The following is a 144,179-nucleotide window of genomic DNA, read 5'->3' on the forward strand; positions in this document are numbered from 1 at the left end:
AGCTCCGCGCCTGGCAGCCTACGTGTGTCTGGGCGCGCTCGCCCGCCGCAAGCCCGGCCCGGCCCGGCCCGGCTCCGCCCGGGGCCCCGCGGCCGCCCCTGCCCTGTCTCCCTGCGGCCGCCCCCGCGCGGGCGGGGGGCGGCGATGGGGAACCGTCCGGGCCGCACGTTTCAGCAGCATTACGTGCACGAATAGCGGGGGCGCAGCCAGCGGGGCTTGTGTAACTTTGCGAGCGTGCCAGCGAGTTTAAAGTCCCTGCTCCGCCGCTGCTCCTCCTTCCTTCCTAGCTGCAGACGCCCGAGAGGGACGGCGAGAGGCTGACTGCTCGCTGCGCGGCCGCTTCGCACTGTTCGTCTACAAATAGCGCGGAGGACAGCCGCTCCCGGGCCGGTTCCCCGCCGCCGGCCCGAGCTGCCCGATGGCACCGCCCGGCTGCCGCCGCGCCTGATTCCCGCGCTCCGCTCCGTTCCGCTCCGCTCGGCCGCCCCGCGCCCGCCGCCCCCCCCGTGTGCTCGCCCCGTTCTCTCCCCGCCCGCGAGTCCCGGGACAGACGAGACGATGCGCTGCGCTCCGCCGGGGCTGCTGCTCGCCCAGCTGCACGCCTGCATCTTCTGGAGCGGGCTGTGGCCCGTCGGCTGCCAGCCGCCCCCCGCCGCCTGGAGGCAGCGCATCCAGTGGGAGAACAACGGACAGGTGTACAGCCTGCTCAGCCAGGGCGCCCAGTACCAGCCCCCGCGGCGCCGGCAGGCGGCCGAGCCGGCGAGCGGCCCCGTGCTGCTGCTCCGCGGGAACGGCTCTGCGCCGCGGGGTGCCGCCGCCCGGCCCCAGTCCCAGCCCGAGCCCGAGCCCGAGCCCGAGCCCCGGCCCCAGCCCCGGCCCCGGCCCCAGCCCGGCGGCAGCCGGGGCTCGGGCGCCCGGCACTGGTTCCAGGCCGGCTATCAGGCTCCCTCCGGCAGCCGCGCCGCCGCCAGCCCCTCCTCGGCGGCCTCGCGGTCCGGGGGCCCCGGCGACGAGAGCGAGCGGAGCGCCGGCGGACTGCCCGCGCCCAGCGGTCTGCGGGCCGGGCGGGAGGACGTGATGGTGGGCGACGACCCCTACAACCCCTACAAGTACACGGACGATAACCCCTACTACAACTACTACGACACCTACGAGCGGCCGCGCCAAGGCAGCAGGTACCGGCCCGGCTACGGCACCGGCTACTTCCAGTACGGTAAGGGACCACGCGCCCTCCTGCCGCCGCGGGCGGGGGTCCGGGCCGGGGGAGGCGGCGGTCGGCGGGGCTGAGCCGCGCGGGGCCGCGTCCCGGCTGACTGCTGCGCTGTGGTTCTCTGACGAACTGCAGGTCTACCCGACCTCGTGCCGGACCCCTACTACATCCAGGCGTCCACCTACGTGCAGAGGATGTCCATGTACAACCTGCGCTGCGCCGCCGAGGAGAACTGCCTGGCCAGGTAAGGACCGCAGTGCGGGACGGGTAACCCGGCGGCTCTGCCGTCACACCGAGCTGGGCAGCGCGGGGACACCCGCAGACCCATTCCCAGAAGCTCATTCCCAACCAGCGCCAGATAGTGCCGGAGTCAGAACGCGCTGATCGTTCGTGTGCCTGTCTATCGCAGACTGTGATGGAGGACTAGAGTCAATTTGAGTTGTGCCCTGTCGCGGTCGGAGTTAAACAGCTTTGCTGACCGAACCGGGTCCTCCACGCTAGGCAGTGAGGGGTTTTCCTGTTTTGTTTGGAACAAAACCAAGACGGCTGGCTGTAACCGTTTAACTGGTTTCGTACCTTATCATGCAGAACAGACTCATTTATTTAACAGCATCGTTAACTGATGTCAGATTGTTTCCACGGCCATGCGCTTTCTTCAGTTGCTGAAATAGAAGAACGTGGTATAATCAGGACTAGTATTTTTTGGGCTCACTTCACAACGAAGACAGCATGACATGTTCTTGAGTAGCAACTGGTTACAGTACTGCAATATTAAAAGAAAAAAAAAAACAACCAAACAAAAAAAAGCTATGTCAGTGTAAACTAGAATATTCACAGGGTATGTGCTCAGTATTTTTCTTTTTTACAACAGAAACAAGCATCTGTTATATGATACTATGCTCATTCAGCAGCTGTCAGGCTGTGCTCTTGGTACCTGGGCACTTTCACAACCAAGCAGTGACCTGCTAAACAGCCAGAGCCTGTGGTCAGACTCGTGTTCACAGGATCAGATGCAGGCCTGAATCTTACCCACTTCGTCTGACAGCAGGAGGCACTTCCAAACATCAGCGTATTTGGAGCTCTTGTGCATGAGCTTTCAGCAGGCTTGAAAGATCTATACCATTCAGTTACCTCTGAAGCAATACAAAGTATTTTAAAGGGTTTTTTTGTTTGTTAGTTTTTGATGGCTCTTTTTTTTCTGCATTATTATAGTTCAGCTTATCGAGCGGATGTTAGAGACTATGACAATCGAGTGCTCCTGAGATTCCCACAAAGAGTGAAAAACCAAGGAACTTCAGATTTCCTACCAAGCAGACCTCGTTATTCCTGGGAGTGGCACAGCTGTCACCAGTGAGTGAAGTGCCTCAGTATGGTATCTTCTCATCTTTTTCACTAACAAACTGTCAATCATGAAGTGACATTTTGTAAAACTGGGGTGGAATGTGTGGGAGCCGTGGGTATGCACACTTTGTAGAGGCACGTGGATACTAAATGTGTATGAAGCTTGGGTATCTGTAAGTCTAAAACTCTTAGGAGTATAAATCTGTTACAAGAACAAGACTTGAATCATTTCTGACAGTGACACTTTCTCCTATATATATCTACATTTCATGTAGGTTACTGGCCACTTGCATTTGCATAAAGTAATTGTTGAAACCCTGAAATGTGCATTCAGTAGCATGTTCCCTGTTAAGTATCATTCTAAACTTTGACCCATACTTTGTGACCTGAACTTCTTGGCTTAGCTTGGTAAGGAATGTTCAGGTTGATACGTAGTGGATGAGGTACCGATCTACTGATCAATATCCATATCACACCTTGATCATCTTGCTCTTTTCACAAAGCAGTATTACTCTTTAATGTTTAAGCCATTGAAAATATAGCAAAGCGAACGAAGCCCATTTCCAACACTCTGGAGGCTGGTAACACTGCAAACTTGTACTCTTTCAGAAAATTCACATGCCAGAGTTTGCAGTTTTGTTCCTATTTTGACTTTTCTAGCAGAACCAGTTGTAAACTTCTAGAAAGTTTACCTTACTTAAAATAGAATTTTAAGTTATGGGTACATCTGTGTTAGCTTAATATTATACCATTAAAAATAATATGTAAAGAGGGCTTGACCTTGAAGCCGCTGGAGTCAATGGAATATTTCTTTCAGGTTACGTGGGGATTAACTTCAACTGCCTGTAGTCAAACTTGAATGAAAAAAGCAGCTTTATTGAAACCAGTTCTTTTAAAGAAAGACTGATACTACTAGGTTATGAATCTTATTAAAAAATCTTGTAAAAAGCTAAAACCAAATGAAAAAAGTAAAAAAGCTAAGTTTCCATACATGCTGTACTTTACACTCTACTGTGGAAAAAAGCAACAAAATTCCCAACCATGGTCTGTACTAAGTCGATAAATGAATGAAACGGATGGAGATAAGTTGAAATCTTCCACTGGTGGAAAAGCAGTTTTTACTGTGTCACTGTAGCCGAGATACCATTATCCAGATGCAAAATGTCTCTAATACTAATTCCAAAAAACAGAAGATACAAAGCCAATAAGAACAAAAAAGGCATTTCTCATGATCATCTTCTTGACAGTGAAACAAGTCCATTTGGAAATGATCTATGACTACCAATGACTTTGGCAAGTTATCAGCATTAGTCATCAGTGAACTGGTTTTAGTGCATGCTTCAGACTTGTGGGCTTCTTTGCATTTTAATTATGTGTTTGAAACCTTTTTAATCATATACCCAACCATATGCCCGATGAACTGAAAGTGACAGTAAGTTACAGCAGCAAAATGCTGCAGAGACAAAGTACGGATAGATAGTACAAGTTTAGGTCTCTACCTTTTAAGAAAAAGTCATATTTCTACAACACTAGGTGTTCAAGTCAACAGTGGAAGCTAGAACTCACTGTGTATGAGAGCAAGAGAAGTGCATAGATTGGAATCATACTCATGGTTTTGAAATAGAGAACACATCAAGTACAGACTGCAGAGATGTTGACGTCTCTACTCTGTTTCTGTTAGTTCTTAATAACCAAGATAGTGAGAGCAGTACACAAATGACAGTCCCTTTAGGCAGACTTTTATGTGTCAATAATCTGATGACTGGGAGGAGTGTAGAAATAGGAAAGTAAATTCCTGCTTTTTTGGTGACAAGTAGGAAACTTCTCTGGAATGTATAGTATGCAAGGTAAGCATTCCTAGCCAAACTCTGCCTGAAGGCAAAGTTTTGAGATTTACGATTCAAGCATGAACTATTTAATACTTGTTATTGTTATTCTGATAACAGTGTATTCCTGATAAAACTGAAATTTTTTGGAAAAACAGTGCTGTTCGAACATAGTCACTGAAAATTGGAATAATAATATTACTTAACTGAGCAGTTGTTGGTAGGAAAGTATACTGACACATGAGTTGTATGCAATGAAAACAAAATTGGCCAGATTTAGCAGAAGATAATGGAATAGAAATATATTCAAACAATGCTAACTAAATCTGTTCCATCTTTAATAACCTATCCACGGTCCAACAGGCATTATCACAGCATGGATGAATTCAGTCACTATGACTTGTTAGATGCAAGCTCGCACAGAAAAGTTGCTGAAGGACACAAAGCAAGTTTCTGCCTTGAAGATACCTCCTGTGATTACGGGTATTACAGACGATATGCATGTACAGCACACACACAGGTAAGAGTTGGTTCAAAGGGGACCAAGAATTTTTTCCACCTGATTTATCTTTGGATTTTTTTTCCTCTGCCACTGCAGGCTGTATCACCTGATTTGATAACTAGCTTGGAAATTCTCCACTGCAGGGAGCATGATGGTAGCTTGGAGTGTTACAGTGTACCCAGTTGCTGCAAAATGTGTGTGTCACTGAAGTGCAGGGACACTCATTACTCTAGCAGTGTTAGTGAACTGTATGTTAAAACACAGCACAAGTTATTTCAGTAAGATGGATCAAACAAGCTAAGGAGAACTCAAGGCTGTAAATGAGTTGCTTGAAACAAAACAGTAAAAAAGTTTCTTGAAGCATTCCTTCTCCACAGAGTGATTGGTGATGTCTTTGTCTGCTCCCAGAGTTCATAGGGTGTGTTTTCTCCCTTGCTGGGCATGAAGCTGCAAAGCGCTGAATTTCCTTAGTGCCTGTAGCTACTGGGTAGCAGTCCAGTAAGGAAAAATTACAGCATTGTTGTATGCATGTATAGAATTAAAATTAATCACAGCCACGTGTGCATTATGAGTAGGCATATACAAAAGTAAATTGAGGTGTTATGGCTTACTAAAGGACTAGACAAGAAAAGAAAAAAGAAAAGGAATGTATCACTGTAATATTTTACAAGTCCATGACAGGCAGACTAATAGAGCAAGCAGACAGACCAGTCAACACCAGGACGACTGATGAGGATGACCATGAGTGTAGCATGGCAACCACTCTGTTCCATTTGGGAAGCCAGAAACAGTATTAAGTGATGGGTGGTCCTGGACAGCAAAAGGAAATTGTTGATACTCACTGATTTTCACCGTACAATAGTTTAGGATATCCAGAACTTCTGGACAACAGCTTTAAAAGAGAGGGGTTCTCTTTTAACATGGGAATAAATTACCAAACTCCTTGCCAAAGGCTGTTGCAGAGACCAAAAATATCTCTACGAGTTAAAAAAAGACTTAGGCAAAATAATGGAGGGTTGTAAACATGGTAATCTGTGTTTCAGATATTGTTAAATGCTTTGTGGATGGAAGGGTAAAGGACCTTTACAACTCCCATTTTTACACAGTTTTTTCCTCAGTCCTGTCAGAGATTACATTGAGCTTGACAGATCAGTGGTTCAATTCAATGTGGTCATACTGTAAACTTTTATCCCTTATTCTGCAGTTTTTAATTTAGGAGGTAGTTATGTTATTACAGAGAAATGACAGCCATACTTGACTGGCTGACAAGTACACATTTGAATTTTAGATATAATGAATGATCTACCCTACATAGAGGCTTTGAAGAGGTTTTTTAAACACATTTTCTCCTTTTGTAGACTATGACATCTAACTAAGCAGCATGCATATTTTACGGCTGGAGTATTTGTGTCACTAGAATAATGCCTGTGTCAGCATTTCCACTGGAAGCCTATATTTCAGAGATTTGCAATTGGACTGTAAAATTTTCCTCCAGCCTCAGACTTGGCACATACATGAGAGAGTCTGAGCTGATCACCAGCTGGGTCTAGAGGGAATTCTTGCAAGACTTGGATTTTGTGTAGTCTGTGTGTTACTAGGATGTATCAGCTTTCCCTAAGGCTGTCTGTATCAGTCATGATGAAAGATGCCAGGTTTGAATCACTGATAAATTCATATATGGAGATTGCTATTAAAGTTTCCTGACAGCAGAGTTTTCAGAAAAGATATGTCTGGAAGAAAGAATACATTTTCAGTTCTACCAGTATTTTTACGTCTCTGTGTTGGCCTGAAGAAAAGCCCCTCCAGGCCACTTCCCTACAAAACTAAATGTGAGAATTGCCACTGATTTTCCTTTTCTGAATTCAGAGGCAGCATTTAGACAGAGTATATCTGTAGCAAAAAACGATGCATTGTTCTTAAGGGCAGTGATGGGTTCCAGCGCAGGTGAGCAAACTCATCTTCAAGAACCTCAGCAGTGACCTACTTGAGATTTGCAGTCTGGGCTTTGGTCAAGATTGATTTTATTCTTATTTTGTAAATACAAATGAGTAGTTGCATTGACATTGTTTACGTGGAAACAGTACTGTGACATAAATGATAATAAAATACTGCTAGGATACAGATTTTTAAATATTCAACCCTATGTTTTCCTGTGAAACACAATCTTGTGTTGTAAACTGTATTATTTTCTGTGAGGTGTTTTCTGGCTCATTTGTATTTGAGCAGTTAGGGGAGGGCAAGGAGGCAGTGTCAGCATTCTGTCTTACAGAGGTGGGCACTGTCACAGTATTCCTGCCATATAGCTCAGTGCCTCCTGCTCAGGTGCTGACTGACCATCCTTGCCATCCTTGGTCACAGGCATCAGAAGTGCAGCTAGATGAAAATGGAAATGAGACACAGCTAAGCACCTCTTCTAGGAGTGCTTTTCAATATTAGTAGTTCCACATAATTTTAATCGTTGACTTTAAATGACAGATAAATTACAGGTGTCTCACAGATCAATACTTACCAGCAGTACAGCTGTTTCTTACACAACAAGCAGTAGTACAGTGCTCTCTTGTTAGACTTACATGTTCTAGGTCAGGTATTCAAATAAAATGCCTAGAAAAGACAGAACTTGTTCCCTCTGGTAATTCTTCTTTTCTCTAGTGGGATATTGTGGTGGTTAAGTGTACTTTGGTCTCTGTGTTACTAAAGGATTTTTGACACCAATCTCACTCCATTTTTAAGGGATTGAGTCCTGGCTGTTATGACACTTACAACGCTGACATAGATTGCCAGTGGATTGATATCACAGATGTGAAACCTGGAAACTACATTCTGAAGGTAAGAATTTAGGTTTTGTTTTGTTTTGTTTTCTTCCCTAAATCAAAATCATATGTGTATGTCCTTTTGTAAAGTTACCAACCAAGATGCAGCACTGTGCTTTCTTCCCTGAAGGTCAGTGTAAACCCCAGTTATTTGGTGCCTGAATCTGATTACTCCAACAACATAGTACGCTGTGATATACGCTATACTGGCCACCATGCATATGCCTCTGGCTGCACAATTTCACCGTAAGTACATTTCTTTTTAACTGTTTTGTGTTCATAGTACTGAAGTTGACTATCAGATTTATGAAGATTAGAAATGCCATAGCTTTAAGGATCTAGTATGTTAATTTGAAGTTTCAGATGGTACTTTTCAAAAGTCTTTTTTGGCAGGAGGGTTGGGAATCGTTACTTTGCTGATGATAACTGCATAGCTTTTGAATCCTGACCTGTAGTAAATAAATAATTTGCATTATCTTGCATTAATTAAATATATATATATTATTTAGTCCTTATTTAGGCTTCTTTCAACTCATTCACGTTCCAATGGAAAGGAAATTTATGCTTTATTCTTGAACTTAATGATTTCCTCATCTTATTTAGTAAATGCAATCAAATACATGTATTCATGCTGGTGAGAAGACAAAATTTCTTCTGCTGTTTTTGAGCTGCACCTTCAAGCTGACGAAAGCATATTTGGCAGATTTATTTTTGTACTTTGTTTTTTTTGCCCTTTGCATAACACTGTTTCTTTTCCTTTAACAGATACTGAGAGAGATGAAAGAAAGTGGATGAGATGGTGCCAAATGTTATGAACTGAAGAATCATTATTTAAATTTCCACAGGATGTAAACAGTATAGAAGCAAAACTACAGCACATGCACATGTACACCCACACACATCATGTGATTGTGAAGCATATTAGCTGCTTCTGAGCAAAATCTGAAACTGGATTTTAAGCATCTGAATTGGCATTATGTTTGGATCTGGTGATTCATGCACAGATAATTCTAAATTTTGAAATACTAACTCATTCACAAAAAAACCATGAGCATTTTTTAACACCTGCAAGTTTGGAATTCAGGTGATAGATTTCAGTCAGAACATTACTGGTGAATGAGTTGAGCATATTCTAGAAGGTAGCAAATCTTTTTGTAAAACGAATTAAGTAAAATGCAGTAGAAAGTACTAATGCCAGCTATTTCATAAAGCACCAGGATGAAAAACAGCTTGAGAGTAATCCCGTTGTAACCATTTAAACAAAACTTGTTGGGATGTGTTGATATGAATGAGAAAAGTATGCTCAGTTTTCAAGGGATATTAACATATATCGGAGAAATACATGTATCTATATCTATCTATCAGTTATACCCCTGCAAGAAAAGTTATGTTTACATTTTTAATACATTGGAAGTTTTACCATTTTCTTAAAGGCAGATGGGGTTTGGAAGGAAACCTTTCATCTGTAGAAATGAATTAAAGAACTTTTCCACCTTTCTATGTTCAAGAGGTTTTTCAAGGTGGGGCTTTTAAAAGACTTCTGCACACACAGTGTGGATAAAATTGGTAACCTGTCAAGAAGGGGGCTCATAGAGATGATGAAGAGTCCCTTGTGTAGTCAACTGTGAGAAACAGTCCATTTGAACGGGTTAGCCATCAGAACAGTACAGGCAGTTAACTCGGATGGCACCACAGAAAAAAAGTAGGTCAGAATCTCTAACACAGTATTTTTGTCATGAGAAAGCCTAATGCCTACTTCCCCCTTAAGTACTGCATTTGGCTGTCAAAATTTGTATCTCCGTATTCCACTGATGAATTGAAAATGTACTATGTATAGAGAGAGAACAAAAGTAAATACATTAATTATCCTAACTTAGACTGTTCAGGATCGAAACATTGTTAAGGGGAAAAACTTCCAGCCCACATCAAATTTTTTCACTGAACTTCTTACTGGTGCTGGGTACACCACCCCTCTTCCCATCCCCAAATTAATTTGCTTTTGCAGTGCACCCTGCTGTAAGCTACAGTAGCTGTGATTTTGTTTTTAAACTGTGAAATAACATATCACAAGGGGATCTCATGTTTTCTTTCAGAAAATTTCAGATATGTAAAATGAAGGATCTACTTTTGAAACAGTGACCTGGAAGTATCGATTGGTGTTGATTTAGTTTAAGCAGCAGTTCCAAATACCTAACAAAACATGAAACCTCAGTATTGTGTATATACATATACATATATACACACATATATATGTATATATATATATACATATAATAGGTGTGTTATTCAGTATAGTTGAAAAAGGGAAAAAATCTGAGCAATATGTAAGGATTTTGATCACTGTTGAGAATACTTCAGGTAGTATTTGGAAGTATTTTATGCAATAGAACCCTATGAAGTCTATTTGGAAGTTTTATCAAATACCATGATAACTGTTAAGGATCAACTTGTTCTTTACTGCATGTATTTATTTCAAGACTATAAAGTACTTCCACCTTAATTATAACTCGGTTATGCTTGTACAGCTAGTTGGTATGCTGAAAAAGCATCTAAGAACCAACAACCCCGTTTTCACTGCCCAATGTTTGAAGCGTGTCCTGAATTCAGTTTAGACTGTAGGTCCCTTTTGGTTTGTTCAGAAATCCATTTTAGCAATTAGTTACCATTGTGGGCCCCAAAATGGAGCAGAATAGGGAAACCAGATTTCTTAGGAAGCCATTTATTAAGTGGCATCTGCAAAGTGTGAGGGCCTGATTTGAGTTCAGGCTTCTGAAATCTCAGCTCAAAGAGTTTTACGATTAAGGTTTAAGAGATGCAAATGCATTCACCTTTCTAGAAACTTAGGTCAGAATTGGGGCGAAAGTCCTGACAGCAGCTTTGTGCAATAGATGTACAAGCTACTGCTGCAATGGAAGCTGAGCTGTAGTGGGCGCAGTCTGCTTCCTGCTAAGAGGTGGTGTGCTGTTACTTCATGGTGCTTGACACTGATTGTGGGATAAGAAAGCACTAACTGGACACAGAGCAGCTGAGGAGTTTCTCCCTCAGTTTTCAAGGCAATACCCTGCTCAGACAGCTATATCCAAACTACTTGCAGAACTTTTGAGAGAACTTACTTGAGACCAGCAAGAAGCCAGAGGAGCTTAAGCACCCTGTGTAGGTGGAGCATGCTGGAGTACTGGACTTAGACCTTTCAGTGGGAATGGCCTGGTTTGGAAAGGTGCTTAACGCCATAACTTTGAGTATTGGGGATATTGTGGTTACAGAGATGTAGCTCTTTTCCGTAGCAAAATGTTTTATTTGTTTTAAAGTGTATGTTAAGGAACATGACAGTAATGTACAATAGCACAAACATTGCCTAAAATAACACGAACAATCTATTTAGAAAAGTGAGAGATTTTAGGATTAAAAAAAATGAAGAAATGTGTCTTTAACTTACCCTATTTAACTATAGTTAATCACAATGCAGTAGAAGAGTTGATCATATAGCAAGTGTAGAAGCATTTCTAAGTAGGGGAGTGCCAGCCAGTATCTTCAGTATCTTGGCTTTGCAGTTTCGACCCAGATATCTTAACTATTTCCGTACTGGAGTATATTTAAGAAATTATGTGCATTTTTGTTGAAAACCATTTATAAAAGTTTGATAACATCTTATTTTATAAAGCAAATTCTGTTTTGGAACCCTTTCTACCAGGCATTTGTGTAGTCTTTGGAAGGACTCAGTGGGAGCAGTATCAGGCAAATTGCAGTACAAAATCACTGCCGTGTAGTCTCATATTTCCTTTGAAATGTGAGAACATTAAATACGTGTGTGAAGCAACTGCCTCCCGCATTTCAGGTCTTCAGATAAAAACTGCACATAAGGAACATACTGTACACCAGACTCATTACAGAAAGGGTTCGTTAAATATTTTTTTTAATCCTGAAATATATTTAGTATTTGAATATTTCTAGACAAAAACATGAAAAAACAACAGATTGGTCACCATCTGAACCAGCATATTGCGTAGATGTTTTTGTGTTGGTGAACGTCTACTCATTTTCTCTCTGCTCCAAAGTTTACTATGCAGCGTGGAATGGGTGCAAACACCAAATGTACCTTAGTCATGTTGTTTGTGTTGTACTCATTCAAACCAGCAGGGTGAATTTCATACATGAGACAAGTAAAGGTGGTTTATCCTGTGTCTCACATTTATGCTGACATGGCATTTTTCTTTTTCTCCAAATCCTAGAAGGTGCTGAAAGGTTTTAACTTGCATTAAAACCAAAGAGTATGTTATGGGGAGGTTTCTATTATGCAACTAACTGCTACAGATTCAATGAAATGCCACTTGTTTTTGCAACTTTTTTGAAGTTTTCATTATTTTCTTCAATTTTCTTCCAAGAGTCTTGACTTCAGAAAAACTTTGCATCTTTATCTGATGAGTTCTTATTTATAATATTCAGCCACTAGCTTTGTATTCTTTATTGCACTTTCATATTCTTGTGTTACATGCCCGTATTATGGTTGCAAGTTTATGTGAAAATGACTTGAATAAAATTTTTCAAGCGTTCTACTTGTCTGAGTATAATACTCAATGCGGGAAGTCATCATAGGCCATACCCACTGCAATGAGAAAGCCTCAGCCAAAGCTGTGTGTGTGTCTGCATGACCATGAAAATGGGGAAGATCCTGTTGCTTGGAAAAAATGGCACACTGAGTTAAAACGTGAATGAGAAGGATGCAACCATGATTACTATCTCTTGTACTACACAAAAGCTTACCAGTGAAGACATAATAGGGTAAGATATGGCTTGTCTGGACGTAGCCTTTGTTGATAAAGATTTCCTTTACCAAATCAGATGTCTCCGTAGGAACATGAGCTTAGAAACCACTGTCAGGATTTCTACATTGAAAACTTTACTAATATGGAAAAAAATGTTTGAACAGTCTGTAGTAGATTGTCAGTGCACTCTAGGCAACTGAGTTAACACACTTAACACTCACTTGCTCCAAAAACATTTTATCCTTTATTTACATTTTTTTTGGATAGAAATCAACATCCTGCTGCCTCTGCAATCTGTATGCTAAACTGATGAAATATGGTGGATTATCAAACATCTCTGTTGCCTTCACTAAGGTACTAATGGAGAATACGGTTAAAAACATTGAAATATTCTTTCTAGTGTTCTTGACTTTGGGCAAATGTAGACAGAAAATGATGCTATACCTTGTCGGGTTGCAAGGCAGGGCTGCAGGTCTCTGAGGCTCACAGTGGCCTTGAGGAAGGCTTGTGGGAGGGAGGAACTCGGGTGTGATCGGGTGTCATGGGACTGCGGGGTGGAGCAGGCGCTTCGGGTGTATGGGTATAAAAGGCTTTGTTGCACAGCATTAAATTGGCATTCAGCACTTGACACTGTGTGTCTGACCCACTTGTCCCTGGACTGGAGATGTCCAGAACGGAGGGGATATGCTGTACCGTCTCTTGGCCAACTGGTAGCAACATACCTTACGAAATTCTTAAAGTAAATGTAGACTTATTTAAGATAGAAATGTGTTGCTGTTTCTAGAATTTAACAAAATGGTTACAGTTGGAGCTCAAAGCTTCAAATTAGAAATTCTTGCCAGTGCTCTCTGTAGAGCACAGAACTCATTGTGGACCTGCTTTCATGTGAACACGCAGTCAGAACAACTACACATCCGACTGTTGTGGCTGTCTTTAAAAAAAATACTGAAAAATCTGAGCTTGTTTGAAGTGAAAACACTGTGCACCTAAAAAGAGCCTAATAGCATCTGACCATACATACACAGAGAACATTTCTCCTACAGTACGGAAATGAAGTAGAAAGCATGATTCTCCAGAATTTTTAATCTTATCATTTCAGAATGAAATATCTTTCCGTATCATTAGAAAAATAAATCTGTAATATTTTGTGAGAGGTCACTGCCTAAACCATGTTACGAACTAGGTAAACATCGTGTACATATTGAAAATGTTTCCATAATGAAGAAAAAATGCTTTGAACTTTTATCAACAAGCTCCAGGCATGTTCATTGAGTTTATCTGTTCATAAAAATCACCCGGTTGTATAAAAAAAATATTATCAAGTTTCAGCCATCAGTACTTATTTGTACAGTGCTCAGCGGATTAAGGTTGTGATTCAGGTGAGTCACTAAGCACCAGCTACAAGTGGTAATGGCCTATTAAAATCTGAGGTAATGCCAACGACCTAATCTCTCTCCTCTCATTCATGATCAGCTTATCTTTTTTTTATATTTTTTTAATAGGAGCTCAGAAGTTCAGGCATGTTTCTGAGGAGGAAAAAAAGATGTTTGATAAACTAGGTTTCCTTCAGGAAGAGTTCTATGGGCACAAATTATGGCTGCAAGAATGTAGTAAGAAAGCTGCTCAAATGCCAAGACAAACTAATGCTCTTAGATCTCTCAGCACATGCAAAAAAGCACTTTAGAAAATATGCTCCTTAAGGATGCATTTTTTTTCAAACTATTTGCACTCTTAAACATTTTAGTCTTTAATATGAATCAACTCTGCAAAAATAATGCACATCTACTCAAGGAAACATCATCCACCCACAAAAAATTATATTAGAACTGATGAGAGCTAACAATAGAAATTCTTCTAGCCCTTCACTGGAACCAGAGAAGTCACATGTCAAAAATTTGTCCGGAGCAGCATTTGACTAGAATTATTTATTCATTTATTTATATTTTAAGCATTAAGGATCAGTGTTTGCATCTGGAAAACTAGAGGAGTTTGCATGTGGCATGTCCTTTTCTACAAAAAACGATCCTTCCCTACAAAAGAACAACAAAAATGGTTTCTCATTTTCATGTTTAATTGTGATGCATCTGGCTTTATATTTGATATCATTTAAGTTGGCACTTTAAAAATAACAGCAACAAAAAGCACTGGGAGATAGGATATTTGAATTTCCACTTCTTCTCAGCATCAAAGCAATCCAGGAAGATAATACCACACTTAATGACAAACTGCTGGAATATTTAGCCCACAGTAACCAGAGTAAGAGAATGGCAGAAATAGTGGGATATAAGTATTAAGAAGCAAAGTCTGCAGGAGGGAGACAGAGTGGTGGTCATGCTATGTTAAAAAAACCCTGAACTTGTTCCTCCCGTTTAACTGTGATATCACTGTAAATAGGATACACTGACAAATTACACGGTGACTGCATTTTTACACACACTCCAGTAACTGCTTTAACCAACAGGTGGTAGTTACTAAGTCCCTGCTTGACTCACCCCTCTTATTAAAAATCACAAGGAGTTGATGAAGGTCGCAGGGTCCTCTGGAAGTCATCTGGATCAACCCTTCTGTTCAAGCAGGGCCACCTAGGGGTGCTTTCACAGGAGATACGTTCAGATAGCTTCTGAGTATCTCTGAGGATGGAGACTCCACATCTTCTCTGGGCAATGTGTGCCACTGTTGGACCCCTTCACAGTGACCAAGTTGTCATTTCTTTTGTACTGAGAAGAACGTGGTTTGATCTTCTTCCTCTCCCAGTAAATACAGACACTGGTAAAATCCTTGCAAGCCTTCTCCAGGATGACAGTCCCAGCTCTCAGCCACTCCCTGTATGTCAAAAACTTTATTTCCTTTATCATTTTTGTGGCCTTTTGAAGGACTTACATCAGTACATCCACATCTTTTGTACTGTGAAGTCCACTACTCCCAGGGACTGGACTCACTTCAGATACTCACTTCTGCCTCTCCCATGCCAAACAGAGAAGAAAGATCACCCCTCCAAACTTGCTGCTCTTCCTAAAAGGAGTTGGACTTCTCTGCCATTAGGATGCACTGCTGGCTCATGGTCTGCTGGTATTCAACAGAAACCCATGTCCTTACCTGCAAGCAGCTTTCCAACCCATCTACATCCAGCACAGACTACTGTACAGTGTTACAGTTCCCCAGAGGCAGTGCTTTCCATTTTTCTTAACTAAGCTTCACAGAATTCCAGCCTTCCCTTTGACCACTTCTCTAGCCTGCCCATGTCCCTCTGAAAGGCAGTCTGATTTACAAGCCACTCCTCCCTGTTCTGTATATGCACTCTATCCTGTCATCCAGTTCCCCAATGAAGATGTTAAACTCTACTGAGCCCAGTATTGAACCTCTAGTTACCTGTCTTCAGTTATGTTGGCTTTCTGGTCCTCAAAGCCGTTGGAGCTCAGCAGGTCAACCAGTATTTGATTCACCTTACCTTCACTTTATGTAGTCCATTTTAACTCAGTACATTTACTAGGATATTATGGAAAGGGGCAACAAAAGCCGTATTAAGGTTGAGACAAACAAAATCCACTGCTCTTCCCAACATCTCCTTCCCTATTCTAAGTGATAAATAATTCACTGCTCATTATTACGAGGACTTACCAAACCTATCAGGTTGCAGCTTAACACATAGGAAAAGAGATTACATTTTCACCGAGTATGATACATAGGACAGGCTTCTTTAAGAGATTAGTTGTTTAGTTACACAAGTTGACATGAATTTTAGAGTAAACAACTCTGCATAATAAAAATCTATTGAGGATTATTAAAGACAATACACTACCATATCACAATAAGTCCCTGAGCTACAACACCAGAAGACAGGTGAATACTGGAATGATGAATCACTATCCACTATCTCTATATGTAAAGCATCCCTCTTTTTGACTTCTTTCAGTTAAGCTGCAGAAATAGTCCCTGAAGAAAAATACTAAAATAACTAAAGAATTTTGTCCAAGAGTATCTTTTAATATATATTCTATTTGCTTAACCATCAGCAGTATTTAATAAAAAAGATGACTTCTAATTGTACAACAAAGACATGGCACCCATACAGTCTCCAGGACAGGAATATTAAAGCCACTCTTTCAGGACCTGAAAGCAGCAATATAATCAAAGAACAACAAAGATCACAATTTAATGAGTCAATATTTTATTGCTACCCAGAAGTTTTGACAACATGTGCATTACTAATTACTACCTGATACATTTACTGACTTGTAAAATTTGTCCAAGTTTAAGAGGTTTCCTCACCGAAGATGTAATTGATAATACAGTCCCAGGATTATCATTTCAGTAGTGGTCTTCTCATCTATTACCTTAGATCCAATCCCTCAAGCTGTTAAAAGTACATTTTTACAAAAATAAAACTGCAGAGAGTCTGTACTAATCTGACATGGCCCAAATGATGTCTTTAAAACCCATTCAGTCATGTTAGGGCATATTCCATAAAGACTGGAATTATGAAACTGGAATTATCAAGACACCCGAACATAGTTTAACAGGTATAAATTCTTAAGAAAAGTAAAATATTATCTCAGTGAAGACTTTTACATTATTTTCTGTCCTTATCATCAAGAAGTGTTCAAACACCAGTTTTTACTACTGACAAAAACATCATACAATGCAAACTTACAAAAATCATATTTTAAAATCTCAATTTATATACAGTCTAGTCATCAAATTTAATCTTTTTGCCCTGGAATGCTGTAATCTGTGACATTTGTTCCCTACGTCTCCTACTTGCTTCCCACGAAGGATGAAGAGGCTGCTCCAAACGTGGATTCTCACTGTCACATTTAAGAACAGAAGTTTTTGGAAAGGACTGCTTTTTGAACTGCGGTTCCTTTTTAAGAAGAGCTGCGTAAGAAGCACAGTGTGAAACTTTAAGTATGTCCTGAACCTTCATAAAAATATCCTAAAACAACGTCAAATTTGTAGACATTTTCAGTAACTTATTAATTAGTCTTGGGGTACACACTCATTTGAATGTTCCCAGTAAGATTTTCTCTTTCTGAAGTCATCAACTGTCACTCTGTAAGCTACAGAACAGTGTAAGATTTACTATTACAGAACATTTTGAAAATCTGTACAGACAAATATTCTTCATAACCTTAAGTTTTTTCTTCACAGTAAGTCAATCTGGAACTATCCAGTATAACTCAGTATGACTGAAAAGATCCCCTTGACTTAATTCTAAATGGAATCAGAAACTATAAATATGAGGGCTACCATGGAAGTAATGCCTCCTATTTCATGATATTGACCGATGACATCAGAGGCAGATTTTGTCAGTATGGCGGAAGGTTGAACTCAACCTTCCAACCAACATTCAACTTCTTATTATTGTTATAATTCATACATTCATAGATACATTAGGTTGGAAAGGACCTACAAGATCATCTAGTCCAACCATCCTCCTATCACTATCCCTACCCAACTACTAAATCAAATCCCTTAGCACCTCATCTAAACGCTTCTTGAACAGCGCTAGGGATGGTGCCTCAACCACCTCCCTAGGCAGGCCATTCCAGTGCCTGACCACTCTTTCAGAGAAAAAATGTTTCCTCAGGTCTAATCTAAATCTTTCCCGGTGCAATGTGTTATGTGACAGATGGCTGCAGAGGGGCAGTCTAACAGAATGGATCTGATATGGAAATGCAGATGAAGTGAAGATGTGGCAGCGCAGAAACAATGGCACATATCAACATTCACTGATGTCTGGTGAACATTCATGGAGACCAAACAGTGGATATGAGCAGTGAGTCAGAGGGTGGTGCACTTCAGAAGTGCTGATACAGCAGTGGTGCAGATTTGTATGAGCGTGACATGCAGGCTCTTGTTCATTGATGGTGAAAATGTACAGTTCATAGTGGTGACTATGTTGAAAAAGATTGTTTTTGTAGCTGAGAATTTGCTCTAAATAGTATAACTATGCTTTTTCCATCTGTGGTAATTTCCATTGAAATAAGTAGGAGATATTACTTTCAGAGCAACGTCCATACAAACAGAACTGAGGAATTAAAAATATTACTCACAATGTGTAAAATACTGTAATCTGATTACCCTTATTTGTGCACAGGTAACATTAACTACTCAGTGTTAACACAGTCAGAAAAACACCTTCCTATATGTATCTGTCTTTACTCACTAGTATTCAAAAACAGGAAATAGCAAGCAAAATCCACAGACCAAAATGAAAGCTAAAAAACCTGACCATTTTGACAATAACTATCAAAAACCTGACAATTTGGACAACAATGATCAAAATACATGCCACAGAACTGAAAGAAACAAACAAAAAAGCCTAGCAATATTAGACAGCAGAGGCAAGAAAATCTTAAGTTATCTTTATTCCCACTACTTTATCAGGTTAATTAATGCATACCTGTTTGTCTGTTTTTGAGAGGCTGGTCTTTCATATGTCTAAAATAAAAACATAATTTAGGATTAGTCAAGAAACTTCTGAGATGATACACAAATTAAGAACTGCCTTCACTAAAACTGACTTTTCAAGCACGATAGGCAAAAATCATATATAGTTTTTACTTTTTGTTAATAAAGGAAAAGAAAAAAGAAGAATTGAAGACTAAGTTTAATTTTGTACTAAAAATCCTAAATGTAAGCCAGTGGTAATGTTAGTATCTCCATAATAACGTGAGAAGTCTCTAAGTATCAAGAAAGCATAAGGAGACTGCAGAGTAGTTTACGTGAAGACATTCTGAGCTGTACCTAACTGAAATTCTCCCTGTTTGGTAACCGCTACTAAGAATTATATCAGGTTTCATTACTGGAAAGGAGGGAGAGAGTGGAGAACAAACCAAGAAGACAAGGTTTACCTTCTGGTTTGGGATTTGTGATTGGAGGTAGCCAAAGAAGTGCAGAACACTGATTCCAGCTTCCTTGCTTTAGCGTGTGGCTTTTCTTCCACCATCAATTTTTGCACTGTCCCAGACACTGTGCTCTTTTCTTCAGGCAATATGTTTTTCTGAAGTGTATCTTTCTCTTTTACTGAAGGAAGATCATTAACTGCTGCTGTTTTCTTCTTTCTTTTTACTTTGCCAATGAAGAAATCATCATTGCTATCACTATCAGAATTTGAAGTTTGGTTATAAAATCTCTCTTCAGTACTATCATCAAAGTACTCTTCTTCACTATGTTGTTCCAAGTCACTATCACCCCTAATTACTTGTTTCATTGTAGTTAGTTTGTTCGTGATCACATTTTCTTTCCTTTTTTTACAGCCAAGTTTCTCTCCTGTCTGAGTGACAGCTTGAGTTTCTATTGTCTGAGTCAAAAAATCTTTTGGAATTCTCTCCATTTCCATAGTTTCCTGTTCAGGTTCCCCCTCACTAAGTTTATCAGCTCCTCTGACAGTTCCCATTTTCACGCTCATTTTTGTTTTGTCTTCAAATCCTTGCCGCTTTTGAACTAGTTTAAAAACTTGTTCATTCAAATTGCTGTTTGCATTCTGAGCTAATTTAGGCTGTGCTTTTAACTTCTTTTCTGAAGGACTGGCTTTGGCTGGGTTCTGTCTTGCATCTTTAAATGCTTTTACAGCAGCTACAAGGGGGCAGAAGAAAAGTCATTTGTTACTGCTGCACTTGAATTAAGTACATGGGCTAATTCAATAAAATAAAACATTTTTGTAAGTAAAATTTATTGCGTTGAGTAAACATTTTGAACGTCTTTATCAACCTTTTACTGAATAGGTGGGGCAAATAATTCCTTACAATACAGCATCAACAAGTGAGGAAAACTATTTGAAATTATTACCACCTGGATATGCTGTTTTTGAAACTGAGTTTAACAAGGGAAGCTTATGAAAGCGACTTGCAAACCTGGTGTGACAAGGGGGAACAGTTTTAAACCAGAAAAGGAGAGACTTAGGTTAGATGTTAGGTATTAATTCTTTACTCATGGGGTGGTGAGGCAAAGAGCTGGAAGTGCTAAGAGAAGGTGTGGATGCTCCATCCCTGGAAACTCCCAAGTCCAGGATCAACGGGGCCCTGGGCAGCCCAGTTTGGTGGCTGGCAAAATCTGCCCATGGCAGTGGTCGGGGAGGGATCTCTAAGATCCCTTCCAACTCAAACCATTATGTCATGTTGTGATATGACTCTATGGTTCTTTCAGCTGCCTTTGAAAAGCCAGTTCTAATGCTTCTTTTTCCTTTGTATCAGCTCTCCCTTGAAGAGTCCTGTTTGCTTTATATTACTTTATCTTCTAGTAATATAGTGTACTGTCACATATGAACCCATGACTCCACACTTATGACACCTTATTCGCTGCAGCACATCAAGCTGGTAACAGAGGCTGATGGACCCTTCTTTCAATAGTGGTTGTACCTAACAGGAATTAACATGAACAAAGTGACACATGGACTGAAGTTGAAACAAGTTAATATACTGTTTCATACCTTTAAGTTCAGCAATTTTGGGTTTCAAAAGGGGGTGTGTTGCAAGTCTTGCAATAGCTCGCTCTTGTGCAGTGGACTTTGGCTGTAAGAAATAAAATACATTAAATAAGCAGAATAATACTAACAGGATAGGAAGGTATCAGTCATGCTAGTGATTATGGACTATTAAATGAACAAGAAGAAAAGGTTATAACATTGTAATATTTGGCTATGTTTTAGCTTTCCTATATTACCATAATTCTGAGCTAAATCTGATGGCACAAAACTGTCAGAAACACAACAGACGTAATTCTTCAATTTCTCATGTACTGAAGAGGCATGATACAATTTTTACTTTAAAAGAATCAATTCCATATTTTATATTCAGTTTTTGGAATATATATTCTAAAATATTTTATATTGTTTCTTATTTGTGTAAAGCAAGTTGATGAATCCCTAGAAAAAATCCCACTGTACTGCCAATCTGTATGACGGAACAGGGCAGCTTGTAAGAAGTACAGTTTGGACACCATTAATGTGGGGAAAATCACATAATAGATATTGTAGTTTTATATATGAAACATGACAGAAAGGCAAGGTTTAACCCGATGTTAAGGACAAACACCCCCAAATGTAATGTGGTAGGAATAACAGAACTACACAGAAAAAGGAGAAAAGCAGCAATTGCTTCCACTGTTGACTTCATCTAGAATTCATAGGTACTAGGTATCATCTTTTCAGGCTCTTGTCATGTCCATGCTTCAAGAATAAAATGAGAGATACCTGACACTGTAAGGGTAGCCTTGCCTTAGTTTGATCTGAGAGGGAAGAACTGTGGTGTATGGACTTATAAAATGTAAGCACACTAAGATTTTTTCGTGGCTGCAGCTGAACTTATGAGACACACCTTTGTCTTAGCAGTACAGGATACATTTTTAAACTGTTGTAACCAGTGAGTTGAGCTGTATGTCACAGGAAGTACTATGGTAGAAGCCACCTCAACCAACAGATGATGAGCCTTACAAAGAATTGGGCAAGTGACCAGTGACCCTGACCTGTGCAGCCTCTGCATTTCAACACAACATGCAGCCTCTCCTGGCCTGAGCCACCACTGTGAGAGACAGAGCCCAGACAATGGCTGAATGAACTCAGGGGACAGTTGGTGGGGGCAGTTCACAGTCCAAGGGAATAAATAATATCTGTTTATAGAGTCAGATGGCAGCAGTCTGGGGGTAGCTGATAAGGATGTACTGAATAATGTAAGATATGAGTGTGATAGAAAGGTATGGAATGGACAGTGGGAGACTGTAGTGGGTCTGTTCTGGGATGAAGTCAACTTTTTCCATTTTAGCCAATATGGTGCTGTGCTTTGGATCTGAAACTAAATTAGGGTTGATAACACAACAGTCATTTTGTTACTGCTGAGCTGTGCTTGCACAGCATCAAGGCTTTCTTCTTGTCTCTCTCAAGAGAAAGGGAGAAGAGGTTGGAAGGAAAAGACAGCTGGGAGAGCTGACAACCAATTCACCAAAAGGATATCGCATGCTGTATTAAGTCAATTTCAACAGCACAAATTCAAGGAAAGGAGGGAGGAGGACATTTGTTGTTACTGCATTTGTCTCCCACAGTCAACTGTTAAAAGTGCAGAAGCTCTGTTTCCTGGGCTGAACTTCTGCTTACTGTTGGGAACTTGTGAACAAATTCCTTATTTTGCTTTGCTAACACACAGTTTTGCTTCATTTGTATGTCACCTTTATCTCAACTCATGCCTTTTTTGCCTTTTGTTCTTCTGAATCTCTCATCCTGCTGGGCAGACTCTTTGGTCTGCAAAATACATAACTTGTTCCTCAACCAATTCTAAGCAAATCCAATTTGCTGCAGTTCTATAGATTAAAAAATATACTCTGGTTTTGTCTGTTCAGATTTTAATTTGAAGTGCAGAGCATATGCAAATCCTAGTACCTTCCTTTCTCATGAAGTCCCTGCTAATAAAGCATTACTGGTTCAGATAAAGATAAAACAGAAAAAATATATTTCCTGTAGACTGTCTACAGCATTATTATAACTGGCCAGAGAAGATGGGTGAAAAGATGAGTCCCTTACCAGGGGTCCAAGACTGTCTTACCCTCCAAGTTAGAAGCACTGAGTCTGGGTTTTGATTCCCATGCGACAATGCTGCATGCTGCCACCAGATTCCTGTGACAGCAAGCTCACATTTCTGAAGATCAGAGTATTTTCTTTGGAGATTTTTGTCTAGCTGGAAAATGTATTTCTGAACTTAATTAATACACTTTTTCCCTCAGCTACTTCCTGTGGGTTTTGAAAGAATATAGCATGAAGTTCAGAAAGCAGCAGCAGCTTCTGTGCAACATCTGGAGTCCTTTATTTCAAATATTTATAGAAAGGGTTTAAGCATATACATGCCAATGCATATGGAATAACCACATTTTTTCCTTATAGCAAAATACTTCACGAATGCTACTCACACTGTGAGACAGCAGCCAACAAACATATAATATGACATTCACATTCTTAAAAAATTCCAATTTTTCTATTTTTTTGGCACATCCAATGCTCTATTTATTTTTCCTCAAGCATTTTCCAGTTTAGAAAACCTTGGCAGAGAAAAAAACATAAAGTACCTACTGCATCTATAACGAGAACATTCCCACTCCTCACCTCCCCTCAGTATGTTTGTTTTTGTTAATTTTTGCTTTTTCTGGTTCCTGCTACTTCTTGTATTATTTTGCACTATTCATTTTTTTCAGGCAAGACTTTCTATAGGAATGCTCTGCCTCACTCAATTTGCAACTGAGGCACAGCAAAATGAACAAAGCAACTGAGCACTGAGTAATCATACGTTTTAGTGGCAGGTTGCATGCTACCTATAAAAGAGCCTGAACCCCTCAGATTTTATCCTGCTAAGTGATGCATTATTTTTACACATAAAGATGCCTGTCATCACTACCATCCTACATTAAACTCTATAAGGACACTTAACAGAATGAATTGCACTGATCTTTGTGTTTTTTAAGCCTTAAAATAAAAAAAAAAGAAGCCCGCTTACAGAAGTGGTCCTCATCCTAAATGGCAAATGAGGCACAAACCACAAACCATAACTTGCCAGTTACAACACAATAAAGCAAGATACGTATAACTCACATGAACAAACACAAAGGGGCCCCCACACAGGGGAGGCAGACTTTGTAAAATGTGGCAATGTTTAAGGAAAGAATGGACATTAGAAGACTGTCAAAATAAAAAACAGATTTACACTACAAGTTTTGAAATATGATAGATAAAGATGAGGAAAAGCAAGGAATGACAGTGCTCTGGGTAAAAAGAAGCAGCTGGATGGGAATGTCAGGCAGAATTTGTGTGGGTAGCACCTGCCTTGTACAGTGCAGGAAATAAACTGAGAAAGAGAATCCCTTCGTAGAGATGGGATTTGCTGCTATTAAAAGCAATACCTTGCTAGCATGCTTAAGATGGGAGATCTTCAAGAATTACACAGAAGAAACATAGGATCAACTTGGGGACACAATATGTTGACTTCTGATCATTGCTTCACTGTTATTACTCATCCTGTTCAAAATTCCTTTTGGTTTTAATCTGTGCTACACTTACAATAGAGATCATACTTCCATTTTTAATTGATTTCTGTACAAGAAGCTACAGTTAGATTAAAATAACGTTAATAGTAAAGACTACTAACTAGAGTTTCTACTGGGAGCAGTGCTGACACACAGGTAATGTCTAGTGGCCTTACATCTGTCCCTGTAAATGATTTGCCATGATATTTAGATGGTGATAGTCAGAAACACTATGGATGAGCATACAGTATACACAGTACATTGCTAAACCTATGACACAAAAAATAACCTTGAAGCAAGTCATACTGAGTTTCCTAAATTAACTGGAAGCACAGTCTAAAGCATGACAGCAGCCTGATTGCAGGAAGAAGAATAAAAGGAAAAAAAGAAATTAATGCTAAGCAGGTTAAGCATAAAAAAATCTTAAGTTCTTGACCAAAAGAAGATGTAATTGTAATCCTCTTTGTAGCAGCTTAGGACAATAACTCTCTCCCTCCTAAAAACAACAGGAAACCCAGTACTCCACATATTGCTCCCAGAGCTCCATCAAGTCACATCTGTCTTTCACAACAGCAGAAGGAGTTAATGTAGTTAATGTAGAGTCACAGGGTGTCTGAAGGTGTTAGATCATGGCTGCCATCTAAGTCTATCCCATGACCTCATACTGCTTTGGAAGAAGATCACTGAGCAAAGTTATCTTCTGGCTGAAATGCTGTTAGTTCTCCTTCCTCCTTTATGTCTGTAAGGAATATGATACGTGACTTCTAGTCATCAAATCAACTGAAGATTTTGGCAAGAAAAGCAAATGGATACCACTTATGGTGGCCATGTTGTCCCTGGCAGCATGAGGCTGTGACCCCCTTTCATTGATAGCAGGACAGAACAGCTAGGGAAGGCAGGAAACACATCTTCATTAGGCAAGGCAAAAGTTCAAAAGAGCGTGACCCTCCTAAATACAGAAATAGCAGGGAACAATCAAATGCTATGCACAGAAGAGAAACATAAGAAAAAGGTAATCTGAAATTGTCAGATCTTACTCAATTTTTTACTCAATTTTTACTCAATCCAATCGTCCAAGTAACATCAAAATAATGCTACAGCTGTTATGAAGTAGATATGCAGGCTGAACAACAAGATAGGTGGGAAATTCTTATGGCAGTTATTCTATATGAATATTAAAAAATCATGCAAATTTCAAAGGTGTTTTTTTATTGTGATTTTATTTTATTTTATTGAGATTGGACTACATACAGATGAGCTAATGAAAAATCTCCTCCTGAAGCTGAAGTGTGTGTACTAACAGATACACAGCTTTTGCAAAAACCACAGTATATGTCTTGTAGTAGAACAAAAGAAGAAAAATTGAACTTCTCTTAAAGCATACCTCCTTTGACGTCTTGTTATTCTTTTTACCACTTGTCACAGTGGTGGGCCAGCATAATTTTCTGTTATTTCTGTAATTTAACCATAAAAATATTTGGAGATTTATTTTTCTTCCAAGCACCATGAGACATGAATACTCATGGTAACACATGGTACACACTCTTGACAATCTCTGCTCATCTGTAAACTACACAAAATAAAAGTGAGAAGACTGAAGAATCTAGTTGAACTTGCACTGATGCCAGGAGAACTGAATATCATCTTATCACTGTTGTCTACAAAATTTGAATCCCAAAACTGGGGAGAAGCATCAAGATCTAACTAGTGCTGAGCTGCTGATACTGCCCAAGTTTCATGTGTACTTTTGAATTTAAGTTATCTTCCTCCTAATCTGCTTATTTAGATTTACCTATATCAAATTTAGCTTTTTTTTTTCTTCCTTTCAAAAGGAGTAGAGAGACTTGTTTCTGTTATCATCACAATATGTAAAATATAGTAAAATACGCCAGAAACTCAAGCAATAGTAGATTCCCTGTTGTTCTTCCCCTGTTTTGGCAGTGAGTTGGACTTAATGATTTCTAGAGGTCCCTTCTAGCCCCTACAATTCTGTGATTCTGTGCTATGCATGTTAGAACTACAGTCCAGGCATAGTACAAAGTTTGAAGGTCTTTTAAGAAGCCCAATGCAGTGCTTCAGAAGTGTTTCAAGATCAAATTTATTTGGAGTTATGAAGAGTCAGTAGCATTCCTCTGGATTAAGCTGTCACAACTAATTTAGCTAATCATATAATTGTGAGGTAAAAGCATGTTTTCCACACAGGGAAATGGTCAGAAAGAAATAGTTATTTAATCCCTGCTGTAATCTATGGCAGAGTGTGGAATAAACGCCAGATATGCCCAACTACAAATCATGTATTTAATCTACAACTAATTATTTCCTTTCCCTTACGAGAACTCCTATGACTGCTTGAATATAGAAAAGTCAGAACAAGAAATCCATAATAAAACATGCACGGACTCCTTATCTTCTCATGGGGAACAGGTGTAGACTCTAGCTGTCGGCTAGAGAAAAATAGTAATAAAACTCAAATACTGCTAGACTCTTACAAGGTTAAGAAGAATGTGTGGATAATCCTATAAATTTGGCCTCCCACACAAACCATAAACAAGTTTTCAAAGAAAAAGAAGCCAATTTCTAAAGATAACGAAAGAGGCTACAAAGCTAGCAGTGTGTCAACTCCTTTCCCTGCCTCCTCCTATTACAACAGTCCAACTCATTGTTTGGCACATGGCTCAGTAAAATAGATATCACAGGAGAAGAAAAAGAATCAATAATAACGAGGAACTAAAGTGGAAAATAAAATATGAAATAGATATAATGAAGCAAAAGATGTACTTTTCAGGGGTAGCAGGGATGGAATGAGTTGTGGGTAAGAGGCAGTAGCTGTGAACAATAAAAAGACAAAGGTTGCTGCTACAAAGTTCATACAAACTTCTTAATATAATGAAATTCAGAGGACAATTCACATATAGATTAAATTTGACAACACCATATATCAGATCTGAAGCCACAAATTACTTTTTCAGAAATGTGAAGTATACTGAAAAGTTGACAAATTATTTGCATTTCAGATAACTTCTGATGACAGTGTAAAATAATTATCCCTGTCAAAAATCCTCACCTTGCTCAGACTTTTACACACAGAAGCATTACTGCTGGAGAACTCAGAAATAATTAACTAGAAACTGTTCAGCATCCTCAGATAAACCTTGAAGGAGATGTGTTTATGTTCAGGGTCCCCACTGAAGACACTGGAGGGGCAGAAGACTTAAAGGCCTCATAAATACTTCACATATTAACAAGGAGTAGGCCATATTAGTTAGTGTATGCTATTTAAAACAAGATAGAGACTCTTGGCATCTCACACTGAAATGTTGTGCGCAATTGAAAACAGATATCTTTCAATATAAATGTTTTTCAGTCACCTTCTGGAAAAAGACAATGGAAGTGCAAATTCAGTTCACTGAAAGACTATTAAACATCTGAGATAAATGTACTGATTTCTTAGTACCAAAATGTAAATTTTCTATCATTAAGTCTGTTGAGGGATTATATACACTCAAAACTTAATCTATTCATAAACATATATCAGATATATGGAAAGCCTCGATACTATTTGGGAATATGAGCAGATGATTAATACAAACCAAATGCAAATCCTGAACAGTCCTTTTTTCTAGCAGGCATTTCACCACATGGCATGTAGAATAATCACCTTTATGCTTGGAGACTCAGCTGTCTTTAAGGTCATTACATTATTGCTACTTTGGCAAAAAAAATATTTTCTTGCTGTGTATTCATTCACTCAACCCTTTCAATCAGCATGCAATTATTTGTGCTCCAAAACAAAGAAAAACGTAGCCAACAGCCCTCAAAGGTCATTATACTTTCAGTATATTACTAGTTATATCACATTTCCCATACATACTCATAATCTTTCCATTAAGGGGCAATACACTGGTAAACCTACGTTTTCATTTTACCTCACTGAAATTTTGTAATGTATCTATTTACTACATTTTATTATTCCAAATAAATTAGTAGTTTCTTTAAACAGAATTCCAATAACTCCATAAAATCTTGTTTTTCCATTTCTACTGTTCAAGTTCAAAAATTTCAAGAAACAGTGCCTTCAGCACTTTTCATAGAAATTTCCACTGTTACAAACTCATGTTGAGCTGAAAGAATCATCCTAATTCCATAACTTCTCTTTTTTTATTTCTTAATTTTTTATAATTCTTAATTCCTTAGTTCTGAGTTGCAGAACTTGAAAAACAATGTCTATTGGAATGAGTGAAGAAGTATTAATGATTTTGAATTTAACTTCTCTGTGATACACAATCAGAAAAATATACAGTTGCATTTATAGAAGTAAAAGCAGTAAAGCACATCAGCTGTTGCTTTTCATTCTTAGAAATATCAATAACATAATTTTATTATGATTTTGTCATGCAAATCTGAGTTACTCTTGAAAGCATACACACAGAAAGCTTTCTCGATTTGTAATATGCAATTAGTTGTCAGTCTTCAACATAAGCAATTACAATTACTTACAAAACATTAAACACATTATAAAATAGTAAGTTCTATAAGCAACAGGAATAATGAAAGACTCTAGCTCATCTGTGCTGTATTTTACAACTTTTCTCTTACCTTCTGTTCCATGGTGTTTCTTAAAACAAGATTGAAAGGCACTGAAATTTTTCTGTCACTAGAAACACTTCCCTCACTGACAGCAACACTGATTTGGATTTCTACTACTCAGATGAGAAACGTCACACATAAAAATGACCTGTTGGAACTAACTCTTCTAAAACCATCAACACTGGTTGAATTTGATCAATGAGACCCACTATTTAGAGAGTTAGCAGATTAAGGGTAAGGCAGGGGTTCCTTGTTCACTTGAGCTCATCCTCTTCTCTACTGTGGATTAACTTTAAAAATTGGTTACCGTCCCTATGAATCCATAAAGAATGCAATTCAGATATTGTCTTTAGTAATCAAATTAATCAAGGGTAAGTGAAATCTCTCATCATTATTAGCTGTAGACATGTGGTTTCTATAATCTGATTCATCATTTTCTGCTATCATAATTCTAATTAGAAATTGTAGGACATTACTAGCGCCAAACTAGTAACTAGGGGTGACTGTCAATAATGCGACTTGTGAATTTGTCTTCCTGTCCCACTTTTATGCAGTTATACTGAAAACAGTTGTTCACAACACAGTGCCACTCTCACGCACATACATCCTGCCTCATCATCCTTTTAAATGTGGCGACTTCCATTAATTATCTTGAAGACCTGGTTAAATGAAAATATCAATTGTATTTGTGATGTTGTTTTATGTCAGGTATTCTACTATCACCCTTTATTTTCTCAGGCTTCAAGGACTGGTATGGAAGCATTTATAATGCATATTCTTTCTCTGTTGTTTAATACTGGAAATGCTAACCAATTGGTACTGTAGGCAGCCTGACTTATCTTATTCATTGGATTGAGCTGCTTCCTCCTCAACTTTCAAGAGAGATTATGAAAAATTATCTCACACTCCCCTGATCACGTGACTGTGAATCAGAAGCTCTTCTATGAATGTAGTCTTCCTCCTGATTTCTTTTATTCTTACTCCTTTATGAAGACCTTCAGTGAAAGCAGGTTGGTTCAGTTGTGATTAATATGCCTGCTCATCCTTCCTGTCCTGACTCCTCTTGACTTTGAAGGTTCCTCAGCTCCTCTAACACCCAAATCTCTCTTTTCTATATCACTGTTTCACGCATACTTGGAGGATCTGGATCTCTGCCTGCCTCTTGGGCATTCCATAAATGCCTGAACAGTATTTTTGAAAATTATATCATGGAAATTCTGACATCACTTATTTGACATTCCCTTATTCAGAATCAAACCCACCACACTTTGAGAACCTCTTGTTAGAATACTTTCTCTCATCTTTGTCAAGGAAAACATAAAACCAAGACTAGTTCAAATATTTTACTCTCTTTTACTCTCATTAAAGCTCAGGCCCCTTACAATTATGCATATAACTTAAATATACATTTAAAATAAGAACAAAAGTTCAGAGTTGCATGTGCTTTCACATACACCATGCCATGAAGCTTTCTGGTAATGAAAAAATATTATGTACTTGCATGTATACAAATTTTTATTTATTTATTTTATTACAGGAATATCTGAGCTGAAAAACACTGCACTTGCCCACCCACATTTCTGTTCATTTATGCTCCTGTAAGTGTGTTCATTGTGACTAAACTACCTAGACAATAAAAGCCAAATGCTGGTTAGAAAATTGTGAAGTGAGTGCTCCCTGATTTCTGCTGGCAACAACATGCCTATCCACATTCTGCTCTGACACACCAAATGGTTGAAATTAACTAATTCCAATCTAAAGCAATTACTTCTGAGACTGAATCTTTCTTAAAGATCACATCTTAATGGATCCTTGGCTTAGTAAAGTAAAATTTGACAGAAGGCAGCTTTTTCATGTCAGAAATAAACTGAAATAAATCTCACAATGAAAAACTTCCAAAGCTGTTGTTTTCCTTACTATCAAATGGTGACCCTACTGCTGCAAGTAGGTGGCAGACTACTTTGAAAAGGAGCTAATGGAGAAGACAGCAATTAACACAGAGTAAGTATGGCAAAGACTTAGTGGACAAAAGAATTGCTAACCAGGTTTGGGAAGGATATAGATAGAAGGTGGCATAAACAGCAGACTGAATTTTCCTACTGGGCATCTAGGAAGAGATTGGGACTGGTGTGGCTAACAGACAGAAGGAGAATTAGTGGAGAAGTCAGTGAGAAAGAGTGGAGAAAGGTTTGTTAAAAAAACAGATAGTTTTGTACTGACAAAACTTTGGCTGCAGCTATATCTGTGGGCTCTAGATTGCAAAATAGATAATATTTCACACTGTTAAGAATTTCATTTACATTAAAAATGACATTTATATACTATAAATACATTTATATAAATAATAGTTATATGTATAACTACATAAGTATAGTTATATATATATAATATATATATAAATACACATTATTGTCTCTCTATACATACATAAGACATGCTAAATAGCTCATAGTTCAAGAAATTGAATGTGGAAGATGAGAAGACTTCAGAGAAAAAGAAAAATCAAAACACCACCAACAAACAATCACACAGAGAAAGTATTTATGCCTGAATGTGATATTCATCACTGAATACAAAATTCTACATCAGTATTGTTAGAAAGACCACAGGCATTGCTGTTTAAAGTTAACATCTGGTGTTTGACATGGAAAACTCTCAGGAAACAGCAGTTTCATACATTCAGTGCAACTTCCATTCAAATAGAATCAAAATACTGGAGACAGGAGGAATCCAGCACTGCAACATTGATTCTCAGCATCAATTCAATTCTATTAAGCAGTGTTACAGTGTTAAGTCAATGTAACACACTGCCAAAAAACATATTATGTTGGCAGATGCAACTGTTGCATAAAGAAAACAGTATGAGTGATGCAAATCACTGACTTTATTTCTATACTGAAATAAGAAAGGAATGGCAACACCATTTCTAAGGTGGAGAACTACTGTTTTACTACTCAGCATAAACGCTGCTGAGGAATGGAACCATATTTATGAATATGAGGTAATGAATATTCATTCTAAAGTAAAAATGGGAAACAATTCTGATTTCCTAAAACTGTTTTGAAGTTGATCACATTGTTACTTAGAAAGAATGAAAATAAGGAGAGAGGCATTATCAAACGTTCATTAAATCTTCGTGAACATATTAAATAATCACTAATTTATTCCTATTACAATTGCACATTCATTGTCCATACACAATTTCTAATTTCAAGAGCATTAACAACCACAATTCAGGTTAAAAAAAAGAAAAAAGAAAAAAAGAAAGTTTTCATGGTTCCCTCAAAAACAGCAGTTGTTTTTCTGCAACACTGCCAAGATCAAACCACAAAACAGCTAAGTGCAAAGAATTAATGATAAGTGTGTTACAGAAAGCCGATGAACCATCACATCAGCATTGCACAAAAGACTGATTCATGCAGTAGTCCTTTATGGTTTATGGATTGCAAGCAAAATATTTTCATAAGCAAAGAATGTTAAAAATTCACATAAGTAATTATCTAGTTATGCTGCTAAAGGCACTAGCACCAGCAACAGAAGTTTTATATCAATAAATGAATCTATAGTAATCAGACTGCTTTTGTAGCTAGTAGAACTCTAGGGAGGTGGGGGGGAGGGGTGAAGGGGGAAGGTGGAAAAGAGAGTAGAGGACAGTGGAAAAATCCCCCAAAGCCCTAACAAAAGACAGCAACTATTTTGTGCTTGATCCAAAGCCTTTGAAGTTAACAGAAAATCTTCAATTAAACTGCAAAGGACTTTGCATCAGCCCCTTTTCATGATTTAATGCATTTCCTCAGATTAAATCCAGAGAGAATAGTGGCATTTTAAAAATTATTTTATATTAGAAAGTACACTTTTAAAATAAATTGAAGCTCGGATGAAAAATGTACAGTTAGTAACATCAACTCAAAGTGAAACCTTTTGACTTTTTAAAGACAGACAATTCAAATGTGACTGTTCCTCCTTGGATGCAGCTATTTAATTGAAATTCTGTTTGATTTAGAAATGCTATCTTCCTTTCTTTCCATGTCACAAAGCTGAAAATTACTAGAATTATCTTTCAAATTTTCTACTAAGGAAATATATATTTTTAAAAGGTAGAGTACTTGTTAGAATAAATATTACTGTTGTATAACCATGCTCTGCTCGTGCCTTGTCATCCAAGACTACTATTTACTGATACACTTTGAGGAGCCTAGTGCTCCAAATTGCTATTTTAGTGATCATGATGCTGTAAGTTGACTAATACCTCTAATATCACAGGCTTCCATAAAATACTTTCAACAGACTATATTTTCATGGTAAATCTACAAAAAAGAATACAAAGCAGTACAAGCACTGTGACTACCCTATCCTTACTCTTTGTTGTTTGCTGATGAGACATACTGTGGATTAATACAAGGACTAATCCTAGGCCATCACTTACACAGTTTAAAAATCAGTTGGCAGGACGAAAACTTGCATATTAAGTTTTAAATACTTTTTTGAAAGAAATAAAAGTAATAGGCAAGTAGCCCTGTAACTTTATCTTCTGCTCCTACCAGCTGTTCCACCCATAGTTGTTTTCTACCTCATTCTGAGTTCCTCTTTGCTTGATGGGCATATTCCTGCACCAGTGATCCAGTAAATTCAAGAAGAATTTTGGTAGGTGAAGCAGCATCTTCTCAAGTGTGAAACAGTAGAAGTTCAATTTGATAATTTAGGGAGGAATAATTGCATGCACCAGTACAGGCTGGGGGATGAGCTGCTGGAGAGAAGCTCTGCAGAGAGGGACCTGGGTGTCCTGGTGGATGACAGGTTGGCCATGAGCCAGCAGTATGCTCTCATGGCCAAGAGGGCCAATGGCATTCTGGGATGCATTAAAAAGAGTGTGGCCAGCAGGTCAAGGGAGGTGATCCTCCCCCTCTACTCTGCCCTGGTGCCTCAGTTCTGGGCTTCCCACTACAAAAAAGACAGGGATCTCTTGGAAAGAGTCCAGCAGAGGGCCACAAAGATGGTGAAGGGCCTGGAGGATCTCCCCTATGAAGAAAGGCTGAGTGAACTGACTCTCTTTAGCCTTGAGAAAAGAGGACTGAGAGGGGACCTGATCCAGGTTTATAAATATCTGAGGTGTGGGGGACAAAGTGGTGAGGCCAGACTCTTTTCAGCAGTGTGTGGAGACAGGACAAGGGGGAACGGACAGAAACTGCAGCACAGGAGGTTCTGCACGAATGTGCACAGGAACTTCTTTGCGGTGAGGGTGACGGAGCACTGGCACAGCTGCACAGGGGGGCTGTGGGGTCTCCTTCTCTGGAGATATTCAAGACCCGCCTGGATGCCTACCTGTGCGACCTGGTGTAGGGAACCTGCTTTGGCAGGGGGGTTGGACTCAACGATCTCTTGAGTTCCCTTCCAACCCCTACGATTCTATGATTCTATGATAATTCTGTGATAATAATGATAATGATATTTTAGCTGATTTCCAAGACCTGAGTTCATACAGGCCATGGATGTTACATTCACTCACCTTCAAAATAACATCCCAAACCTTAACTGTAGCATTACAGCCATGAGGTACCCATTAAAATATCTACACCATGACATCACTAATGTCATTCCTGCACAATCATGTTAAGTAGCTACTCTCATCAGGCAACTTAGACTTTCAATGATCAAAATCATACTGCATCTCATGCTGCTCAGTTGAATTCTGGCATGTGCCTATGGCCATGCTTCTGCTCCCTGTTATAAAGACTCAGAATTCCTTCTAAATTCCAAACAAGATAAAGCTGGTTCCTGAACACTAAGCAATCCAGAATAAGCCCACCAAATAAGCTTTTTCACACTAGTAAATGCAAATCAGGAACTACTAATGGCTTACATTTCTAAGCTAGCAGAAATTTTTCAATGCACCTGGAAACAGTGGCATGCTTCTCAGTAGTCTTGAGACTCAGAAGAGTATGGCATGGCTCTAAGCATTGATGACTCCAATATATTCAAAATTTACTATGCAGAATCCTTCTGCAGACAAGTGTCTGCATGCTTCACATGTGAAAATACTGGAGGACCAGGTGAAAATACAGCTCTTACTGGAGAAAATCATCAGCAGATTGACTTGCACACAAAGATAAGCAAGTGCCATTCTGATACAAATGTATGAGGGCTGCTCCAAAAGTAACGTCTCATATTTTAAGATCTTGGTCCGCTATGTCAGAGGCAGATGGTGGTGGCATGGCAGTAGAAGCTGAACCACCTCACTGGAATTCTGCTACACTTTGTTGCCTTGTGATTGACAGCAGCAGAGCAGTTTGACAGAACTGCTCCTGACATAGAAGTGCAGATGAAACAAAGGTTTGGCCTTTGCCTGTACCCAAGCTTGTAAAGAACAACTTTTTTAGCGTTAGGTTCCAGAGCACAGTACTAATGAACCAAGCCTCCCAGACCAGTTCAGGGACACATACTACAAAAACCACATTTAAATGCTACACAGCTGTTCAAAAAATTAGACAGCAGATCTGCCACGTGTTCCTCAATTGTATTAATGACTGGCAAATGTATTTGTTGCAGACAGTACAGAGCTGTGTACAGAACCTGTACAAAAGCTTAGTCAAAACCTAGATAATAAGTGTTCCATTTTCAGCAGCTGTGACTAAGCAGAAACAATAAAGTCCAGCTGCAGTCACATGGCAGTATTTAATACAATCTTTACTACAGAGTTTACCATCTGTTAATAGCAATGGTGCCAGCTGCAGTAATATTAAACATGGATGTAAAAAGTTTCAGCAGAGGTACACGAAGGACAGCTCACCCACTGTTTCTTGTCTTATATTAATTTGGTAAGCCCTGTGACGTTTTTATAAATGAAACCCAGAAAATGTCTAGTGTCATGTGGCGAAGGAATTATCAACTGTCATGAATTTGATTTGCTCATTAACAACCATCAGTATAATGATCCTTACAGATAAATCATAAAAACCACAGTTACTCTGTCATTTGCTAAATACTTGACACAATTTGATTTTACCTCACTGAAATCTATGCTATGTCTTTTTAAACAGAAAAGTATGCCTATCTTATTCTGAAAAATATATGGGGAAAAATAGTAATAGAACATAAAATCTCAGTGGGCAGTAGGAATTAAACAAATATCTTGACTACACATCCTCTATGCGAAACTAATATTCAGCATTCCACAGTGAATTAAAAGCAGATTGCCTTTTATCAGTGAAAACAAACCTATTTGGAAAATGAAAACAGCCACAGGATGTTTTGCTTCAAATATTTCAAAACTCAAGTTAATGAAAAGGTAAACAGTATGGTCTACATTTCATGAGATCTACAGAATATTGCAAGAGATAGATTTTTTTTTTCTCCAAAATGTTATTATTAATAACTAACTGTGGGAAAAGATAAAATAATACACTGACATATTAACATTCATAAAAACACATAAAAGATACTCCTTTTAGTTGTGGATGTGCTACAGCCAACCAATGGTTATGGTGGCCCAGCTACCACTTGTTAAAAGAACTGCAACAGTGAGGTTAAACAGTTGGCTTAAAACAGCATCAGAACTCACTCAAACACTAGCTTTTTTTTTTTTTAAAAAAAAAGGCTCACTCATTATGTGAGATTAAGTCCTCCATACCACTGTAAAACACTACCAGCAGCAGAAAATGGTACAAATAAGAATTTTAAAAAGCAAAACAATTCCATCAAGATACCTGTATTATATGTTTTCAAGGATTATGGCAAAATACAAGCCAATTTTAATTAAATTTGCGAAATATATAGTCAGCCATGACTATGAAAACAAGAATCCTATTATCTAGGAGAATTATCAAGGGCTAGGAGAATTTCATAGCATTTTCCTATCCTTTGACATTCACTGCTTATATCTGAAGAAATTCTAGGAAAAGAAATGTATAGATGAACTGGGAAGATTATCAATACTCCTTTTTATATTCTTGGCAAGTGAAGCATAGTTGTTTTCTTAGACAATGCAATTCCAAACATATAAACCCATAAACTCCTTCATTTCTGCAGGAAATCACTTAAAAGGCTACTTTTTTTCTGCTCTTCCCTATGACTTCATTTTATTCCTTACAGTCATTGCTACTTAGTTAATATTTAGTCAGTGGACTTCAGGAGAAACTGCTGAAATGCCTGTGTCAAAATTTCACCTTTATCTCAGGCTAATGTTCTTTTCACACGGATAAACTTCTCTCTGCCTCTAGAAATATTCCAAGCTTATTTTTGACTGTTGTTGAAAGCTTAGATAGTTAACTAATCCATGTAAATATACTGGAAATCATGACAAACCTATTTACTGAACCTATGCTTCCTGGTAGGCAATTCCTGTTGCTAGATGTTAGTGCACCAGGCTTAATGAAGAGCCACTAGTGCTAAAATAACTATACAGATTTTGTAGACATGTCCTACTGGAGAGATGTCTTTAGAAACAGTGGAAAGATTTGCAGTTAAGACCCAATATAACATATCTCACACACTTCACACACTACACAAATGCAGATAATCCCACCCACATACACTCATAAGATGCACACTTTGTCATCAAATGAGGCTCATGTATTTTCTCACACTCATAGATACAGAACAACAAAACCAACAAACCTTACCTTTCTGCAGGCACTTTCAAAATTAACTTCTTTCCTAAGCGCAAGCCTGGTAACTTGATCTGGCTTTATTTCCTGTGGATGACAGACATATTCTTTTTATGATCAGACTTTACTACTATTTTCTAAGGTTTATATTCCTCATAAGTACTACAATTTCATGGTACCTTCCACTGATTTCTTAAAGGAAGAAGATAAGTTATATAGAGAAATTTTTCCTATTGTTTATACAATAATATATTTACTTGCTGAAATACACAAATATATAGGGTTAAGGTCATGAAAATGAAGTTGAAAAGTAAAAAAACCCAACAAAACAGAACAAAAAAACAACCAAAAAAACAACCAAGAGTCCTTCGCTCTTCCTTTGTGAAGATAATGCACATGCAATATTCATTCCCAGCTTTAAGAACTTCCATTAGCAGCAGAATGAAAATCCTGTGCAAGTGGACGTGGTTAGAAGTTGTCTATTTCATGAAAACCACACCTCTGACAGATTTTTCATTATTTTTAAATACATATTGTACATATGTTGTATTACAAAATGATCTATTAACCTTATCAATAGAATATTGGCCTTTTCTTCCTAGGTCTCTGCATCTAATAAATCATGTAACACACCAGTTGTTTGCCAGATGGTGACTTTAAAAGCAGTTTAACTACTGTTACACAGAGCCCAAATAACTTCTATGTATTCAAAGCTCCAAAAACTTTGTACAAAGACAGCTACATATTCTGATGATTGTTGTCTAGATCTAGTATGTATCACAATGCTGCTGGTTTCAACTTGAAGAAAATCATGTGTATGCTGAGTTCCTGAAACTCCACAAAAGTAGATGCCCTAAGACTAATTTATAGTAAATTGCAACACTTGCGGTCAATTAAGATATTTGTATCAATATTTGTTGATGTCAAAAGAGTTTCCTCACACTGAGATCTAGAGGTCTGCAAATTCATCTCCCATAGGTACTGGTGGAAGCCCAACCATTTGGCACACAGAATCCAGAATGGAAAAACACTGGTGAATGTAGGAAACAATCTTACACTGGCAGATGAACAGGCTGGATGACCTAATAGAATCAAGAGATGAAAAACACCTATGATTCAGTTTTCCATGACCTTCAAAAGTGTTTTACAGATGGTGAAACTAGGACACGGCGGTTAGTGACATGCTTATAGTCAGAGTTGGTTGGAACTTAAAAAGGAAGAGCTGGAACCCAATACTTTTTATTAAATCTAGGTGTTTCTTTATATAAAAAAATGATCTATATAATAATTTATATGATCTTCATCCTACTTCCCCCCACACAGGAAAAACATGCCTATTTTTTTCTTTCTTTAGGATTTAAATGCAGCAATCTTTTTTAAAGGGAAGCAAGGTAAGCTACCTGCAATCCTTTGCCCCAGTCACACCAGCATCAGTGTTTAGGACATGTGCTGTCACCACTCTCAGTGCAGGAGGCTGCTAGAACAGATGCAGTCCTTTGTTCCAGTGGCAGGAACAGAAAAATCTCAGCTGTTCCCTGCACCAATTGCACCAGCTTGGTGTTGTACATCCTGGTTTGACTCCAGTTGCTGGCCTTGTATCTACTCACAGTTCTTCCAGCAGCAGCTGTTACTGCAGTGCTTCATGTTGTGCATCAACACCCATTATCCTTCTGCATACCACTGTCTGCCAGCTACAGCACTGGTGTTATCAGTGCTGGGCACAGCCAGATAGCAGATTCTATTGTAAATCTAGGGTTCATCTCTTTCCTACAAGAGGAACTTTCTACTCAGCAGGAAGGAAAGGTGTACCTTTCAATAGCCATTTTTTCATCATCCCTCAAGAGGATGATGGGCAGGCAAGAGACAATGGACTGATTCTAGTCTGTGCTCCACATTACCATCTATCACGAAGCCCTTAAGAGACAAGTACACGTGCAGGGGAGGGATCTCCACACAGTGTGAAGCACAGTGTCACTCTCATTTCCCTGGTGATGATAGCCAAGATGATAGCTGCCACATGGGCAGCAATAATAGGACCTCTAAATGGGTCTGTCAGTCAGTTGGACCTAGTTAAGACTTCAGAAGATGACTAGGCCTTGACCTGAGACTAAGCTGAATAAAAAGAATGTGAAAAACTACTGGACATAAGAAAATTGCTGTTGTGACAGATAATGCAAGAAGTTGGCAAAGCAGCTGGTTTTTCAGATCTCTAAGGAAGAGTTGCATGAAAAACAGACGAACTTCAGAGAAAGCTGAAGAGAAGTTCTGGGGAGGATATCTTACACTGATGACAGTATGTACGAAGTCAAATATATGTATATAGTCATTAGCTCAGAGAGGTGGTGGAGTCTTCTTCTCTGGAGACGTTCCAGACCCGCCTGGACGCCTACCTGTGCAACCTGGGCTAGGGAGCTGCTTTGGCAGGGGGGCTGGACTCCATGATCTCTAGAGGTCCCTTCCAGCTCCTATAATTCTGTGATTCTGTACCAGTAATAGCACATAAAATCACATCAGTCACAAAGTCACATCAAAATAACCAAATTTGGGTGTGGTACAACAAAACAGGCAACAACAGGAAAAACAAATTATGGGTGAGCAAATACTAGACTGGGACAGAAAAAGGGATAGCCAGAGGCAATGAAAGGCTAGACTGTGAAACGGGTAGATGGGACAACACAGCACGCAGGCAGACAGCTGAGCACTGCTGTGGGGCAGCTCTGCTGCTGCGTGTCCAGCACTGCAGGCAGCAATTTCACTCTACTGTTGATGGAAATGTAACCAAGGCTGGTTTTTTTTGTATTTTTTTCAACAACGAGGTAATTTAAATAAACCGTAACTGTCTTACATAGAAAAAAAAGACCGTATTGTACAGAAGTATGTCAAGCACAAATGGCATCCGAAAATACAGTATCATATCAAACACTGGTAATGGTTACTCAGATCACTCTTCATCGAAGTGATTTATGTTTTAACATAAAGCAAGTGGAAATGTGATTTACAGAAAAGCCAGGAAGGACAGAAAAAATCTTCAACCTTGTCATTTGAGGCTTTGACACAACTCAGAAATCCAACATTATTCACATAAAATGTACTCTCAGCTATGCTGTCTAAGGCAATTTCAGATGACTCAGAAGAACATTTTGCCAGTGGTGGCCTGTGAAAACAATTTAGGAGTATCAGTCCTCACAATAGTAAAAACTTTACCTATCATGTACAGTCAATTTTGTTTCAACCAGTACTTTCTTTTTACCTTTATCAACTCAATTCTTTTCCTCACCATTTTTTTTTCACATTTTCTTAACTAAGAGTTAAGGCTTTTCTTATGAAATCACACAATATGTGCCTTTTTACATGATAATTTTGTTTTTCTTTCACATAAAGAATTTCTCTAAAAATAACAAGTAAATGAGTCAGGATATATACAAATTACTAACACAACAGCCATACCTAATATCAAATATTTCTAGTGAAATTTCAATTCTAGTTTGTTACTCATCACTGAACTTAGATTTTTGAGACATTATCATTATCTGTACTCTTGAATGAGGTAAGGGTTTGAGAATACCTTCTCTCAAACAAGTTTTGTACGTATCTTTTTAGCCTTCAGTTTCATTTTGTTGTTTCCTTAAATTTTTCTAGGTTCTTTAGTAAGGGCAAAGTGGTAGAAAATATATTCATTTCAGAAGAGATCTTCAGATTTTTTTTGTTTTATTTAATGACTATATGGTTTCCAGTCATGAGCAATTTTTTCTCTTTTGTAAGTCTCCAGAAGATCAGTATTTTAGTTATTCCTGAGAGCATAAGTATTCTTTGACTCACTGTAAAATACTACTATTATAAAACATGTTTGCTTACACAGAAACAGAGAATTCACAACACAGCATCTTCTAAAGAATGAAAGAAATCCATTAAAAGATTATATACTGTTAAAAATACACTAATTCCATGATAGGAGTATGAGTTTGCTACAACTGTGACGGCCTACTGTAAAGAAATACAATATTATCATCACTGATAATTTATTTTATAATATATATAAATTTTATCATCTCTAGCAGATGATTGTAAAGAAAAAGTGACACTACCTTAGGAAATTTCCATCCCTGGGATTATAGAAAAAAAGAAATACTTGGGCAGTAACTATACCCAAGTACATATACATCATATATATTTGTGTACATACACTTGCATTATATACATGTGTATATGAATTGCTACATCTCATCAGTGGATCACCATAACAAATGCAACTCTGTCTTATAAAAAAAAGAACACCCACACCCCAAATCCAGCCTCCTCAACCTCTTTTAGTGGATGTGAAGTCAACATAAAGAATATAGGAAAATGGACGAATACAAGTAAAATTCATGAGCAAAACTGTTGGACAGAAAATTTTACTTAAGTAAAAAATATTGTCTAGTTGAGTGGCTTAAGCTCAATTGTAAGTTTATTTAAAAGATGAATGCCACACTGAAATACCTTCATTATTATTAGATCCATATAGAATTTTCCAACAGACAATAAAAGCACTTTTTAGTAGGTGGCTGCCTTTCTGACAGTAGTTACAAACCATTTTCAAAATACTTCTCATGCACCCTTTTTAGTAACTATATTTATTGAACTTTCTCTATTAAAGGATGAAAAACTGTTCACACATGGCTTACATGTATTTATTTATTTATTAGTTGTATTTGCTCTCATTTTCTACTGTAGAATTAAGAAAGAGGTAAAACAGTCTACAGTTTCTGTCTTGGTAATATCATGCTGAAGAAGGGGACTCTCATTCCTGACAAAGAGCCCACAGCTTTCCTGACTCCTGGAAATTTAAGCTTACACTTGGCTTTATTTTTTTCCTCAGCGGAATCCTGGCAATCCAGGTTACACTCATCTTTATCCATTACATTTACATTACATAAAATCCTTCCAGAGAAGTCTATGGAATTTTGTAACAGATCAGTAACTGTAACTTGATTATAGGTAAAGTCAGAGCATGTTATTTGTTGCGTGTCCATGACTGCAACTTTCAAATTAAAGCTTTTGACAGCTGAAGACCCACTCTTAGTTTTAGTGCGTTTTTTGCTTTGTTCACTGTAACAAATAACTCAGAACACCCGTTTGTCTTCTCTGGCTGAAGTACACTAGAATGCCTGAATGATGCAACTTCACCATTTGCTTTACTTGATGCTAAGAGATCAGATAATCATTAAAATCTTGCAGTCAAAAACTGACAAAAAAAAATCCACTAGGTGAATCAATTCAGTAGCAATATGGTACTAAAAATTCCATTACTAGCAGCCATGAAAAATATCCAGTCCTAATATTCATGTGTTTCTATTAAATATACAGCACATTTTGAAATGATGGCAAATAATAAATAGAATTTTTCCATCAGGAATTCAACCTAGAATTTCCATTCTAAAAAGGCCTGCCATTATCTTCTATTGCAGCAGACTGCAAACAGACACTTTTCACAATTCTCCATACACATGGAAGAAAAAGCATTATGTTGGAATTATCAAGTACTGTTGAGGAGGTATGAGGTTTTCAGTCCACAAGTAAGAATGCTATGAGGGCTTGTAATAGCATCTCTGTAAGCAGACTTGCTACACATGGAGTCTAGGACAGCACTGTCACTGTCATACCTATCGCAGGTCCAAATTTAAGTGATATTCAGAAAATTAAGAAAATATACTGACTTCTAAGTCACTTGTTCAGAATAGCTGCCCTTCAAAAATATCTAAATATATCTGTGTGGTAATACATATATATGTTAAAGCGGTCTTTTGGGAAATAAAAAACAAAAAAACACGTCCAATCCCAAATGTGTCAGTTCCACAGCCTACGCAGCTGAAAGTGGCTCATGGTACCACACTTTGTGGCAGGGAAACACCAGCACTTCAGCATTTGCAGTTCACAGAACAACTTCCCCCGTACTTAACCTAGAAAGACCTTGTTACATCTTTCAAGTTGTGCTCAGTTCATGCTTTGTTTAAGTAAAATGCAATTAAAAGCATTTATCTGTAGACAAACCGAGCCAACTACAGATTTATAAAATGATTAAGAAAAAAAAGACATTATATACTCTGTCTACTCTCAATACATTTCAAGATCTCTCTGTCTTCCTCATGAAAAATCAACAAGACAACAGTTAGAACTTCCAATGATTTTGCACATTTACTCTACAGCCTAGCCTGCTCCCTGCATTCAAAGAAAATGAAGGAGTCTTCTTATCAGCCCTTGCCACTGTCTGTTTGCTATTTTGCTGGCATCAAATGTTGCTTTGAAAATTACAGATGGAGATGAGATGTGATGTAATCATTCAGGGCTTATAAAAATACAAAGTACCCTACTGGTTATTAAGAGAAACTAAAAAGGACAATAACAAAATAGTCAGGGTGAATGTCTTCAAGAGAATGGATTGTCAATCATTTTCATCTAGTATAAAGCAATATACTGACAAAGTTACAACTAAATGTTTGAGGCATACATACACTCTAAGTTTATACAGACAAGACAAATAAACCAACATAATTCTAATGCATTCTTTTTTATAAACTAAAATTACAGGTTACATTACAGTGAGAGAGATATTCAGTAGGAATTAACAGTGAAGTAGCAATACTCTGCATGTTGCACAGACTCCTCACTATTTAACTGTCTTAAGAATATGTACTAACATTTGAATAAATACTGTCCCAGAAGTTCGCATGTTTTCAAGAATGGTACAGCATTTTAATAAAATATGCCACCAAATTAAACTTTTGCTAAACTTACAGACACTGCAATTTGATACAGGCTGAAAGTAAGTGGATACACAGATCTAGTTTTCAACAGAAATAAAATCTTACTTTAAACACTGGAGTCTTAAAGAACAGACAGCTACAAGAAAGTAAAACCACAAGAAAAGAGATCTCATAGAAGAATGTTTTGTTCAACTAGTTTAACCAACAAAGCTTTGCCCCACAGTCTGACTGGGTGACTTGATACTATATCATCATATACTGAAAACAGAGGTTTCATCCAGTGAAAATGATTACATTTTATCTCTAACTGTGGAGAAATTAAACAAATTATAATTTAAATATGTTCTCCTGTGCCATTATGATTGAAGATTGTTGTTATGTCCTAAAGTAATTTTAGTATTTTTCACTTCTCAAACATCTAAATTCTGTATTTCAATGAAATAAAAAAAAAAGCAGTATAAAAAGAAAAGGTTTTACAGTTGCTAATTTTCCTTAAGTGTGTACTCAAGGAAATACCACATTTTTCAGTATGACTTCGCATTGTTCATCAATTGCCTCACATTTCAACATATGAAATCTCAAAATTAAAAAAAGTCCTCCTTGAAGTTATTAATTTTCAGCTTTGTTGTACTGAAAACAGCTTAGGCAAGAATACTGCAGTACAGATTAAGAAAAAAATACTAACGCTTATTTTTCATTTTAAAGTAACAAAGTGAAAGATGTCACTGGAGTAAATGATCAGAATGAAATACAACTTCCCCAAGAAATCAAAATCTACTGCAGTCTCAGTTTAAATTAATACATGGCATTCAATTCTGATGAGAATTAATTCTCACTAACCTGTTAAAAAAATGCACTCCAAAATTACAATTAATCACTGGGAATGTAAGAATGTATTTCAAGTGGAACTTGTCTAGCAATTGTTCTTTTTGTAATCTATACTAGTGTCAGGTTTTTGCTGGCACCAATTTTAAACATTACTAAATGTCTACAGTATTGCTGTCTCAGTTTAGATCCAAGTGAAATTCAATGTCAACCTGCGAGTTGTTATCTAGGTTTCACACTAAAATTCTTTCAAATTTTGTTTTTAGTGTTATCTAGAAAAATAATGCTAACAAAATTCTCATCAAACTGAACTCATTATTTTAAATTAAATTTTGTCCAAATTAGTGTTTTTCTTTAGGTAAATATTTTATTCTGCTATTTTGTACAAGCTCCCTTCAAAGCAGACTGTGAACCTGAGGGACAGCTATTTAGCTATATAGTATATAGTTTAATAACAGAACAAAACTTAAAACCAACTCCCCAGAACAAGATTTAACGTCGCTAGCTTGTTTAAACTGTTGTAAAATACCCAAAGTTATTTGGCAAGTATAAGCTGCTCTTTTCTGCCACGTTTATAAACTAATTTAATATTTCAAGAGGTATGCAAGTCAGATGCCAGCAATTACATCAGTCTACAGAGATGAACACTGAGAACTTGGTATTTTATTTAGTTAATTAGATTAAATAAATTGTTTAATTTTGGAGGTTCCCGTTTGATTCAGTAGCCACATTCAGGGAGCAACAGTCATTCTTTTCACCACAGCACAAAAAAGAACCAGAAATTCTGTAACCAGTTTCAGAAGTAGCAGGTATTATGAAAGTAACTGCAATTACCAGGATTAAACAAATTTAATAAACAAACCAAAAAGCTATACAAAAAGGAAAAAAAAAAAGCTCACTAATTAATCAGTACAGCAAACATGATGATGCCAAAATGATAACTGTTTAAATATTTTTTTCCTTGAACACTGTCATTCAGAGTCAAAAGATGTTTACTTGGACTGGTACTAGCTGCAATTTCTCTCTGTGCTGGCAATCTGTCCCACACTGCTTTTCTATTATTAAAATAGCAACCACATGGAATTTCAGGGTTAACATACTTCTAAGCAGCCTTGTGTTGGCTGGAACTAACTTCAGTTTTGAATTACTATCCGTGGTATTCACAATTGTTGCCAACAGCACTTGTTGCCAGACGAACTGTTTTCGTAAAAACTAAAGGAAAACAGCATTGCCTGCCAGAAGGGGACGCTATGTACAGCTAGCCGAAATCTGCCTTCTTTTCAGCTACACCTCTTTTCTCTGACTGCTAGTAAGAGCACAAGCTAAACAGCCAGGAAAAGGGTATGCTACATTCTTAGAAAGTTCCCACTGATGACAGTGAAACACAGATGGATGCCATCCAGTTAATAAACTCTACTTGGTAGAATCTGCTTTTAAATGGAAATGGAAATGAAAATAATTTATGATAGCAGAAGAAACAAAGGAGGTGTGGACAGAGATGGATATCCGAGTACAAATACGTACACGTGTATACAGCCCTTTTTCATCTACTTCCAGAGGGCATGAAAAAAATGAATTTAGAGATTAGATACAGTGTAGCAAGAAAAGACTTCCTTTTTCTAATCCCTGTCTCTGGGAAAAATGTTCGTTCAACTTCTTCTTAAAATGCATAAGAAAGAAAATAAACTACCTTTGACCTTGCCTAGAGATCCTGAAACCTGCACACGGTAAGTTTATTTTATTTGCCTAGTATGAGAAAAAAAGAAAAAACCACCACCACCAACAACAAAAGACAGTGTAACAGAACAAGCACCGAATAAGAATCATTTCTCACAGTTTCTAAATCCCAGAAATCAAATAAGTTAATCATAAGGCAGTAATTGTATTGTATGTTCTTATCAGGCCTGTTCACTTCATTGCAGCATCTTCCATTAACATGACAAATTTGAATTATTTTGCACATATGTATGGACAGAAGTGAAGAGATCTGGCAACAAAACATGAAAAACAGGATTATTTTCAGTACCTACAGATTTTGAAATCGGCTGCAAGAAACTCATGATCAAAACATTAGCAAACAGTACAAAAGAAGTACCTGGCACAGGTACATAAACTGTGCAGACCTCCAACATCAGCTGTTCACCTTGTATCCTGGGGAATCCTCTTCCAATTTTGTGATATCTTACATAGATTCTAAGTTGTTTTTCTTATCATCCTTGTCACTTTTCTTCTTTTAGTTTTACTTCTTTTTTTTCTTACCAATTATAGTAAGAAGACTTGTAAAGTATATGGGAAAATAACAGTTATGGAATAACAATACAGCAATTTCACACAGCTATGGTAGCTCCAAAATCCACCTTTGCATTGACAACAACCAATTCAGATCCAAGGAAAACAAAACATTCACTACCATGATATGTATTATTTTGCATGCACTATTAGAGAATTTCTTTAGTCATTTCATTGCCCAGTTGTTTTGTTTCTTAATAATGTTCTGCAGCTCTTTAGTGCTCATATTTTCACAATCTTGGAATTTTGGATCATCAAGCTCTGCAATACTCATTCTCATGGACCCCACAGAACAGCACTGCTATCTTTCCAACACTATGATAGCTAGTGATATATGGCTGCCTTCCACTTACTAGGTCTAACTCTTTGTTAGGAAAACAAGAAATTTTTATTTTCTTTTTAAGCAGAGGCTTTGGTGAAAGATGGCCAAAGACTATTTATAAAGTTAAGACTAGATGGGCAATATTTACTGCATGCACTGATTTCCTATAAGAACTACTACTCATTTGCAGGGCATTACTTTCATTTCCTGAATGTACAATTATTCTGCCTTATCCTATTCACCCACATGTTCACTAAATCTTTTCTTTAACAGAAGTGCCAATGAGTCTGTCCAGCACTGAAGTCATGTTTACATTAGTGTTACATTCCCAGAACAGACTTTATACATATTCTTCGTAAGCATGAGGCAACCATGGGGGAAATTACACAAAAGCAATCAATTAGAATAAAAAATCATAGCAGCTGCAGTCACCACTCTGAATTAACTAGTTTCTGTGTGACTATAAAGAGATTTACGGTAGGCCTCCTGTTACCCTCTACAGAAATAAGGAATTTGCCTCTAGATGAAATAAGAATAAAACCTTTACTACATTATTCAAGAAGAATTTCTTTTACAGCTGTGGAGAATTAGAGACATAACTTCTGTGTAAAAATTTCTTCAGAAGATAGTGTCCCAGAAATGACAGCTGATAAAGGGGTCTGAGACAGTTTAGGACAGATCCACCACAATGACTGAATGTCTTACTGTTTACTGGAGATACTCCTCTTAGCTGATCCATCATAAAATTAAACTACAAAGACAGGGTGGTATACAGCAAGAGACTGATTGGAACTGCCTGAGAAATACTTACAGCACAGCACGAGATTGCCAAACTAAAAAGCAAACTTATACAGTGCATACAAACATAGTCTTCTATTCTAAATTTACATGAATTATGGAAAAGCTTAACAATGAAAGAAGTATATATTTGAAGTATAGATACATGTTTTCAAAAAAAGCACAAGAGCATGCTGACACTTCTGTAGTTATTTTGAATAACAGTAACAAAAAGTGTTTTGGTTTGCTGTCACTGCTCAATTTTGAAATAAATTAAGGCATATGGCTTTCATTAATTTGTTTTTGGTACTACTGCAAAGGTTGCATCTTTATTAAAGCAAGCAATAAAAGTACTTATGTAGGATTCAGAAAGGAGATGGAGTCTCATCTGCGAGCCATATTTTTTAAAAAGTGAAAATAGCTTATTTTGCATTCTTTAAAAAAAAAACAACAAAAAAGTAAAATTCTTATGCAAGACTCAATAGGAAAAAGCTTCATCTGCAAACCATATTTTAAGATACTTGACAACCTTTGTTTAGAACGTACTTTAATACTTTCCTTAAGTTGTCTCAAAGCCATCAAAATGCTCTCTGTAATCTGTTTTCACTTTGTAACTAAGAATCTAATGTGCATAAGAAAAGGAACACATAATAACTGCTTCTATTTAAGTATCTTGTCAATGATAGAGGTTAGAAAATGAGCTAGTGTTATTTTGTCCTCATATTTAAAAGTATAGTCTAAAGCAGTACTTGATGTAAAAAAATAATTATTTTTGTTATCATAATGAAAATGCAAGTAGGAATGACTGTCAGTTGTTTTTGCATTCCAACATTGAATTGTACAGTACAAACTTCTTCCCCACATTTTTCTCTCAATTTTTGAGAGAAATTTTTGAGATTTTTTTCAATCTTCTTAATAACTCAACATATTATTTTATACTTGCAATCCAGGAAAAACAACAATAAAACACCCCACCAGCTTTTCAATGTCAAGATCGTTAAGTCTGCTTAGTTAAAACATCTTGATGTCCTGAGAAGATGAAAGAACAGATATTAGCAGACTGACTAGCAGTTATATTAAACATGAGATTACTCATTTTGGCATCAACATGATTGGAAGTAAAGTACAAGAGCAAACGTGAAGCACTGTAAAGATAAAAATGAGACAGAACTGACGCCTCCTGTTTTAAGATGTTGGTCCCCAGTATCAAAGGTGGATGTCGGTGGTGAGGCAGTAAAGGTTGAATCTTACCACCAATATTTCATTCCATGTTGTTGCTGTGTGATAGATGGCAGCAGAGGGCAGACTGACAAAATGACACCTGGCATTGAAGAACAGGTGAAGCAAAGGTGTGGAAATGAATTCCTCTTTAAGGCAAAAAACTGCACCAATGGACATTTGTAAACACTTGCTGGATGTTTATGGAGACCAAACAGTGGATGTTGGCACTGGTGAGGTGGTGGGTGGTGCATTTCAGTAGTGGTGACAATGATATGAAAGACAAGACAAGTTCCAGATGATCGTTCACATCTGTCACACCGTGAAATGAAGAATGTCTGCACAAATGGGCAGATTACAGGGATCTGTATACAGAGTTAAATATTGGCTACAGTGCATTGGAAATGATGGTGGCAATGCTGAAATATCACAAAGTTTTCACCAGGTAGGTACCACAAATGCTCAAAGAGGAACAGAGTCACACCGAATCACAGAATAGTAGGGGTTGGAAGGGACCTCTAGATCATCTAGTCCAACTGCCCTGCCAAAACAGGCTCCCTATACCAGGTTGCACAGGTAGGCAGAAAAAAAAGTACTTGCAAGTTTGTCAGGACCAGTTCAGTACAAGGGTGAATGCAACAGTTTCCTGTATTGCATTATTACTAGGTACACATGAGACGTGGTGTCACCACACGCCAGAGTCAAAGCAACAATGTACGGAGTGGTGATGAGAATTTACCATTAAAGTTCAAGATGCAGACCTCAGAGGGGTAAGTGGATGTGCACTATCTTTTGGGATAGGAAAAGGATATTTTTCCTGCAGCTTGGACAAACCATCAACACAGATCACTACAACTTGATGCTTATTAAGCTGAAGGTTCAAACTTGCAGAATCAGGTCAGAGAAGACTAACTTTCTCTTGCAGCATGAAAGTGCAAGGCCTCATTATCAGTTTGAAGCCATGGACTACATTGCCAGTCTTGGCTGGACTGCCTTAACCTGCCCACTATACAGTTTGTATTTGGTGCATTCTGAATTCCATCTGTTCAGGTCGATGAAAAATGGACTACGTGGGCAACATTTTCCTAGTAATTATGCTGTCATAGCAGCTGTGAAATCGTGGGTTAGTTCCACTGGTATCAATTCTAATGAGCCAAGCATGCAGGCTCTTCTTCAGAGCTGATGAAAACATAGCTAATGGTAGTGACTATACTCAAATAAAGCATTTAGTAGCTGAGAATGTGCTCTGTCAAATAGTGCTATTGTGCTCTTTGTATCTGTTGTAGTTTCCATGGAAATAAATAGGAGGTATTACTACCAGAGTAACCTATACAGAATCACAGAATCGTTTAGATTGGAAAAGACTGTCGCCAACACACACCAAGTCCCTAAAATCACTAAAACACAAATCATAGTTCTGTGCTTATACATTTCTTTAACATCTTCAGGATGTGGATTCCACAGCTGGGCTGTCTGTTTCAGTGCTTGAACACACGTGCAGTGATTAAGTTCTTCCTAACATCAAATCTAAGTTTCCCCTCACACAACTCAAAACTGTTTCCTCTTGTCATAACACTAGTCACCTGGAAGAAAACACAAACATCCTCACTAAAAGCCGTCTCTGTTCACTATTTTAACATAGTAATCTTTAATGTGAACAAGTTCTTTTAAGAATAATTCATTCGATATCAGGAAGTTGTAGCACTTTTGAATGTTTATGAATTACCAAAGAATTATTCCCTGAATAATATAATGGAGGAGGAATTCCATGGAACTTGATGATTAGAAGAAAGTGAAAAGCATCTGTGAGCATGTCATACTAGGCTGCATTTGCTTAGATGAAAGGAGACTCATGACATCAGGCAGCTTTTACAACCAAAGCACAACTTATGCAAGTCTGTGCAACATTATATACTTTACTCCCAAAGATTCTGTAAGCTCAGGAAACTGAAGCTGAAGGGCAGAACAGACCAGCAAAAACAATAAGGGAAACAACATACAAAAAGCAAACAACCACACTCTTCCATATCTTTTTGCTACTGTGTGCTCCACCTCACAGTGAACCTGTATTTCACTTTACTTAAACTTTACTTTTCCTCTCAATATATTTATAGTAGCCACTCTTTCTGCTACTTCACACTCATCAAAAAATGGACCTCTAGCTGGCATCTGGTATTTCTAACACTTGTTTTGAGCATTCAAGCAGCGCATCTACATGTGTGTTTGTGTTTAGGCTCAGATATAAGCACGCTGCTTATTCATGGTTGGGAAAAGATATTCTGATCTCCTCTTGACTGAAGCAAGAAAAACTTACATTTATAAAAAAGTGTTTTCTCTGGCAAGTGTGGGAAAAACTTAGAACAAATATTCTATTTTCCTTCTCTGGGATTTTCAAGAATATATACTTTATTAACATACAAAAGCTTTCAAGACTTTGTCCACTGAACAAATAAGTTCTAGATGTTGTAAGCAGCCATCTAAAAAAATCTCTAATCTGTAAATGCTGTCAGATTCCGATCTAATGTCCACTTTCTGACTCCTAGCCACTTGGGCCACAGCAAGTAATTTTTATTTTTTGGCATGGAAGTGGGTGTGTTTTTTTTTTCTTTTCAGCTGGATGTCTATAGGTTTGCAGCCTCGACCCTAAACATTCAGTATAAGAGAAGGCAGAAATTTTTCTTATATAAAACATTAAGTAGTAGTGTATGGACTATTTCCACAGGTTGTTTCAAAAATAACCTGTTTCTGTACAGACAGAAGTTTCAAAAGGATTTTTATCCCCTCTCGCCTATGCTTATGATCCACACATTGAAACTGCTGTATTAGTTTGAACAATGCAAGTCTGCTATAAGTCAAGCCTTTGTAGACCATTAGTGAATGTCCCTCATTAGTCATTTCTATTCTATATGTTATGTAGAGTTTTTGAAATCATTGCTTACAGGATCAATAACTTAAGGGAAGGTTTCTGAGTGTGACGTTTTACACAGTATAAACTCTACTGTGTCAGGTAATTTGAGTGATTTATGTGAAAACTGTCTTGTTTCTCCTCCATGATGAATAAGGAATACTTCTATGCCAGCTATGAAAAGGTCTCTTAGTCTAAAAGCGCTGAAAAAATACATAAACTGCTAGTGCCTTTTAAATAGTGATTCAAAAAACCAAAACAAAACAAACAAAAAAAAGCATGAGTTTTTACTTTGTTTAAGGAACAAATACACAATAGATTCAGAAAGTGTCTATTTGTTCAATTTAAAAGACAAAAAAAACCCAACAAAAATAATCAGGAAAAACAACTTTTTGCTATTAAAATTTTACTAATTTAATATTTGTGCTCCTTTCTTTCTCTCCTTTTTATTTTTAACAATAAAGACTACAGAAATCATTTAATAGCTATTTGCCCTGGAAGTAGGAGTGATTTTCAGCTGCTCACTCCTCCTATTCAAATTATTTCAATGTAAACTTTGTTTACCAATAGCTTTCCAAGTTGCAAACCTATCCTCTCTCAAAAATCAATCATACAGTTAACACTTACAGGTCTTAAACTTATGAAACTCAGATAGCGTGTCACAACTGACAACTGAAGTTCTCCTTTATTTCCACATGGCTCATTCTCTGTTTGGTCAAATGACAATCTCACTATTAGATGTCTTTTTTTCAAAGTCATCTGTAACAGTATGAACACTGGAATCAGCCATCTCCATATATCTCAGTTTAGAAGCCTTGTTTTTCTAGATTCCACCTTCACAAAAATGGACAGACAGCCAAGGAAGGTTGTTCATTGTATTCCACATCTATCTCCTTCTGGAGACATTTCTACATCCATGATTTATACAAACCAGAAGGCATGGAGACTTTTCAAACAACATTGTTTATTACCGAGAATTGGGTGGGGTAAATCAAGTCTGACGACTGATGTTAACTGCAGGAGCACATTTATGTCAAAGCAGTTCTTTTGTACAATTGAGAATGCTTGTTTTGAAATCTGGAGTCTACACCCATTTGGAAACACACAACAACACAATTATCTATTAAAATTGAGATAAAAGAAGTAGAGAACATTCTGATATAAAATCTCTGAAGCATTTGCTCATACATAATAAAACAAAGATACAAAAACTATCTATTCTCAGCAAGAACAGAGAAAGAAGAAACTGAATCACGTGTTACCTGTCTCCTGAAAATAAAATTTCAGAAACTAAAACAGAATTTTAAAGCTGAAAGCAATATTTCAGTAGCATCACATTTAAAGATATGAGAATTGACACTGACAATACCATAATCAGTTACATGAAACACTTCTCACATTCTTATTGGCATAAAAAAAAATAATTCCTGCACTTTAAACTTCAAGAACCACTTAGTCCAGATGAATTCAAGTTTAGTTTGGCAAGTTTATGACTCAAACTGTTTAACACCTTGACACATGCAGTAAACAAACATGGAAATATGGAAAAGTTCTTGACTTTCCAGATGTGTTACAGTAATGACCAAGCTGACTCAGAAAATATTTCAGGTAGGTTTCAGTAATGCAGATAGAAAAAACAAAGCTTTTGATTGCTAAACTTAAGTATATTTAATATGCAAATATATAAATATGATAATACCTTCATAGCATGGATTTCTTCTATTAGTCTCTCAACTCGTTTTTGGTTCTTTAACTTCAATTCTTCTGAACCCCTGTAAATGAAGTCTTTATTAAAAAAAATGAGTTTTAATCACTTTCTTTTCCCAGCATGGTGATACTAAGTATCAGACTATCACAACAATGAGCACAATCACATTCCCTCGTTAAATGAGCATTTTGGTGAAAAGTTGTTGAGTAGTTTCCTCTGTTTTGAACAGGAGGAAAAAAACACTGAACATTAAGCAAAATAATAAAAAACCAAGCATTATTTTACTAGAAGAGAATGACTACAATTTCTACCACCAACACATAGGAGATTTCAAATGCAACTATATTCTAAGTCCTGCAACATTTAAATGTAGATGTTCACTAGGCCTGTACAATTTGCTAAGTTTACGAAAGAATAGTACATTCAATTTACACTTGGAACATTATAATAGACTTATCTTTTGTCTCCACTGAGATAACACAAGTCACTTCAGGCCAGTTACCTTTAAAAATACAACCTTGAAAATGTTGTTTTAACAATATTAACTTTAATTATTAAAAAAACATGTATAATTTGTATAAATATACATACTAAATGATATTTTTTGTTATACAACTTTGCAGAGAACTGCAGTGAGAAGATAACAGACAATTTACAATCAACAGCAGAAGAGCCTAAGAGATCAAGTCTGATTGTTTCAGAAGTGCTGTAAAATGATCTTTGTGGTGATTAACTTCTAAACACTAAATCCTTATTAAAACAAGTTATCCCCATTTTACTTTATGAAACTAGTCTTTAGTTAGTATTTTCAGTCTATCTAAAATAAGTAAAATATGACTAATAGAATGTATATCAGTTCGCCTTAAGTTTTCTATGTGATAAATGTTTACCCCTTTCTCTGTTTTCTGAAAGACAATCCAGATACTAAACACAAACAAGAACAACGACATTTAAAACTGACTTTTTCAACTTCAGTTTCCCAATGTGTCTGGTCAGTCTGCGAATGGTCAGGACTCTGGCCTTCTTCACATCTTTTCTCATCTTCACAACCTGTCAGAAAGATGGAAGATAATATGAAGCTTTAATCAATTTCTGTATAAAATAAATTTGTTACATTAACTTACATTTTAGAAATCAACAAAAACTGTTCTTGAAAACGGAGTGCATTCTGATGCTAATCAAATTACAGTTGAAACGAATTCACATTTCATTTAAAATCAAGTTGCTTTCACAAACACCAGGGGAAGAACAACCAACAGTCTAAAAATGTGTCTGATGTCTAAACAGAAGACAAGACATTCCTAACTATCCATATTTTAATATTATTCTTAGAGCCAGACTGAGCCACAGACTTGTAAAGACTCATCTTTTGCCTTCAGTTTGTTTATTTTTGTCCCAGTAAAACAGTATTTTTCCATTAGTGTGTTTTATTTTCACTGTGAAACATTTTGAAAGATTTAAGGAAAGACTCTTAAACTAAAGACTAATTATTAAAAAAAAAACAACAAACCTTAAGATATGCAAATTTTTTTTATCTGATTTTCCTTAAATACAAATACATACAGAAAAATCTTTGAAAACTTTTGATTTGAATTTCCATCATGGGATGGAATTAGGAAAGAAAACTGTCTTTACAGTGGTGCACATTTCAGAGAGATACATTCATTAACTACTTACAGTACTGCTAATTCGATATTCAGATGTTATTTATTCAACTATCAATATTAACATTTCATATTTATATTTAAAAATATGAACTATTTAAACAAAAACATAATTATTCCTGACAAAAAGTCAAATTTCTCTTAAGTTCATGCAATGTGGATAAGTTTCAAAAGAAGTTGGCATCTCTTCCTCAAGGAAGTTCTTGACCTGAAATTTCTATATTCGCTTATAATTTCTTAATGACAACATGAAAATGACTGCGTCTTGCCCAAATATCTAACAGTTACCATCTAACCATTTCTACCAGGGACTAGTAGCATTTGAAACCATAATCAAGCTTGACCACAAAACAAAAAAAACCAACAAGATCTTCAAAGCTCATAGAGCAACATTTCACTTTACATTAAAGCCTGAGACCACAAAGACAAGAAGTTATTACTTGTTCTAAAAAAATGACATATTTTGCACACACCTTATTACATCTGTAGCCAGGTTACTTGCATGAGTGAGCATTTAAGCCTCAAATTGCACCTAGCTGTGATTCTACTGAAGGTCTAATCTGTTGAAACAATTTCAGGACCCTCGAATTACAGATCCCTCGTCACACTAAAGAAAATAAAGCAGGGTTTCTGCTAAAAGTAGGAGGGTAATTGTTCTGTGGTAGTTACTTGAAATTGCACTGAGAAAAAAGGAAAAATATGTTGTGTGGTGACAGAAGAGATGGCCTCGAAAAAGGGCAAATCATGCCAAACATGGAGTCCTTTAGTATAGTGTCAGCACTGGAGGACAATTCATGCACAGCCGATTATATGATTCCTCACTAGACAATGACAGAGGGACTGCCATATCTACTGAGTTGAATTCAACGGCTCTAGGTCCAGGAGGAGGCTGGTGATAAGACAGATTCCTCCAGGACACTGCTTTGGACTGCCTGCTGCTCAGTATCTTTATCAGTGACTTAGCAGGATCAAGTGCACCCTCAAGTGAGTTTGTGGATGACACCAAATTGAGTGGTGCATTTGATACAACAGAAGGAAAGGCAGTTGAGAAGCTAGAAATGAGCCAGCAGTGAATGTCTGAAGCCTGGAAGGTCAACCATATCCTCTGCTGCATTTAAAAGTGTGTCCTGCTGGGCCAAGGAGGTTAATTCCCTCTTGTGAGGCTCTGCATATAGCATCCAGCTCAGGGGCCCTCAACATAACAGAAACTCCCCCTACTAGAGGAGGCCCATAAAAATGAGGACTGGAACACTTTTCCTGCAAAAGGGTACTGAAAGAGTTGGAGTTGTTTATCTGTGAGAAAACTCCAGTGGAGACCTCACTGTTGCATTTCGATACCTAAAGGAAAAATACAAGAAAGATGGGGAAGAGCCTTACTACTAGTGTGCACAGTGAAAGGTCAAGGTTTTAAACTATAAGAGGGAAGATTTAGATTAGATGTTAGGAAACACTTTAGTCAGAAAGTGATGAATCACAGGAACTCTGCCAAATCTACGCTAGATAGCTGCACTTTGAAAGTCTCTATGAACTGGTAAATATATGCTTAACATTTATTTATGAGTGTATCTCCTTTGGTAAATGTAAAAGGAGAACTGGCTTCAATGGACAAAAAGAAGGCTGAGGTACTGAATGAATTATTTGCCTCAGTCTTTACTGGTGACCAGGATTCTAGTATTTCTCACGTCCCTGAGCCCTGCACCCCCAAACCTCTAGGTGGGGACCGGGGCAGTAAATTCTCCCCCACTGTAAGGGCAGAGCAAATCTGAGACCAACACAGAAGACGGAATGCGTATAAGTCTATGGGGGCTGGATGGCGTGCATCCCAGGGTTCTGAGGGAGCTGGCTGAGGTGGTTGCCGATACGCTCTCCATCATATTTGAAAGTTCATGGCTGTCAGATGAGGCCTTGGATGACTGGAGGAAGGGTCATGTCACTCCCATTTACAAGAAAGGGAGCAAGGAGGATCGGGGAACTACAGGCTGGTGAGTCTCATCTCTGTACCTGGGAAGACCATGGAACAGATCCTCCTGGATGACATTCTTGATCACATGAGGAATGAGCATGTGATCCAAGACAGCCAGCATGCATGGCTTCACCAGGGGAAGGTCATGCTTAACCAGCCTTGTGGCCTTCTATGATGGAATGACAGCATTGGTGCACAAGGGGAAGGCGACCAGTGTCATTTACCTGGACTTGCACAAGGCCTTGATATGTTTCCCCATAACATCCTTATCTCCAAATTGGAGAGATGTGGATTTGATGGGTGGCCCACTTGATGGATAAGAAATTGGTTGAAAGACCACAGACAGAGGGTGGTGATCAATGGTTCTAGGTCCAGGAGGAGGCTGGTAACGAGCAGTGTCCCCCAGGAGTCTATCTTGGGAGCAGTGCTCTTTAACATCTTTATCAATGACATTGATGATGGAATCGAGTGTACCCTCAGCAAGTTTGGTGATGACACCAAGCTGAGTGGTGCAGTTGAAACAATGGAAGGAAGGGATGCCATTCAGAGGGACCTCAACAGACTTGAAAGATGGGCCCGGGTGAGCATAATGAGGTCCAACATGTTGAAGTGCAAGGTTTTGCACTTGGGCCAATGGAATCCCAGGCATCTATACAGACTGGAAGGAACAGTCCTTGAAAGCAGCCCTGCAGAGAAGGACCTAGGGGTACTGATGGATGAAAAACTTAACATGAGCCAGCAGTGTGCTCTTGCAGCGTGAAAAGCAAATGGTATCCTGGGCTCCATCAGGAGAGGGGTGGCCAGCAAGGACAGGGAGGAGATTGTCCCTCTATACTCTGCTCTTGAGAGGCCCCATCTGGAGTAATGTGTCCCGGTCTGGAACCTCCAGTACAAGAAGAACAGAGAGGTGTTGAAAAGGGTCCAGAGGAGAGCCACAGAGATGATCAGGGGGCTGGACCACCTCCCCAACAAAGACACGCTGAGGGAGTTGCACTTGTTCAGCCTGGAGAAAAGAAAGCTGCAAGGTGACCTAATTGCAGCCTTTCAGTACCTACCAGGAGCCTATAAACAGGAGGGAAGCAAACTCTTTGAAAGGGTAGATAACAGCACAAGGGGAAAGCTAAGAGAGGGAAGATTTAGGTTGGATGTCAAGGAAAAGTTCTTTGGGCTGCCTCGAGAGATTGTTGATGCCCCATCCCTAGAGGTATTCAAGGCTGCCCAGGGCCCCATCCAATCTGGCCTGGTCTAGTATTAAATGGGGAGGTCGATGGTCCTGGCTGTGGCAGGGGAGTGGAGATTCATGATCCATGAGGTTCTTTCCAACCCGGGTCATTCTGTGATTCTGTAACTTTACCATTTGACATCTTAGTGTGTAAACTCTTTTTTTTTTTTAATTTGCTATTGAGTGGAATTATCTTTTTAAATAACAGTTCCCTGTAATAAATCTTCTTGTAAATGGGGGAAAGAAAATAAAACATCTTCTGGTTGAACACCTTCTACATACTATATACATTCAAAAAGATGTAAACTGGATACACCATTTCAGGAGGAAGGTGTTTGTTTTTTGTTTGTTCTTTAAATAACTATTGAAATGATTCCCAAGTTACAAACTCATTTGAATTCAAAGAATTCATACAGCAACTTAACGTGGTAGTTACTGCATGTCCACATAAATAAGCGTATTTAACTTTCTCTCCAGAATGTTTTGTAATGTATTTTTATAGAAATATTAATGCAGACACAGCATGTTTCTGGGGCATAAATTTGCCAAGACCCTGCCTCCCCAGCTGCCAGCCAATAAGGTCTCTGTAGACATATGACAGCAAGAATGAGGGAAGGTATTCACTCCTTGGCAGACTAGGCATATCAATTTATGTAATCCACAGTCACTTCTTTCACACGGGACAGTATGCATCAACTCTGTTCTTGGAAGTACTCATGAAGTTCTCCAGAAAGCAGCCAATTATTTGGAAGAGCAATCATGCCTCAGATATACAGCGTGTCTGAAACAAGTCTTAGACCACCATTGGCTACTAGGACCCACTGAGCCATCAGTCTCTTACTTCAAAAAGTGAGGCAGGCAAACAAAAACAAAAATATGAAAAAGAAAATAAAAAGCCAAATTTAACCCCCTTTGCTTCTCAAACAAAAAAAATGAACAAAAAAACCTGGGGTGGCTTTTAAAAAATTATAATAAACACTTACTCATAATAACGTATATATTTCTGTAAATAAGAAATAAAAGACAACAAAAAAGGACGAGTCTTCCCACTGGAACATGCAAAGGCTACACTATTAGACAGGGTCAGACTGCTTTGTGCTTTAGGGCACAAACACAAGAATTTGTAATATACTTAAAGGCGACCATAAAATCAAAAGAATAATTATAGCCCCAGGCAATCTTGAAGCAAACCTATCAATAGCAATACATTCCAGGATTCTTAGAAATTCAGGAAGCATGGTGTTGTAAGTGGAGGTAATCACTTCAAGCATTCTTTGCAATAAAGTACATGGGATGCTTTCTGTTTTGGAAGACACTTTGTTTTGTAGAAAAAAAACAACAAAACATTATTTAAGAGGCAATTACACGCTAGTTATTAAATAGTGAGAAGAACTGGTCATAGCTACCAAGAAAAACTGACATTCCACAGTCATATTTGGTGACAGGACGAGGGGAAAAGGCCACAAACTGAAGCAGAGGAAGTTCTGCACAAATGTGCGTGGGAAATTCTTCCCAGTGCAGTGACGGAGCACTGGCACAGCTGCACAGAGAGGTGGTGGAGTCTCCTTCTCCAGAGTTATTCAATACCTGCCTGGACGCCTACGTGTGCAACATGCTATAGGGAGCTGCTTTGGCAGGGGGGCTGGACTCGGTGATCTCTTGAGGTCCTTTCCAATCCCTACAATTCTGTGATTCTGTGATATTATAGATAATTTAAAAAATTTAAAATCTAAAAGGCATAATAGTGGAAATTAATTCACTTCCAAATACAAGCCAGTATAGTAAAACACAGCAGCCTGAAAGAAAACAAGAATATTTCTGAAGTAAAAACCTTAGCTGAGGAACTGTACCAAAAATTACATTCAGTCTACACTATGCCTTTCTCAGGTACCACAAGGGATATTTCTATTACTATAAATCCTAAACAAAATGAAATGCAAAAAAAATTCAATTTGTGTAGCTATTTCATGAAGTAGACTACCACTGCCCCAACAGTTTGCAATACAAAGCAAGTGCTCCCCAAAACACAATGTATATAGGCTGCTCTGAAAGTAACACCTCCTATTTATTTCCATGGAAACTACAATAGACACAAGGAGTATAGTAACGCATATAATTAAGTCATTACTTTTAGAGCATTCCTCGTACAGCTGCCAGGTTTTATAAGCCTTTTCATGACACATGCAGAAATCAGTTTCTTCTGTTTAAAGAGAGTAAGGAAAACAGGATCATCAGGAAATTACTAGCCTGGCAAGAACAGTATGATCTCAGAATCACAGAATGCCTTGAGTTGAAAGAGACATTGAAGATGATTCAGGTCCAACCCCCCCCCCCACGCCATGCAGGTTTGCCACTCACCACATCAGGCTTCCCGGGGCCCACCCAACCTGTCCTTAAACACCTCCAAGTACAGGGCACCCACAGCTTTGGGCAGCCTGTGCCAATGACTCACCACTCAAAATCTTCTCCTCATTTTACTTTTGTGAAATTAGTGCAATTTACTGTGGTGGATTACAACAGTAATTGTTCCTTTCAGTACAACACATATTAAAGGGATACTGGCCACATAGGCAAGAATTCCCAGTACTTGCTACAAGTAATGACAGTTACTGGGAAAGTCACGGATTCTTGTGGAGGCTATGTTAAAGCATATGGAAGGCAGGGAGGTGATCCAAGATATCCAGTACATCTTCACTGAGGGCAGACTGTGCCTGAACAATCTTGAGAGTTTCTACAGTGAAGTGACAGTATTGGTGGACAAATGGAAAGTAAGTGATGTAATTTACCTTGACTTGTACAAAGCTTTTGATATGGTCCCACACAATATCTTTGTCTCTATACTGGAGAGATTTAGTGGATGGACTACTTGATGGATAAGGAATTGGCCAGATGGTCACATCCAGAGATCTGTGGTCAATCAGCAGATGGAGGCTGGTGACAAGTGGTGTCCATCTCGGGACTGGTGCTCTTCAACATCTTTATCAATGACAGAGGGACTGAGCACACCCTAAGCAAGTCGGCTGACAACTCCAAGCTGATTGGTGCAATTTATACAATGGAAGGGATGCCATGAAGGGAAACCTGAACAAGCTCAAGAATTGACTCCAAGAGAAACTAACAAGGTTCAATAAGGCCAAAAGCAAGATGCTGCACCAGAGTCTGGCCAATCCCAAACATAGGCACAGGCTGGGCAATGAGTGGACTGAGAGCAGCTCTCTGGAGAGGGACATGAGTGTGTTCACGGATTAGAAGCTTGACATAAGCTGGCAGTGAACACCTGCAGCCTGGAAAGCCAACTAATAATAAACATCCTCAAAAGTCTGTTTAATCATATCTTTGATAAAAAAAAAAATCTTCTAATATTTTTTGCAAGAAAATAATTTTGTTCACACACTGATTTTTGAACCCAGTTAGAAATCACTTAACTACCACTACCAAGTCTCAGAAGGGATGAATCTGTACCTGAATCAGTGCTGGATGTACTGGAAGGAGCTTTTGCTCGTACACATTATCTCTTTTATATTTACAGGATACAGTTATTGCATAAAATACAATACAAACCATGATCCTTGTTATTTTAAGGAAGTTATTTAATTTTCCACACAATTAACTGCTGTAAAAAAAACCTTTCAAGAAAATTGCCATGTTTCCTAAGGAGAAAATGAGGCAATTTTTAATTATTAATTATAACAGTAATAATAAAAGTTTTTTTCTAGGTTCCAAAAGCCTAACTCACTATGGAAAAGTCCTTAAGATCTGTGATGGCAACAAAATCACCATCAAGCAATGCAGACAAAATGACAGTACATTCACATTTCACATTCAAATTTACATGGCTAGTCAAAGATACTTGCATTCACACTTCTAAGACAACAGCAGCAAAGTTCTCAAAGAAACTCTACATAAGAATAAAATATTACACTTGGTAATTTATGAAACTTATTTTTGGGCCTTGATAGGCGGCATGCCTCCAAATGAAGAGAATATTCCATCAATTAGGAAAAAAATCAAGTGTAACTAAAGGTTTGTGGACATATTGAGAAAGGTTTATGTATATTCCAAACTACAGTATCAGATATGCCTCACACAACAACAAAAAACAATAAAATCCACAAATTAAAAAAAATAGTAATAATGCAGTGGATTAAGAGAAAAAGTAAGTAATATTTTTATGCCCATGACTCATTTAATATAACCTACTGAAAAATGATAAAATACTGAGATGTGCAAAAGACTTAGAACTCAAAGTTAATAAAAGTTTACTTTTGCAGTTGGCCCCAGCTATCCAAAATGCTTAACAGCCAATAAACTGACATCCATGTTTTTTCCCTCTGAGCTGTCTGAAGAATATACAATGTAGGCTTCAGCCCATGAGTTGCTGAATACTTTGGTCTTGGCCCAATAATGCACTTAAATAAAGTTTTAAACATTTAGGAAAAAAAAGAAAAACAAAAAAAACCAGCACCAGACAACATATGGGAGTTCTTCCATCCACTTTTACTTTACATCAGCTCACAGTCTAGTCATAGTTCCTGTACAAGGAACTAGAAAACAGAGATTTTATTATTCCCATTAATGGAAGGATTCTGCAGCTAACTTAATCAAGTGAAATAAATTTATCATGATAGTGCTCTGAAACACACAAAGCATTGTACAAACACACAAACACCGAGCCAAGACCTTCCTCCTCCCTCCTAGCACAGAGATGTTTCTTCTGTATCATGATCATATTTAATGTCCAAGCACACTTAGAAGAGATTTTTATTTTGAAAATTTCAATTTTGAAAATTTTCAGTTTAAAGATATTATTCCAATTCAGTGTTCTGTAATCCTACATTAAAAAGTCTGAATTCAGTTTGGAATACAAGGCTTATGATGTCTTTCCTTAATAACTGTTTCAGCAAAACCAGATATATGTGCTGGAAATGCTCTTCTGGTAGAAGACCAAAGTCCTCTGGCATAACTTGATGCCTGAAAAAAGAGGGTATTTCTTAGTTTGCTCCCATACTTGACAATCTTCAGACATCCTCAAAGCTAACAGGCTCTATTTGTCACAAAACCATATCTAAAATGACAGTGGAATGGCAAAAAAAAAAAAAAAAAAAAAAAAAGTCAGTAATATACCTAATAAACTCTATCTCAGAAAGATTATTTTACATATACTACACATAGCTTTCAGGTATACACCTACAAAAACTGTGTAAAGTGAATGAATTGTTATAAATGAAATAGGTACAAGCTGTACTTCAGTCCTGTTTGATACCTTCCATGACAAAGGGAATCATAGGAGGTTGAAATCAGGTTTTGCTTCATTAACAGCAGAACAACTCAAAGAAACAAAGGAAAAAAAATTTAATATGCTCAAAGGAATACAACAGCTTCTTGACTGTACTGCATTAAGTATGAAACCCAAGTTTTAGTAGACCTGCTTATATATGCACAACGGAAAAAATTCATCAGAAACACAGCCAAAACATTTGTGTATGTTGCTTAATTTACGCGTGAACAAACATCCCAAGAAATCCAGCTTAAAAGAAGAAAAATAAACATGTATTTAAGATCAGTATTAAACATCTCTCTAGTACCTAGAAGAAAAACATGGAACTAAGTAACGTTTCAGTTTTCACTGAGCTTTAATTTCTTAGGAAAGGGCATACCAAAAGCACTGGTTTCATTTTTGTTACTTGGCAGTCTTCTACCTAAGAAATTACAACGGCAATGTAGTATGCTAAATGTTTGATTTTGGTGCTCTTTGGCAATAGTGAATTCTCAAACTCAAAACACCTGCAGCTGGATCACATATTAGCCAGAATGAACAACAGTATATAATCTTTTGAGTGAATAATTTAAGTGAAAAAATCTTTTTGGAACTTCATAGCAAATATTTCCCTCTATTATGTAGAATGTCAACTTGAAATACCTAATGATTTTTCAGATTCTTAGGAAAAGTTCACAATTGCCAGATTTTTTTTTTTTTTCCCAATGAATAAAAAGAAAGATTTACCGTATTACAGTATGAATACTATACATATCAAAATATCTGGAAATAGCCAACTGTTAAACTTTCTGTAGCTTCACATATTTGCATTATATAAGCATGTGTAAATAGAGAGGTAAAAGCAGCAAGAATAATCTATACACATCCACAGAGCTCAGCCGCTAGGTTCCAAGACAGTTTTACACAAATATATATCCACAAAAAGTATTCCAAGCTTATGAAAAAAAGCAAAGCAAATTCAGTCTCCAGTCAGATCACTTTCCTGTATTATTAGTTCCCATCATAGTCACATGAATGCTGGTTAGTTCCAGGGCAAAAGAACAAGGTGGGAACATACAGATGGAGACAGAGGGTGAGTTAGAATACCACAAACCAGACTTTGATCAATAAACTATCCCCTTATTTAACACCAGGATCAGATCCCAGCAGAGTAAAAGCTAAGGAACGCTCTGTTTCTTTCAGTTCCTGTTCGCTTAATTTCTTCACAGTATTAGTTTGCCTATACCATCTTTTGCTGCAGATAAACACGTTTGTAGCAAGAGGACTGGATAGATACATCTAAGCAAATGTAGATGAGAAAAGACAGGACGACCTCTTCTGGATTGGAACATGGCACCCTCCTGCCTAAATCTAGCAGAGGTACTTGAGGCATCCGCCTGCAGCCTCACAGGATTCAGTCACTGGGTTCCCAGAGAGGGCTTCAGATGAACAAGAAAAGCACACTGCCCACACAGGCAAGTTTCCACTTTTCTCACTGAATAAGCAATGCACATACTGCCTGTGAACTATCATCAAACCCATTCTCTATAGCCTGTCTATGCTGCTTTCCTCAAACACTATCATCTGAAGCACTGAAATGAGTCTTTTGGTATTACATCTTTAAGTATAAAAATGTATTTTCTTAACGCATGAACAGTTTCCCTCTTGCATGTAAAACAGTTGTAATTTCTACCATAATTTATCCATATGGAACCACAATGACTACTCAGACTGCTAAGTGTTTTCATCTAAAGGTTTTGAAAAGTGAGTCAAAATATCTCAGATAGTTTAGAGGGAGTAAGACTAGTCTAGATTTACTTGCTTGCTGCCAAAGACCAAAATTTAATGGATTTAGAGCTTGAAACTCAGTGTCTCGTTGTAAAGAATTGGGCTGAATGTAGCACTTCAGAAAGCATGTGAGCCCTCAATTTGTCTAGCTGGCTAGACACATTTCCACACATTAAATAAAACAGCAGAAACAAACTGCCAGATGAGAACTAAATATCCAAGGATGCCACATCAATTAAATTTCCACTTTGGGTGTCTGGGGCATAGGCAGTAGCAGGAAGTTAAAAAAAAAAATAATAATGAGGTTTCACAAATCCGAGACCTACTTAAAGGTTATTTGTAACCCTGCATTTAACTGATCAGCTGGACACAAGTTTGAAAACCTACAGCAAGTATTGTGCTAGAAGTATCTCCATGGATTGCTGCAAGGGGATGTGACCAGGCCAGTCAACAGCCAAGTTGAAATCAGTGGATTTCTAGTCAGGATTTCTTAATCAGACCACAGAGAGAACTAGAAGCCACATGAGACTTGCATGTCTCCTTACACTTCGATTTCACAGGAAGACAGTAACAGAAGAGACTAAAACTGTGACACAAGAATTGCCAAAATAAAGATGCGTGAATAAATAAAGGGCAGTGCATCCATACCCTTTTACTCTCGTGAAACTTTCAAAAGCAGATGAAACACCACGAATCCATAGATTCTAAATAATCTGAAACATGTTGACTAACAAACAATCTGTAAATCTTTTATTTTTCTTTTCTTTTTCTTTATTTTTTTTTAATAATTATAACATTTGTGAAAATTATCCAAATCTGGAATCCAACTCATGTAATAAAAAGAAAACTGTGACAGAACTCAGTACAGAATCTGTTATACTAAAAGTCAGAGACATGGTAGGAGCATTCCCAATATTAAAAGTTGTGGGGATACTGCTTTTCTGTTTTGTTTCCCCCTCCCTGATTTAAAATACAGTTCAGTGTTGTTATTCTCTCTTCTTCCATTCTGAAAAATAAAGGCATCCCTCTGAACAACCTGCATAAGTTGTCAGAACAGTGAGACAGATGAGAGAAATGAACTGACACCCATATTCTGAAGTAATTCTAGGGTAACCTGAGTGGCACTATTTTTTCTAAAGTTTTTAAAGTTCATAAGATTAACACTCATTATCTATAAATAAGCTTGAGTAGCACTGCTGAAGATTTGCTGCCCCTCCGTTGTAAGACTTGATGAACCAGAGCACTGGCTTTAGACACCAATAAGGAGCCACAGTTCCCACTTCTGACCACTTACTACAGTATCAGCAGTGTCTTCAAATGTAAGTCAAACTCAGACAGTCTTTCAGAGCCCCAGAGCATCAATGGGTCGGTCTGGCAGAACAAGGAGACATCTACTTCAAGCTGTGTGTCTACTAGTTACCAACTTCTCTGCAGCAGAACTTGAAACTAAAGCACCTGAATAGGTATCATTTCTGCTTACAAGAAAAGTAGCAGCAGAACTACCAGACCACACTTCAGCTGGCAGGACCAGTCAGTGCACATGATTATTTTCACAATCATCCAAGTTTCACGTCTAGAAGCCATTCTAAGGGTCCGTAAGACATCCGAAGAAGTGCAATGGTATCAATGTTCACAAGAGGAGAATGGTAAGAGTGAGTAAATTCTGGCACTCTGGAAACATAGTTTCTATTATAATCCTTTCTACTTTCCCTCATTAACTCACTCCTTCCACATACCAGTTGACTGTCAAATATTCAAAACAACTACCTAGTGAACTGTAGTTGATAAATAGATAATTCATGCATCATCACAGCATTCTTCATTTTGGTAATCAGTTGGCCTTTGCATGCCTTGAGTCACCTTCAGAAAAGTGCATGATGTAGGCTTCCATACATCATCCATCACACACTGACAGGTCTTCAATATCCTAAGGCCACAGCAATTGCAGGTCAACCGCCATACAGCCTCACTCAAACTACAGAGTTCCTTCTACTAATGATCACTTCTGCAGTGAGATCGTGGCACTGCCTTCCTACCTTTTCCTATGGTGACCACAGGAAACCTGAGTCCTCAGAGTCAGTGCTGTACTACTTTCCTCAGCTATCCGGAGGAGCTATAAAACTTTGTATATTCTGGAATTAAATTTGTTAACCTATTTTCTGAGAAAATTAAATTTGTCATTACATTGTTTGCCAGTCAGCATCTCCACCCAATAATTTTACATAATAAACAGACACCAAATGTGAAACATCAGCACAGGCCACAGCTCCTACACATTTTGTGAAAACTGATAGCTGAATAAGAGATAAGAACTACAATTAACATGCCAAGCATGGAAGGGATACACAAGAAGAATTCAGATATTTTAGATTTTGGCTGCCAAATGACACGTGCATGCACGCTTACCAGCATGTCTGGCTCTGAATGAGCCCCAAAACAACAGCCTCAGGGTGGCACAATGAGTGTGCAGCTACAGCTACTACTGAATATTCAAACAGGGGGACTCCAAGGGTAAGCAAAAAGCAGTAGAGACAGAGGAAGAATGAGGATACTGGTATGAAGTTTCAAGGACAACTAGGTACAAAGCTGTAAGATGCCTGGCTTCACTTGTTCTCCACCTGAGCACACAATATTTTACACTTACTACATCATTTTGGCTGCTGTTTTTAACCTGACAAGTGAAATTTCAAGGGGACTCAAACACTGCTTGCTGAAGTGGTTAGAGGTAGCAGAGGTTCTTCTGTGTAAGAGATGCCACTATAAAAAAACAGACATTTATATATGCAGTTCAGATTAGTCCCACATGCAGGGAAGACAGGGAATGAGTGGGACGCCTGTGAAAGATTACTGTTGTGCAACATCTGGCAAACATCCACATCTTAATAACAACTGAAAAGGAACTAAGTATTTTTGTGAAGATGTCATTCAACACAATCACTCATCTCCTAACAGGACTCACCCACTTAAAAATTTCTTTCCAATGTCACTATACAGTTGTTGTTATGCAAACACAAATAAATCATACAAGAAAAATTCTTTCAAGTTAATAACACAAAACCAGGCCATGTTATTGTTTGAATGCAAGTACAAGCAGAGAAACAATCATATTGGAGAAATACCTGTTAATACATATTAAATCACTTTTCCATTTCTCTGTACCTATGGAGGACAAGAAATGGTCTGAAAATTTTAAATTGTCTGTATAGATGTATGCAAACTCTGCTATTGTGACAACTTAAAATAAATTTAACTGATGTTACTATCATAAAAAACACTGTTAAAAAAAAGAAATCTCAACTACTTTTTTTTAATCTCCTCCTCATCTATATGTGTAAGAAGAGGAACAAAGACTGGGAAACTGAAAGGCAGGAAGATTTCTTTTGATGTGTAGAGAATTCCATCAGAAAAAGAAGAAGGCCTCAACTACCAACTTACACTAGTAAAATAAAACTCAAAATATTACATTTTAATTACTTTTGGATAGAAGGAAACCACAACTCAAGTTAAACCTTGTAGCAGGTAAACCAAGTCTTCATCATGTGAGTATTACCAGTACTACTTCATTTTGGAGACAGGAATAGGAAGCACTCAGCGCTACACAAATCCTGCAAGCTAAAGGAATTCTCCTTATGCAAGTGTAGTTTAAATTAACAGTAAGTTTTTCCTCCATCTCCAATCAATAATCCTGGAAGTTTCTAACTTCTTATCTGATGCATGATACTTTGGAATTCAGATGTGAAGGAGTCTTTGTATCTAGCATCACAGTATCCTAGCAAAAATGATGCATCATACAGGAGACAGTCAGAGAAATCATGGAATGAAGGAGTATAAAGAAAGTGAGAAATGATGCCTAGCTCAGTAAGATGGTCTAGCCTCTGTCCTCCTACAAAACCAAAACAAACAAACAAATAAAAAACAAGTCTTCTTTATTTTACCTAAAGAATACTAACAAAAGAAGATTTAAAATTTCTTTTCATAATGTACTGTTACACCTAGTGTAAGACTTTTCAAGCACCCTATGTTGTCCCCAACACAAAGCCAACCACCATGAGCACACTAGCTCAAGTAAGAGTTCCCATAGTGAATGACAAAAAGCCAAGGCTACCCGCACTCTGATAACCATTGATAAAAAAGTGATTTAGTTTGCATGATCAACTTCTCTGACTTAGTGAGGATGAATATTCTGCCTGTGTCAAAGGCTACTAAGATCACCAACAAATGAAGTGAGCTGCTGCCGTGTCAAACATGCATCAGTATTATTTGCCTGCCAGATCTGAAGCACAGTATCCCATTTACCACAAAAAACTTCTGTTAAGATGATTTATGTTAGCATGCCTATATGATTTTTTTCTTTTTTTGTGGGGGGGGGAGGGCTCTTTCACACAGTAAATACGTATTAGGTCAAATAAATCTTAACACAGAAAGTGAGGCCCTACATATTTTATTGATACTATCTAATATAGCTTGCTTCTCAGCCTCTTTGGAAGAACGGGAAGAATTATTACTGTTAGGAATGGATTATTAACTTTCTGCACCAGTTAGCATTCCTTACTCCCTGAAAATAGTTAATAAAATTGATTTAATGATAAGAAATTTTAGTAAACACATACATATTAGGAAGTTAGGTAACTGAAATGTTTAACTTTGCTTGAGAAAAAAAAAAAAAAAGGAAAATCTAATAATCTGTATTGTTCCTCGATGGTTTCTGTTTGTTTGTTTTGTTTGTTTTGTTTTTTGTGATGAAACAGAAACTGGGGAAAAGGACAAGTGTAAAAAGTATAAGAATTACAGAGCATGAAATACACCTGTCAGAGAATTGGATGACACTGTTTAACAAATATGACTTTAAGCAATCAGATCTTCATCAGGTAGCTGCCAGATTTAGAAAGGTACTGTAATTATTCCAGTGTAAATCATAATTTCAAACTGTCAAGTAAAGCCCTTGCAAAATCTTTGCTCTGATGTGACAACCACTCACATTATCCACCTATTTTAGGTATGTTTACTGTTCAACTACTCATGAAGTCTTTCCAACATCCAGTGCTGGTTCTTTTGAGGCACTGTTATTTCCTGAAGCTTGCTGCTTACTTCCTCAGTCTCCAGCCTTTGCACATCAAATATGTGCATTTCTTTTCATGAGCTCTTACTCCCCATGCTATTTCATCTTTTTCCTCCACATTACCCAGCCACCATTTCCCACAGTTAGAATACTTGTAGTGTTGTTTCTGTAATTCTCACTGTAATAGGTGTTAAATCTCTCTTCCTTTCCATCACCCTTGTTATTTCTAAATCACTTAAAGAGCGAGCAATCACCTTAACTGCCCTCTGCTTTATATTGTCCAGAATTCCTATTTTATCATGCAACTAAATTTAAGTCATGCTATCAAGTTCCAATTTTACTTATTTCCCTTGCAGCAATCCTCTAGAGATTTTTCCCTCTGGATGAAATCCCTTATTCATTCTTTGCTACTAAAACAGTTATTAACATTGCTTCTCATGCAACCAGTATATCCATTAATGTATCAGCATATTGTTGCAAGACTTCAGACTTTTTCTGAGATGCTCTCATAAAAGAATAATAGCAGAAAACATGAACATACTACTACAGCAAAAATTTTGAGAAGCCAAACACTTGATGCATTTTGGTGTGTAAAAATATAATGGAAACTGTTCCCCAAGGTGCTTAAGGATTCAGATAAACACTTTCAGAATTTAATAGTAGCTCTATGCCAGTGATACACTGCAGGTATTACTTATATTAAATCTCATTTCTCTATATGCCCATTAGGTTCAAATAAATTTTTAAAAGGAGTGGATTTTCTTTGAACACTTTCATTCAAGACAAAATAAATGTTACTTCATTATTTTTAGTTAAGAAGCCTTAAGAGATAATAGCCACTGGAAGAAGATTTGTTTTCCATTGGTCAGTTTTATATCATTGGCTAGTTTTTACTTCCCATTGAAAGTATCAAGGTCAGAAACTAGGGATGTGAACAATGAACTTGAGAACTGCAGAGCAAAAATAAAAATAATGAAGGCAAACAGAAATTTATAGCCATTTTAAAAGCATGCTGGGAGGCTTTTATTTGAAAGTGTATTATTCTCATTTTTGAGAGTTAGAAATTGAGTAAGCCAAATCAGAAAATGGCACTCTTTTTCTTAAATAGCTTTACCCTTGCATGCACTTCAATACACAGTAGCCTAAAAATGGGAAATATGAAATCCCTAGCATTATATTCCTCGCCCTGAGCACCTGGCTCCCACTGGAGTACTCCTAACTTCTGCTCCCAAACAAGACAATGTACTGTTGAGATTTCATTCAATTTTAAAGACCTTCTGATCTAACTTCTCATCCTACCAAATTGCTACACAATCATAACCTGGCAGTTGGTCAATTCAATTGCTGAGATCCACTTCATATTTGCTGTTTCCTAGACAATAGATAAACAAGTCTTCCAGCCTGCCAGAGACTAGCTTTCAACACAACTGAATGAATCCAACCAGACTTCCAGATATTATACTCCAATTAGTGAATTAGTGGCCCAAGTTTATTTCTGGTCAGTATCAAGCTTACTCATGATTTAAATACATGTTCTGTATGAGCCATTACAGAGATAATCTGCTGGACTCAATGTTGGCACACATGCTCATTACAGGACAAAGATGAACAGAATATCTGCACTATAAAAGAATGGTGACTGATTTAAATTCAAAGTAAATTTTGAATATACATACACATGTTATTTGATATTAAATGCAACATGAATAAACATTCATTATTGTGACCTACCAACGTAAGAGAATAGCATACTTGTAACTTTTCATTAAAATGTAAGTACATTTTTAAATTCCTTTTTATAATATGATTTATAGGGCAATTAAAGAGACACTTAATTTAGCAACTCATCACTTTTGTACCAAAAAACTTAACCAAAAAACTTCTCCTTCTTTCTAAAACTTAACCAAAAAAACTCTCCTGCACAAGACAAACTGAAAGGAATTCTATCACTGTCATACCAACCACCAATTCATAAAGAATTCACAATTGATGACTATTTTTCTTCTAGTATTCTCTCCCTACTCTAAAAATTTAATGGGAAAAATATCCAACATCATAATATTCCCTTTCCTTTTACCCCATTTCAGCCTTTCTTCTTTTTCAGTTAGCAGCAAGTTTCACGGCTGGTAACACAGAGGTTGTAAAAAGACATCTGCAATGACAACAGCAAGTAATTAAGCACATTTTCTATAATCAAAAGCATTTCTCAAAAAACATATTTTAAGTATGCATATATACGTATATATTAAATCTGATAGTATACCGTGTACTGCAAGTATCTCACAGCTCCTTTCAAATATGAGTTAAAGTCTCCCAGGACTGTGTTTGCATGTTTTTTTCATTATTGTACACTACCACACCAAGCAGCCACAGATGTTTTATGAGAGCATCTTTCTAGCCTACGTGGCCTACCACACACACTTCATATAAACCACTTGTGCTACGGAAAAGTTTTCATTTCTGTTCAGGAGTATGGTAGTTTGATAAGGGCTATACACCATATTGCCAAAAAGCACAGTTTGCTGTGTTTAATCACTTCCGTAATCTGCTGAAAGAAAATCTGTGTCAATGGTTGATCAGACTTTGCTGCTTTTATTAGTGTAACTGATGATGTGGCAACTCTAGAAACTTTAGAAACAGCTGCTGGAACTGTTCCTAGAAAAAATAAAGCCACAACTCCTCTGAATTCTATCTCACAGAGTGTAAGTTTGGAAATTTCATAAGCTTTCAGAAGACCTTTTCCTTAGGACATTTACATGGTCTGTAAAAGAATGTCAGTAATTTAACACGTGAACTGTTTTAAACAGAATTCAAGCCCAATCTAGCACAGGTTTTTCTCCTTCAAGGAACTGCTGCACTTAGAATTATTTATTAGTAACAGAAAGAATGCAAGAATTTTTACATGCATTTTCATAGAGGTAAAATATGACTGCTGTCAAGTATTCCACAGTTTAAAGAGAAAGTACTGTTAGCTTTCTAAATTTGCAGAGACTTAGAATTTACAGCAGAATTAGTAATTTTGCCAGCATGCTCTGAAAAAAAAAGTTATGGAGTAGATTAGCTATTTGGTTTTTAATTGTGTAAATCTTATTTGTTTATTTATTTATTTTAACTCTTACAGCATTTTTATATAACTTTCCAATAACAACATTAGATTGATTTCAGTGACATTTAAGAGACTGTATTATATTCAATTAAATACTTAAGCACGTGCATAAGCCTGGAATTTGCAGATCTTGGCCATGCCAGAACTCTGCCAACAGCTTCAATTTCAGCCACAGAACATTCCAGGCACCTGTATTTTTCCCCAAAGAATATTAAGTGTTTGCACTTAGATCAAGATTAATTTTGAAGTGATCAAATTAAAGCTGACTCAGCTTGCCCAAGAGATGATCTGTCTGACACAACCTGACCATACCAGCAGGTAGCTCTAAACTCAGCCAGAACTAGTGTCCACCATCTGAAGAACAGACTGGATTTTATAGCATTTACTGGCGCTGAAAAGACAAAAATTCACTGTGAAGGAGTCCAAGATAACCGCTTCTGCTTGAAAAGAGTGGCTTGACCTGCATGCTATACTAATATGATGCTGGAACAAACAAGACTTACAAGCCAGAGACAACATATTAAAATGGAACTCATCAGTAGACCTGCAAGAATTTCTTCAGAGTAAATACTCCTCAGTTCCAGTATTTCCTTTGAGAGAGCTCATGTATTTTATGTTAACTGTTGGATAAGCAGCCTTTGGAGCACAGCCAAGAACTTTTCCTAAGGCAGTACTCCCACCAGCTAACTATATGACCAGGCTCCCCTTAACACATACAGCCAACCTTCTTCCTAGGCAGAAGTCTAGCATCTGTTAGTATTTGTGATTAGTGCACTCTGCTGGTGATTGAGATCACAAGATTCAACTCATGTCAGACTGAGGGACAGGATTCCACAGAGCAGTTTTCTCAGCTACCATTCTTTTTTTTTTTTATTCCCTGACAACTAAGCTGTTACACAAAAATGCAGCATTTTCTTCAGACAGACATGTGCCTTGAAAGAGAGCATGGTATTTCGAATTAAGAGCAAAAAGCCATCTCATAGGTCAGTCCAATACCAGACAACTAGTCAGAAACCACAGCTCATGCCTCACTTCCCCTTTAGTCAGCTACAAAGTCAGCATACGGGAATATTAAGTTGCACTAAAGGAGCTCCTAGATTCACCACATAGCCCAGAGGACAGCACACAAAATGGATCTTTGAGGGCAGCTATTTTATTTCAAAGAGAAGCTTGGATAACCGCATTGGGCTGGATGCCCAGTATTCTGGACTGCTTTAAATACTGTAATGCCTAACAGCACTCAGTCATTGTTATTTTGAAAGTTTCAGTCTAGAATTCTTTTTTTATCACTATTAAAAAGGTCCAGGAATGCACTTTAAAGTATCACAACATTCCTTAGGTAACATTAGCTATTTGGATATAATAAACTAAAAATGCATATAAAAAACTAAAAATCTCATCAGTTTGTTTGACTGTGAAAACTGACTTAAAAATAAAATAAAATAAAACTAATAAAAAATAAAACAACAAAAAAGCTGCAGGAAATATAGCTCCTGAAAACTACACTCTGCTTTATTAGGGGGCTGAAACTTGCTTTAATAATTCTTTCACCAAAGAACTTACCCTCCTTGAACATGTGAACTCCTGTTCACATCTTCCAAAAATAAATATAGATTTTCAAAAAGCATAGTAGTAAAATTGACATGCTTCTTCTCTCATGCTGGTTTGTAACTACTCTTCAACATACTCATTCTGAAACGTTACCAACATTAGATAGATCTAAGGACTCCTTTGGCCCTTAGGGCTCTTAGAGCCCCTGAGGGTCATGCCCCTGTAAGACTGATCAGTAATTACTTTCAGTAAAATCGACAACTACCAGACAGCGCAACTGCACATGATACAATCATCCTGAGTACTACCTATCCCAGTTGTTTATTTCACAGAAATGCCATGGCCTAAAAGAAGCCATTCTACTGACAGCAGCCTGCTGTGGTGGAAGGAGCACAGCCTTGCCTCCTCCCATCCACTGCTTCCCTTCCAGCCATCCCAGACCCATGCTGCAACCACTCTCTGCTAACTTCACCCAGTAGCAGCAAACTACATCAGCAAGAAGTTTGCTTTGCTCATAGACAGAAAGGCAGGGATAGGCAGGATTGGAAGAGGGGAGCAAGGAGACCAAGCAGCTTCCAGAAGCCCTGACATCAGTCTGAGAATTGTACACTTGGGGCAAAGCACGTTACACTGAACAGCAAAGCAATACTTCACAAAGAGCCTCAAATTAAACTTCTTGATGTTAAAGGCTGACCCAGTTACCAAAGACTCAAATGTGAAAAATTAAAAAAAAAAAAAAAAAAAACAACCAGTAAAATATGGAATTCCTTGTCTCAAATGTCATCTAACGTCAGTGGAAACATGCAGAGGTAAATCACATCTGAGCAATGTGGCAATCAAATGCTGAAGACTGAAAATAAGGAAGAGCTTAATATCCACAAATAAATAACACTGGAACAGTCTCAAACTACATTTCAACTGGAATGTCCCTGCAGAGACGGTGACCATTTAATGACAGAACTTCCTTTTCACTTGAGGCATTTGTATGTAACAAAGATGATCAGCGGCCTAGAGCATCTCCTTTACAAGGCTGAGAGACCTGGAGCTGTTCAGCGTAGAGACGTAAAGACAGAGAGAGGATTTGATCAGTGTTTACAAATACCTAAAGTGCAGGTGGCAATTCGATAGGCTAGACTTTTCAGTGGTGTGTACTGACAGGACAAGGAGTAACGTCCAAAACCTGGAACATAGAGAGGCCCACACAAACATGCAGAAAAACTTCACTGTGAGTGATGGAACAGGCTGTCAGAGTGGTTATGGAGTCTCCTTCTATGGAGATATACAAGACCCGGCTGGATGCCTACCTGTGCAACCTGCTGTAGGGAATCTGTGTTATCAGGAGAGTTGGACTTGATCATCTCTAGAGGTCCCTCCCAAGCCCTGTGGTTCTGTGATTCTATGTCAGCATGCTAGTCCTACTGTATCAATAACAGAAATACATTATGCGGATAAATATTTCACACTTAATGTACCTTACAAAAACAATCCATTTCTGGATGGCGTTTCCTTCCAGTTGTGCTGTGATAAACGATGCACATTTTGTAAGAGTAACAGATTTATAACAAATACAGTTTCGGACCTTCAGAAAGCATACTCCAGTCCTTCGTCACAAGCTAGTTATTTCCTGTGGCTATACTTTTTTAAGTTTCTGACATTGCTACACACCAGTCTGAAGGCCTAGCCACATGCCCAGACTACCATGTCTTTCCAGTCTAGATAACTCAGAAATTGACACCTGTAAACCAAATAAGTTCAAGAGCCTGAGTGCTGCCACACAGAATATCACAGCTTGAAGTTCTGGGACCCAGAAAATTGCTGAGTGGAATTCACCACTTTGAGTCTGACTGTTAGGTTCCTCCATACAGAATCTATTTAATCTGCACTTCAGTTAGGAGACTGAAAAATTTCTGTGCACGCATATTACTGACAAGACAAACTTTAATACTGATTATGTCTATAATAAAAATAAAATTATAATAATAATAAAAAAAAGAACACATCAAACTGAAGATGAGCATTTATCTAGGTATCAGCTTTCACTGTTTAAAACAACACAGCATTAAAAGTCTCAACTTCATCAGTAAGAAGCCCACAAAATTCCTAAAGAGAGAAATTATTTTAGAGTATAGAATAGACGTTTAAACACAAATATAAGAGAAAAAAAATCACCAAAAAACAAAGTTTCCATACCCAAACAAAACAGGGAAATTCAAATTATGTGATTCATAGAACAACTCAGAATTCTGAGATTTAAATACACTTCACAAAATACAATGACTTATTAACACACAACTTTGGCCCTTACAGCACTCATGTATAACTATACATTTTTAACACACATTTACAAAAGCTGATGTGATTTCTGAGGCTTAGTTCTGTGAAGGTTTTGCAACCAAAAGTGAATTCCAAAAAGAGGAAAAAGGAGAGCAGAGTGATAACCACATCTGCAGACTGTGAGTGTAAAAAAGTGAAAAAAAAGGTATACCCAATTTGGTTCCATTCACAAGCTCCTGCTTCATACTGCTGATAAACAAAAATAATTTTTCATGTTAAACATATGGTATCTCCCTTCAGGCTTGCTCTGCCCATGGCTGTTGATGATGTGCTGCCATCTAGCACATGCTTCCAAAAAGTTTAGTTCATGTGTATTTTTCAGTACTGCAAGCTATTTTGTGATACCAGAAAATACTTGGAACACTTACTAAAATAGGAATCATACATCACACAGCAATATTTTTTAAAGATTCCTTCAGTGTGTATGCCTATAAAATTAAAGATGAGAATACAATTACAGCCAAATGTACACAGGCACAGCAGAAAAACAATCATATACAGTTGATATATAAAAGTAATAGAACTCATTTTTTTTATCGTTTTCAATCTATAAGTTACATTATTTTCTAAACAAACAAAAAGAAAGTGAACAGCACTAAAAAAATGCTGTACATTCCTCTTATTTCTCTAGAACTCTAACCTTCATATTTTTACTTCATTTAACTTTCTGCAACCTTTACCCTCTCTATACTTCCCTATTTCCTACCCTGCCTTGGGCACAGAAGTCAAAATGCAATAGAAAAATAGAAACGGGATGTCTGAATCACAAAAAAAAATATCTTTTTTATCTTTTTCTCAATCCTTATTTTACAGTCACAAAATCACACAGAAATTAATATGTGTTGTCTTCCAGTAGCAAGCTGAAATCTTAAAACAACAGATTTTGCCAGCATGAGCCACATTTTGATGTTTTCTTTTACTACCAAGGTGTATGTATAAAAAAAAAAAAAAGCATGACTTTATACTTTTGCTAGCATATGCCACCATGCATACAGTCTGACAGTTTCTTTTCTGAGATCAGTGTTATGATTTCAACAACAGCAGATTAAACATAAAACAAATTACAAACAATGTTTTGTGAATAAATAATTACAATTTATTTTTCATAACTTTGATTTCACCTCATCACAATGACTATAATTGCCTTTTATCTTCACCCAGGATCTTCATCACTGGACAACAGCTTTCAATCTGTACATACAGTCTTCTAAACAATATCACATTTTAATTTTTTTTTTACATTCACCATTAGATTGGAAGAGTTTGGAGTTTGCTATTTCATGGGTGCACTATTTTCTATCCAAATTATACCTTTTAAAAGACTTTCAAGGTCTTTTCTCCAAATTCTCTGAAATTAGCAAATGAACTCAAGGGCTGACAGAAAGAAAGGAGACACATCACAGCCTTTTATTTGTTTCATTTCCCTGGATAATAAGATATCTATAAAGTTATAACTTTCAAGTTTCTCTAGTGATACGTGAAATAATTACCCAATTAAATATCTGCATTGCTTTCATTCCACAACGCTTCCACGTTTTACTTCTTTATAATTACAACAAAAGGCCAAACTGTCCATTAAGAGGGGAAGGTTTTTGGTTGTTTTTTTTTTTCTGTTTCAATTATATCAACTGATGTGACCTGAAAAATGGTATTCTTGATCTATCTGATATTCCAGTGAATTAGTTAACAACAAATTGAATTCTACTGTCCTAAAATCTTGTAGGAATCTTCCATTTAATAGGCAACATAGTTTTTTAACTAATGGCAGAAGCCTGCCTTTATGAAGATTAAAATTAGAAACATCTACATTAAATATAATACAACCAAGTTTATAAGAGCTTATGGAGTACAACTGTAAATACAGCCAAGATGAAACAAACAGGTTTATTAGCCATTTAAATGTAACTTAAATTTCTTTCTGCAATAATATCCATTATGTCTATTAGATACAGTCTAATGGGTGCACTGTATAAAGATGATTTTTATACATTAATGCAATCCCATATTAAATTGGTAGAATATGCAAGAGAAATTTAGTTCTAATATGATTACTTTATTCACACAGTACCAAGCCACCTTATGAAAGAAATATAAATATTTCTTAACAGCAAGACAAATGCTAAGAAAAGCTCCCCAGGAAGTTAAACATACAGAGAGTTATCCTGGTGAAGAAAATTTTATGATCACTTTCTGTAGTAGTTAATATACTAGAGATGCTTATGAGAAACTGTAGAAATGGCAAGAAAAATGTTAGACCTGCACACAGTAGGTCTCCATTAGAAAGACGCAGCTTTTACTCTTTGACAGCATGATCTGCCTGTCCCTTCTTAATGGGCTAATGGCAATAGTTACAATCTGCACTACAAAATGTTTTAAATTTAAGCATTTTATAGGGTGCCTAACTTTTTGTCTCTAGGGAGTTCTGATGCAAGTTCATGCCTCCAGGAATCTCTCAGAGAACTAACTTCTGTTTTCTTCTTGGTATAGGGTGATAATTCAGCTGTCAGAAATAAAAGCATCACCAGTGTCTTTACTGAAACTTGTCCATCCTTCCTACACAAACTACTAATGTCATTTTCCTGAAGAATGGTTTGGTCATTCCTCATTCGACTACTATTTCTCCATTCCCTGCAGTAACAGCACCTCTCTTAACTGATGTAGTTCATGTAGCACTTCAGAGTACCAACAAACCCCTGGCTTCAGTAAGGAATGAAATGCTCTTTGGAGTTTCATTAGCATGCTTCAGAGTGAAGCTGCTTATATTGGGCCACATTTGGCAGTCACAAGAACCAAAAGCTTGTAATCAGATAGACAGCTGTATTGAATGTAACATTAAACTACACATTTTCTGATGAATAGGTCAACTCTCTCTAAATTTATGACTTGCAAATCACCTTCTCGAGGCTGTTATGTGCTTGGAACACAAGGTTTACTTTTAACACATTTGTGAACTTAGATAAGCACCAATTCTAGTTCTCTTGGAAATGATGAATAGCAACTTTAATGAATAACCCAGGAACGGTGGAAACGCGCCCTCGCGCGCTGGTACAACACATGCAGCAGAACTACAATGTTTAAAGTTGCACAGCAATTAAGTCTGTGCCACGCTCCTCACACGCGATGACTGACTAACAAAAACCTGACCACAACCGAAGCACACTGCATTATAGCATACTATCCACACCACAGAGCACGAAAGTAACACTAAATCCGCTAAAAGAGTGAAGAGGAACGTCTCTGAGACACTGGTTCGCTGTTCTCAGCTTCCTCACCTACAGGGAAACGGGCCTGGCCCGGCTGAGCCGCGGTAAGGTGAGGTGGAACTGGTGGCAGGGACGCTCGGAGGCACCGAGCGGGACCTCCCACCCGAGCAGCCGGGCCGGCACGTTATGGCCCCTCCCTTTCTCCATGGCCCATCTCTGCCCTGTCTGTCCCCAGCCGCGCCGCACCCCGCTCACCTCGTTGTTGAGGTTCAGCACCGGAGCCATGATGCCCTCCCCACGCCTCCTCACCGGCAAAGCGAAGCGAAACAGCGCGCATGCGCCACTCGGACCGCGACGGGGCCGCTCCAGCTGAAACTCGATGGTTGGAGCCGCTCTAGGCGGAATCTCTCAGGCCGAGGTCCTCCCGCCCCGCCTAGGCGTGCGTTTCCGGGTGGCAACTTCCGGTTGCGCTCCCCGACCCTGAACCGGGGTCCTACGAGTGAGGTGAACTTCCTGGTACGGGATTGGGATGGCGGCTGGGCACTGGGTTTTATTTCTAAACTCTCGGGGTGCTGTATTTATTTCCGGCTGTTCTTTATTCCAACCTTCCTGATGCATTCCTCCTTTGATACGCAATCTAGAGCTGTGAAAGTGGTCTCCATGGATACACCAAGCAGTGACATGTCAAGGCCTTCCTTCATGTTTGATGTCACCTGGCTCATGTTCAGCTGGCATTGACCAATACCCCCAAGTCAGTTTCCTCTACACAGTCTTCCAGCCACTCTGCCCCAAGCCTGTAGTGTTGCCTGGGGGGAGGGGGTTGGGGGAGGAGGGGGGGGGGTTGTGGCCAAAGTGCAGGACCCAGCACTTGGTTCATAGGTTCATAGGTTGGAAAGGACATATAAGATCATCTAGTCCAACCATCCTCCTATCACCATCCCTACCCACTGAACTACTAAATCAAATCCCTTAGCACCTCATCTAAACGCTTCTTGAACAGCGCTAGGGATGGTGCCTCAACCACCTCCCTAGGCAGGCCATTCCAGTGCCTGACCACTCTTTCAGAGAAAAAATGTTTCCTCAGGTCTAAGCTAAATTTTCCCCGGCGCAACTTGTGGCCATTCCCTCTCGTCCTGTCATTATTTATCAGGGAGAAGAGGCCCACCCCCTCCTCACCACAACCCCCCTTCAGGACGTGGTAGAGTGCAATAAGGTCTCCTCTGAGCCTCCTCTTCTCCAGACTAAACAATCCCAGCTCCTTCAGCTGCTCCTCATAAGACTTGTGCTCCAGAGCCCTCACCAGTTTTGTTGCACTTCTCTGAACATGCTCCAAGGATCAATCCACACTCTGACTGATTCCTCCTGCATTTATTCTGCTCACCAACTGAAACTTCCTGGTAAGAGTGGAGTACCCTGTGGATAACTAGTCTGACTTTTGAAGTCAGACTTAAAGAAGGCAGTGAGAAGCTCAGCACCGAGAATAGCTCAGTGGTTTTGTTCCCAGCTGCATCTAGTAAAGACTGGAGATGTTCCTTGGTCCTCTCTTATATTTATAATAAAGAATTTCTTACAAGATGAAGTGTAGAGTCTTGCACCTATGGAGGAATAACCTCATGCACTGGTACAGGTTGGGGGATGACTTGCTGGAGAGGAGCTATGAGGAGAGGTACTGGTGTGTGGTGGATGACACATTTGCTGTGAGCCAGCAGTGTGCCCTGGTGGCCAAGAACGCCAATAATCCTGGGGTGCATTAGAAAGAGCATAGCCAGCAGATCAAGGGAGTTGATACCCCCCTTCTACTCTGCCCTGGTCAGGCCTCACCTGGAGTATTGTGTCTAGTCTGGGTTCCCTGGTACAAAATAGGCTGGGATCTCCTTGAAAGAGTCCAACGGAGGGCTACAAAGATAATAAAAGGTGTGGAAGACCTGCCTTATGAGGAAGGGATGAGAGACCTGGGTCTATTCAGCCTTGAAAAAAGAAGATTCAGAGATCTGTGTCTATAAGGAACGGGAGGCAAAGGGACGAGGCAGAACTCTTCTCAGCAATGTGTGGCAATAGGACAAAGGGAAATGGCCACAAACTGAGGCATAGGAAGTTTCACACAAATGTGTGTGGAAACTTCTTCACGGTGCAGTGACGGAGCACTGGCACAGCTGCACAGAGAGGTGGTGGAGTCTCCTTCTCTGGAGATGCCTACCTGTGCAACCTGGGCTAGGGAGCTGCTTTGGCAGGGGTGTTCGACTAGATGATCTTTAGAGGTCACTTCCAACCCCTACAATTCCATGATTCTGTGATTCTGTGATCTAGTCTAAATCTACCCTTTTACAGTTAAAACCATTTCCTATCATTCTGTTGCTACATGCCCTTATAAACACCCCTTTCTTAGCCTACCCTTCAGATACTGGAAGGCTGATATAAGGTCCCCCAGAGCCTTTTCTTATCTAGGCTGAAGAGACACAGTTCTTTCAGCCTGTCCCCAAAGGGGAAATGTTCTAGCCCTCTGATCATCCTTGTTCTGATCATCTTTGTGGCCTGCCTCTGGACCCTCTGCAACAGCTCAATGTCCCTCTTGCATTGGTGGCTCCAGAACTACCCCAAGCAGTGTGTCATGAGAACATGGGCAGAATCACCTCCCTTGACCTGCTGGTCACGCTTGATACAGAGATACAGTTGGCCTTCTCAGCTGCAAGTGCACCTTGCCCACTCAGATACACGTGTGAGACTTGAGGAAGTCTTCTCCTGTGTAGAAAATGAATCTATCATTTCTCTTCTTGTCTGCTGCATTTTTCAAAATTTTTGACCATGTATTTCTAGGCACTGCCATTTAAATTTACTATTATTTTTTTCCACTTTTAACAAATAAGATTCATTTCATGGCTTGCTTGAGAAATAAACTGTCAGCTGTCTCTTGGACGGCAGTATTGTGCCTCAGGATATTTCTGATTTCTGACTGGTTTCAGGCAGCTCCTGTGAGTTAATGAACTGCAGCTAAAGCACTTTTGGCTGTTGTTTTAATCCTGTCTTACCTGCAAATGTTGTCAGGCTGGTGACAACTCCTTCAAAGAGGAGTTTTCAAGGGCAATTTGGGTTGCCTCAGAAAGAGGAGCTAGTAGTTCAGTGATCATCTATGTTTCATGCAGATCAGCAAAGCGCACAGAAGCATGAAATTACAGAATCACAGAATTAAGGTTGGAAAAGAGCAGTTAATGTTGGATCATCCACTCCAAACATCAGCCCATCCCCTCCATGTATGCTAACCATGTCTCTCAGTGCCACATCTCCTCATTTCTTGAATAATTCCAGGGATGATGACTCCCCCACTTCCTTGAGTAGCCTGTTGTAATGCATCACCACTCTTTCTGAGAAGAAATTTTGGTAATATCCAACCTGAAGCTACTTTGAACTCATCCACAGATAATGTAAGAGCTGAGTTTTGGATTAGAAGTGTGGCTGCAGCTGCTGACAATGTTTTGGCACTAACTGCAGTTAAGGAGAGTTTACCACAGCTGCTGTTTTTGGTAAAATTATGATCTGAGCTGCTGAGTTTAACTTAAAGCCACTCAACTCAATAGTACTTTTTGCTTGTCTGTACCGCTGATGGCAAGCTGGTGAGGAGTAGCTGCATTTGATCATGTCTGTGTATAAAGTAGTTTTGCATGAGAAACACTCTGTACTGTCAATATATTTCTAAAAACTAAAGAAAAAAGTATCATAATAAAAAACAAAACAAAAACAGAACAACAACAACAACAAAAAACAAGCAGTGTACAGTTACTACAGCCCAGAATATTCCTAATCTTAACTGTTGTAATGATCTCCTCTGCACTGGTGAGCAACAGGTCCAGTAATGATTGGTTTGTCTGATACATATATAAGGAATTCATCCAGGAGTCTTCTGGATTGCTTCAGTCCATTATATTGCTTTTCCAGCAGAATCCCAGGTAGCTGAAATATCCCATTATTTTTAGAATGTGTTAGCATGATGCATCTTGTAGCTCAGGCAAGTAGGTCTTGTCAACAGGCTCCCCTTGATCAAGCGGGCTGTAGGAATTCCTGACTACCAATTGTCCTTTGTTGGTCTGGTTCCTGATTTTACCCCAGAAGCTCTTAAATTGATAATAATTGTTTTTCAGAGGCAGCTCTCCACAGTAGCCACTTAACATGGAGGCCAAGTCCACCACTCATCCTACCCTGCTTGTCTTTTCTAGAAAGTTTCTAACTATCAGTAGTAGTGTTCCAGCAGTGTGAATTAGCCCACCACACTTCTGTGATAGAAATTAGGTCATAGTTTTCTGTCACGGTGTTGTCCGTGACAGTAACCCAAAGGAAACCGAGAAGGGAGAGGGGAGAGAAAAAGAAACTGCGTCAGTGGCCGCGCGGCCGCCCGAGCAGAGCCGCGCTCCGGGAGGGGGAGGGGGAAACGGCGGGAAGAGATGGGTCTACAAGAAAACAACGGCACGATCTGAGAAGGAACGGTAACTTTTACTAAATCTAATAAAATTGAACAATTGAAAGAGAGAGAAAAATTTTCAAACCAAAAGCTATGAGCTTACGCTAAGGAGGACCCGCAGGGGAAGCACACGTGCTGAACCTCCACGGCAGCCCAGAGCAACGCGCCCAGACCGAGCGCCGCCTGCATCCGGTGCGGAGCTCCGCCCCTCCCCTCTGCTGCTCCCCCAGCATTAACTCCTTAACTGCTGCATGATGCTCTGATGTGGAATACCGGCATCAAAACCACAAAACCACAACATTCCACCCCTTATTCCACATCATCACATCATGCTTAACACACATCTATACATAACCAAACAGTAATAACATGAGTTACATAGAAACATAGTTACATAGAAACATATATATATATACATACATACACACGTAATTACAGACTGCATTCCCCCAGCATCAAATTCCCTTGTGGGACACACTGGACGTCCCCATTTTTATCCATTACCCACCAGGTGCACCCAGGTCCCTGCGCAAAAACGGTTCCACGGAGGGGTTTGCCCTTTCCAGAGGCTGGAAGGACCCACACCGCTTTTCCCAACATGCTCCTCACATGTACCACAGGGACCTTATCTCCCTCTATGGTCTGTAGGGAGCCGGACTGTGTAGGACCCTCTCGGTTGACTGATCCCCTAGTGTTGACCAGCCAGGTGGCTTCTGCCAGATGCTTCTCCCAGTGCTTGAATGTCCCGCCACCCATTGCTCTCAACGTGGTTTTTAACAACCCGTTGTAGCGCTCGATCTTACCAGCAGCTGGTGCATGGTAGGGGATATGGTAGATCCATTCAATGCCGTGTTCTTTGGCCCAGATATCCACAAGAGAATTTTTGAAATGAGTCCCATTATCGGACTCAATTCTCTCTGGAGTGCCATGTCTCCATAGGACTTGTCTCTCGAGCCCTAAGATGGTGTTTCGGGCGGTAGCATGGGGTACTGCGTATGTCTCAAGCCACCCAGTGGTCGCCTCCACCATGGTGAGCACGTAACGCTTACCATCGCGAGTTCGTGGCAAGGTGATATAATCAACCTGCCACGCCTCCCCATATTTATACTTTTCCCATCGCCCTTCCTGCCAGAGGGGTTTCATCCTCTTGGCCTGTTTAATTATGGCACATGTGTCACAGTCATGGATAACCTGTGCAACGGCATCCATAGTTAAGTCCACCCCTCGGTCTCTAGCCCACTTATAGGTCGCATCCCTTCCTTGATGGCCTGAGGTCTCATGGGCCCACCGAGCTAAAAATAGCTCTCCTTTGTTCTGCCAGTCCAAATCGATCTGAGACACCTCAATTCTGGCAGCTCGATCTACCTGATGGTTATTTTTCTGCTCTTCAGTAGCTCGATTCTTGGGCACATGAGCATCTACATGGCGCACCTTTACACCCAACCTTTTTGTTCGGGCAGCAATGTCTTTCCACAGTTCAGCAGCCCAAATAGGTTTACCCTTCCGTTGCCAGTTGTCCTGTTCCCACTGCTGCAACCACCCCCATAAAGCATTTGCCACCATCCAAGAGTCAGTATAAAGATATAGCATGGGCCACCTCTCCCGTTCAGCCACATCTAAGGCCAGCTGGACGGCCTTTACCTCCGCAAATTGGCTTGACTCTCCTTCTCCTTCGGTGGCCTCTGCAACTCGTCGTGTGGGGCTCCACACAGCAGCCTTCCATCTGCGATGCTTCCCAACAATACGACACGATCCATCAGTGAAGAGGGCATACGTCTTTTCATTCTCTAGTAGTTCGTTATATGGTGGGGCCTCTTTAGCACGTGGTATCTCCTCTGATGGGGATGTTCCAAATTTCTTGCCTTCAGGCCAGTCCATGATCACCTCCAGGATTCCTGGACGGTTGAGGTTCCCCATCCGAGCTCGCTGTGTAATCAGTGCAATCCACTTACTCCAGGTGGCATCGGTAGCATGATGGGTGGGGGGAACCTTTCCTTTGAACATCCAATTCAGCACTGGCAGTCGAGGTGCCAGGAGGAGCTGTGTCTCAGTACCAATTACTTCAGAGGCAGCCCGAACCCCCTCGTATGCGGCCAAAATCTCCTTCTCAGTTGGAGTGTAGCACTCCTCTGAACCCCTGTACGCTCTGCTCCAAAATCCAAGGGGTCGGCCTCGGGTCTCCCCAGAGGCTCTTTGCCACAGACTCCAAGTGGGACCTTTCTCTCCAGCAGCAGTGTAGAGGATGTTTTTCACATCCTGTCCCAACCGAACTGGCCCCAGGGCCACAGCACGGGCTATCTCCTGCTTGATTTGCTCAAAGGCCTGCTGCTGTTCAGGACCCCATGCAAAATTATTCTTTTTCCGAGTCACTTGATAGAGGGGGCTTACTATGAGGCTGTAGTTTGGGATGTGCATCCTCCAAAAACCTACTACACCCAGAAAAGACTGTGTCTCTTTCTTGCTGGTGGGTGGTGACATACTGGTGATTTTGTCAATCACATCTCCTGGAATGTGACGACGTCCATCTTGCCATTTTACTCCAAGGAATTGAATTTCTTGGGCAGGTCCCTTCACTTTGTTCCGTTTAATAGCAAAACCAGCACCCAGAAGAATTCGGATTATTTGCTCTCCTTTTTTAAAAACTTCCTCTGCTGTATCACCCCACACAACAATGTCATCAATATACTGGAGGTGCTCAGGTGCCCCACCCTGTTCCAGTGTGGTTTGAATCAGCCCATGGCAGATGGTTGGGCTGTGTTTCCACCCCTGGGGCAAACGGTTCCAGGTGTACTGAACGCCCCTCCAGGTGAAAGCAAACTGTGGTCTGCACTCTGTGGCCAAAGGAATAGAAAAGAATGCATTGGCAATGTCTATAGTGGCATACCACTTGGCTGCTTTTGACTCCAGTTCATACTGCAGCTCCAACATATCTGGCACAGCAGCACTCAGTGGGGGTGTGACTTCATTCAGGCCACGGTAATCTACCGTCAGCCTCCATTCTCCACTGGCTTTACGCACCGGCCATATGGGGCTGTTAAAAGGTGAGTGAGTCTTGCTGATCACTCCCTGGCTCTCTAGCTGACGGATCAAGTTATGAATGGGGAGCAAGGAATCCCTGTTGGTGCGGTACTGCCGTCTGTGCAATGTTTTTGTAGCGATAGGTACCTGCTGCTCTTTCACTTTCAGTACCCCCACAACAGACGGATCTTCTGACAGGCCAGGTAAAACAGACAGCTGCTGAATGTTGTCTGCATCTACAGCAGCTATTCCAAAAGCCCATCGGTACCCCTTGGGATCCTTGAAATGTCCCCTTCTGAGATAGTCAATACCGAGTATGCATGGAGCCCCCTGTCCAGTCACTATGGGATGCTTCTGCCAGGTTTTACCGGTGAGGCTTATTTCTGCCTCCAACACAGACAGTTCCTGAGAACCCCCAGTCACTCCAGAAATATGAATCAACTCTGTCCCTTTATAACTCGAGGGCATCAGAGTGCACTGTGCACCAGTGTCCACCAGTGCCTTATATCTTTGTGGCTCTAATGTGCCAGGCCATCTAATCCACACAGTCCAATACACTCTATTATCCCTTTCCCTCCCCTGGCTGAGGGCAGGGCCCCTCTATTGGTTACCTGCAGTGACGGGAGCAATTTCATTGGTGGCTGATCTCTGCTGTAGTTCTCTCACCCGTGCTCGCAGTACAGGAGTGGGTTTTTTATGCCACTTCCTCATGTCCTCTCCGTTTTCTCGTAAGAAGCTCCACATGGCCACACGTGACATGATGTTACTGCCGTCATTTGCTCGTGCAGAGGGGCGGTTGCCTTTCGTGGCCGAGACTTTCAACAGTTTGATAAATTGCTTCATCAGATTCTTTGCGTCATGCTCGTCTTCATCAGGTGTTTCCAATACTGACACAGGTTCATCCCTATTCATCAGTAATGACAGTTCGTCCAGTATAGTTTTCTGTGTCTCCTTAATCTCACCTACTTCTTCTGCTACTATAGCTGCAATGGAAGCACGTGATGGTGGAAACTGCTGTTCAAAGTTTTGGAGTGTAATAGTCAATTCATAAACTGGGAGTCTCCTGTCTTGACCCTCGAATCTATGGAACATTGCTACCAGTGTACTTGCGTACCTCTCTGGTGCTGTTTTTGAGAGCTTGCGATATACATCAGGTGTGCACCTTACTCTATCAGGATCACGGTCCTGGTGTGGATTGTTAGGGACGAAATTGGGATCATACAGCATCTCTACTATGGCTGTTTCTCTCAAAAATTGGATGCCTTTCTCCACGGTGTTCCATCTTTCCACCTTAGGCTCCAGATCATCTTTGTAAGGGTATCTATCCTTTACAGCCACTAGTACTCGTTCCCAGAGGGTAGCGACTCCATTCAGACATCTGCCAATTCCTCTGTCGATAGCTGGGTCTCGGGCAATGCTTGCCAGTTGGCGGGCTTCACTGCCATCTAGGGACACGCTGCTGGCACCGCTGTCCCAACACCGCAGCAACCAGGTGACAATAGATTCACCCGAGCGCCGTACAAACTCCTTTCTTGAACCTTGTATTTCAGTCATCTTTAGGGGCCGACGAGTAGTGGTAACAGTGACTCCATCATCATCGCTGTCTTCTCCATGTCTCTCACTTTTCTTAGTGGCCTTTTTAGGTGGTGGTGGTGGTGGTGGTGCTGAGGAGGGCCCCTCGCCTGGATCTTCCTTTTTTTTCTCTGCTTCTTCTTCTTTCCGTTCTAGGCGCGAGGACGGCCGTGTCCATTTCTGGCCTTCCACAGGGGCAACCGACACTGATACCGGTGCTTCCTGTGATTGGTCAGGTCTAACTTCGAGGTTTTCATTTTTGCTTTGGACCTTGGTTTGGAAACCATTTCTCTCCAGAATATCAATTATGGCTCGATAAGCACAAGCCAGACCCCAAACAATACATTCCTTCTCAGATCGTCCTGAGTCCCATGACTCCTTACCTAAACACTCACTGAATTTCTCAGGGTCCCACAGGTGCTCAAGATCAAAATTGCATAACACCGGGGGTCCCCACGCTTCTAATTTCTTTCCTAATTTTTTCCACCTTCCCTGCCATTCAACACTCTCTGGTTTTGAGGAAAGCTTCCTCCACATGATGTAAATTACTATTGCCAAGAGTGCATTCAAAAAAACAGATAACACAGCTGCCACAACTGCCGGGCTGACATCCTGAATATAGGTAAAGACCTGAAAAGAGTAATTGGAAACCGTTCCAAATGCCGCATAATCTGTCACGTTAGCCAGGGTGTTTAGGTAGGAGGCATGTAACCCCCTCAGCACACTAAAGTAGCTGTATATCCACACTACTCCGGTGCTGAACGCGAGGAGCTTAAAAAGACGCCAGCATGCTGTAAGGTACATGAAAAACCTTAGTCCACTCTGCACCAGATTTACAATGGAGAGCCAATACTGCACTGCCCGCATTCTCCACCAATAATTGTCACGGTGTTGTCCGTGACAGTAACCCAAAGGAAACCGAGAAGGGAGAGGGGAGAGAAAAAGAAACTGCGTCAGTGGCCGCGCGGCCGCCCGAGCAGAGCCGCGCTCCGGGAGGGGGAGGGGGAAACGGCGGGAAGAGATGGGTCTACAAGAAAACAACGGCACGATCTGAGAAGGAACGGTAACTTTTACTAAATCTAATAAAATTGAACAATTGAAAGAGAGAGAAAAAGTTTCAAACCAGAAGCTATGAGCTTACGCTAAGGAGGACCCGCAGGGGAAGCACACGTGCTGAACCTCCACGGCAGCCCAGAGCAACGCGCCCAGACCGAGCGCCGCCTGCATCCGGTGCGGAGCTCCGCCCCTCCCCTCTGCTGCTCCCCCAGCATTAACTCCTTCACTGCTGCATGATGCTCTGATGTGGAATACCTCCAGCAGTGTGAATTAGCCCACCACACTTCTGTGATAGAAATTAGGTCATAGTTTTCTAACTGCTAAACTATGGTTTCCATCTCCTCTTGTTTATTTCCCATGCTGTGTGCATTGGTGTAGAGGCAGTTCAGTGGGCTATCAGCTGTGTTACCCTTAGAGAAGCCTGTCAAATTCCTTTGAGACATATCTGAAATTATGATGGACAGCAGTGAATCAAGAACTACAAGAATTTTTTAGTGTGTAGAAATCTTCTGCAAGGCAGCACTATCCTGATACACATTTATGTACACTCACTGTTTCTAGTGATGCCTATATTCAAGTATGAACAGTCTGTTTACTAGAAACACTGGGTTTTGCAGCATTTAAACCACACATATAACTGAATTTCTACTTTGTGTGGTGTATTCTAATGCATTTGTAAATAGTTGAGAAGCTCATTTTGAAGTATTTACTGTTTAAATTACTTCATCCAAGAGATGGTGCTGTGTTCTATGATATTTAAAATGAATGCTATTGCTCCGGTGTGAAAGTGGTGAGAAGCTATAGCTACTAATATGAGAGTATATATCTTAAGGATGTGTACTCTGTGTTTGATTTTGGATGATATGCAACAGCCATTTGAAGCTATTTCTGAGATTATTTTTTTTATCCTATCAACTTGTGAAAGGCATGCTACACAAGATAGGCCTTATTTCCACACTTAACCAACTATTTACCTGGGTAAATAGCTGGACAAATCTCTGAAATCATCTTTCCTTTCCACTTGCTTGTGGAAAGTAGTAAAAGCTGAATTGATGACAGAAAAATCAAATGGGATGGAAATACGTACAAACAAACAAGTCAGTAGAGTTCAGCTGAGGGTGTAGAGGGTACAAGTATACTAGTATCAGATTCCACTGAGACACTGAATCTCTAATTCAGAAGAAAAAGTGATTTTTAGCTTGTCTTTCCTTAAATCCCCTGTGATGAAAAGCCACCAGATGGCTTTTGACTGAAGGGTGATGGACAGAAACTGTTGCTTGGCAAGCTTTAATCAAGTTTATAGACAGCCATAAATTCTTCAGCCCAGATAGCCTAAAACAATGAAAATTAAGCTGAAAATGAAAACAGTGATTTGTGTGTGCATCTAGGAGAAATTATGTCTAATACTGAGAAAAGTGTAAAGTAACATGAAAATATGAGGACAGAAAGGTATTATGAATAAAACAGTTAACCTATATTTATACCCAAAATCTTGGGGACAGAAAAGAATATTTTATATACATGTGTACCTACAGATTGTTGACAGAGGCTAATAGTGCAGATAATCTAATTAAAACAGAAAATCCTAATTGATGGAATTAATTCAGCCTCAGTTTGAATTGCTGTACAATAACTTCTTAACATCTACACCTTTTATTTGTTATAAAAGTTTCCACTTGCAAAGTTCCAGTGGATCCTAAATCTTACAGTTTGCCATTTTCAAGAAAAAGAGGGAATTGTCTGTTGCCTTGGGTCTACTTTATTTTTTATGGAAAGTGTCTGATTCCTTCTCACTGTTGTCATAATTCTATGATTTTTGTTATATTATTAAAAAAAAAATCATAAAACCATGACAACTGCTTACCTTGAAAGTTTAAGGGCTGCATGCTCACCTACTGCAGATTTAGTTTTTTCCTTGTTGACACTTGGGTCTTCTAGTGGTATTCAAAGTTCAAGATAAACAAGTGAGTCATAGCTGATACAAAGAGTGCAATAACACTATTTGATGGAGCAAATTCTCAGCTAAATTCTCAACATTGTCACCGCATTAGCTGTGTGCTTTTACCAGTGATGAGCAAGTGCCTGCATGCTGCTTTCCTATGAATCTGCTCCAGTGTAGGTAACCACTAGCACAGTCTCTGCTGCTATAATGCATCACCCACCTATCACTATGCTCACATTCACTGTTTATTCTGCACAAATGTTTGACAAGCATCAGTGAATGTCAGTGTGCGCAATTTTTTCTGTGTGGAAAATATCAAGCCTTTGCTTCATCTGCACTTCTATGTCAGATATCATTTTGTCAGACTGCCCCTCTGCTGCCATCTATGACATGGCAGCAAAATATTATGGAATACTGGTGGGAAGGTTCAACCTCTACTGCCATGCCATTAACGTCTGCCTTCTTATGCTGTGGGCAAACATAATAGGAGGCCTTATTTTTGGAGAAGCCCTTGTGTGCATATTGACTTAGTTTCAGCTGGGATGGAATTTTCTTCAGACTGTCTGCTATCATGTTATGCTTTTATTCTAAGAGAAAAGCAATGTTGATAACATACAGATGTTTATAGCTTCTGCTAAGCAGTATTGAACAGAGCCAAGACTGTTCTCAGAGAAGGGTCCAAGGAGCAGAGACATTAGGCCAGCTGGTTTAAATGGCCAAGGGGATATTCCATACCATATGACATAATGCGGAAGGAGATTTGAAGGAAATAGGAGTTCATCTTGCTCTTTTCAGCTGCTCGAGGGCTAACTGGGTATTGTTTGGGGTATGCAATTTCTTGTGCATGACGTCTTACATGCACTTATATATATACATCTGAATATAGTCATAACTGTTTTCCTTTTCTCTGTTTTAGTAAATAGTTTTATCTCAACCTACAAGTCCTACTTCTTTTCCAGTTTTCTCCCTCATTCCACTGGGAAGGGGTGGGGTGAGTGAATGACTGTGTGGTGCTGAGCCACCTGCCAGGTTAAACTGCAACAGTATGTAAACATGTTAAATAATTTTCTTGGCTCCAGGTGAAACTGAGTGCACCCTCGGGAAGTCTGCAGTCAGCACTAAACTGATTGATGCAGTTGATACAACAGAAGAAGTGCCATCCAACAGCATCAGAGATTTCTAGAGGCGTGGACTTGTTATCCTGATAGCAATACATGTGATCCTCACTTGTTATGAAGATTATTATTTTAAAAATCTAGTAAATCAACATAGGTTGCATAGATTAATCTGAAGATTGTTCCCTAGCCAAGTTGATCATTTGGAGAAGGGTTGAATATCTGTGAGAAAGCAATATTCTTGAAATAGTACTTTCTACATGTGCTCTGTATTGCACTGTATATGCACTGCAGAGAGTAGTTGTCCTAATTTTAACATGATGAGAATTTTTTATGAGGTACTAAGTTCATTTTAGTAAATCTGACTGTTTAAAACTTTTATTCATTGTAGACACACACACTCACCCCCCAAAAAAAGATATCTAAAAGTTCTACCTGACTAAGAAGTGCATCTTGGCTGCATAGTAGATGAGTTGGTTACAAAATTGGGTGCCTGTTTATTTACATTACTGGGAGCCATAATCAGGATAAATACTTCAGAAAATGCTCCATTTTGTAGCTAAAATACATTGTTTTAAAACCAAACCTAAAATGGACTTTACTTCTGTGTATGAAACCGCTGCAAATGCTGTAAGCATATGAAGGTTCAATAGGTGTTTCATGTAACTGGCCTACAGAAGAGATGGTAAATTTGTTTTTTAAAAGCTTTAAATACTCGCATATTATGCCAACTATTGCAATTACATTGCTTTAAAATATGCAGTGGTGCACTTTCTGTGAGCATTTCTCATGGAATTATAGCACTAATAAGCACATCTGCATTTTTTTAGATAAGTATCTGCTTAAAGAAAAATAACCAATGATCCTAACTAGAGAAAAAGAGTTCAGTTTTCATAGACACCTTTTCATGTTAGTAACATGTACTTTCCTCAGCTTTCCAAATATCTGTGGAAGCCTAATATAGATATGTGTTAGACATAAATTGGCACATTAGCTATAATTACTGTGTACTAATAACAAGATGGAAACTAAGTCACTGAAAAAGACTGATTTGGGAATTGATCATATCTTCTATCATGGAATGACATGTGTGCAATTATTCTTCTTGGTCTCGTTTATAAGAATACCAAGAAAACAGCTCATAGATATATTTGGGATCTTTAATTTGAATTCATAAGTTCATAAGTTCATAAGTTCATAAGTTCATAAGGTTGGAAAGGACCTAAAAGATCATCTAGTCCAACCATCCTCCTATCACTATCTCTACCCAACTACTAAATTAAGTCCTTAAGCACCTCATCTAAACGCTTCTTGAACAGCGCTAGGGATGGTGCCTCAACCACCTCCCTAGGCAGGCCATTCCAGTGCCTGACCACTCTTTCAGAAAAGAAATGCTTCCTGAGGTCTAATCTAAATCTTCCCTGGCGCAACTTGTGGCCATTCCCTCTCGTCCTGTCATTACTTATCAGGGAGAAGAGGCCTACCCCCTCCTCACCACAACCCCCCTTCAGGAAGTGGTAGAGTGCTATAAGGTCTCCTCTGAGCCTCCTCTTCTCCAGACTAAACAATCCCAGCTCCCTCAGCCGCTCCTCATAAGACTTGTGCTCCAGGCCCCTCACCAGTTTTGTTGCCCTTCTCTGAACACGCTCCAGGGCCTCAATGTCCTTCTTGTAGTGAGGGGCCCAAAACTGAACACAGTACTCGAGGTGCGGCCGCACCAGAGCTGAGTACAGGGGGATGATCACCTCCCTGCTCCTGCTGGCTACACTATTTCTAATACAGGCCAGGATGCTGTTGGCCTTCTTAGCCACCTGTGCACACTGCCGGCTCATGTTGAGCCGAGCATCAACCAACACCCCCAGGTCCTTTTCCTCTCTACATTCTTCAAGCCATTCTGCCCCAAGCCTATAGCATTGCATGGGGTTATTGTGGCCAAAGTGCAGGACCCGGCACTTGGTCTTATTGAACCTCATCCCATTTTGCTCAGCCCAGCTGTTCAGCCTATCCAAATCCCTCTGAAGGGCCTCCCTACCCTCAGGCAGTTTGACACATCCTCCCAGCTTTGTGTCATCTGCAAACTTACTGAGGGTACACTCAATTCCCTCATCTAGGTCATCAATAAAGATATTAAACAAGATGGGCCCCAAAACTGACCCTTGGGGGACACCACTCGTTACAGGACGCCAGCTGGACTTAACTCCATTAACCACTACCCTCTGGGCACGGCCCTCCAGCCAGTTCTCCACCCAGAGAAGAGTGAACCTGTCCACACCACGGGCTGCCAGTTTCCTTAGGAGAATACTGTGGGAGTTGGTTACAAAATTGGGTGCCTGTTTATTTACATTACTGGGAGCCATAATCAGGATAAATACTTCAGAAAATGCTCCATTTTGTGCGACAAACCAACCGACCAACCCCCCCACCCCCATTCATTCAGAAAGGTAAAGTTATTTTGCCAATTCAGAAAGGTAAAGTTATTTTGCCAAGTGGTTAAGTACACATGAATAAAACTCAAGCACAGTAAGGCTCGAGACTTCTTTTTTTCTTTCTTTCCTATATGTATATTTCAGTAAGTTTAGAATCTGTTTTATACTTATATGCTATAGATGGAGCAGTGCTAATGATGATAAACTATATGCTTGATATCTATGTGAAAAAGGAGTCAGGAAAAAAAGCAATTTTGGACAATGCTCCATTATAGGTGATTAAAATAATGAATTTAAATTGGATGCCAGTATTGAAAAATACGAAACATTTACTTTCCTTTTATGTGTAACTGGTATGACCTTCATTGTCTGAAATAGCAGGAAATATTATTTCTCTAGTAACTATACACCAATTTTATCCTGATAGCTGTTAAGCAGAAAGCTTAGCATGAATAAATATAGATAGTAATTGTCAGGTCACGTCTCAGTGAGAGTTCATGTTAAGCAGTAATCTAAATGTAAGAGCTTATAATGAAATGAAATTCATAATGTAAAGGTCAAATCTGCCTATAAGAGTCTTTCAAGGTAAGCTGCTGGACCGAAAAATTCCAATTTTGTTTTAATAGATGGTAACATAGTACAACAAAACTAGCAAAACTAGGACATTTCCTCCCACTGAAACATGCAACATAGATTAGGGCCTGATTCTGCAGAAAAGCTGTATCAGCTTCCAAGTGGATGGCCTTTCTATGCAAGAAAAAAACTCTCTATAAAATATGAATGCTGCTCTTACAAACAAAATAATAAAAAGTCATAGAAAAATAGAAGAAATCTGTTACAACTGTTAGCTTAAAACCATTCACTCTGGTTTATGGCTGCTGAAGAGCAAGGGTGTTTAAAATTCAAGTGTCTCATGTTAGGATAAGTGAAATGTTAGTTTATGATCATTCTTGACATCATGCTTGTTTGCAACTCGCCTTCAGCAACTAATATACTAATTGCTCATGCACTGATGTATGAGCAAGTCAGCAGTGAAACATCAAAACCTAAGAAGGAAGGTGCAAAGCTAATGTCACAAAATCAATTTGCATGGAAGTTTGGCAGATCATTTCTAGCCTGTATTTCTAGTGAATAAAACGACAATGCTGTCTGACCCAGTGGATGTGAAGCTTTTAATGAAGTACATTTAAACCTCTGAAAGGCTTAGATAGGTGACGACAAGGACCTCTCTACAAAACTTCTGTGACTGTTTTCAAATATAATTTTTCCAAGTAGGCTTGGTTCAAATTGAGAATGACATAGCTATGAGTTTGAAAAATCTATTCCAAGATGGCTGTAGTAACTGTAGATGTATTTGGTGGAGTATTCTCTCAGTAGCACTGATTACCATTAGATGCCTAAGCATGTATTAATGCCTACCTCAGTAGTCACCTTTTTCAGCACTGAGCATGATTGTTCCATCATAAGTCATATTTACTTGTTTAATAGCCTTGATGGTTTTTTTTCCCCATTAATTGCCTGATTGCTTTCTGAGCTCACGCATATACATACACATGTATCTGCAGCATCTGATCTTTACATGGTGCTTTTGTTTTGTTTTGTTTCTTTTGTTTGTTTGATTGTTTTTGTTTTGTTTAATGTTGAAAATGTTTTCTCATGACTTGCTTTCTTTTTTTTCTCCTAATGGTACAAACATAGCCCCTGGTTTCTTTTAGAAGAATTTCTCATTTACACTGTGTTTGCTTGGCTAAGTAACATCATGCATTCCTTCCTGTAACAAATTGTAACTCACTCTGTGCATGATCTGTCCTTATGATAGTGTTTCCCTTGGTCTTCTCTTTTAGTTCTCATGTTAGCCTGTTCACTGGCACAAAGGCTTGTCTTTGCTTGCAATTGGATGCACTGTGCTACGACATTAATATTTACAGGGATTGTTTTGTGGCACTATACATTAAACTCTTGGTAATAAAGGACAGTACAAGTTTCTTGCCTGCTACTTTAATACCATTAGTTATGGTTCATGAACTGTTTACTGCAACATTAGGCACATGAAAGGAAGATTCTGCAATCAAAATAGCTGGTTTCAGTAAACCCAGTCTTCTGTCATGTCAGCAATTGCCTACTTCAAATTTCTGTCTGTAAAGGTCTGGAGAGCACAGAGTAGTACTGTAAAGTCACAGAGGTTGTGTTGGCTCCTTGCTTATTATGTATTTGCTCTTTACTGTTGTGATATTTCCATGGGTAATGCTTGGGTAATGCTTGTCTAGTTGGAGATAGTTAAAAGTTTCAGGTGTGCACAAAAGAATTGCTTTAGGTCATTCTTCTCTCAGGATGAAGATACACTTCACTGTAAGCTGTCCATGCAGAAATGATGCATGGAAGAAAGAGCCATTGAAGTTACTTGAATAATCTGTTCCATAGATGAACCAAGTGGGAAAAATTAAGTAGCTTTTTTGCCAGGTAACTTTTCTGGCAGGAGAATGTCCACTTTTAATCCCCTATTTTTGTATTATGTGCATTAGGGAAAAGTAAAAGTAAAAAAATGTTTTTAAAGATGATTAAAGATACTTATTGAAGCTTACTGAAGAGACCTTATCTTTCTGACAGGTTCTCCTTTTTTTTTTTGAATGTAAGCTGGACTGCTGTATTTTCAATAGCCTGTTCTACAATGCACACAGCAACACTCTAATCAGCCTTGCATATAAATACTTTGGAGGCAGTCAGATGAAAAGTACTGTATCAGCTTTCAAGATACAAAGGTCCTTGTCTCTGACACTTGGAACTTGCAGAGTTTTAAATTATGTATTTAATACAGCTGCAAAGCATTCTTCTTGGATGTATGTGTAAGCAAATTTATTTGAGAAAACGATGAGACCCTTCATGTGTCAAGAGAACAAAATATATTTGTTCTGGATGATTAAGAAATTGTGTGAACTATGGTTTAGCGTTTACTGAAGGAATCAATGACCTCTGGACTGCCTAAACCTTGAGGTTGTCTGTTTAAATCTCCGTGAGATGTTTGCTCCTTTCAGTCACAGATGACTACGGTAGACTAAATGGATAGAGCTTCCGGTGGTCAGCGAATAAGGGCAACAGAGTCTGCGTGGTGGAAGAGCTGCCCAACCTTTCTTGAGTGTGTTTACTGGGGAGTATGTGCAATAAAACGGCAGGAGTTGTGTTGCAACTCCTAGTTTTGCCACTTGATGGCAGCATTGACTACAAGTTCGCAGCGCGGTGCCTCTAAGTCTGGTCTGTGCTCTTCAGCCTCGTTAAACATCAGTCGTGTAAAAGATTGATAGCAATGCAAATGTAGTTATAACCGCTAGAGATAGTCACCTTCCACCCCAATTAGCCTTTGAATTGATTTAGTGAGGGGAAAAAAAAAAAACCAACACATCTATTATAGAATAAAAGTCTTAGAGATTAGTGTTGCATTATTTCACTACATTTGAAACATCTGTATGTAAAAGGGCCTTACAGGCATCAATAGGCTTTAACATGATAAAGTGCTTTTAGCCTACATCAAAAGCAAATTACATGTTGACAATTTGTGTGCTGAGCAAAATGTAACTACAGGTATGATGGATTACGCTGGGCCACTGTAGCACTTTCAATATTGAGTTGGTAACTGATTTTCTTCTCATTATTTTATTTGTAGAAAGAATTAATTCATGAGTTGTTGCATATAATAAAATCATTAGTTAAAAATAAAAAAAATTTTGCAAGGTAGAGGAAATCAATTATGTTTTGAAGTTTTATTAATGTTTTGATTTTATATCTTTTCTGATATCTTTCTTCTAAACCCATTTTGCGGAAAAGGGCCTGGAATGAGGGGGGGTTGTAACAGTCCTCACTACACATCCTAGATATTTCCTGATGACTGGCTAAAGCTGCTAGGAGAGAATGTAGGAAAGAAGAGAGTTCTCCATTTGACAGGAAGCAAAAAAGAAGTGATTGTAAAGGGCTGGCACTGCTTCTAGTTTAAAGACAGACAAAATTTAGATTACACTGAGATCCTATTGCAGGTAAGAAATGCTATTTTTTTGAAAGGCAAAATTTTCCTGGTGCTTTATATCACACTGTTTTTGATGCTTTGCACCTGTGATGTAAATTAGCTCTATTGATAAAGGGGTACAGTGTGAACAAACAAAAGCCTTTGAGAACAAAATTGGCACTATAGCTGTGTGATTCCTAATTAAGAATATTTCCCCACCTTTTTCTTGTGTAAAATCTGTGCAGCTCTTTGCTTTCTATTTATATATTCATTTGTGTTTGTATAAAGGATGAAGCTTAATGAGGTCTGTGTGGTCACAGAGGGATAAAATACTGTGAGATCAGATGTGGCCCTGTGCTGTGTGTAAGAGCAAGACCTTTGAGCTGTAAGTGTTCTTATTGTCTTCATTGTTCCTCAATCAGTCTTTATTCAGTATGTAGCTTATATGGTTAACAACGTTTCAACACAAAAGGTCATTTCAAAATATATTTCTGTCCTTTTTCCTTCTAGGGGAAAATTACATCTTACAATTTTTATGGCAGCATACAAATATTTCACACAAAGCAGCATGCTGGTAGTGGGTCTGAAACCACAGCTACCACCTTCTATTCCCCACAGCAGATTTCTGACTATTTCAAAGCCTATCCTGAAATGTAACTGCATGTGTACAGTCAGTTAGCAGACAGCAAAATATTTTGATAGACCTAATTAAGATGCTGCCCATTGTATGAAGTTGTAGTTTTACTTCAGATATCTGTGTTTATAGTTAGCTTTCCAGTATTTAACAAATGAGGGTGGAGTCAATGATATAGCAAGAAAGAAACAAATGAGCAGTGTTTGTCAAGCATTTCCTTAGAACTGCAACAAGGTTGAAATATTAGCTAAATTTAGACTCTTCTATGAAAAAAAATGGTAATAATTTAAAAAAATAATGTGAGCTACCCTTGCTTTAGTTTTTCTTATAATGCTGTATTGGATACCTGTAGTGCACTGCAGCATTAGTATCAGATATCCCTCTTAATCATTATGATGCTTGCTTGGCAATCAATCAAAAATGCACTAGAAGTAAAATCTCCTGAAGGCAGCCTGGAATTGATGGAATTTGTCCTTGTGTCTGTGCAGAAGTGTGAGACACACGAACTTTAAGAAAAATGTCATGCCTCCAAACTACAATATAATAATAATAATAATAAAGGTACATTCTGCAAAATGTTTGTTTCTGTATATCTCCAATTCCAAACATTTTAAGAAAAATGTCATACATGCAAACTACAAGATGATTTAAAACTATGTATGTTCTGCAAAATATTTTCTTCTGCATATCTCCAATACCAAAGAAATAACCAATATACTAAAAAGTTTTGTCCAAAGAGCTAAAATTGGCATTGATTTTTAATTTACATAGAAATTTTTACAAATATACATGGGTATCAGTTAAAGTAGTTTCATTGCTTACAATCTAATTCCATAATTATATTTGCCATGTGGACAGCAGCAATACTTCCAGAGTTCAAAGGTCACTGGCAGCATAGGATTTAAAATTAGATCACAGTAAATATTGTTTCCTTATTTGAAAATGTGATGGACTATAGATGTTAAATATAAATAGCCCATTCTGTCAGGATGTTGTCCTTTTCCCCAGGGTTTACAAGTTATAGAAGATGCGCTTTGTATTTGGTTCATAGACGATGGTTTGTATCATGGTAGGTAACCAGAGAGAGCTTATTTACCACATAAACAAGGCTTTATGCAATGTTTATAGAAGAATGAGAACAGAACAATGTGGATAAGAATATTGAAAATGCAAAGATAATAATCTTGCCTGGTTACACATTTTACAGGAACAAAAAAGTCAGTTCTTTCTGTAGTTGTAGGGTCATATTCATGTTTGTTATGTTTATTTTTCCAATGATTCCTACTGAACGTTTTTTTGCATTCAATTTCTAATCACATTGTTATGTTCTCAGGAACTAAATATCTGTGATGTTAGTCGAGCTGATGATTTTATTAAGGAAGAAAGTGATAGATTTTAGAAGGCTTGTCTTTGAGGACACAGTTTTAACACAGGCATTCTGATTACAGAGAGTAGATTTATAAAAAAGACACCCGATTTCAATTTTCTCTAAAGATAAAAGATAAAATTTAAATGGATTTTGCAGAAGTTTAAAGGTATGAAAGGGGGAGAGAGGGAGAATGTCAATGCAGAGCCTACCCTGATTGACTTTTGTCTTGTGTCCTGACTGACAATCTCAGAAATGTTCAACCATCTGAATATGCAATCTATACCCCTCACACTGCTGTAGAAAAGAAGTGAAATTGAGCTGGGTCTATTGTTGGAAGGCATTGCTAATTCCTTTTAAAATGAGGGTAAGCTGTTAGCAGTTCTTAGAAGCATAATATCTTAGGGTTTTTTTTTTTTTTTTTTCATCTGAGAAACTGATGCTAATGTCCTCTTTAATTGTTGTCTGATTTCCAAGAGAATGAAAGGTGCTATATTTTATAGCATTTCACATGTGTTTGTAGAATTTAATTACATCTAGTTAAAGCACTGCTAGGACTGGAAGTTTGTTGTTCTAAGATCAGCCAGACTGAAAGAGTGGTGTTCAGAAAATGGAAATATCTAGCAGCCCATTTGAAGGAAAATGTTTTAAAATGTGTAAATGAGACCACAAAAAATAATTCCCATGTTCAAACCTGTGAAGGAGAGAGAAGTTTCATGAAGCATGAAAGCCATTTCTTCAAAGTTCTTCAAAGATTTCTCCCATTCTCAACATTTGAGAGTGGTATGACAGTTGTGCAGTATTTTACAGTAGCATGATGTTTGAATGTCTTGGATTAAACTTAAAAATGCATTGGAATTTTCTACGTTAAAGATTGTAATGAAACAAGGCATTACTTTTATCACCTGTATGCTACAGATTTCTAAGGGGTGTGTGGAAGGAAAGCATTAGTGAATTCAGTAAGGAAGTATGTAAACAGAGCACAGAAATGTAGAGATGTAGGTATTTGCTGTCTTTTTTGTAGCTTTATTGTTTTGCAGCTGAGGCGTAAGAAAATAGTCTTTTTATAAGAATATTTCTAAACTATTAGAATATAAGAGTAGTAAAGAAAAAAATCAAAAGTAGAAATGACATAGGTTTTAGGATATAGACCTAGATTATGTTTAACCTTTTTAGATACTTATTCATCTTCTATGTTATTGTGCAGCCAAGTCCTAAAACATAACATGACCAATGTCAACAAATGTTTTATTTATATTTTCTGATTCTGTCAGGATTGGCATGTAACATATTCCAAATACCTGTTGTTCTGTTTAACTCCTGATTGTAATTTTTTTCTGTTTATCTGTTTCTGTATTTTACAAGTTCAAAAATCCTGATGAATGACTTGTTACCTTTGAAACATTTCTTTGAAGTATCTGCTGAAACCTTAGGTGAAGGTGAAAAATCTTAACACTATTGTTCTACAATGTGTTTTCAAGTCTCATCTAGGTTAAGAATAGTGTCTATCTGGCATACTTCAGTGACATTAATACTTTGAATTTGCACTGAATTTACATCTGAGCCATCACCAGGACTGTCACAGTCATTGGTGCTTTCAGAGTACAATATACAACATCATTACAGTGATTACAGAAGGTAAAAATTAATAATGAACATTTAAAAATAAACTAGATATCAAACAAAACTGGAGAATGGTGCCTGCTAACTGCAGGAGAAATTCTGTAGGCATAGGCCAAAGAAGGGTATCTGATCCCCAGTTGTGCACTTTCTTGACTTTAGCACTCTTGATTTTTTGCATGTATGTTCTTAGGCCATGCATAATATGATAATTTTAATCTGAAATATAAAATATTCTATTTGTTTACTTCCAGAGACAAGTTTGGGAATTGCAACTACTTTGTATTTTTCAAGGGTTGTAGATAACCATCATGAAATATGAATAAAGCACAGTATGACATTTGTATGATATTGTATACAATGTATGACATTATATAGTTTTATAATGGTGCATATTAGGAAATCATGCAGATAGTACATGCTGCATCATTCTCAAAATGTTATCTGCTATGTCACCACCATTTTACAGATTGGAAACCAGAGCTATGAGAGATTAAATCTCTGTTACATCTCCGAGATAGGCCAGACTGGTTATATGCCGCTTGAATCCAAAGCTACTCCCAGTATTTTGGCCTCAACTTACGTAATAGGATAATTTGTGGTTTAGTGGTACTCTTATCACACATTAACTGTTGAAATGGCATGTGAAATGTGAAATTGTTGCAACACACTGTGAAATGCTTTTTCTGGAAGAAAGCATTGTTTTGTTTTTTGCTATTAGCATTATTATTTTAATGAATCCATAAGAGACCCATGCTGTTTTGGATCCCTGATCCTGACCACCTATTATATCTGACAGCCTACAACCTAAGCACTGTTACATTTATAACTTGGATGAGGTACAGTTAGCAATGAGTTAATCGTTTTTTAGTTTTCTTTTGTTTCAAACTGACAGTCCCAATTTGTGGAAATGTAGAATTTGTTTCCATGGTAACTTTTAGGCTTCAAGGCTTGTGGAAAAAAAGACTGCTAAGTGTATGATATAGATTATAGCTGCTGAATTTTATTGCGTTTAAAATGTGGTTGAATTGGAACAATTTAGAGTAGTGAGATTTGGAAGGTCTGACTATAATATTTCGCTAACATCTTTGTTGTTCTAAGGTACAAGTAATTCCAGTAAAAAACTTGACTTAGGTCAGACATTTTTTTACTAAGAGAACTTGTTATGCAGTACTTTCCTTTGTGAACTGAAATGATACTTGTATGCTGCTGAAATAGCAGAAACATTTGAGTATGGAGCACTGAACATTTTTTAAGGATAAATATTGAGTTTTAAGGCCTATCTAAAGTCCCTGTATTTATTGTTTGCTATGTATGCGTTACATACTTATATAAGGTGTTTATCTCCTTATTTCTACATGGTCTGCCAAGATTACCAGAAAAGCCTAAATATTCTTACATAATTAGATCTCAAGGTGAAAAACAATGATAACAAAGCTCTTGAAATTTGTAAGTAGTGCTGCAGTTTTCAGTATTCATCTACAATCTTATGAGTTCAATGCTATCAAATCCAAATGTGAGCATGTTTTTGATTCAGCTTTAAACTGTCGTCTGTATTATGTGAGTATGCTTACTATGTTCTTAAACTATATTTTCATTGTTTCATAATACAAGAGACGCTAGTGATCTTAAAGGTCGTGATCAGTTCAGCTGTTCTTCTAGGCAGGTCTCTGTTAAACTCAGGAAATATCTTGCATTTACAGTGATTTCGTGTAAAAATTTTATGAGCAATTTTGAGAGCTGACAGAGGTCCGTGGTCTAAAAAGCAAAGAAGCATGTGGCATCTGTTGAATATTGAGAAAAACTGGAAACTGGGCACTTAGTAGAACAATTATTATTATTTTTTTTAGCACTTACAACCATGAGCTGACTGCTACTGTGCAAAATAGAGATTTTTAATATATTTTATTATATATATACATATGTTTATATTTTTATGCATCTCCATGCAATTGTAGTCCTGCTTTTCTGTTCGTAAATTTATGAAATTTAATGATTTTGAATTAAAAGTTTAGGGTCTCAAAAAAACCAAATAACTTTAGTCCTTTGAATGATGCTAGTAAAAGTCATATTATTCAGTAAATGTTAGCTTAGATAATGGGAGCACTGTAACAAATAGATAAATCAAGAACACATAAACAAAAAATAGTACCCATACTTCATCATTCTGTACTTCTGAATGACAGTGACCTAGGCTTTGGAGGGAGTCATCAGTCAGTTCACTTCATTCCCTTCTAAAATAGGTTGGTTTCAATTTCATTTTCAGGGGAAGAATAATTTCTTAAATATAACTAAATTATTTCAAGATTCATGTTAATCAGCACAAACAGTGGCAGGAACAGTGGGCAGAACTCAACCATTAGCCATTTATTTATCATCAGCCTCAACGAGCATGCATTCCTCACTGCTGGAGACAATATATAGGGATTGGAAAAAAGATGAAGTCTATTGGTAAAGATCATAGAAAATGGTAAGAACCAGTCTCAGGAGGTTTGATCAATTCTCACAAACCTACTCATGGTTTATCAGCTTAAGTCTAGCCAATGACCATCTAAAAGTACTCTCTTAGCAAGAAAAATTGTCATGTGAGTTATATATCTGCTCTTTACTCCCCCTCTCATTCATTTGATGTAAGATTTGGGGCTATGAAATAGGTGACATTTGCATTCTTTGGTATCAATATATTCAGTACATAGCCATTTCTTGCAATGTTTACATTCCAGTCTGAAAAAGGACATGGTCTAATCTGAAGGTTCTGAGCTCTATTATGTTAGAACTCTTCTGGCAGCCTACCTGATAACTCCAGATGTATATTTATAAAAAAGCCTAACCTGGTAATTCTCACATTGTTGGAGACAGAAGCTTATATATTGTTGAACAGAAAAACAATAGAGTCAGCAGGTAGGAATTCAGAACTAGAAATAGCTCCTGTCCAGAACAGAAACCAAGGTATATAAATATATACCATACAATCTACTGGCTTGGTGCAGTCATTAATTTTTGAATGTTTAGGTAAAAGGGAACTTCTGAATATTTTATAAAAAGTTAACAGAAGAGATTACATAGAGAGTAAAATTTGACATGCTGTAATATGGAGGGAAATGTAGTAAATCTTTAATAGGTTGGTTTTTATCTTGTACAGATCAGAAAAGCTGATGACGGTCTTTGTACAAATTCTTTTGACCCAAGAAACAATTGTTCTCGTAAACATGTGCTGTGCTTTTCTATTGATTGAGTAGCTTTTCAAGGTTTGTTGCTCTTAGGTATTGTAAACATCAATGTCAATCACCTTCCCCTCCCTTTAGAAGGGGAAAAAAACTAATACTTCATGGTAGCATAGATTAGAAGTGTTCCAGTGTTCTCAGGTCTCTTAACTAGATCTCTGTGTTTTTAAGTTTGTCATGAGGCAGTGCTATTTCTTTTCAACCCCTCTCTTTTTTTTTTCTTCTTTTTTTTCTTTTTTTTTCCTCACCTAATAGAACCTTAAATGTAGGGCAATACTTTTCATTTTACAGTTCCTGGAGATGACAAATCAACTGGAAGAAATGCATGGTTAATTATTGAATATGTTATTTAGGTGTTAGACTTAATTTCTTTGCTTAATCCATGAGCTAAAATACATGTGCAATTAGAGAAAGGAGTCTGTGACACAGGGTGACTATTTATAGAGACTTATAACTTAGATTAACATAATTCAATAGTATTCTATGGCTACGAACAATATTGTTAGACAATTATTTCTGAGGTTTAGGGTTATATATTAATTCATCGAACAAAACAGAAAATCAGAGGCAAGCATCAGTTCTTCAGGTTGTGGTTTTTTTGTTTTGTTTCTGTGTGTGTGTGTACGTGCATGTGTGTGCTGATGTTACAGTTTTATTGATGGATTACTTCTCTGGGAAAAAGGAGGTTTCAAAGTAAGTAGTGCATTCTTTCAAATTGAAAAATATGAAATGTGGAAAGAGTTCCTGGGGAAATGACTGTGAATAATCAGTACTAGGAGCTTTGCCTGTCTGTAAGATCCAGATTTGCTTCCCTGTAAGAGTCTATTGGTCCTTGGGGCCTAAAAGAAGCAAATGTTGACAGCAGTGCTTAAATCAGCGTGGTGTTTTTTACTGTAGGCATTTTTTTGCTTTTCAGAGGCATAATGGTCATGCTATTTTACGTGTTTTTTTTATTGTAGCTTAGATTTTCTAGGTGAATAGGACTTCAGGCAATCAACTGATACAGCATTCTTTCAATAAATTACGTATGCAAGTAAGAATATTTGTGAAAGATTGCAAAATAAAACCTCTTGCTTAGCAAAACACTTGCTCCCAGTAAACACTGTCATGCTGTTGTTTTACAAATAATAATTTTTATGCTGTCCAAGTTCATCGTGTTTCTAGCAGATGGCACAAAATAAACAAAAATTGTTCCGGTTTTTGCATCCTGTGTCCAAATGAGTAATATATGTAGCTTGTGTTTAGGTCCCAAAGTGTCTTGGGTTTTGAGTAGAAGACAATGTACTTGTTCCACTGAAGAGATTATTATGCTTGCTTGTTTTCCTGTCAGAATCCATGAAACAGCTAGCATAGCTGTGTTATTTGATTCTCTGCTTGATGACTAGATAGTATATTTGAGTGTGTGTTGCTGAAGCATTTAATGTTATTTTTACAGGGAGATATTTTGCTTAGTCTGTTGCTTTATTCTATTTTCTTCATTCTTAATTCTCCCTCCAGTCAGGAAAAAAAAATCAAAACTACATTTTGTTCTTTTTTTTCCCCTAAAATATTAACCAAATCAATGTCTTGAAATGTCTCTGGATCATCCTGCTCTATTCTTATTATTTCTTCTGCATTATTCCTTGATCAACCCACATGGAAATATAATCGTACTAGATTAAAAAATTTCCTTGCAAAGGATACTTTTAGTTGTGTTTGCTTGTTGAAATATTGAACAGCTGGACATTTAATTGCTCAAGATCAGATGGGAAGTAATTTCCTTGATTTTCTTTGATCTCAAAGACAGCAGGAGCTGACCTTTTTGAATGCCACTAGGTCGTAGATTAAAAACTAACCAACCAACCAGCCAACCAACCAACCAACCTGTCATATTATCTAGATATGGCACCTTGATGTGTGAATACATTTTTGTACAAGACATAACTGCTGGAAAATTTTGTGTGTGCCTGATAGAAGAAAAAAAACTAGTGATAGAAATGGATGCTGAGAATTTAAATTTTTCTAATCGAAACTACTGTAAGACTAGCAAAATGTTGAGTCAAGGTATTTAGAAAGGAAGGAAAGTTACACCTGTAGGTAACCCTTCTATAAGACTCCTGTCTCTGAAGAGATGAGAAAGGAGAGAATGTTCTTTAATTCAGCTGTAAAAATCTCTCATGCTATCATCAAAAGATCTTGTTTTCAGAGGTTATGCATATGTTTCAGCAAATTGAATTGCTTCCTATGTTTCAATCATTCAATTCTAATGAAATCAAATTCCAAATATTTATTTGACTAAAATTAATCTCCAATTTATTTAAGATATGCCATTTACAATCTTGTAAACTAGTGTAAATTTTTCTGAAAGTTTCTGAAAATTTTTTAATCTAATCAGAGCCACCTTTTCTGGAAATGTTGACACTGACATTTTTGATATCTGAAATGCATTGGAAGCCTCATTGTTAAATGACTTGTTATCAGACTGTCTTTTTATCTGGTATGTAGTTTCCTTAATGCTTTTAGGCTTCCTGTTGATTTATAGCTTGGACTATTAGTAAAGTGAATAAGAAAAGAATTTGAGTATTCTAAGTTGTTTTAGAAGTAGTAAATGAGGTAATGACAAGCTGATAATGAATTGGCAGTGTGTTCCAACTGAAGAAAATATTTTTTTATAAAAGCTCTTATCTCATTATCTAGGTAATAGCATGATTGTTTTCTGGGCATCAATAAAAGCTCTCCTATGTGTAAACTCAGCAAACTGCTTACTAGGAGTAAGAGCCTTGACTGCAAATAAAAGGGAATATTAACTTTCCAGGTTAAAAAGAACAGCAACAAAAGACAGAAAACAAAAGAGGTAAAATCTCTTTACAATACACAATTAGGTTGTGTTAGAAACAGTTTAACATGTTATTTTGGAGCCAGCTTTAGTCTTGAGATGCTGTTCATTCAGGTGATTGAAATATTTCTTAGTTATAGTCATAACTCTTCTATTCTGTCCAAGGATGTCACCTTCTAGATGAATCTTCATGCTTTTCCACCTGCTAAGGTGACTTTGTGAAAAAATCATATTCTTAATATCATAGAATTATTAAGGTTGGAAAAGACCTCTGGGACCATCTAGTTCAACTGTCCACTTATCTCCAAAATTACTCACTTATCCATATCGCTAAGTACTGCATCTACCCTGTCCTTAAACACCTCCACCACTTCCTGGGAAACCAGTTCCAATGTTTAATCATTCTTTCAGAGAATATGTTCTTCCTATTATCCAACCTGAACCTCCTCTGGCACAGCTTGAGGCCATTCATTCTAGTACTATCCCTAGCTACATGGGGGAAGAGGTGAACCCCACCTTGCCACAACCTCCTTTCAAGGAATTGTAGAAAGTGATAAGGTCTCCCTTGAGTCTACTTTTCTCCAGACTAAACAATCCCAGTTCTTTCAGCTGTTCCTCATAAGACTTGTATTCCAGATGTCTCACCAACTTTGTTGCCCTTCTCTGGACATGCTTCAGGGCCTCAGTGCCTTTCTTCTAGCAAGATGCTCAAAACTGAATGCAGTACTCAGGACGTTGCCCCTCCAGAACTGAGAAGAGGGGGAGGACCACCTTCCTATTCCTGCTGGCTATACTGATTTTGATTCAAGTGAGGATGTTGTTCCCCTTTTTAAGCCACCTAGACACACCACCGGCTCATGTTCAACTGAATACTGACTAGCACCCCCAGATCCATTTCTTCTACACAGTGTTCCAGCCACTCTGCCCCAAGTCTATTGCATTGCTAGGAGTTGTGACCAAATAGCAGGACCTGACAGTTGGTCTTGTTGAAATTCATTCTGTGGGCCTCGATGCCTCAGCCTATCAATTCACCTGTCCAGGTCCCTCTGAAGGATTTCCTAGCCCCAGCCAGATCAATAGTTCTCCTCAACTTGGTGTCATCTGCAAACTTACTAAGGGTGGGGTGCACTCCATCCCCTCATTCAGATCATCAGTGAAGGTATTAAACAGGAGTTTAATACCCCAATACCGACTCCTAGGTAGCACCACTCCTGACCAGTCACTATCTGGATTTAACATTCACCACCACTCTCTGGGCCTTGATGTGCAGCCAGTTCTTAATCCAGCAACAAATTTACCTGTCCAAGCTATGGGCTACCAGCTTCTTTGTGAGAAAAGGTTTTGCTGAAGTCTAGGTAGACTATATCAGGAGCTTTCCTGTCTGGCTGGTCACTTCATTGTAGAAGGAGATGAGATTGTTCAGGCACTACCTGCCATTCTCTAACTCATACTGGCTGGACCTGATCCCCTATCTGTCTTGCACAGGATGTGTGATGTCACACAAGATTATCTGCTCCACAGTCTGTCCTGAGATTAGACAACAGACCTGTAGTTCATCAGATCCTTCTTGGGTTCCTTCTTATAGATGAGAAGCACATTGGCAAGCCTCCAGTCTTCTGGGTCCTCTCTGGTTGACCAGGAGCATTCATAGAGGGTGGAAAGCAGCCACCAGCTCTCATAGTGCAGTTGGGTGGATCCCATCTAGCCCCATGGACTTGTGTCAATCAAGATGGAGTAGCAGGTCTCTGTCTACTTCTACTTGAAACTTGGAGAGGTAGAGAACCCCGAGGACAATCAGTCTGACTTTATGACTAACGTAAAGAAGTCATTGAGAATCTCAGCATTTTCCTTATCCTCAGTAGTCATGTTTCTTGCATGAAAGAGAACTGGCCCTAAAAATGGAGCCCTGTGGAACTCTGCTAGTGACTGGCTGCCAGTTTAATGTAAATCCATTAAGCTGTAAACCTTTCAGCCCAACCTATCATCCAATTGCTCACCCACTGCAATATGGGTGAGTAGCTAGCACATCCCAAATTGAAATATCCAAAAGTTTAGAGGGGCATTAGAAAAAAATACAGTCATGAATGGAAAATGAAGCACTGGTATATTTTTCTTTTTTTTATCATACTGCACAAGAAACTTATGTATACACCGTTCACATTATTAATGTAAGTGCTTTGCAGTGCTAGAGCTTACGATAAAGTGTTTTCCCAGTAAAGTGTTGTTCTTGGATTTCTCACTAATTTGAACAAAGAAAGTTTGATTTAAATTTTATCAGTTTTTTTTTTTTTTAAGTAATGTTTGTTTTTTTTTTTCCTATATTAGTGATTCCTTCTAGGAACTTCTTTCAAATCATCAAAGCATATTTGTATTTCTTTTCAACTGCATTTTACTTGTCAAAATGCAAACACATTCATAAGCTTACTTACATTTCAACACAGTAATTGCTAAATCATTTAGGAGGAAGAAAATCAAAAAGTCACATAAGCAGCTGTTATTATGCATGGATATTTATAGTGTCTGTTTCTCAGCATAACCTTAGATTACAATGCAGGTTAAATTTGCCTGGCTGATTTATGAGTATAATGTAAACTCTAGACTGAGGTAATGATATTGCAATATAAAGCTGTTCTGTTGCAAAGTACAGACCTTAGCACTGCAAAGCTCTGGATTCATTTCCATGTGATCATACAGACACTATGGAGGGATTATGCTTTTATTGTATTTTTTTCATGAATACATGAATGAATAATAAGTTCAACAAACAAGAGTTCCCTACTGGGTATATCAAACAAATCATTTTGTAAGGTGTTCTGAATTTGAATCAGTCATCCTCAGCACTCCTTGTCCTGTTAAGGTCTGTGTATTAACTAAGTTAGCATTTTGCACTACTGTAAATGTATTTGAGTCTTGAGCAGAATGACCAAGATCAAGAAGCTGAAAAAGGGAGTGAGAGGAAACATCCTTTATATTTGTGTGCATTTTGGTTGCATTTGCCTTTCCACCCTTGACAAGCTTGTTTGTGTTGTATTAGCATGTCCAGAATGTATGCTTGATTTCTGTGCCTTTTATTGAGTTATTTCCCTTAAAAGAAAACAAAAAAGTTACACTAGAGCTACAAAAAAGTACGTGTATATGCACAAATATGCATACATATGAAAGCTTAAGATCTAGAAAAAGCAGAAGAAAATGAACAAGGAGTGAGGATGTAGAATATTAAAATTTTAATTTCTTATTTGTGGAATTTTATGTGTCTAACATAACAGTAAAATCCCAGTTTGTTAAAATTAAAGAGGGAAGAATATATAAGCAGTGTAAGGTTTTGCAATATTTTTTGTATTTTATGGCATCAGTGTCAACAAACCGTGTTGAATTTTTCTATACCTTTTAAAATAAATAGTAGAAATATTTACACATATAGAGGGTTCCTTGCATACACTATACCTGGAGCTAGATATCTTGTGGGCATACATAAATTCAGAGAATAAATAAATAAATAAATCAGAGGGAAAACTTCAGGTTTGTCCCAGAGGTCTGTGGAATAGCTGCAATATGAATGCAATGTGTCTGAAAGTGCAGCTGATGTGCCTCTATGCCAATGCATGCAGCATGGGGAATAAGCAAGGGGAGGAGGAAACTGTGGTGTGCTCAAAAAACTGTGATCTTACTGCCGCCACAAAAACATGGTGGGATGATTCACATACAGGTGGACAGAGCTTTGAGCAACCTGGTCTACTGGGATGTATCCCTGCCTATAGCAGGGGTGTTCGAACTGATTATATTAAAGGTCTCTTCCAGCCCAGACCATTCTATGATTCTATGATAATTGGAACACCATCATTGAAGACTATACATTTTTCAGAAGGGATGAGCAAGGTAGGAGAGGGAGGGAAGTTACACTGTATGTTATGGAGTGGGTAAACTGCAAGGAGCTTCCCTAAGAAACTGTTAGGAAAAGGTGGAGAGCCTGTGGGTTAAGATTAAGGATGGGACCGATAAAGGACAGCTGGTAGATGGCGTCTACTATAGGTCACCTGATAAAGAGGAGCCTGTTGATGAGGCCTTCTGGCATCAGCTGCAAGACGTTTCATGCTTACAGGCTCTCCTTCTGGTGGGGGACCTCAATTACCCAAATATCTGCTGTCAGGACAGCATAGTGAGCTGTAAGTGATCCAGGAAACTTCTGGTATCCATTGATGATAACTTTCTGGTTTCTGTTGGACCTAGTGCTCACCAATGTGGAGGAGATTGTTAAAGATACTAAGTTCAGAGGCATACTGGGCTGCCGTGACTATGCCCTGGCTGAATTCACAATGCTGATGAACATCAGCATGGGTGGAGTCAGGACACTGAACTTCAAGAGAATGAACTTCAGGCTAAATAAGGTATTGTTGAATGAAATCTCCCAGGAATAAGGAGTGGGAAAGGGTTGGAGCAAAGCTGGCTACTCTTTAAGGATGGGAAAAGAGCATGAGAGTTTTCTGTCTCCAAGTTTAGGAAAACCAGCAGGGGAAGCAAGAAACTGGCATGGTCTGGCAAGGACCTGCTGGTTAAACTGAGGGAAAGAGGCAAAGCAAGTCCAAGACTGACTCATGAGACTGAATGTGTACAAGTTCATGAGGTTGGATAACATGGACCCCAGTGTCCCAAGGGAGCTGGCTGAGGTGACTGATGAGCTGCTCTCCATCATATTTGAAAAGTCATGACTGTCAGACACAGTTGCTGGGTACTGGAAAAAGGGAAACATCGCTTCCATTTAGAAGGAAGGCAGAAAGGACCCAAGGAACTATAGAACATTAGGCCTCACCTCTTTGCCTGGGAAGATCATGGAATAGATCCTCCTGGAAGACATTATGAGCAAGATGAGCAGGTGATCCAGACATACAGCATGGTTTCACCAAGGGCAGATTGTGCCTTACCAATCTAGTGGCCTTCTATGATGAAGTGATGTCACTGTTAGATAAAGAGAAGGCAGCTGATGTCATTTACCTGGACTTGTGCAAGGCCTTTGACATGGTCCCTCATCACATCCTTATCTCTAAATTGGAGAGAGATTTGAAGAGTGAACTACCTGGTGGATAAAGAATTGGTTGGGAGGTCACAGTCACAGAGTTATGGTCAGTGTTTCTATGTCCTTGTGAAAGCTGGTAATGAGTGGTGTCCCTGAGTGATCTGTCATGGGACCAGTACACTAACATCTTTATTAGTGACATAGATGATTTTTCTGAGAAGGTCAGAATTTTTGGTCTTCCACTCTCCAAACTCTACCCTGCCTTCTATCTAAGGAAGTTACTGAAGTCTTTTGTTTGTTGTTAAAGTATAAGAAGAAAAATGAACTTGTAAGCCCTTTATAGTGTTGTTTACAACATGCATTCAAACTTCTATAGAACCATTCTCAAACAAAAGCATTTCATAACAGTGGAAGTTGGAAATTACTGTTACGTATATTCATTACAACCTAAACTATTTTTTTCTTTATTGAGATTTTTTTTTTCTTGATGGATAACAGGTTGGAACTAAACAGTACAAGGATTTAGCTTCCATCCCATTCCTCTACAACTTTCCCTGTCCCACTCTTTTCCAGGAGGTAGTGCTGGTCTATGGACTACTTTCACATTTGCCAGAGAGGTAGTAGTTATGCTGACTAGGATAGTTATTCAACAGCTTGCTCATGTTACAAGGATCTTCCTTCCCTCCAGCTGGCATGTGTTCCATTTATGGTTCTTGTTTTATCATGAAAGAATTGGCACATCTATCTGGAGGCTGGAAGAATGGCATTAAGATTCAGCCCAAAATTACTGGTATTATGTGACAATTCTACTAACATTTTAAATCTCTTTGTTTCATTTTAGATAGTTGTATTTTTTTACAAGAAGGTTGCCAGAAAGTTAGTGCCTGCGTTTTAAATTTTGCATGTATGTGTTTAAGACTACTTTGAAGTGGTGCCTAGAGATGATATAGCTACATTGCTATTGTCTGCTTGACTAGAGTGTCCATCCTGGTGATATGAATCTTCTCTTTATTTCCTTTGTTGTTGCTGTTGTTGAGAACCTGAGCTTTTTGTTTGAAGTTGGCTGTGAGCAATATGGAACTGCCAATGTAAAACAAGCAACACCAAATTTTCTCAAATCTAAAAGACATAGAATCTGGATGTCTCATTCCACAGAGAAAGGAATCACAAAACAAGACAAAAAAGAATGGCTGCAACTGAAAAGGAACTTTAGGTCAGAATTGTATTATTGATTTATTTGCCACAAATGTTTGTTTCCCCAATTATAGTTAAAGCTTTTACTGCATGAACACCCACTGAAAGCACCCTTATTCTTGATTTTAAACAAAATGATTCCTAAATGTATGTTTTAATGTTTGAAGGAGTGAGAGATCTTTTCCACACTATTGCCAGAAGCGAAAAGAAAATAAAACCTGGCATTAAACCTCTATCAAAAGTTATTATTATTATTTTAAGAGAAAAAGAAGAGAGAACAACTCTCTCCGAAGTTATTTAAACTTCACACTCATTTTGGTCAATTTGACAGCATGTTGCTCATGATGTCAAAAAAACCTGAATTTTTCTCCAGTGGAATGAATTCATCTGTCTGGGAGAGCCCTAGAAGATACTCTGAAGTTAGCACAAGTGGCTCTTTAGTCTCTCCTGTGTCCACACATTTTACTTGTGCTCTCTCTGTTAATCTCTCTGAAAAATACAGTTTTAGTTTCTACACAATAAAGTACTAAAAAAATACTAGTGCAGAAGAGTGTATTAAGGCCCTGTCTGTAAAGTCTTTTGGAAACAAGTTGCATCTCAACTCCTGTTCCAAAATAGACTGCTTTTTGGCATGTTTTTCTATTTATTCTCATCAAACTTGTTAGATAATTTTCCCTACCTCTATGTGGTGGTACTCTGTTCCATCTCCAGCTGCTGTTGATGTAACAGAACTTTTTTTCCTCTTCCATTTAAAGTCAAAAAGACTATTCTTGCTTAATTACTGAACTGACCTATTTTATAAGCTTGTCTTATTTCACCTTTTCCCCTTAGTTTTGAAAGAAAATCTGTATCCTCAAATTATTGAATAATTTTGGAAGCTGGCTGCATTTGTCATTGTTCTTTTTCTAATATGCTTACCAAAATGTTTAAAGTACATTTAGTGCCATCTCACTAATTCCAGACATACAAACTGTATCCTCAGTGTCTGTCTTTTCCTTTATTAGACTTGTTTGCTGATAAGAGTTTTCTCTATTGAAGTACAATGCAGAAAAAATATTCCTTTCTACTAAAGAGCTAAAGATGCTAGTAGGTAATAAACTTGAATTTTACAAAACTCTGTGCATGTTCATAAATGACTACATTGCAATTATCCTCATTAGAAATTGTTGTCTCTCCTTCACATCCTAATATGTCTTGGAGTATTCTGTACACTCGGCCTGGAAGAAGTGCCTCTAGAAACTCTAGACTTGAAACTTATCTTTTTAGGTTTATTTTTCTTCCTCAACGCAAACTGCCTATAAACAACCACATCTTAACACTGTCCATTTCTTTTAAAGCACTAGCCACATAAATTCTTGAAAAGGTGGGCATCTTTTCTATAAAAACAGAATTTGCCCTTGAATATTTTCTACAGTGAGTTTTATTTGTAACTAGAGCATCTTAGTCTATATATAGTTGATTAATCGATGATAGATATACTGCTTGTGTTTTTTCCTGACTTGATACCTCAGGTAAGAGGCAACTACACTGATCTGTGCAAAGGGATCTGCTGCACTGAAAAGATCACATCCTTCTGAGTATGAGAATGAGTAGAGCTAAACAAGTATTGTATGGAGAAGGAGGCAGCTGAGGAAAAAGAATGTAACTCAGTCAAGGTCACTAAATAAATCTGTAATTTTTTTTTTTAGTGTAGAGAACATCCTTCTTGAACATGGCAATCTTAGGCTGGAATGAGCTTCAGAATGTGTTTGATTAAAAGACCAATGTGTCTGAATAGAAGTTCTTAAAAAAGAATCACAGAATTTAGGGGTTGGAAGTGACCTCTAGAGATCACTGAGTCCAGCCCCCCTGCCAAAGCAGGCTCCCTAAAACAAGTTGCATGGGTAAACAAAACAGAGATCTCCCAGAAGGAGTCCAGTGGAGGGCCACAAAGATGTTAAAGGGCCTGGAGCATCTGAGTAAAGGCCTGTATGAGAAAAGGCTGAGTGACCTGGGTCTGTTCAGCCTGGGGAAAAGAAGACTGAATGGGACCTGGTTAATGTTTATAAATATCTGTAGGGAGGTGGGAGGCAATTGGGTTAGGCCAAATTCTTCTTGGTGGTGTGTAGTGATAAACCAAGGAGTAACAGCCTAAAACTTGAACAAAGGAAGTTCTGTAATAACAGAAGAACTTCTTTATAGTAAGGGTGACAGATCACTGTAACAGATTGCCCATGGAGGTTGTGGAGTCTTCTCTGGAGATATTCAAGAGCTGACTGGGTGCCTACCTTTGTGACCTATTGTAGGGAACCTGATTTAGCTTGAGGTTGGACCTGGTTTCTTGAGGTCCCTTCCAACCCCTGCAATTCTGTGTTTCTTCAGGAATTCAGAAAGAGAGAGTTTAAGACCCGTGAAAGAAGGGGTGGGTGACTCAGAAGGACTGTAGAGCTGTTGTCAGGCTGTACAATGAAAAAATTAAAAGAGCCAAAGACCAATAATATAACTCCATTTAGCTAGTAAAGGCAATGCAAACAGGCAGACATCACACCAGCACCACCATCACAAAAAATAATGCTATTACAAATACTTTAATGGCAAAAGAAGAATTAAGAATATTCACTCTTTATTGAATGTGAAAGAATGGCCAAAAATGCGGATAAAGCGGAGGCACTTAATGCCCGTTTTTGGTCTTCGTCTTTATTGTTCTCAGCATGCACAACCCGGTGTGCTGGGAAACAGGATGTGTGTTGAAGCCCCTATAAGGCAGTAGGAAACTGCAGTTAATATACTATATATATTGAACATTCATATGCTTATGGATCCAGACAGGATTGATCCACAGGTATTGAAGATTGGTAGCAGAGATCACAAATGCAGTATTAGTAATTTATCAGCATTCCTGTCTAATCAGGGAGGTCCTCATTGACTGGAGGTTAGCAAATGTGACAAAGGGCAGAAAAGAGGATCCAGGGAATTACAGGCCTGTCATTGTGACAATGGTATCAAGGAAGATTATGGAGCAGATCATCTTGAGTACCATAGCACAATATGTACAAGACAATTAAGGGATCGGATGCAGGCATCATGGGTTTGTGAAAGAAGGTCTTGCCTGAATAACCTAATCTCCTTCTCTGACAAGATGAGTTGCTTCGTAGATGAGGGACAGGCTGTGGATATTGTTAACCTTGATTTTAATGAAGTGTTTGACATTGCCTCCCCCAGAATTCTCCTGGATAAAGTGGCTGCTTATAAACTGAGCAGGTACACTGTTTGCTGCTGAGGAACTTTCTGGATGGCAGGGCTCTAAGAGCCATAGCAAATGGAATTCAGTTCAGTGGGTAGCTGGTCACCGGCAGTATCCCTGAGGGCTCAGTACTGGGGCTCGTTTTGTTTAACACTTCTATCAGTGATCTGAATGAGAACATTGTGTCTATCCTCAGTAAGTTTGCAGACAGTACCACTTAGGCTGCAGTATTAATCTGCTTGAAGGTAGCAAGGATTTGCTGAAGGATCTGGATAGGCTGGGTCAATGGTCTGAGTCTGGTCATGAGACATTCAACAAGGCTAAATGCTAGGTGCTTGCACTTTGGTCACAGCAACCTCATGCTGCAGAGTGCCTAGAAAGCCACCAGCAGAACAGAGGATGCTGGCTGAATGTGAGCTAGAAGTGTGTCTAGATGGCCAGGAAGAGCAATGGCATCTTGGTTTTATCAGAAATAATATGGTTGACAGGATGAAGGAGGTGATTCTCTCTCTGTACTCGGCGCTGGTGAGATTGCACCTTGACTGATGTGTTCAGTTTTGGGACCTTTACTACTAGAAGGATACAGTTTCTAGAGCACGCACAGAGAAGAGCAAGGAAGTTGTTGATGAAAGTGGATAACAAAAGATATGAGAGTGACTGGAAGAACTGGAGCTGTGTAATCTGAAGAGGAGATCTTAAGGTAGACCTCATTGCTCTCTGTAACTACCTGAGTGAAGGCTGCAGTGAGGAGGGTGCTGGTTTCTTTTCTTGGGTACATGACAGGGCACAATGAAGCGGCCTCAAGTTACAACAGGAAATTTAGACTGCGTATCTTGACTGAGAGAGTTGTTGGGCATTGAAACATACTGCCCACAGAAGTCACTGTCCCTGGAGGTGATAAGAGGATGTGTATGTCATGCTTAGGTACTGGTTTAGTACTGGAATTTGGTAGGTCAGGTGATGGTTGTATTTTATGATATTGAAGGTCTTTTCTAACCTAGATGATTCTATGACTTAATAGCTACAGGCTCCCCTTTTAACCATTTGGTATTAAACAGTTGCATCTGGTTATTGGATGTGGATTGACCTTATGAATTCATACAGGTAATTCACTTTTGTTTGCAAGGTGCCCACGGTATACTGCCTTAATTTACAAGAACTGTGGGGTAGACAGTTATGTTCTATTATGTCTTTGTGGGCTGATCATTTTCCAGCTCACCTTCAATTTCAATAAATTACAACTTTGTTTGTTTCGGTGGTTTGAGAAATCCTTCTATTTCTTTTTCATGTCTGAAATGGTTTATATTAAAGCTTTCATAATACCCATTCAGTTTCTGTGTTAAATTGATGTTTAAATTGGAATGAAAGTAGGAACCTTGGCAGTTTAGATAATTCACTTCATCTGGTGGCCAGCTATGTTAACAATCACATCATATGCCAGCATTTACACTAGATGAAAGAAGTCCCTGGGGCACTAGAACTGCATTTTAGAAGCAGAGTGAAAAATACAGTTATGGTCTTTGTTTCATCATTTTAATTTGTAAAATGGTAAATTATTTTAACTGGAATTTTAAAGTGTTAAAGGAATACTTTAAAGGTTATGTTATGAGTTATTTTGGGTGGATTAGCATTGGAAGCTGTATGACAATTGATCAGTATTCTGGGCAGGCTGTCTTCAGCACAGTGTCAGCAAATTATGTCTTTTTATTTCAGCGTACTGAGAACTTGGAGGAAATGGTGTATTGTTAGCATATGAATAACATCAAAGACCGCTATTGAAAGATGTATTTCAGACTTCTGAAATAAAATGCTTTGCTTCCTGTTCATGTATTTAAGTGCCTCCCCCTGATAGAGCGCATGCCTGAATCTCAAAGTTATTCTTTTGCCTGGCATGGGCGAGCTGAGTTTCAGGAATCAGTCACTGATGTGTGATTGCGTATTCCATCACTTAGCAAAAACATTTGCAATAGGTAATAGGTCTCCTACTTGAAGAGAAGGAAGTGAATTTGATTAAAAATAAGGTCCTTATAGGAAAAGCTGGGTTTTTTTAATTTTTTTAATTTTTTTTCTGTTTTTAGAGCAGTTTTTACAGAATGTACCCATCATCATTCAATTTTCTCTGATAACATTACTGGCTGTATATGTGAGGCATATAAAGCATGAGTTTAAGCAGTCCTTTGCACTACAAGCTACTCTGATTTGGCCTTCATTAATGTTTCCCATGATTACATTTCTGAAATTATGGCAAATTAAAAGTAATAATAATCCTGCAGATATCTTTGCACTCCCATCCTCAATAATAAATATGCTTTTCTTTCTTTACTTGTTCCTGACAAAGGCAAGGAAGTTCTGTTTCACTTTTTCTATCAGAGTTGTGATACTGTGCACGAAAGAAAATACTTGTATCTTGAAAATCTCAGCAGGATTGTGTCTGTGGTATGAAAGCCTGTTTGACAAATTAATTCCAACTGCTTAAAATATTCAGTCTATTAGATTAAAGGCTCTAGGTAACAAGGTTAGTTTACCCTAAGCATCAACTACTTACTGTAGTAGTGTAGTATTATTAAAAGTAGAGATATGTAAGGTGGTATTGTAGAGGAGCATTTGCCTCATTAAGACTACTTATTTTGCGTAGCAGCTTTGTTTACTGATGATGTAGAATGGCATTTATAATTGAAAGTCAATGCAAGTTAAATTAAAAACATTTAACACTAGCATGAAACTTTTGGAAATTGGAGGCTCAGCGCATCAGGAAATTTCTAGTACTTTGAGCCTATTCCTACTCACACCAAATGTGAATCTGGCTCAGATAGCTTTGAGTGTCAAAGCATATTAATGTACTCCACAATTCCCATGCTTTCAAATTTATTGGTAAAATTTCAAAGGCCATTGTTCCTGAAATACTATACTACTGCTGTTGCTGCTTTTCCAGCAGTAAAAGATCTGTATAAGGTTCTGCACTGCTGCCCTTGCTTAGAAACACTCTGATCCACCAAATCACTTAAGCACATGTTTCACTTTGGACCCATGAATAATCCTATTGAAGTTTAAGAGACTACACATGCTTAAGCGCTTTGCAGGACAGAGGACAAGAAGTGTACTTCCCTTCAAATGGCTACACAGACGTGGAAAGATGGGACCAACCTGTTTCTTGCTTGGCTACTGGAAACAGTGTTGATTCCACTCTCACTTTATTACCAGTACAAAATACTATTCAGAAATTTAGGAAATACTCCTTTAAAAATTATGTAAATTGTATTTTTTTTTTCTTAAATAGTCACTGTATAACATACATCTTTAGCTTACAACTAACTATATTTTTAAATGAAACGAGTGATTGTTGCTTTCTTGCACTAGACACAGAGTTCTTCTTTATAAGGCAAAGATGAAGGGGAGAGAAAAAAAATTAAATTAACTCCAGAAAAATTCATCAATTTACTGTACACACGTGGCCCTGTTTTAAAATAATAATAATAATAACAAAAAAAAATCACATGTCCTTCTAGATATTTTTTTGTCACTTCACTGATAAAAAGATTTACAACAAAGCATTTTCATTCTTCTAAAGTACCTTTGGGAAAAGTAATCCCCTGAAATGAATCTATAACTTTAAAGAGTGAATCAGCCAATAGTGTGATGACTGCATTTGGATTATTGCTAGTCTTGCTGCACTTACACATGTGCTGAAGATTTAAAGACGTCTCAGGTGGTCTAAACCTCTTGCCACCCAGCCTGATTTTGGTTTTAATATACTATAAATAAATGCCAGAAGCCACACATTGTTATTAAGCAGTGCTGTGGTAACTTTTAGGACTGGCAGTAAGTCAGTGGAAATGATCTGTTAAAATGACATAAATAAGACTGGTAGATTTTTCTCTATTCTATAAAAAGCAGTTCTAAAATATTGCTTTTTAAGAACTAACTCCTTATCACTATAGTATGTCTCTACATCTTACTCTTTGTTTCATTTCAAAAGGTGTGCTTAACGGCAAAGCTAATTGAATATATGAATATCTTAAATGAGAATCGACAAGACCAAGTGCACCTTGGAAATGAAAGAATTACGCAGTATTATTTGCAGTTATTTCCAAATTATCAGATCTATTGCAAAGTGCCTGTGCCAGAAACGTACAGGTATTTTCAACAGGACCTCATAAAAATTGCATTTTAAATTAATTAAATTAAATAATTGAATAATTTTTTGGTTTTAAAAGGGTAAAAAGATGTTAAACACTAACACTTCTTTTTCCTAATGAGTGTCAGTTCTGAAAACAACTGTCCTAAAGAGCTTTGTGCTGTCTGCTGTGAAAATTGGCAGAACATTTGCAAAATAATACTCTGATGAAAATCTATCCAGTGAGTTCTTAATGCATTTTCTTCTAGATACTATGCAATTCATCCACCTTCATGTTTGCTTAAAAAAAAAACTGTTATAAGCAAAATACTGCAGCTGAGTTATTGATAAAGTGGGATGATAGGAGGGCTAAAGACTTTACTTGTCTGCAGAGAAATAACCGTTTTCATTATTCATGTTTAATATATATAGAAGACAAGGTCTTAAGGAAGAGTCAAGGGTTAGAGGAGATATTGAAGGTTGTCCTGAGTACCTGTGTTTCACTGATGGAACAATACTATTGTTGTTGTTTTTCCCTATAATAAAGTAGACAAAATTATTTTCTCTTGAGTGTAAGGACTGATTTTGTTCATAACGTGCCTAAACCCCAGTGTGTAAAATTGTCATGATGGTTTAAGAGGAGCAAGTAGTAAAGAGAAAGATGAATTCACACACCCCTATGTTTGTCTACACTCTCCTCTCTGTCTTCATTACTGCAGCCAGAGAGAAAATAAAGAAAATTTCTTTTTAAATTCTACTGAGAATGTGAAAAATCTGAAGGTCCCTGAGAGTGTATTAAGCCTATTGGTGCAGGTGGTGCAACAGCTGCCTCACGGATTCTGGATTTGTTGAAGTCACTTGTAAGATCTTTAAACTATCCTCTCTGTTGTCCAACTCAGCAGGAGACTGAGAAGGACAAGGCTATAAATTACTGATGTCTTCAGAGGTCTACAGTTGTGTGAATTCTGTTTCCTGCTGACATGAAGAATAGGACAGAAAAGCAGAGTAGCAGTACCATATGCCATGACAGCACCAAACCTCTGAGCCCTGGATTGTTTGTATGATAACCCTTTTAGGGATGTACAACATTAAAATCTTTGTGACCATTTTCTAGGCCAGTGGAAAATCTCTTTTGTCCTTGTTCCTACAATATATTGGTGCACCTTATCCTTTAGTTGTTAGGTTATCCTTTAATTTTTTCAGGTCTGATGGTAATGAGAGTAAGGTATAAAAGGGAAAAAACATAATGAAAGCTTTGGTAGAAAATAAATCAGCAATATGTATTGAAATGAGATCTGAAAGGTTGCTTCTTGCTATTATGTTACAGACAGTCAGACCTCAGATCGCTTGTGATAAAAGGTCTTCTTAGGCTTGTAATCTAACCTTTCAGCTACATAGGACTAGACATAAAAAAAAAACAAAAAACATGGATGTGATTTCACCTTAAATTATGCTTCATAGTAAAGTGTATTAAACTCATTTTTTGTTAACAGAGCCTTCTTTAAATACCAACTATGGACTTGTCATTTGCTTTTAAACATGTTAAAAAGAAAAAACAAAACAAAATGACACTTTATTCACATGAATGAGCCCCACAATGGATTATGAACAGAAACAACTTTGTGGCACTAGCTTCACATCTTAACTCTCATCAATTTATTTGTCTTGCATCTATTATATCCTTAGGATTCAGCCTTGCACAGAAGATAAAAATATTTCACCTTATAATCTTCAGGAGCAGCAGATGATGCTTGGAGAATAGAGGAATTTCACATAATTTGGAAGTGTTTCTTTATGGCCACCCTGTTAATGCAGGAGACAAGGAAGATCAGTTCTATGGGAAGAAGGTTCAGCTCAGGATCTTAAGATAATTACTCTCAGGACTGCCTTTTTGCTTTTATTCTATGGACTAAAGTAATGATCAGGGACTTTAGATTTATGCCTTAGCATAGGAAAAAATAAGCAATGTCAAGGCCATAGTTGGAGTTTTCTGATACACTTCTATCTTTGTTATATAGTAGTTGATTAAATAGTACTTGGTTGAGTAAGTATTCCCATTTTCTATGTTTCTTACTTCTCTGTTTACATTAAATATTCCTCAGTGAAAAATATTAGGTATATGACAGATGGCTGAACTTCAATTTGCAGTCTGTAACTGAAAAAAAAAAAGGCTTAGGTACAGTATTAAAGTAGATTTGGTTGTTGCATCTGCATATGCTGTTTTCTTTTTCCTGTTATTTCTGCTGTGTGAACTACCACTTGTCTAGTTGTGTAGAATGTCAGGCAGTAGCTGGACAAAAAGAAGTAAAGAATGGTTTGGAATTTTCAGTGTAACTCCTCTGTAGTATGAATATGAAATATATTGGTGCACCAACCTTAAATTCTCACATAACCTTGTCTAGGTTTCTTGGAGTTACATAAATGCAGAGGTGAGTTTGTTTTAAAAAAAATCCTTGCGCTTATTTTGAGAGGAATGTGGATAAGAATCTGTTTTTTTTTTTTTTTTTTTTTTTTTTTTTCCCTCTAAATTTTAGTTCCTTGCAAAACATGGAATTGATGGTATTCTTCCTTAGTGCACCTGTCGTGTAAGGGGAGAATGCAACAGTTGCTTGAGAGAAGTGAGAAACAATTATACACACAATTTCGTTCTTTAGCACTAACTTCAGCCTCAACAGATACAGTCTTTCCTTGCCACACTTTAATGGAGTTTGCTATTGAGACTTTATAGATTTTGTTTTTGTTTTTGTTTTTTTTTTTAATTTGTTTTTGCCTAGAGTAAATTACAACCTCACTAAATCATTAAGGCTACATCCCATAGCCATGACATTATTGATTCTGTGTTAACATAGAGAAACACTAACTGATTACATAAGGTCATTTGATGACTTGTCGTTGCTTTACTGATTGTGAAATCACCTTCAGGAGAATGATTTTGACCACCGGGTGATATGGTAGATAAAGTTAAAACTCCATATGTTTTACTTATATATCAGCTCAAAGAAGTCTGGGCGAAGGGGTTCTTTTCCAGCCTCTTGGAAAAGGTCAGAAATATAGTGTTTCTAAAATAGCAATAAAAAATGTGCATACCGGGTAACTCGTTACAGCATGTGATGAAGTAACTTCACAATGGATTTTATTTCATGAAATACAGTATGAAACATATACCAATAAAACAGAGTTCTACTCTGTGAGGTAAGGTTCACATTTCACTACTGCTAAGACATACAAAATGCAAGAGCTCAAATATTACAGCACGGAAATTAATATGCATTGGTGATCTTCAAACAATGGTAATACTGTCTGCTAAAGTCTAGAGTTTCTGCTGTGAGCTTCTATAAAGCTCACTGACCTTTCATGCAACATGTCGTATAAATCAGCAAGGTTTAAATAGTACTGCCCTCTTGAACACCTGCTTATCTGTCTTGAGACAATTCTGTAGTGTTTTAAATGTCATTTTTGACATTGAAGGTAATGCCTACTCTAGAAGCACTTGGAAGAGCCATTAAAGCTAAGAGTCTATCAGCATTTCCATTTATAAAACTTGATTTCCGGGGGTTTATAACTCAGCCACATAAAAATGCATTTGACTGAAACCTAGGATATGATTCATTGTTTTTCTGCCTTTTTTTCTTTTTTAAAGGCTGGACAAATTGTTTCAGGTGGTCTTTTGTTTGTGGGAGGAAAAGAGAAAAAGATTGCATACATAAATATTTTTCCTTACAAAGCTTTATTTTATTTTATTTTTTTTCTTGCAGGCAGCGAGCCTTGAGTGTAGATATTTTATTTCTATAGAAAAGATTTTTTGGTTATATAAAAAATCTTGCAATGGTATATGAATTAGTAGCTTGTAGTTATCATATCCTATATATATGTCCTTAATGAGCATGTAACATTTTTTTCAAATACATTATTAAGACAAATTTTTAATTATTTTTTGTTTTAACAAATGGCATTATCTCAACACTTCATGCACGGGAAGGAAATTTTGAAGCTGGGGTTTATAATGATTTTATTGTCACTGATGTTTTCTTGAAGGTCTGAAAAGTGACATCTTTATCATCTGCTAAGTACATCAATGATTTGGTGTCTTATCCCATTTTCTTCTTGATGGGAGAAGCAAGGGTGGTATTTCAAACATACTTACAAACAGGCATTTATTGAGGATACTGTACCTGAATTAACTTTGAAAAATTAATCAACAGAATTTTATGAAAAGAAACAAAACCAGAAGAAGTTGTCCTAAGTTTTCTTATGAAGAATTATCTCCAGATTTCTCAGCCATAGAAAAATGCAATAAATATTTTTGTGCTGAGATGCTGATAAATATTCCAGACTGTATAGTTAAAGCAGTACTCAAAATTCACCTGCAGACATACTGACAATGATAAGTATAATGTACTCGCAGCAGAAAATACAGCTAGGTAAGTAAATTATTGCACTGTGTGCCATTTTCTTTATCAGAATACAGGTCTGTTTGAGGTGTAGCACTACAAGAAGATATCCCAGCTGAAGTATTAGGGAATTACTGCTTTTTTATTTTTTGTAAAAAATTGTTCTTCTACTTTATGATTGTATGTTCTTTAACATGACACATTGACATTTAAGTTACCCATCTATGAAGGAATGAGGAACTATCATTTATTCCATTTCCTGCATGTTGCTCAGTAGTTCGATATTTTCTTTCAATCTGGTTTTAAAGTAAATGTTTATTCTTGGTTTATGTGAAGGCTACTTCAAATATTCTGTACTGTACTGATGAGGAACTAAGTAGTGTGAAGGGGAAATGACTTTAAAGTGGTCTGAATTTCTATTTATTTAAATGCAGCCAGCTGGAGCTGTAACTCAGTCAGCATTTTTTGCCTTATTTTAGGTTCCCTTGAATACATCCTTATATTTCAAAATCAGAGATTTGGAAGAGAATTCAAAATGTGTTAGTGATTGGTATGGCTAACAGTGGGGAGTTTTTGGTGGACAGGAACTGAGGGAGCCTGCATGGTAGACAGAATCCCATTCTGAGTGGAATAAGATGTTTCATTCTCTCCTTCACTCAACATGACTTGCATACATCCATGTGGTGCTAGATGTGCACCTTCACACTATATATTTGACCCTGGGTAGTGTAGAGCTAAATTATATATAATAGAAATATGCTTTGTTTAATGAAAATTTTTTGTGTAGCTTATCTTCTCTTTCTGTGGTTTACAGAAGCCCAACTATTTTGCCAAAGATAAATGCTGTTGCAACTTTTTTTTTTTTTTTTTTTTTTTGCAGAAAATGGAATCTACTCCTCAGTAGGTAGAAATTTCTTCTGTTTTCCTTTATTATTCTTAATCTTTTGACAGTCCAACTGCCTCTTTCTCATCTACCTGTTTTATTTAACTATTTTGCTATTTTATCATACATTCATTACAGAATTTAGAAGGGCAATAGTACAGCAGTTTCGAGTTCTCTGCTTACATCCCATATTTCAGAGATCTGTTAGTTTATACAGACTGTGTCTATGTCTGTATGTCACATGCCCTGTTTCTGTACTGCAGAGTCTAGCTGAGCTTGAACAGGAAATGTATGGTTGCTCCTAGGTTAGGGAGATGAACTAAATGACCTCCAGAAATCTGTCTAGTCTTTCAGCTTTGTGAACACCTTGGTTTTCTGTGAAAGGGCATACAGAAAATAAGGCTTGGATGAAAGGAAAGTACATTGGCAACACAATGCTAGTTCTCTATTGGACTTTCATTTAGTACAGAGCTGTATTCCTCAGATAGCTGATGAGTGATACAGAAGCTCTATTTATTTCCAAAAAGTGAACTCTTTTATTATCATTCATTTTTAAATCAAACTGCAATAAAAGATATGATCAAAATTTTAGTGACATTAGGTTAATTTGCAGGGATCAAGTGAAGCTAATGTGGTTGTTGGATAACAGCAGAATTAAAAATTTGGGATAGATGGAACATTGGGTTTCATAGATTTATAACTAATATAGATTCACTTTTGGAATACTTTTTCTACTCTTGGACTGCTGCTACTTAACCAGATTTACAGCCTTCTGTGTAATGTGTGTAGGGAAACTGTCATCTCTGAAATAGTGAAAATACATAAACAGGCAACTAGTAATTTATACTAGCAAAGATTTAGCAGGTTGCTCCTAACAAATGTACTTGTAGCTGAGATTACAGGCTTAGCAAATGCATGAACGCCTCAATAAATATATCAAGTCTACAATGTTTGCAGCTATAATTCTGCAGCTAATGTTACAACAGTGTCTCAGACAGGATGTGTCATACACATTTCACTAAGTGAAAAGAAAATAGTGATTGCCATTAGTTGCCTCATAGCTCTCCATCTTGAAGGGAAGGAAGGAAAAGGAAAAAAATCCTAGTGAGAAATGTGGTGGTTATCTGAACATTATAGTTGTTGTTCTTATTCCTAACCAGTGAGATTTTCTTCCCAGTAGTCAGAAAAGGTGACTCATGATGTGTTCCATGTCTACATCTCTTATCATCTTTAGTTACTGTGATTTTCTTCTTAGCCACCAGGCAGTGAAATCTGCTTGGCTGATGTGGCCCACTTTCTACCAGAAGCCTAGAAGAGAATCTCTGATCATCCACTGCACATGCCAGACTGGAATGTTTGCTGTCATAGTGGCTCCCCTGTGGTAAGGCCAGAGAGCATTGTGGCTATAAGGCTTGTCTGAAAAAGCCAACAAGAATAGAAGCTAACTCTCATTTCCATTCATTGGTAGCCAGTGATGCCATGGTTTCTGACATCCAAATGGAAAGAGTGTGGTATTTTTATCTTAGTCATTGAAAAAGATAGTGCTTGCTTATTTCCTATGTAAACATTGGTGTTGGAGATCCATAAGCTTGATATGAAAAGCAGCCAAAGTATGAAGTCTTTCAGTAGTCCTGTTTTGCTTTAAGCTTGCATGAGCAAGCAGATGTTTCAGCACAGTATTCTGACAACCGTAGGGACCAAAGTGATACCTTTAGCTTTATGAATTCTGAAATCAGTGTAAAAGTTAACATCCCTCAGTATGCTAATTTATTCTGAGAAGAATTTGCAAAACATTTATTACTATAGTGCTCAGCTCTCCACCCAAATCATGTTAAATGTCACCCCATGCAGGGACACAGATAAGGTTTGGAATATAAGGGGAAGTACCTTGAGAAGAAGGGTGGAGCAAAGCAGAGAGGAAGAAAGATGTGGGAAGAAGGGAAAAGAGACTGTTGAAGAGAAGAGAAATAAGAGATGAGAAGTTATTTTCCTCTTCCCTCACCAGGAAAATGATACCTTCTTGATAAGCATTGCGCCTCACCACTTTGTGAAAAATACCAAGGAAACAAGAGTCTTGCTGGCATTATTATGATATATTAACGTTACTGCTACTAGTGCATTTGTCAACAACTATACCAGCCTCTTATCTGTCACTTAAATAAATCATCTACTCCTTTACAATGTTTGTGACTCGCTCCAATGAAAGTCCAGGGGGGGATTCTGGCAGGCAAAATAAAAACTATACTCCGAACATGACGGGGAGATGCAAATTTAGCTATCTGTATTTATCATTTTCTGTTTTTGTATTACAGAAAAGAAGAGAACAAGAAATAATAATGATAAATGCTCTGTCATTGTCTGTCTTGGCAAGGATTTTCTCTGTAACACTGAAACACTGGAAGGGAAAGAACCCAACAGTAGCAGCCAATTAAGCTGATACATTGATTAAAAATATACAACAGCCTACATCCAATAACATACTGTGAGATATTCTTTTTTTTCAGCAGCCTTAATTCATGTTTTTATCTTCGGTGCTGGAATGATTCTAGGTAACAGTAGGAGACCACTGCCTAAAGGTAATGTTTTAACTAGTCAGTAAATTGTACACTGCAGCCATGTGCCATCAGTGTTAAGCTGTCAGCGCTATTCCTCTTTTCACTACAGCACTCTGGTGAAGTCACTGGGGCAGTTCTGGCCTGACTGACCTATAGAATCTGCCTAGGAGCTGCTTGTGTTGAGATACACCCTTGAAATCTGTGCATATGAGATAGTTCTCAGTCCTCAGCCCTGCTCACTGTGGCCTTCCTGATTCAGTTGCTTTATACTCTTACTTCTTTAGCCTGAATTTGAAGCCTAAAAATGCCTTTAAAATCTATTTAGCCTTTAGCTGCTCTGGATAAGTTCCTGCACTTCTACCATAAGGAATAATCTGATTTCAGTTCAAAATCTTATTTACTAGCTAACGTTTACCTTCATTTTCAGAAACAGTAGAAGTCATGAACTGAAGTCTAAGGAGGCTATAGAAAAATGAGAGAATGGTGTGTATTTATATATTCTCTGCTCATCACAAAACTGGAAACTCTGTAAGTCAACACTTTAAAAAAAGAACCCTCTTTGGAATGACGATGTGTTCAGCAGCAGTACAGGAAAGGTGCAAGTGAGAATGTACCAGATGGTAGTAGTTGCTGAATACCGAATTCAGAATTTAATCCATTGTATGCATATATATTCTTAGGTCATTCTATAGTTTTCTAAATTATGGAGGAAATTACTTATATTTCCCCAGACTAAGAACATAGAATAGTCATTACATCATCTAATTTTCATAGTGCAAATTATTTTATAAAAACAAATGTGCCTACGGGAGATTTCCACTTTAAATAGCATTTTTAAAGTGTTTTCCAGTTACTTTTAAAGAACTACCATTTTCTTTTTTTCTCCCCCTCCTTCTCCTTCTCCTCTTTCTGTCTCTCTGTCTCTCTTTTTCTTGCTTCTTTTCCTTTTCCTTTTCCTTTTCCTTTTCCTTTTCCTTTTCCTTTTCCTTTTCCTTTTCCTTTTCCTTTTCCTTTTCCTTTTCCTTTTCCTTTTCCTTTTCCTTTTCCTTTTCCTTTTCCTTTTCCTTTTCCTTTTCCTTTTCTTTTCTCTATACTCTTATTCAATGAATTCTCCTAATGGTGGATCCATTTATTATATACACTATTGTATGTTCTGGCCAACCCAACACACATCGTGTCTGCTCTCTAATTCATAATTGAGACCTGTGACACAGAAAATGCACCTTCTTTTTCTACTTGCACCAGTGTGACAAAAACAATACCTTAATTCTGTTCTTAGTGTCCCTTAGCTCCAGGGTTGCATTCTTGTTCTCCAGCATTATGCATTTCTATTGAGCAGTTCTTTCAAGGTTGCAAGTTAAGATCTGAAAAGTTAATGTCACTCATCTATTTTCCTTTGTGGTAGAAAAGTTGTACACAGTCGTTTAACTGTGCTCAGCATAATTCCAAAAATATTTTCTTAATCCTTAAATCTGGATTTGGATTAGAGGTTGGCACTGAAACCAGGCATTCCTCAGCTATTTTTTGCCAAATCTGCAGAGAAAAAAAATAAGAAACTAATTTTCAGCTGCTCATACAGATTGGAGGTGGGTTTTTTTTTTTTTTTTTTTTTGTTGTGTTTTCTCGAGGAGTTTGTGAATGTGTTCTCATATTATTATGAAGGCAAACATGTCATGTTCACTTTTATACTTCTAGGTTTCATGTCAAGAAAAGATCATTTACAAAATTGTGACTGAAAGTAAGACTATTTTTTTTCATTAAATGGGGGTTTGCCTTCAAATGCTGAATCAAATTTGAGGACTTTTTACATAGTAAGACATCTGCTGTAGCAGGAGTAGTAGAATGAGAATTATAATTTTAGAACTGTTGATCACAACCCTTTGGCTGTGACCAGTCAACCATTTCTTAATCTACCAAATATTCCATCCTTCAAATCCATACCTCTCTAGTTTTGAGAGAAGGATGTGGTGAAGGGCCATGTAAAAGGCTCTGCAGAAGTCCACGTAGATGACATCCATCGTCCTTCTCCTGTGCACCGATGCCATCCATCCATCATAGAAGGCCACCAGATTGCTCAGGCAAGATCAGCCCTTGGTGAAGTCGTGCTGACTGTCTCAGACCACCTCTTCATCTTGTATGTGCCTTAACATGCTAACCAGGAGGATCTGCTCCATGATCTTTCCAGGCATGAAAGTGAGGCTCACTGGCCTGTAGTTCCCTGGGTCATCCTTTCTTCCTTTCTTAAAAATGGGAGTGATGTTTCTCTCTTTCCAGTCACAGGGGATTTCACCCAACAACCATGATTTTTCAAATATGATGGTGAGTGGCTCGGCAACCACATCAGCCAACTCTCTCAGAACCCTTGGATACATTTATACATGTTCAGTTTCATGAAGAGGGCTCGAACTTATACTCTCACATATACTGTAGACCTGGAGGAAGTTTCAGTGCAGCTTGGAGACTTCTATACCTTCACTACCTTTCCAACATCATGCTTCCTGAAGCAGACTTTGAATCTGGAGGGTCTCTGTGGGAGTTGCAGTCTTCTGAACACTATGTTCATTCCTTCTCAACACTTCTATTAATTTATTAACAGTTTTTAACATACTCATTCTGAACTTTTATCTGTTCAGTCATCATTGTGCCTTTACTCAAGGCTACCAGCCACTGATTGCAGTGTTCAGAGGAACTGAGAAGTACGGATTACAGTCTTCTGGGTTACAAGGTGTGCTCATTAATCAGTGTATCTGAACAGAGATTCTTATTTATTGCTCATTCCTAAATGAAATAAGGAATTTAAAAATACAACCAACATCTTGTTCTCCTAAAATCTAAGGAGCACTAGCTGGAACTTGGTAAACTGTGCCTTGAACTGTACTCAGACACTTTAGCTTTAATTGACTTGGTTGGCAAAGTCAGGAGCACGTGTGGTCCTCTGTTTCTTTTGCTGGTTTTCCAGACTACAAAATAGAATTACAGAAATATGTCAGAGGTTGTGTTACAGCATTAGGTCATGTGTTGTCCACGTTGCAAAACCATGTTAGGATACAGCTGATTCTGACCATGCCTAGCATATTTGTATCAGCTCTGCTGGAAATGCTGTGCTGACAGGTCCTGAGAGCACAAGACTGAAAGTTATGAAAGAAGCATTTTCTCCCTTTTCCTTCATTAGCTCACTCAGTTTTGAAAAATATCCCAAAAGTGGAACACGTGTTGTGTGGGTTGCTTGATGCAAATCTTACCATTTATACATGTGTGTTTTGGAAACATAATTTTTCTTCCAGCCAGTTAATAAACATAAATAACAAAGGTCTGATCTTCCATGTATCTAAATTCTCAGAGAATTTGGAACGGAATAGAGATGTAACTGCAGCCAGAAATATAATTCTGAGGGTGCCCTTGGTCTGTTATTAGAGATGCTGTCACTGCACCTTAATTAGTCTCCAGGTATGGTGTGAAAGACATGATTTTGCAAGCTGGGGAGGATCGGGTATCTGTTTAGTTTCAACATGCACATGCATGCTGAGGTTTACTGAGGACTATCAGAAACATAGTGGGTCATTATTGGATAGGAATGAATAGAAGAGTCTACATTGTGTGGTGTAGTTCACATCTTAACTCAGTGATGTTCTACTTTATTTGACAGAATAACATTTTGTGTTTCTGGCTTCTATTAAAACAGAGTGTGAAAATATACTTTTGCTACTTAATCACCTAGTTTTTCTGGTAATGGAGACTTACTCGGTTAACATTTTATATTTAATTAAATATTTAAATATTTCAACTAAATATTAGCCTTTCTGTTATAAGGAGGAATTGCTTAGAGCTTTTTGAAGCTTGCTTTTCAAATCTAGCTTTTTTTTTTTTTTTTTTTCTTCTGGAGAGTGTAGTAATTCCTCTTCTCATGGTCTAGTAAATATAAAATTTGCAGTTCTTATTGCTTAAATAATGTTTGTCAAACCATCAATTCATAAAAGCCTGGACATAGTACAGACATATTACGCATGAACAGCTGACAATCTCCATCCAGTTATCATGAGCTTTTAACACTGTAGTGTACTTATACACAGGAAGGAAATTTAATACTCAGAACCTGACATTTCTTACAACTTACTGCATCTGGTACATTGTGTGTATATGTGTATTTTTATCTTCCCCAGGGAATTAGGATTTAAAAGATTGCTTTTTCCACGTATTAAAGGAAAACACACATCATTCTTGTGTAAGGAAACCTTTTGTGTTCAAAGGCTTTATTAGTCACAGACATCTCTGAGCAGTATGAAAACTGAAGGATTTATGGTAGTCATTCTTTTGGAACAGTTGCAAATGATTACCGCATGTTTATCTGAAATAACCGGGCCCTGGTATTTTCCTGTCTTTGTTTACTTTCAAGTTTAATGGACTTGTTTGCAGAAAATCTTTGGATCAGCTGTGCTGAAAATATGGGTCTAGTATTTCCACCCTTGTACATGTGAAAAATATTTGTTGAGGTGATTAAGCTCTGTGAAATAATAACTATTTGTGGGAATGGAGGTTGCCATGTTACATCTGATCTGATCAGGGCTGCAACATTTTTTTCCATCCAGCTGTGTATTTTGTTGGGAGATCAAACAGAGTCATACAAATGATGATAATGCACTATAAAGGAGTGTGTGTCAATATTTCTATCATCATGGTGCAAGTATCATGAGCCAGAGAGACAGCTGTTTTCTCCTACTATGAAGACATAGATGCATATTAAGCTGTGTTTTCTGGCTGCCTTTCAGAACAATAAGAAACTGCACACCTGTCAGTTCTTGGCAAGCAGAAATAGTAAAATTACCAACATTGTTTCTACAGAGTTCTCTCACTGACAAACACCATTGGCTTCATTTTTCTCTCCATCCCTTCTCAAAAGGCTTAGATTTCTCCCTAGAGGCACAGAAGAATTAAACAGCTTTACTACTGCTTCTCATAAATGACTTACTTTTTAGAGAGGGTAAATTTTTATGCTGGGCTTGCTTTATTACTACATTTATTCTTGAACATGTTTTTTTGTTTGCTTGTGTTCTTTTTCGGTTTTCATTTTTATTTATTTATTTATTTATTTAGCCAATGTATTGCATCTGTAAGCCTTTAGGGCATGCAGCACTCATCTTTCCTAATGGCAGTTCAAAAACTCTGTGAACTAATGGCTCATTTAGTGATCAGTTTGTCAAATAATGTTCACCTTTTCTTTTCGTCTTTTCTTTTCCTTTTTCTTTCCCTTCCCTTCCCTTCCCTTCCCTTCCCTTCCCTTCCCTTCCCTTCCCTTCCCTTCCCTTCCCTTCCCTTCCCTTCCCTTCCCTTCCCTTCCCTTCCCTTCCCTTCCCTTCCCTTCCCTTCCCTTCCCTTCCCTTCCCTTCCCTTCCCTTCCCTTCCCTTCCCTTCCCTTCCCTTCCCTTCCCTTCCCTTCCCTTCCCTTCCCTTCCCTTCCCTTCCCTTCCCTTCCCTTCCCTTCCCTTCCCTTCCCTTCCCTTCCCTTCCCTTCCCTTCCCTTCCCTTCCCTTCCCTTCCCTTCCCTTCCCTTCCCTTCCCTTCCCTTCCCTTCCCTTCCCTTCCCTTCCCTTCCCTTCCCTTCCCTTCCCTTCCCTTCTTTCCTCTCCTTTCCTCTCCTTTCCTCTCCTTTCCTCTCCTTTCCTCTCCTTTCCTCTCCTTTCCTCTCCTTTCCTCTCCTTTCCTTTTTTTCCCCTTCCCCTTCCCCTTCCCTTTCCCACATACTCAGTAGTACAGTGCAGGTAATACCCATGTGAACAATTCCTTCTCACATGTGGCTTGGTAGAGGATTTGTTTTGAGAAGTACATTGCCTGTTTTGCTATTGCCAGTCAAGCTTTTGATTATGGTATTCAGATTTAAATTCAAAAACGTGATTTGGTATTAAAAAAAATCTCTTTAAGAGTCCTTAAGGGTCTGCAATAATTAGGCTCCTAGTGTGGACTTAAGGGCTGGCTTCAGTCTTGGCTCCAGGTCTCTAGGTCTTGTGGTTTTAGCTAAAGCATTAATGCTGTAGAAAAGCTGCTAGTCCTTATATTGTTTTGAAGTAGTTTTCTTCTTTTTTCTCTTTTTATCCACTTGGTATGTTAATAATAACAAACTGAAGAGAAAGATTGTTAAAGACGTTTTACAATACAACTGAAAACTTCCTACATCATTCCTGCCTCCACTTCCCTTATCTTCCCAGTTCTTGCATCTCCCTCCCACTGCCCTCTGGTTAAAAGTACAAACCATGAATTCCTCAGTAAGTCTTTTACAAGGAATGTTAAAATCTTTGAAGACTTTAATCTGATATGATCTGTCAAAGATCTAGAAGAATGGAATCTAACTGAACTTTAACTACTTTATCCTACTTAAGCCGGAACAGAACTGCTGAGCTGAGCAATTTAAGATTCCCACAGCTGCACTAGCTATGTTTTTGTTCATGGTACTAAATTGTTTCCCTTAGCCTGAAAAGGGTTATAAAACCTACAATCAATTTAGTTTCTGGGGCATTGTGTTTTGAATACCGTTTAATAGGGTGTGACAAAAACACATAATTTCTCCACATGTTCTTACATTGCAAGCAGATTTTACTTGGTACTAGGCACTGCACCAAATGTTCTGGACAGCAGAGGAAGCATTGGAATTGGAAATAGAAAAACAGTATCAGACAGCTAGAATGCCCAGGGCATGACAAGAATCTTAAGTGCAAGAGATGAGCACAAAGGAATTTTTATCATCCATTTGCTCATCAGCTCCACATTTGCTATGGATAGAAATCATTTGATTTGTTTAATGTAGGGGAAAAGAATAGATTCAAAAACTGGAAACACGAGTGAACCTTATTGAACAGGAATATATTTAATGTTAATATTAATAAGAAGAGATGGCTGAATATCATGAACAGCTGTGCGCAGGAGGAGGATTCTTGCTGCCTTCCAGTGAATCATTCAGCCTGCTTTCTCAGCCTAAAACATCCATGGTGTTTTAGTTACATGAATAACCACATTAATTTTAATAAGGCTTCTTGATAGGAAGGATATGTTGATTTACTCACCTTTACTAATACTATTTATCTGTTTATATACCATACCTCCTTACAGTGCTAGGATTTTAGCTTGTGTTTTGTATTCACAAATTATCTTATACAAGTCTATTGCAAAGAAAAATAAGTTGTGTTTTTTTTTTCATCAAGAATTGTGACTAAACATGTTCAAGCAAATTATATGATTAGTGAAATAAAAATACAAAAAAAAAATTAATCTGCCTTTGCTTTCAGATAGCCGCTGGTACTGGCAGGTTGTAACTCTGGCACAGCAAGGACAGACATTTCTGAATAGTGATGTGGAGAAGAATAACTTGTCCCATGATAACTTGTGTCTAACACTGTATTGTAGTGGTTCTGTGTGTAGAGCTATGCTGTAAAACATGAATACTTTTCACTAAAAAAATGGCAGTTGCTATTTCTGACAGTGAATGAGCTTAACTGTCTCTCTTAGATGTTTTAATATCTCTTAATTTGTATTTTATAATTCTTAAGCAGAAGCAAAATAAATCTGACAAAACTCACTTTGAGACTAGAAATACATTAGGATGTTAACAAGCCATATCCTTGGTTAAGGAACAAACCAACAGTCAGGGTGAAAATGATCAATCAGGGTTAGGTCATAGTGCAATGACTTCAAGGTGTGCTTTGTTTTATTTTTTGTGAAAATTTTTAATGAGTCCTTCTAAAAATCTTAAATCAGATGGGAAATTTTCTAGAATGAATGTTTAAGTAGACAAAGCATAACTGCTGCTAAAGGGTTATGTCACAGACATTTTAAGTTTCTTCTTAGTAGCAGCATGTATTGCAGTTATTTAAGAGCTACAAGGCAACAGGAGATATCACTAGTTTTGGTAATTTCTGCATTATCTTATCTTGCAACAATATTTTAGATGGCAAAATATTAGGCCACTGAGCTGAATGCTGGAACTACATTTAGCTTAGCATCTAACACAGAGAAATTACAGAAAAGTAGGTCTTGAAGGGATTTGATGAGATTACACAAGCTGTCCTGTTTTCCCAAAGATGCAGAAATAGTCCATCATGCCTTAGGATGTTTGCTTCACTTGTTCTTTCATATTTCCAGAAGAGAAATGTTCTTTCATATTTCCAGAAGAGAAATGTTCCTTCATATTTCTGCAGAGATTCAGCTTCTCAGCACTAATCCAGTTCTCTTCCACTGGGGAAGTTTTCTCCATACCTGCTCCCCTGCTAGCATCTAGTACTTTAGTTGGTCTCAGACTTGGCAAAGAGAACAGTTCTTTCCCTTCTTTTCACTTATATATTTATTGCGCACTTTGAGACTGTCACACCTCTTATGTTATTTTTTCTAACAGTGTTCATTACCACTACATTGATCAAATGTTCATCAAGGCATGAATCACTGTTCTGCTGTTTTTCCCCTGGTGGTAATTGGTGATGGATCTCCCTATTCATATCTCAACCCAAGAGCCTTTTTCATTCACTCTGTTCTTTTCAGGAGTGTAGTTTAGTTGCCTAACGGTGAAACTACCAAAATTTTCAGGGAGTAGACCCTTCCCCTTTACTCTGCACTGGTGAGACTGCACCTGGAGTACAGTGACCAGATGTGGAGTACTCAGTACTGAAGAGACATGGACCTGGCGGGTTGTGCCCAGAGCCTGGCTGCAAAAATGACCCAAAGGATGGAACACCTCTCCTATGAGTATGAGTTGAGAGAACTGGCCCAGAAAAGAGTAGGCTCTGGGAAGACCTGAGAGCATTCTTTCAATATCTAAAGTGGGGTATAAGAAAGAAGGGAACTCTAGCAGGATCAGTGTTGATAGGACAAAGGAAAATAGTTTCAAACTTAAAGAGGGTAGATGTAAGGAAAAAGTCTTTTACAGTTAGGGTGGTGAGGCATTGGAACAGATCACCCAGAGACATGGTGGATGCCCCATCCATAGAGATACTAAAGATCAGGCTGGATCAGATCTAAGCACCTGATGGAGCTGTAGGTGTTCCTGTTCATTGCAGGGAAGTTGGACAAGATGACCTTTAAAGGTTCCCTTCCAACTCTAAGGGTTCTATGATTCTATAATTTTACAAGATACAAAAGATCTCAAAATGGTTTGATCCTAGTCTAAACTACTGCACTTGTTATGATAATTGCAGAAATTTGGCAACTTTTTCAGCATGATGTTACCTCTGCTGGGTCAGGGTGTTGTTTCCAGCTGTTAAGACTACTTGCATTATTTGAATGAGTGCTAGAGAATAAGTGGTTGCTGGCCTAAAGACAACCTCTGTGGGAATCCAAACACACTGAAACATGAAGATTGTAGGTAAAATCAATAAGTGGAACTAGCAGTATAATAGCAACAAAGCCAGGTGCAGTGCTCTTGGCCAGCTGTGTACCATTTAGCTTTTTCAAAGCTGGAGCCCATTCCAAAGGTCCTGAAATGCTTTGAATGTCCTCACAACAGAATAGGGTTATGAAAACAGATGAAGAAGAGGGGATGGGGTGAGTAAATGTTAAGAAATGCAAAAAAGTACGGATAAAGAAAACCTTTAGGAGTAGTTTAATTCATTGAAAAAAAGGCCTTTTGTTAGATATGGCAGATGGCAGATGGGAAAAGGTAGCAGTGCTTAGAACTGATAAAAATTTTGTGCTTGTGTGTTGTGTGCTGGAGCATCTGCACATATTTAACATTCCTAGAACAGAAACAGAACAAGACCCTCTGGCAAAAAGGCAGTAGTGGATACGAGTATGTGGGAACCTAAACTACCTTGGCTTATTTTCCTGGTGAAAGTAAATCAAAGCCTTCCCAAACACATTTAATAACATAAGCAGTTTAACACATTTGATGAAGAAAACTGACTAAAGATGGCACTGTTAGCTCATGAAGATACAGTAGGTGTATGCTTGGACTAAATGATCTTAGAGGTCTTTTACAACCTTAATGATTCTATGATTCTATGAAATTGGGCTGTAACTTAAGCTGATGATCTCTGTGGGTACAGTTCAGAAAATGCGTGCAAACCAAACTGATGAACTATTAGTGGAAAAGTACTTCTAGAAAAATTTACTTAAATTATTCTCCTTGGCTAAATAATGGACATAAGTCATTTTCTGTCTCATCTTCTCCTTTTTGCTTTGGAATTTTTCTTAGTAAAAAACAATATAAAATTATCATCCACGTTATTCCAGTTAATGACCCAGCTTCAACAATTCTTTCTTAAAATAAGTTTGCCTTCCACAATTGTTTGTGATAGCTCACAGAAGAATTAAACTGCATATCACAAAGCCCAGAGTGCATTAGGAAGAACATGTCCAGCAGGTCAAGGGGCGTGATCCTCCTCCTCTGTTCCACGCTAGTGAGACCACATTTGGAATACTGTGGCCAGTGCTGGGCTCCTCAGTCCAAGTAAGACAAGGATCTTCTAGAGATAGTCCAGTAGAGAGCCACAAAGATTGTCAGAGGCCTGGATCATCTGTTGATGCCAAGAAAACTGACAAAGTAACTTGATACACCAGTGAGTTATGTCAAGCAGGTATTCCTCTTATTTACAGCTCTGGGTGCCTGGGGATGACTCACCAAAATGCACACCCAAGAGAGAAATGATTACATATTTAAAAGCATAGAAAATACATATTTATTACATTCCAAGAACATGGGTAGAAATTCCAAGAAATAACTGACGTCTCTGTTGGCTGTGGAATTAAAGCTAATAGTCATTTTCCCAGTAAATTTCTAACCTATAAGGGGGGGATGGTAGTAGCCCAAACTGGTCCCCACTGATGTTATGTTGAGCTGAGGCATCTGTTTTGCCATTTTATCTTCAAAAACAGGACATCTGTTCTACTTTCTTATCTTCAGTTGACAACAAGTTTTGCATTTTGTTGTTGAGTTTTTCTTTACTCAAATTTTCTGTCCTTCAGCTTGTATCTGCTCAAGTTGTTCTCTCGATAATCTCATGATCCACTACCAAGTGAAGGAAGGCTGAGGGTCCTGGGACTGTTAAGCCTGGGGAAGTGACAGCTGAGAGAAATCATGTATCTTAAGGAGGGACAAGAAGAGGATGGTTCCAGACTCTTTTCAGCAGCACCCTGTGACATGATGAGAGGCAACAGACATAACTTAAACATTGGAAATTCCATTGGAATATGAGGAAAAGCTACTTCACTGTGAGGGTGGCAGGGCAAGGGAGCAGGTTACAAGGGAGAGGTTGTGGAGTGTCCATCTTTGGAGATACTCAAAACTCATCTGTAAGGAATCATGTGCAATATGTGCAAGGTAACCCTGTCTGAGAAAGTCTCAGAGGACTAGATAATATCCAGAGGTCTATTACTTCAACCATTCTGTGTCTGAAATCTGACATTTAACATGCAAAAGCTGGAGCTTTGCAGAAGATGCAGTTAATGCATATGAAACACTTGCATTCACTAAGGTCTTGCAAAGAACATCTTCTCTCTGTGTCTGCAAATGGCTGTCATATTAAGTTACTGATCATCTTTTGCAAAATTCTGCAGATGAGACTGAAACCTGAATTTTTAAATTTATTCCTAGAGACATCCTTTGTTTTTTGTGTTTTGTTTTGTTTTGTTTTGTTTTTTGCATTTTGCCAGTCAGTGACAGTAGGAAAATAACAGTGGACCAATTTTTGTATCTTTCTGACTATTGTTGTAACATGAATCAGCTAGAAGCCTAAAATTTCATACTGACAGAGAAATTGAACGTTACATATTGTTATACTCCAGATTTCTTTGTGGTTCTGTTCCTCATTCTTTTCTTATATTGCTTATTACTACTGAACTGAGAGTCATGATACTCCCTCTTCATTACAAGACTCCTATCTTTTGTAAATAAGATGCATCTGGGAGAATGGAGACTCTGTTATTACAGTTGGACTTGTTCAAGGACAGTGCCTTGTCTGCAGAACACATGTTTGTAAAGTAATATTTTAGGCTTCTGGGACAGCACTCTTATGACATGTTGAT

The 144,179-nt window shown here is 38.2% G+C and overlaps 2 protein-coding genes across 4 annotated transcripts; one reads left to right on the top strand and one right to left on the bottom strand.

Moving 5' to 3' along the window:
* Window positions 1-551: 551 nt before the first annotated feature.
* Window positions 552-8,676, top strand: LOX (lysyl oxidase). 2 transcript variants are annotated; one of them, XM_065744327.1, is made up of 7 exons: window positions 552-1,213; window positions 1,346-1,454; window positions 2,423-2,560; window positions 4,741-4,897; window positions 7,610-7,705; window positions 7,820-7,935; window positions 8,455-8,676. In XM_065744327.1, the coding sequence occupies exons 1-7, from the start codon at window positions 559-561 to the stop codon at window positions 8,459-8,461; spliced, it is 1,278 nt and encodes a 425-aa protein (XP_065600399.1). In that variant the 5' UTR covers window positions 552-558; the 3' UTR covers window positions 8,462-8,676. The 2 variants fall into 2 exon arrangements, with proteins under 2 accessions (XP_065600399.1, XP_065600400.1); XM_065744328.1 differs by lacking the exon at window positions 8,455-8,676 and having other exon boundaries at window positions 7,820-7,939.
* An 8,042-nt stretch (window positions 8,677-16,718) lies between these two features.
* Window positions 16,719-81,988, bottom strand: SRFBP1 (serum response factor binding protein 1). 2 transcript variants are annotated; one of them, XM_065744329.1, is made up of 8 exons: window positions 81,835-81,988; window positions 55,394-55,482; window positions 54,424-54,496; window positions 37,661-37,732; window positions 20,884-20,965; window positions 19,307-20,030; window positions 18,856-18,893; window positions 16,719-17,327 (listed from the first exon to the last, which is right to left on the bottom strand). In XM_065744329.1, exons 1-8 carry the CDS (start codon window positions 81,862-81,864, stop codon window positions 17,140-17,142), a joined length of 1,296 nt encoding a protein of 431 aa, XP_065600401.1. In that variant the 5' UTR covers window positions 81,865-81,988; the 3' UTR covers window positions 16,719-17,139. The 2 variants fall into 2 exon arrangements, with proteins under 2 accessions (XP_065600401.1, XP_065600403.1); XM_065744331.1 differs by lacking the exon at window positions 37,661-37,732.
* Between the last annotated feature and the right edge of the window lie 62,191 nt (window positions 81,989-144,179).

This window comes from Cyrtonyx montezumae, unplaced genomic scaffold, assembly GCF_038088225.1.
Source record: "Cyrtonyx montezumae isolate F1298 unplaced genomic scaffold, pur_monq_1.0 scaffold_30, whole genome shotgun sequence".
NCBI lineage: Eukaryota > Metazoa > Chordata > Aves > Galliformes > Odontophoridae > Cyrtonyx > Cyrtonyx montezumae.

Coding starts and splice junctions, on each gene's coding strand:
- SRFBP1 (XM_065744329.1), bottom strand. CDS start 81,864: ATGGCTCCGGTGCTGAACCTCAACAACGAG. Junction 37,733..54,423: donor AAGAAATCCATGCTATGAAG/GTATTATCATAT, acceptor TGTCATCCACAG/GAAATAAAGCCAGATCAAGT. Junction 18,894..19,306: donor CACAAATCCCAAACCAGAAG/GTAAACCTTGTC, acceptor TTTTTATTTTAG/ACATATGAAAGACCAGCCTC.
- LOX (XM_065744327.1), top strand. CDS start 559: ATGCGCTGCGCTCCGCCGGGGCTGCTGCTCGCCCAGCTGCACGCCTGC. Junction 2,561..4,740: donor GAGTGGCACAGCTGTCACCA/GTGAGTGAAGTG, acceptor ACGGTCCAACAG/GCATTATCACAGCATGGATG. Junction 4,898..7,609: donor CATGTACAGCACACACACAG/GTAAGAGTTGGT, acceptor TCCATTTTTAAG/GGATTGAGTCCTGGCTGTTA.